General features: G+C 39.1%; 6 protein-coding genes, 2 long non-coding RNA genes and 1 other non-coding gene across 18 annotated transcripts in view; 2 read left to right on the forward strand and 7 right to left on the reverse strand.

Moving 5' to 3' along the window:
- Nucleotides 1-1,337: 1,337 nt before the first annotated feature.
- LOC119728742 lies at nt 1,338-9,036 on the reverse strand. Its single transcript, XR_005271137.1, has 3 exons — nt 8,845-9,036; nt 6,548-6,679; nt 1,338-3,524 (listed from the first exon to the last, which is right to left on the reverse strand). It is a non-coding gene; the product is annotated as an uncharacterized LOC119728742 (long non-coding RNA).
- A 1,049-nt stretch (nt 9,037-10,085) lies between these two features.
- Nucleotides 10,086-21,850, reverse strand: LOC119728482 (ATP-dependent (S)-NAD(P)H-hydrate dehydratase-like). Its single transcript, XM_038200738.1, has 9 exons — nt 21,657-21,850; nt 20,315-20,520; nt 18,384-18,472; nt 17,119-17,227; nt 16,190-16,240; nt 15,146-15,250; nt 14,279-14,399; nt 13,149-13,275; nt 10,086-12,234 (listed from the first exon to the last, which is right to left on the reverse strand). Exons 1-9 carry the CDS (start codon nt 21,772-21,774, stop codon nt 12,069-12,071), a joined length of 1,092 nt encoding a protein of 363 aa, XP_038056666.1. The 5' UTR covers nt 21,775-21,850; the 3' UTR covers nt 10,086-12,068.
- A 1,763-nt stretch (nt 21,851-23,613) lies between these two features.
- On the reverse strand, nt 23,614-34,440 carry LOC119728818 (telomeric repeat-binding factor 2-interacting protein 1-like). The gene is made up of 14 exons (XM_038201216.1): nt 34,252-34,440; nt 33,270-33,322; nt 32,499-32,603; nt 32,314-32,382; nt 31,678-31,789; nt 31,124-31,262; nt 30,181-30,422; nt 29,479-29,558; nt 28,686-29,001; nt 27,957-28,039; nt 27,172-27,359; nt 26,312-26,388; nt 25,418-25,529; nt 23,614-23,969 (listed from the first exon to the last, which is right to left on the reverse strand). The coding sequence occupies exons 1-14, from the start codon at nt 34,366-34,368 to the stop codon at nt 23,848-23,850; spliced, it is 1,815 nt and encodes a 604-aa protein (XP_038057144.1). The 5' UTR covers nt 34,369-34,440; the 3' UTR covers nt 23,614-23,847.
- Nucleotides 34,441-41,137: 6,697 nt separating this feature from the next.
- LOC119727766 (arfaptin-2-like) lies at nt 41,138-55,768 on the reverse strand. Of its 5 annotated transcripts, none has more exons than XM_038199817.1 (8): nt 55,661-55,768; nt 52,503-52,834; nt 49,504-49,536; nt 47,333-47,520; nt 46,424-46,615; nt 45,216-45,442; nt 43,987-44,161; nt 41,138-42,865 (listed from the first exon to the last, which is right to left on the reverse strand). In XM_038199817.1, exons 2-8 carry the CDS (start codon nt 52,792-52,794, stop codon nt 42,713-42,715), a joined length of 1,260 nt encoding a protein of 419 aa, XP_038055745.1. In that variant the 5' UTR covers nt 52,795-52,834; nt 55,661-55,768; the 3' UTR covers nt 41,138-42,712. The 5 variants fall into 5 exon arrangements, with proteins under 5 accessions (XP_038055745.1, XP_038055748.1, XP_038055744.1 ...); XM_038199820.1 differs by having other exon boundaries at nt 52,626-52,834; nt 55,570-55,767; XM_038199816.1 differs by having other exon boundaries at nt 55,570-55,767.
- A 197-nt stretch (nt 55,769-55,965) lies between these two features.
- Nucleotides 55,966-58,034, forward strand: LOC119727767 (mitochondrial import inner membrane translocase subunit Tim10 B-like). Its single transcript, XM_038199822.1, has 3 exons — nt 55,966-56,156; nt 56,762-56,857; nt 57,257-58,034. The coding sequence occupies exons 1-3, from the start codon at nt 56,133-56,135 to the stop codon at nt 57,611-57,613; spliced, it is 477 nt and encodes a 158-aa protein (XP_038055750.1). The 5' UTR covers nt 55,966-56,132; the 3' UTR covers nt 57,614-58,034.
- A 1,410-nt stretch (nt 58,035-59,444) lies between these two features.
- On the reverse strand, nt 59,445-113,946 carry LOC119727508 (serine/threonine-protein phosphatase with EF-hands 2-like). Of its 2 annotated transcripts, none has more exons than XM_038199402.1 (16): nt 113,768-113,946; nt 99,960-100,099; nt 95,853-96,037; nt 86,802-86,929; nt 82,870-82,957; nt 81,245-81,511; nt 80,479-80,525; nt 76,213-76,379; nt 72,289-72,328; nt 69,706-69,867; nt 68,426-68,713; nt 67,210-67,352; nt 66,228-66,334; nt 64,967-65,070; nt 63,851-63,992; nt 59,445-62,971 (listed from the first exon to the last, which is right to left on the reverse strand). In XM_038199402.1, exons 3-16 carry the CDS (start codon nt 95,905-95,907, stop codon nt 62,703-62,705), a joined length of 2,007 nt encoding a protein of 668 aa, XP_038055330.1. In that variant the 5' UTR covers nt 95,908-96,037; nt 99,960-100,099; nt 113,768-113,946; the 3' UTR covers nt 59,445-62,702. The 2 variants fall into 2 exon arrangements, with proteins under 2 accessions (XP_038055330.1, XP_038055331.1); XM_038199403.1 differs by having other exon boundaries at nt 99,604-100,099.
- Nucleotides 60,691-60,764, forward strand: Trnat-agu. Its single transcript has one exon. It is a non-coding gene; the product is annotated as a tRNA-Thr (tRNA).
- Nucleotides 113,947-116,095: 2,149 nt separating the features above from the next.
- LOC119727751 (leucine--tRNA ligase, cytoplasmic-like) lies at nt 116,096-138,971 on the reverse strand. Of its 2 annotated transcripts, XM_038199798.1 has the most exons (23): nt 138,856-138,971; nt 136,423-136,582; nt 136,116-136,203; nt 135,850-135,930; nt 135,163-135,300; nt 134,020-134,181; nt 133,474-133,718; nt 132,584-132,809; nt 131,376-131,540; nt 130,686-130,880; nt 129,463-129,692; nt 128,918-129,000; nt 128,241-128,379; nt 126,966-127,303; nt 126,015-126,292; nt 124,896-125,036; nt 123,721-123,861; nt 122,528-122,635; nt 121,842-121,952; nt 121,106-121,210; nt 117,552-117,647; nt 116,792-116,924; nt 116,424-116,629 (listed from the first exon to the last, which is right to left on the reverse strand). In XM_038199798.1, exons 2-23 carry the CDS (start codon nt 136,560-136,562, stop codon nt 116,424-116,426), a joined length of 3,549 nt encoding a protein of 1,182 aa, XP_038055726.1. In that variant the 5' UTR covers nt 136,563-136,582; nt 138,856-138,971. The 2 variants fall into 2 exon arrangements, with proteins under 2 accessions (XP_038055725.1, XP_038055726.1); XM_038199797.1 differs by lacking the exon at nt 138,856-138,971 and having other exon boundaries at nt 116,096-116,629; nt 136,423-136,562.
- A 1,816-nt stretch (nt 138,972-140,787) lies between these two features.
- LOC119728644 overlaps nt 140,788-144,179 on the reverse strand; it is an 11,431-nt gene continuing 8,039 nt past the window's right edge. For 3 of the 4 annotated variants that reach the window (XR_005271102.1, XR_005271103.1, XR_005271101.1), the window contains exons 4-7: nt 143,236-143,808; nt 142,954-143,061; nt 142,507-142,626; nt 140,788-141,779 (exon numbers count right to left, since the gene is read on the reverse strand). This is a non-coding gene — a long non-coding RNA (uncharacterized LOC119728644). Of the gene's footprint in view, nt 141,780-142,506; nt 142,627-142,953; nt 143,062-143,235; nt 143,809-143,969; nt 144,139-144,179 lie in introns of all 4 variants that reach the window. The other variant, XR_005271100.1, reaches the window with a different exon arrangement.

A 144,179-nucleotide genomic window follows, 5' to 3' on the forward strand; every position in this document is an offset into this window, starting at 1 on the left:
TCCACTGTGAACTTGACACTTGACCTTTTGACCCCAAATGCAATAGGCTTCTTAGGATTGCCAAGAACAATCCACAAACCAAATTTGAAGTTCACATGTAAAGTATTTCTCAAGTACTTGCGCTGACAAGATTTCTATTGTTTTAGCCACTGTGAACTTGACCTTTGGCCTTTTGGCCCCAAATGCAAAAGGCTTCTTAGGATTGCCAAAAACAATCCACAAACCAAATTTGAAGTTCACATGTAAAGTATTTCTCAAGTTATCGCGCTGACAAGATTTCTATTGTTTTAGCCACTGTGAACTTGACCTTTGGCCTTTTGGCCCCAAATGCAAAAGGCTTCTTAGGATTGCCAAAAACAATCCACAAACCAAATTTGAAGTTCACATGTAAAGTATTTCTCAAGTTATCGCGCTGACAAGATTTCTATTGTTTTAGCCACTGTGAACTTGACCTTTGGCCTTTTGGCCCCAAATGCGAAAGGCTTCTTAGGATTACCAAGAACAATCCACAAACCAAATTTGAAGTTCATATGTTAAGTATTTCTCAAGTTATCGCGCTGACAAGATTTGTCCGGACACACACACCCACACACCCACCCACCCACACACACACACCCACCCACCCACCCACCCACCCACCCACCCACCCACCCACCCACCCACGGAAGGACAAGGCGGAAACAGTATGCCCTTCGGCTTCGCCGCGGGGCATAAAAACTAACTAAATGGAGATCAATAAAAGGTTTGACTACTGCTTAGGCTTTCATTTTTTAATACAGTTGTCAGTTGGTTCATCACTTGATTATACTTGGAAAATGGAGAGTTAATAAACGGCACATAAAGCAACTGAATATTTGCTTTCAGATTCGTAAAAATTATATGAAATTTTCAGCCTGAACTATTTCAATTGCTCTACGAAAGATATACAAAAAGGGCCTCAAAATGACACAAACTTGCCTTAAGTTCTATCGAAAATATCTGCCGTCAATAATCTTAAAAATAATGGAAAATGCAGGTCAAGTTTGCCATATACACAATGCTAGTCACGACGAGAAACTGGCTAACAACGTCCGAACTTCGCACTAGTACGAGCGTTTGTGATGCACTGTGTGTGGTGGGCCGGCAATGAGACTCGTTTTACGGTGTAGGATTTCGGTGAAACACGATGCATCATTTCACTTCACATACCAGTAAAACTTCCTCAAAATAAATTCATGAACACGGGAAATACATATACAGACAAGAGAGATCAAGTTCTGTGAATAAGCTTGCAAAGATCGTCCTTCTCAATCGTTGTTTTCTTGGCATTTTTACGATGTCTATTCTGTCCGGCCTGCACGCAAAACACTGTACGTCAGTGCATTGCACCGCGCGCGACTATTACATTGACTGGTTACGGCATTTTCATCATGCCTTCATTGGGACTTAGTGCGTGGCGCAGCGGGAACCAGTCATTGCTGCACTCGCACGTACGGGCCCACGTGTTTTCATGCAGCTCTATGCGATATGCAGATTGTGCACGCACAGTATACAACCGCTGTACACGTACACACACGATCTTTTACAGTACGTACGAGCTCGGTGTTCGTTCATTTTTAGCGATGTCCAGCGGCATATTAACGTGAGTTTGGGCATTTATACCAACGAAAAATACGTGTAGCTTAAGACTTAAAATCCTTTGTGTTTTTATCACTTCTTATTTTTAAACTTCCCGTGTTTGACGAGCCCTCTTTTGGATTTTTGAGGAGCGCTATTTTTGGCGCTCCTTCGAGACAGTCGAGGAGCGCAGTAGGAGCGCCTGCGCGATCGTGCTCCTTTAAAATGAAGGACTGACAAAGTGAGTGGACAAGGCAAAGACAGAGTTCAATTCATCACTTTTGGTTTCATAGCTGCTTTCTTATTTACATCAATTGATTTTGTTTGGGTTACATGGACATTACGGCCTGGAATACGCCCAATTGGGATACAGAAACGCATTTTAAACGACTTAATATCCATTGGAAATAGCATTTCAAAGTAGGATATATATATACGTCCACTTAAAACTAGGAATTTTTGGGGTTATTTTTGCAAAAATCTCAAAAATCGAGCTGTTGAGTGCTAGTTGTAAATCCTGCCGAACACAGTGGTTTGCATTCTGCGGACGTGTAAGAAACAACATTTGTGTATATATTGGTTCTGTGTGTATTATGTGACACACACGCATAACGTGTACAATATGCCCACACTGAACAGACATGGCTTGAAATACATATGTGTATGCCACAAACTGTTCCCCACATTTGATGTAAACAAGTTTTTTTTCTCTTTTCTCAGGAACGATAAGATAATAGGTTGTTTTCCTTTCAACAAGACCTTTGAAATAGGATGAATAAACAATAACAACATGACATGTTTGGGGATTTCAGGCCGTAAATGTCCCTGTAACCCTAACCCTAGGATATGACAAATATTACAAATGACAGTTTCAGAACTGTTAAGGATAGAATTATGTAATCCACACTCCATCAAACCACTAGACCATGCATGAAAGATTACCAAGAACTTTAGCTATCTAGAAATGTAAGCAGTTGCTGTAAACGACGAATGGGAGCTCTCCAGAAAATATGTAAAGTCCCATTCAGAATTTTCCAAAATATCGGTTTCTCATAATTTTCCACTGAGCTGAAACCTCAACAGGCTAGCTTTTGAACACATGCTTCATTTGATTTTGAGTCGTGTTAACATTGGAAACGAACGAAAGGAATAAAGAGCAAGTGATCTTACATGTACATGTATATGCCTTCAAGTCAAGGATACACTGCTCATCGTTGTTGGAATAACTGAGAAATTTCAGTGGTGTACACATTGAAAACCATTGAGACATTGAAACATTGAGACCTTACTCTCGGTCAAAATGCAATTGAATCAGCTCAACATTTTTTTGGTTTACTTTTACCTTCAAGAGTTTCCCAATTTCATGGCAATTGTGTAGTAGGCCCCTCTTTAGTTTCGATTAAAAGTAAAGTCAAAGGTGTTTTGATTATTCCAAAATTTTTTTTTTGTCTGACTAAAGCAGACTTCTCTTCTTTCTCATGACATCATTTTTTTGTAATATTGAACAGTTTGCTAAGTGCCATGGGAATCAACACAGTTTAGCATGTTCACTGCATCGCAGTGATCGCCATCTTTATTTTCGTGTTGCGTTTTGTCATCTTCATCATCGCTTTAACCCCAAATTTCCAGGGTCAATAAATTAAAAACCTTGGCCTCTATCTAGGGCATACCTGTTGGTTTGTAATATCACTTACTAGTTTGGTAAGTATAATAACCTAAAAGCGGATTTTTGTTCCTTATAAGGAACAGGGCCCTACACTACACAATCGCCAATTTGTGGGACCAAGTCTAGCATTGATGGAATGTGGATAGGTATAACACTGACCAAAGCATTACAAACTCACCTGCTACTGTGGTGCTTTCTGTAGTTGGAGGTCCAAAACCATGGAATGTTGGGTGAGCTATCAGTATAGGCAAAATGCAGACAGCTGTTGGTAAAAACAATAAAGAAAAACACCAAGTAAGAATCTACATTACAACCAGAATTTGTTTTAACTTCTAATTATGGTATTATCGCTGGGAGTTTGTCAGAAATGACTGCAGCATTTTACTTGAGGTAATGGGACATGCACCACCTTCATTTATCTCATCCTACAACAAATGTCAAGTAAAAAAAGGGAATTTTAACATGCATCAATGTGTGGCTCTAAATACGGAGGAGGCCTGTACGTATGTCATCCCGACTCGCTGGCTATCTTCAACATTGATCTGTCATAACTCCCAATATAATTCAGGCATCAGTCCCAACATCTCATCCTTAAATCTCTCCCATAACTGAAATTTATTGCATCCTTAAATTGTATTTATTTGCAGGTTAAGCTTCTCAATTTTCAAAAAGTAAAAAGCGCTACAATTTGATTTCACTTTTTGCCTCAATCGTGGTAAGCAATTGCAATTTATGTTAAACAACAAAATACAAGAATTTCGTACTTGAGAGATGTTTCTAATTTTGAGAGAAAAAAATCTTAAATAATCATGACCACCTAGTTTGGACAAATTTGGAAACTTTCTTTTGACTCAACATGAAATTGCATAACACAACATGAAATTATCATCATAATCAACATTTTTTTTATATAAAGACTTAATGTAGATTACAAGTTGATCACAATTCAAAATGATCCCCTATTTGACAGCTTTAGTTTGGGAATTTTCCCTTAAAAAAAAGAAAGCTTCCCTTAACAGGATCACCACCGGGAAGGTAGCTGTCATGATCCCATGTTAGTAGATAGAGGAAGAAGGGGGAGGGGCAGAAATGAGATGGTGCGTGCAAGTGACAAAAGAAAAGAGTAGGGGTGAAGAGGAGAGAAAGAGGAAGCAGGGAAGGTAGGCAGAAATGGAACGGTGCGTGCGAGAGTGCGACAGAAAAAAAAAGATTACAGGTGGAGAAAGAGGATGGAGGAAAGATAGACATGGACCGGTGCGTGTGAGTGGTGCGTGCAAGTGATGGTAGTAAGAGGAAAGAGGGTAGGGGCTGAGGGTAGGGGCTGAGGGCAGGGGTGGAGGCGGAGGGTGAGGGTAGGGATGGTGGGTAGAGGGAAGGGTGGAGGAATGTACGGTGATGAGCCGGTCAGGAATCACCAGGGGGGGTAAGGGAAAGTCTTGTCTCAACTGTGGCTGCAGTGCAATGACCAGCTCCAGCGTTTCACAGGTGAGATGCACTTTAAAAACTTGAAGGACCATATACTCAAGCAAATGGTTACTACCAAAAAGTCACTGTTACCTTACCAATAGTCAGTTGGCATGTGGTATAAATCAGGTGTACACAATTGAATAGCAATTTTCGCCTACCCTTTTGTGGGCGGGGATTTCGATTCAATTAAATGGCAGAAGCAGAGTCATTATTTTATCAAGACTTTTTGCAGTAAGCTAAAAAATGAAAGTTCAAAATACATGAAAGCCACAACTTTTGGGCAAACCTCCTCTTTTTGGGGGCAGGACACTATTCATAATTAGGGTGTGGGGAGATTACAAATTTGCTAAATAATACAATGTCAATCCAAACCCAAGTCATATTTTCCCCTGATTTTGGCATTAGCAGTAAGCAGTAAATAAAACAGCATATTTCAAAGTGCATTTCTATTTGATGTAAGAGTAAGTGCACTTTTTTAGTGAAAAAAATGTAACTTTTTGATAACAAAATTAGTTATGATATAAATGAGCACTTTTGTCTTTGAAATACATTTTGTACGTATCAATTACAGTAGATGCCAAAGTTTGACTGTCTATTCTTGGAATCAAATCCATCACAAAAAAAATAATAAATCGTTAAATCTCACGTCATATTTATTCTAAGTGACTTTCAGTTGTCAAATAGAGGTTAGTGTATGCCTACAGGTATAGTTCTCGCATTTATTATTTTTATCATCAATTATGTCTAGTGCCTTATCATGACTGGTAAAACAAGCATGTAGAGTTGTCAAGACAAACAAATGTATCATGGAAGAATTGGAAAAAAAATGGAAAAAAAAACACATTCAAATCTGTGCATTTCCAATAACAGGAGCAAAACAATTGCCCAAAATAGTACATTTCCCTAATTTAATCTACTGCATTTTACCTGAATCCAACCTTGACTGCACAATTCAAACTCACTGTTCATTCGAACCTCAAAATTATCTATGCATAAGCATGCCCCAAAACAGCAATGAGTCTGTATTTCAATAAACATAAAATCACGCTGCATCACTTGTCCAAGTAACCCTGTTTGGTTTGACCTTGCTCGTGCAATTGTGTAATTCAAAATGTTTATTATCCATGGTACAGGACCAGGGTTCAATTATTCTCTATATGCCTTGTTGCCCAAAGGGCTCTGTTGAGTGGTTTGTCTCCAACTCTCTGTGATGTCTGTTTGATTTTCTTCACCGTTGTTTTCTTTAGTCATAGTGAATGTCCCAGGCGTCACATGATTGAATTCCTATGGAGCCGATTCTCGGCTCTGGGCTTTGTGGACAGAGAATAGGTTGTTATCTAGAACTAGCTGCTTTGGTCATTTGGCCCCTTTCCCCTAAATTACAATGTATTTGAGCAAAAGTTTTTACGATAAGGATTTTTATTTAAATTTTTTTCTTCACATTTTAACTTACTGTTTACTTCAAAGTTGAGAACCATGTATTTTCGTCTTCATATTTTCTTGAATTTTATTTTGGGAAAGGAATGGTGGTATTGATGAGTTTAGTTTGTAAACTGTTGCAACGATGCGTTTGGGCATTTGTTCCGAGGACCAATACGAGCGCGGAGCACGAAATGTCTTACAGTGTGAGGTCCGGGCATGCTAAAGGGCCCCAGGAAAGTTTAGATTCCAGATGCTCTGTGGTGCAATCCGAGGTAACCGATTATGTAAGGCATGCCCCTATAAGCCTCGGATGTTTAAATATTGCCTCTTCACAAACAAGTTTTCTAATTTCTGTCTTATAAAAGATTACTACAAAGAATTCACTGACACACTCACCAATTTGGAGCTCTCAGTCATCCTGAAAGCCAGAAAAGATGTGTTCATGACCTCAGGATGGTGCCGCATCCCTGGCCCTCACAGACATCCCAAGCTGCCACCTGACGCTACTTCAGCAGTTGTGTACAAAGTCTATGGAGAGTCAAGAAAATTATACAAGTATTTATTAACAAAATTTGAAATGTTTCTTAGTCCCAGATCAAGGGTAGTCTATATTATGCGCGAACAGATTTGCTGATTAATTAGGCAAGACCCCGCGTCTTGACTTCCTAGATTTTGAGCAATCAACAAGCGCTTTCTATAGGTCTATCGGGTCTTCGGTCATTCACCCGTTGCGCGTCATTAAATAGACATGGATTTAAAAAAAAAATGTCACGGCGTGCGGCGCTCGGTATCATGTTACGCAAATGCGCTCCCGGCTGTTGTTGTATTACAAAATGCTGCATTCGAATTGACCAATCATGGCGCCCGGTGTTCGGTATCATTGTTACGCGAATGCGCTCCCGGCTGTTGTTGTATTACAAAACGCTGCATACGAATTGACCAATCACAGCATTAGTCCTGATTTTGGGATGAAATGACGTCACGATTTATTAAAGTCGTCTCCGATTGGCTGGCGCGCGGCTTGCATAAATCTGCATGCTTTGACATATCAGACGTTAGACAGGAGATGGCTCCGTGGATAATGGGTGACACTCAGACTAGATCAAGGGTGGATCAAAACACAATTGTTTTTGGGGTCCCAAAAAATGTTGTGGTCTCCCAAAATCCCGCCGGATTTTTTGGCTTTTTTTTTTTTTTTACCTGTTTTTTTTTTTTGCTTCAAATGTCGGCTGATGACTACAAATGGTGCCTGACTAAACTTAGTGCAAATATATGGGAGTCTAGAGAGGCCACATAAAGCTTATTCTCGACCATAACCCAAGTCTAAAAACACGTTAAAATTGTGCAGCATCAGGATTCCAGTCAAACCAGTGAGTTTGGTGGTTTTGTGTCATCTTTCATTGAAATTTTTTTTTTTTCATTTTGCCGACGCGCATGGCTACGGCGACGCGCGCGCATACCAGAAACCGGAGACTTTTTTTTTTTTTTGGCCTTAATTTTTATTTTTGGGGGGGGGGGGGGGGGGGGGCATGGCCCCCGTTTGCTACCCCTTGATCCGCCCTTGACCCAGATTCATGTCTTATCATCCTTTTTGTAATGAATGACCTTCATTGCGATGATATACAATGTTTGAAGAAAAAAATGTGGCGTCAGGTTGCAACATTTTTTCCCCATAAATGTCACTCAGGAAAGATTCCCATATCTTGTTAACACTTTTCACACTGTGCACAAACCGTATTGTTGATGTACCCTAACGTGGCGCGGCCCCTAACGTGGCGCACTTTGATTTTTCGCCTGTAGCGCCTAGCTAGAGCAAAAGTTTTAACTGAAATTTCACAGAAAGTGAAATTTCATCAAGTTCTAAACACTCCGTTCATAAATCGCGAGTTTATTTACCCGTTACAAAGTTAACAAGAAAAAATAATTTTGGCGTGATTTTCCGATTTTATTTTCAAGTGCAAAGTGAACCCTTTGAAAATGCCCCGAAAAATAAGAAAATAATTTTCTGACAAACATCTGGCTGGGTTTGTAAGTAAAAATAATAATGATTTATCAGAATTTATAAAGTTTACAGAAATTCTTAAATGTTAATTTGGAATTTTCTGAGATTTATTCAAGTGCGCCACGTTAGGGAACACTCCGCCAATATGTGCCCAATTTCCAGACCAACCGTTTTTGCATTTTGGATTAAATTTTATGAAACCGAAATTGTTCACAGAGGTTAAATAGCAAGCATTAAAAAGGTAAAAGTACCAGTATTTCACTGCATGAATTTGAGGTTTATCAACAAAGAGATTTGGCAAACCTACAGGCTACACAAGGAAAGTTGGGTAAGCTTCAAAGTGCGCCACGTTAGGGAACACGACTATATGAGACTGGTCTGAAAATTTGTAAACTTGTGTTTTCTCAGTAAATAGGATATTTTCCCTACTAAATTTGACTTTTTAGGACATATTTATCACTTTCTGATGGCTGATAGGTCACTGAAGGGAAAAATTAGTGATGGACATAATATGGGAATCATTTGTCTCCCAACAGAGGGGTTAAAGTACATTTTTACCACAGCATGGAAAATGGCATTGGAAAAGAGGGCAAACTACGTGTGGCATGATCCCGCAAGGAGATATAGCTCCATGGTAGGACTGTCCGGGACGAATGAAACTTTTCCTCGCCTATTTTTATTTTCAACGTACCAGGAAAATGATGGTGAAAACTGTCATTTCTCGGACTCCCGCCATGTTCAAGCATGTGTTCTTATTCCTCCATGGTTCAAGTTACTGCTCTTCTTGAAAACTCGAAGAAGCTGAAAGAGTCTTGCAAATGTCTTCAAGCACAAACAGTCGGCAGCCATTTTCATGCGTGTTTTTCAAAATGGCGTCTCGTCGGTTCAGAGCATGCACAAGACGCCGCACGTGCTCTCCTATCAAAGGGAAAAATATTCCGCCCAAAGCTGAGCCAATCACAGAGCTCAAATCTCCGTGAGGACCAATCAGTGTTTCGCTGAGCCTGGACGCCAAAACAAACATTTGAATAATTTGCATATGCATCGTTCATTTAAAAACGAGTCTTTTTAAAGTTAGGAGAAAATGGTACATGTGGTTTTCCTTTCAATTCATTCTGGGACAACTGTTTCTGACTGTTAATTTATCAATCCGGCAACTTTGAAGAAAGAATAAAGAACCTAATAAAAATAACAATGCTTTTTGTTTACCGAAAACTTTTAAGTTATTAAAATTACTTTGTAAGCAGCACTTTGGTTCATTTTAAAGTGTTGTTTGCTTGAGAAGAGAGAATTTGTGTGTATAAATAATATATTCTTTTTGAAATTAGTTTTTATCAGCAACGGGCAGTTGTATGCATCCATGCATATGACTTTGCTCCCCTAAAACACACTAAATCTGGAACGGTATATATCCACGTCTTAAAGGCGAGACAATGGAACTCCACTCTGAAATGAAAATCAATTTTAATGCAATGTTGGTTACAACAGTGATTAGAATGAACCTGAAATGCTGGTGGGTGGACACAGGGACATAATTTGAGGTGGAGGACGAAAACAGATTCTGCTTGAGAGTTTCTGACGTTCTTTTTTTCCCGAAGGGTGGGGGTGATGTTGTGGGGTGCCCAGCTGGTACATTTTAACTCCCTTACAACCCAGGAAGTTTCGGGTTAGGGGCAACCACTAGCCCAACCCACTGAATATGCCACAAACTTGCACTGATTGAATTTTGCCCCCACTTTTTCGAGATCCCCACTATTTCGAGATCCCCGCTAATGATATCCATATCAATAACAAAACAGATATGGACAGCATATACAACACACACGTTCAAAAGTCTGCGCAAAAGAAACTGGAGCTCTAGTTATCTCAAACCCACCAAAGGATGGGACATCATGTTCTTAAAAACAACTCAAAATAATATCAAGATGGGACTGACTTTCAAAAGAAAATAACAAATTTATTGTGAATATTTTCATAATAGTTATTTCCATATTACTTTGTGACAATAAAAACTTTTGTGGATAACGGACATGACAGGGTTCACATTTCAGAAATTCAATGTCATCAGCATGTGCTGCCAAACTTGCCAAGAGATAGTAAAACAACAGTGTTCCTCATCTATACTTTTATGTCTGCCTGGATTTTTTTAACTGGCAAAACAAGCAATGTCTGAAATACAATGATCACTTTGTTAAAGGACAACTCTTTAATAGTGACATCATGCTTTGGTTCAACAACTGCTTCATATACAGGGGCCCATTGTGCAATATCATTCCCTGCAAAAATTCTGGAAAACTGCGATATTTTGGCTTACTTGTACTATTACCAGCATAATTATATTCACTCCACCATCGAAGACATTCCTGCATAAACTTTAAAAGTTCATATACATATTGAACTTGCTACAAGATCAAGGTACACAACTTGTCGATTAAGGTTAACAACTTGTATACCGAGATCCAGTGTGTGTGAATTGACTGGACTTACTGCCATGCATGTTAACTGCAATCACATTTAGTGGCAAGTCTTTTGCTTTTCATGATTTAAATGTAGATGATAAATCTGCATCTTAATACAAATTCAATAAACAGCCCTTTAAAAAGGCTATACTGCTCTTTCAATTTCTCTATATTTTAGAAGGATTTTTTTCCTTCCTGATTCAACACTTTAATGGGTGGCAATCCTTGTGATATTTTTAAATGAATAAAAACAATCTATTTGATTGCATCTAGCAAACAGCATACATACAGGCTGATTCAACCCGGTTCAAACTGGTTTAAACTGGTTAACAGTCTAAATGTGAACGTAAAATGGGACGTCAAAATAAATAAATGCTGTAAAATCACAAAATTGAAAACATTTCCAATGCCGCAAATTTTGCTGTGATTTTTGTTGACGTAAAGTTCCTTTTGCATTCACATTCATGTGAAGTATATGAACTAGCGTTTACGACAGCACAATGATCCATTATATGTACACATACTGTATATGCCAAAAATGTACCTTTTCAGATATAAACTTACACAGGATTATAACCACATTATTTACCGGCCTGAACCAAGTCCTTAGAAGATTATTTCTAAATAATCTGACTGAACACTAGTTTATACAAAAATTGTGAAGTTTTGAAATAGAAGAATTTAGTAATATTTATGAGAACAAAATATATATGTCTCAATGTAATGAATTTCTTTGTTAAATAAATCACAGCCTGAATACTTTAATATACAACAGAGGTAGAGCACTGTCTGTTCAGAAACTACTTGTGAAATTTTGAAATAACAGAAATGTCTGTTTAAAAAAAAAGACATGTACATTCTTGAGAAAAAAAAATGAATTTAAAAGTTTGTTATTCAAAAGGATTTCAGAAGATATGCTGGAATTATTTTTTTTTTCATGGGGGGGGGTTGTTTAATCCTAAAGAAAGCAATACGAGTAAAATCAAGTTTAAATCAATATTTTTTTAACATTAAGTAAGAACAAAATGTAAATGTGCCTCAAATATTGTTAAAAACATTACTGCTTAAATACTTCAATATTTTACAGAGGTAGTGCATTATCTGTTCAGAAGCAGTGTGAAGTTTTAAAATAAAAGAAAAGTCCCTTTCACAAAAATACAAAAAAAAGGTATATTCTTTAAGAAAAAAAATACAAAGTTTGCTACAAGGTCACACTTTGCTTACTCATACACTGCAGGACAAAAGCATGTTCCAATGAGAAAACTGGTTATTAGTTTCTCGCCTTGCTTTGTTGGCACTTCAAATGTTGAATATTTGTTCCCTACACCTTATCCTCTTTTCTTTAGAAATGCATGCACCTTGGACAGAAACATTTTCATGAAATTCAATAGATTTTTTAAATAACTGTAAAGTGAACAGGGCTTCCAACTTTGCTCAATGTCATCATCTGTTGACATCATTCATCAAAGAGCAGGCAGAATGCTTGGCTGACCTCTGACATCATGTCAGAGGTCGTAGTGCTCCTCTTGTGCTTATGGAAGGCGAGTGTGGAGCAGCGTTTGGTCAGCAGACAGCCAGCGTAGGCTGCACACAGTGTCGGGAGGAAATGCTTCAGGAACTCACTGCAAATACAAATACCATTTTGGAATTAACAAGGTTTGTCTTGTGATGTTATGGATTTCATTCATGCCAACTAAAAGCTAGCATCTTTCAGTTGGCAGAGTGTGACGTTCTCTGGTTAATCCCTTATGGCAATATACCAAACCACGGTTGGCCATGTCAAACTTCTTAGGACAAGCAAGGGGATTTGAACAGTAGTGTAGGTAGGATGTGGGTGTCAATTCAGGGAGGGGGGAGGCGTCAGCAGCATATGGGGCTGGGACGGGGGTACAGAACCAAATTTTTGGGGGGTGGACTGTGTTGGAGGTCTCGAGGCAGGCCTCGGCCTCGAGGCCGATTTTCATGGCCTCGGCCTTGGTCTCGGAGTGCACGGCCTCGACCTTGGCCTCGGAGGTGGTGGCCTCGACCTCACGGTTGTGGCCTCGGCCTCGGAGGTTGTGGCCTCGGCCTTGGCCTCGGAGGTTGTGGCCTCGACTACAACACTGGTGGGCTGCTGCAAATTGAAGGGGGTGGCAGAGGCAGGGGGAGGACGTGTTTTCTCTTTGTCTTTTATCTCTTTTTAATAATATTTCTCAAATCCGTTGGGGAAAGCAATGAGTCCTAGTTTTGAGTGCTAGGAATGAAACTAGTCGTCTACACTCCTTTTCTAGTTTAATTAGTAAAAAAGATTTATTGTAGGGGCATCTGGGAGACTAGGATTTTGGTTGGGGGGGAGGGGGTGCGTGCCCTGAAGTCCCTGATGGCTACACGACTGGTGCGAATGGCAACATATAATCACATGGTCCTAACTTCAAGTCTTGCCAACCTTTCTTTAGACGACCACCAAGACCAAATGATCTTGAGAACAGTCTGAATTCAAAGACCTTGGGAACAATCTCACAAGATCTTGAACAGTTTGAAATGATATTTTACTCACTTGGGTTGTCTGTCGGGATCTGCGTGCGCCTTGTGAGCCCAGTAGGCAAAGGTGCCCATCGCCCCAGCCAGGATATCGCCCTGTCCACCACACCGTCTACCGCTACCATCGCCACAACATACCAAGACTGAGATGATGCAAGAGAACTCATCAACATTAGTCTCATTCAAATGATTAGCAACTAGAGTATTGTGTTATCATTTTTGTTAAACACAGTGCTTGTGTCCATAAGCAATAGTTGTGTAGCAACACGGGTGTGATCATAACTCTGGGCTACATTCTCGTAGCTGTTTTTAGCGTTTTTTTTTTTTGGTTTTGTGTTTGTTTTTATTATTTTTCTTGCAATGCATACTAAACAATATGGAGTCTGTAAGGCCCCCCCCAAAAAAGTCTCCGGTTTCTGGTATGGAGCTTGCCCAAAAAGTGGTGCGGCGATGCGGCGTTTTTTTTTTTTTACCTGATTTGTTTTGCCTCAAATGTCGGCTGATAACTGCAAATGGTGCCCGACTAAACTTAGTGCAAATATATGGGAGTCCAGAGAGGCCACATAAAGCTTATTCTCGATCATAACCCCATCTAAAAACACGTTAAAATTGTGCAGCAGCAGGATTCCAGTCAAACCAGTGAGTTTGGCGGTTTTGAGTCATCATCTTTCATTGAAAAAAACCTTTTTCATTTTGCCGACGCGCATGGCTACGGCGACGCGCGCGCATACCAGAAACCGGAGACTTTTTTTTGGCCTAAGGGACCCAAATATGAAATTCATACATTGGTCATTCTATAAATTTGGGGTCACATTTTTTTCCTGTCCCTGTTGCATCTGACATCTGTGATTTTATAATTCTGATGCACTCCTTAATGCAGTCGTCCTCCAAGAGTGATTATGAATAGCAAACTACCTACCCAACAAATGAAAAATTGTTCCAAGTCATTCTTAATGACACTTGAATGGCAAGTTACAAAGTTCAGAGTTGTAACGGGACAGGAAAAATGTCACACTTGGACCCTGAATTTATAGAATGACCCATCTATACGTCACAATGTCACCTACTACAGAGTCCATACAAAATGACCACAATACCAAATATTTTTCAGAGAATACCAAGTTTATGACTCGGATGACAGCTTACCATTGATGCCATTGGATATGATATCGTTCTCTCCCTTCATGACGATCGTCACATTACCCAGTTTCTGGCTTAGTCTCATCGTGTTGCCTACTGGTTCAGTGGGATCTGCTTCATGTCCAACCTTAGACAAAACCAAACAGGAAAAGCCATGTAACCATATTACCACACAAAACATTGAGAATTTTCAAATAATTGAGTTTTCAATTTTTTTAAAGTTAAGACCTGATCAAATATTGGAATATTCAACATGGGCTGATCAAGTTTAACGTGCGGCAGCCTGAACTTGCCGCAAGCTGGGATTAGCGTATGCCTGTGCTTGTTTAAAATTGACAAAGAGCTTATTAAAATAATACAAAGAGGTAGCCCAATGACTAACATTTGACCGATTTGACAGAAACAATAGTATTCCTTAATGGAAGCTCTCGAATCGTGAAAGAAAGTGGCTTTCAACAAAAGTGTGGTATTTGACAAACAATGTAACCAATAATTATACGATTAAGGAACATCAAGATGATAATAATAATAATAATAATAATAACCGTATTTATAAAGCGCCTTTTCCAAAGGATACAAAGCGCTAGGGGAGAATGCAACCAAAAACCTAAATGTGATCATTTTTTTTTCATTACAGCTCACGTTTAGAACATTTTAATCTAAAATTGCTGTTCCGATATTTAGTTGATGATCGAATATTCAAATACTCAGACAATTTGACCCGATACAAATAGTGGGCTTTTATGTATTACAAGAAATCTTTAAGCTCACTTAGTGTAGCCACCAACAGGCCATGGCCTCAGGTTAAAATCCATTCCTAACATTATCATCGGGTTTTCAAATTTGATTTGTGGACAGTTAGCATTCACGTACCACATTTCTGTAGAGACGGTTGAATTCTACAATATTTGGTGTGAGGATTGCCTTGGTGTAGTTCTGGATGGCCTCAGGGTTTTCTCCCAGAAGAAATACAGCGTCCTTAAAGAAAAGATTCAAAATATCTTTAATGGACCCATTTCTTTCCCTTGATTTGCCCGTTTATCTTCCGTAGATAAGAATATGATCAATCTTTGAATCCTTGAATCCATGAGGTGTTGAACAGTGTGGTGCTGTGGTTTAATGATTACGGTGTTCGACTCGTGTGCCGTGGTACATGGGTTCGAATCCTGACCGTGGGAACTTGGTGCTTGTGCTCTTGAGCAAGGCACTTTACCATTATTGCTTCGTCCTTCGGATGGGACGCAAAGCCGTAGGTCCGGTGTGTTGTGTAATGCACGTTAAAGAACCCAGTTACACTTATCGCTAAGAGAAGGGGTTTGCCCTGGTGTTTCTGGCAGTGGTTGCAATATGCGCCGCAGCACCTTGTAAGCCCTTATAAAGGTGCTACATAATGGGTCTCATAGTTCTCATTAACCTGAGGGCCTCCGTGGAAAGCAGTGCCTTGCACTGATCAGAGTTTACCCTCATTAAAGATGACTTAAATAAAAAGAAATAAAGTGTTTGGATGTTCCATCCATTTCTGATTGATGTTCTTAACCAATTCTTAGCAGCGACTCTGGAGTAATGGCTTTTTGCTGCAGGACATTGCTGATGTTTAAGACACAATATTCTGCCTGTGGCATTCACCAATGTTTACTGGAATACAAATACCATTGTGTGGGTGGAGAAAGAAATTGAAGTTTAAGTACAAACAATTTAGGGTCACTCTTCGCATATCACTGTTTAAGTATTACAATGTGCCTCTGAGCCCGTCTCAAGAGAACAATACTATTTAAACTTGGGACCTAACCTGGAATTTCATTACGCAGGAGCTTTTTATCTGACACTGAGTGTTTACTTTGTCACAAAAAGAATACATAGGCTTATTGTCAGCACTTCTAGCAGATAAGTACAGGGAACAAAGAAAAGTGTACTTACTGCGTCAATCACCATGGGAATGTTTAAATCTTTGGCCCGATCGATGACAGCCTGTTGATAAAAACATACATATTCACATAAGAGTTTTGCATTTACAGAATTTTAGTTTTGGTAGTACTCAAAATAATCACCGGCAGGTATCCACGGACAAGATAAAACTATGCAGAACTACCACACAGCATTCATGGTCCAACAGTTACTGTTTTTTTTCCCAACCAGTCATTTATAGAACTCTAGTCACTTTTGAAAGTTGGGTTCCCACTTGCCGTAGCAAAACACTGAGTTCACGTTGGGCCGCTTGAGTGCATGCAACTGTAACTACAATGTATGGTTGCACCACGCTGACCTCTAAGTGACAGCACAACTAAGGCAGCATCTTGGAATGGGCGTTAAAGCTATAGTCCATCATTTGTAATTAGTGCATTTTGTTCGTTTGAAGCAACAAAAGTGTTCAAAATCTAATGAAGGATACTGAGCAACTAAGCTGATGAAGTTTCAGCTAAGCTTCAGCTGTACATTCCGAGAAAAGCAGCATTCTAAGATCTCAATGTCAAATCAAAAGTTACTGAATCATGTTTTGAATTGTTTTGAATTGCAGCTATACGCGGCGTCGCACACTGATCCGACGAATTATAACAACCGCGCGCGCGTGTGCGTCGTTCCAATACTTGTGCGCGCTGCGCTGAATAACAAAACGAACTACTAATTTAAATTTTCCTACGGTGCTTCTTAAGAATCACCGTTGGAAATGCCTTCTTTCGTTGATTACTTCAAAATGACAGCTTCCCAGAAAGAATAATTTCACAGGGAGTTTAGTTCCCTTACTATCTTTCAACCAAGTTTGTTTTTCAACAGTAATTACGCCAGTTATTTTCGGATGGCTGCAAATGATGGACTATAGCTTTAAGCAAGAGATGAAGATATCATACCAGTACGTTCTTTAAGAGTGCTTGGTCACGGCCCAGTCCCGGTCCTATTATGAGGGTATGCATGCGAGGAAGCCATGCACACGTCTCCTCAACCCCATCATCACTATCTCTGAAACATCAGGGAAAAACATAAAGGACATGATGATCATTACAATCCACCATAACAATACTCGTTCTTTTCGTTTGAAACACAAATACTATTTGAAACATCAACTGAATCTTATTCTGGAACTTACATTTTGCAACTTGCGATGTTGTGTCTGAAATCATTCGACTTCGCATGCAACTTATAACCCAGTGGCCTGGTCACGTCATCAGTTGCCTGACAAAGTCCGATGATTTTGGACACAACGTCACAAGTTGCAAAACGTAAGTTCCAGAATAAGATATATTTGGTATATCATCTTACAGTGCTGGATGTTTGAGAACATACATCATTATAAAAACTATTATTGTTTCGGGACATTTTGAGCTACTTTAGAAAATTTAGAAAATTCAAGTTCTGCACACAGTATCTACCCGATAGCATCAAAGACTCTACATAAACCCCCACAATTTAATTTTTTGCCCTTCTTTTTTTCCCTTTCTTTAAACTTAAGAGAACTCAATTCGATCAACATCTATTTCCATCTGGACAAAGTAGAACGTCAGCAATAATCACCCACTTACGTGTCTATAGACTACATGTATGATGCATGTACATGTGCAAAGCAAGGAAATTGCATTTCCTACATTGCACACACAAGATAACCACAAGTGGATGACAAGGCAGCGATGGACCCCACATTTGTGAAAAAGGGGTGCGCTGAGCTGTTTAAGCCCAGGATTTGTATTTGGGAGGGGGAGGGGCCCTCAAGTATTGATGAAATCAACACATATATCGAGAACAAAGGGCTTATTAACCCTCTTATGCAAACATACATTCCCTACCAAGTTGTCCTTTCAGTCAAAATCAATCAAGTGACTTTTTTTCAACAGTTAAGGGCTTCAGCATACATAAAGCAGGATTGACTGGCTGTGACTTTATGTAACTTGATACAGCTATGCTTTGACTGTAGGTGATTAATAAGCCAGCTGTGCCTACTACTTGCCTGCTTTTGTCTGTTGACTGAATTGGACTAGTCGCAGTGCTTGCTTAAATATGATCTGACTGTTGGTGACTAGCTTGTGTACAAAGGCATAGCAGAGGAACAGGTTTGAATTTTTGACTGTCTGTGACTGATCAAACAAAAGGAGGGTTAATGATATTCTCAGGTTGTACTTACAGAACTGGATGTACAATGAGTTCTGGTGAGTAAGACTTGATAACTGGTGCTGCTTCCTTGGCACAGAATACATGCGACAAATCACAGCCCTGAAACCAATAACATTAACAGATGCATCATATCGTTACAGTTTTCATGAAGAGACAATTTTGGCAAAAATCAATATATTTTCGAAATTCTTTGCAAGTGTATTGCAACGGACATCTTGGCGAATTTATTTTGTCAAAATCAGATGAAATCATTGAGATCATGAGAATCAATAAAGGGAAAATTTCACCCAAGTCGTATTTTCAGTTTTCACAAAGAGACAATAAATTGTAGCAAAAATGCACGTTGTTCTATAGGGACAAAATAACGCGCGTGTGCGATTTTGAGTTTTCACGAAGAGACAACTTTCGAGCGTGCGCAAGCGAAACGACGCGTGCGGGCAAAACGAAGCGCGTGTGGAATTTTGAGTTTTCACGAAGAGACAATTTGTGCGTGTTTGGATAGCGGAGAGTTTGAGCTGTCACGAAGAGACAATTGGATCATTGCCAATTTTCCCGGCAAAACCAATCGCCTGTGGATTTTGAGTTTTCACGAAGAGACAAATGACTATGAACGTTAATTGCTCCGCAATTAATTGGTCTATTGACTTGCAATTGGTACAATGTGTAAGTGTGAGATTTCAGCTTACTATCGGTATAAACAAATAATCAACATGTCCTCTAAAAGTAGGCGAAATCTTCAGTTTAAAAAGGGTTCAACTTTAAAGTCGATTTTCTCAAAACTATGTTTCAACGCCCCGTAGCCACAATTCTCTCTTCGTGAAAACTCTGATGACATATGGTAGTCAGTTGCCTGCTTATTGTGTATGCATGTTGTGCCCATTCTTGAAAATCACGCATTCTCGAGAATGGGCATGCACATTCTCGAGAATGGGCGCGCATTCTTAAGAATGAGCGCCCATTCTTAAGAACGAGCACGCGTTCTTAAGAATGAGCGCTCATTCTTAAGATTGGGTGGGAATATCACGTGCACAATTTATGAATTTTGCCCAATCTTAACAAACATTGCACGACATAATTATGTTAAATGAATTGTATAGCGGTTAAAAGGGAAACAATTCATATAAAGAGGAAAGAAAATGTGCTATGCTTCTGTACTCGTATAACTACGATAATTTGAATCAAATTAAACCTGTTATTATTGCTTTTTTCTGCCCACTATGGGAAGTTTTGTAATAACGGAGGACTGGGAACTAGTCTGGGAAGTGCTTTGTTTAGGCTAGACAAGTTACAAGTCCCTGCATGTATGTAAAAAAAACGATGTCCAGAAGCTGCCAAAATTGCTCTTTTGACTAGATAGAATCCAGCTCTGCGACGTTATGGTGGGATGTGAACAATAAATTGGTGGCAATTTAAATGGGAAATAGCATTAGCACTATGGGATGTCGCAGTATTCATTCTCATTCTTCATTCTTACGTCCCCCCCCCCCCCCCCCCGCTTTTATTATCCCAAAAATCAGAATTCTTTGCACTAGTATTATTATGTCTCTTATATTTTCCCGGTCCCCCCCCCCCCATATCAATACGCCTTTACTTATCATATCCACTCTACTTTTCAGCGCCTTGCGTTGCAACAGCATAATTATTGAGAATCAGTGAACGAGGATTCAGCTAGACTTGCCAAGCGCAGCCGGTGCTCGGCATCGACAAGACCGTTATCTTGTCGCGCATTCTCAAGAATGTGCGCTCAATCTGGAAGAGTTATTTTTTGCCAAGATTGAGCAAGGATCCAGTTGCACATTCTCAAGAATGTGCATGCCCATTCTCGAGAATGCGTGATTTTCAAGAATGGGCACAACATGCACAACATCAACACAATATTTGCCTGCTTTTATGCAGAAATCGTTGTGAACAGTTTTGATGCAACGACCACGCTCAACTCACAGTTTTCAATGCTGCCATGGCAGCAAAGTATGGGGCTCCAGTGTACTCCTTGCATCCCCCAATGGTGGCTAGGCGGCCATCTTGTCCTTTGTATTTGCTGCGTTCTAGCGGTGGGATGACTGACTTGACCATCTCTAGGACATCTCCGCTGTCAGTCAGGGTGGTCACAACATTGAACTGTTCTGCCTCTGATCCTAAGCTCGGGCCTAGATACAGGTGATAAGAACAAAACAATTTGCGAAAAATGAGCATCAAATCAAAATGTTAGTTGGAATAATTAAAATCATCAAAATGCTTACACATTCCCAGAACCAACCCAGGGTGTAAGGGTTGGACTTAGACATTTTAGAATGATTGCATTCGGTCACTTTGGAAAGATTTCTCAAATGGAACATACATGTGCAGATAGAAAACCAACAACAGATCAGCCAGTCCGGGGCAAGGAACACAAAACAGAATAATATATTTTTTTGAAAAGTTTTTTTTTTTCAAGCAATACAAATGTTATTCACTTCTCAATCATAAAAAAAATTTAACAAAAAAAAGCCATCAACATTTGGGCCTAGTTTTGGAATAATCACTTTACAAATTTTGAATTAGGCCATGCACTAGCATGCCCTAGTATTTGCAGCCTGACAAAAATTCAGGTGTAGGCCTATGCTTAGTTTAACTTGTGTAATTGTGTCCCCCCCCCCCCCTCCCCCATCCTAGTGCTAGCTCCCAAAACTTTTTTTAAGGACATGAAAGAACGGGGCCCTTTTTCCTACTTCTAGAATTAAAAGGCACCAACTCTACTGGCGAATCACCCTATGGAAAAATTTTCGTACTGGGCCACCACTTTTTTCAATTAATTTTAATTTTCAAGCGCCAAAAGTTGCATCCTTTATGGTTATTCCCTCCACTTTCCCTCCTCTACTCTCACCCTCTCCTTTCCTTTATTCCTATTTATTAATCAGTCACTTACTTCATCGAGATTCGAACCCCGGACTCTTGCTTGATACATGAGACTTAAGTTTTAACCGCTAGGCCGCGCAGGATCGCTGTAGCAATAATCAATCTTTGGACGTATTTGAAGTATCCATTGAAAATAAATAAACTAAAGTTTAACATTCATGAGAAGATAAACATTCATGATGACGTATTGCACTATGGCCGGCTCATGCGTTGTCAAGGTTGTCGATGTCATAGTAGAATTTTTTCCCCTCCCTATATGTCATGAGCCTCAGGCTCAGCCTGGTGAGCTGGATTTTTCAAACTACTTTTCCCTACACTGAGTGCGACACAGTACACTAACTTGCAAAACAATTGCCATGATTGCCGAATGACGTTTCGATTTACCCACCATGTGAAGCAGCACTTTTACACGCCAAACGCTGTGCCAATCCAGTGACATTGAAGATCAAGTTGGGTATTGCTAACATCCTTGTAGAATATCTGGTGAAACTCAACGCAAATGACATAAAGTAGATCTTTCAACTGCGGCAACTGCTGTGGTTTTGGCCTTCGCCTTGTTGTTGTTGTAGTACGTGCGATACGTGCGTTACCGATACGTGCGCACTATTGCGAAATCTTCCTAGACTTCTGCGTGTTATTTCAGGGTGGAAGTGTTGATACAGTGCGGGGTGCCGACTAAAAAAGTTTTCTATTTAGGACGCCCTCTATCATCTTACAATATTTTCTGAGATGTCCCATGCATTCGTTCATCATGTGTCGGATAGGTGGGACCCCCCCCCCCCCCCGTTCAGCCACTGACTAATGTTATACTAGTAAAATGGGGCCCCCATTACAAATTTCCTTTAAAATGCATGGGAAAAAACATCAAAGATTTAACATTTCTCGGGGGGGGGGGGGGGGGGGGGAGGAGGAAGGGAATTGCCCCAAACGGGTGCGTCTTTGGCACATCTTCACTTAACCACCACCTTCACTTACCCCCCCCCCCCCCCATTTCCTGAACCCTACATTCGCCCCTGCTAGATCATCTACACATACCTGTATTTTTTTAGAGTTTGACAAATCATTTCAACATATCCAGTTTTACAAAAAAAAATCCCATTGTCTCAGTCAACCAATAAACTCTCTCAAACGAATAGACGCATATATGTTAATAGAGCATTTGTCTCTTGCCAAAACAAAAAAAAAGGGGGAGGGGTCAGAATCAAGGTATTTTTTTTTTGAAAATTCCAACATTCTTTATGGTTCATGCAATCATTGAAAATCATCCTTCAATGTCCTCCCCCGATTTCCAACAAATGAGGAATGAAACAAGAAAATATAAGCTGACAGTCAAAACTGGAATCCAAATTAAAGAAAAAACAAAAAACTATGCTTCATAACCGGTAAATACAAAATCAGAAGTCTGTGTAATTCACCCTAACACAAAAAACTCTTAAGAATCAAACAGCCATAGAGCAACAATTTTTGTATGAAAAAAATTACGTAAAAAACTTTAATAACGTCCAAACAGTGAAAAATACAAAAAGTGTTCTGTACAATATGTAACAGTCATATACATAATCACAAAAGGTAAATCAGTATAGTTTTATTAATCGCAGTGTGTTGCTTATATTATATCAATAAGATCATCAGCTTTGGATCAGTGCTATATGATTCTTGGCTGAGGCAGGCAATTGTAGTCAAGTGTCTTGCCCAAGAACACAAAAAACATCAAACATGACTCATAACCTTGGGAAATTATTTGTGTGGTCCAGAAAACATATCAAATGACAACCCCCCCCCCAAAAAAAAATAAGGTTTCAGTTTTTGAAAGAAATTGACAATTAAACTGATTTGAATTATTGCCTAAGTATTGAAAAGACAATGGCACAGACATGGTGTTCGGTGAACCTTTTCCCTTGACTTTGGAAGTACATGGATTATATTATTAACTCAAAAATTTCCAAGATAAAATGTGTTCGCATCAGTATGCATTTTAGACTTTTACAGAAAGGACTTTTAGCCTTCAGTTATGTTTCTACGTGTATTGTTACAGCTAAGTAACTACCCGGGCTTGCTTGTTCCACTGTGCAAATTTATGTTACAGTCAAGTGTTCTGACTCAAACGTTTTGATAAATTTCTGAAAGTTTACCTTATTCGTGGAGCAATGTGCCATTGATAATTTACGTGTATATTCGGAACGTACAATCCGTCATATATTTTCATCTTCCATTTACCTTAACCGAACTCAACCCATCAAAGTTCAACAGCAGGTTTTGTTTAAATCTGTTGGGATAGGTACAGTACCCCTAAACAGATGGTCTTTAACATTGGGTTTGGCATACCTCCAGAAACTAAGTCCAACACTGTGTGTGTACGATTTCCCATGTTGGTGTTGGAATTTGCCAGGATTGGTATGGTTCCTAGTAAATTAGGCTGGGGAGTTAGGGTTAAAGAAAACAAATCCCTTACTTCAAGACAATCGATTATCCCTTTCACATTTAAGCACTAACATGTATCTCAAAACAACATATGGGAAAGGGTCTAAAGATGAACAAATGAACAAAGAAAAACGGGGAAAAAGGGTTGATCACAGAACCTATACATCAAAGAAAGCGTGGCGTCTCATGACTTCATCTCTGCCATATATGTTGCAGAGTTCCTCCAGGTCTTCAGGTTTGCCACTACTCAGCTTCTCATCGTTTTCCTTTGTCCAGACAACTGGAAATAAATTTAAAAACAACGATGGTAAGTGTTATTGGTTTGCCTATAGGATTCAAACTTTAAAGCACTTCATGAAAACAAAATTCTCTGAGTTGTCTCTGATGTTTCCCTGAGAAATTTCAAAAAAATATGTGAGAAATATTTTTACTTTTACGAGATGGCTGAGAATTCACGAGTTGGTTGCAGCAAGGCAACTAAGGTTGCAGACCAGTAAATCGGTCCGAAATTGCCTACGCCGGCCAAATCACGATTTGCATGCCCTCAAAATCTTCAGTATTTGAGCATGCTGTGGGCCATGAACTTGAGGGTTTGTAAAAAAATATGGGTGGAAGCCGTGCACTGGACTGTGAGCTTGTAGTTCCGTTCAATTTGGATGAAATTGGGGCCCTTAAAGCGCTCTATTTTGCAATGGAGTGTAGGCATCGTTTTTCAAAATGGCGATGGGCTTCAGGACTCTTTTCAGGGGTGATCATCTTCGGATGGAAATTTCTCCTAAAAGTCATCAGTTGACCCCCCAAAAATTGAAAAGAAAATGAAAGATGATGAAATAAGCTTTAATTTGATGTGTGTCTCGAACACCTTGGAGAGTTGTGAGTATTTTTCCTGAATTTCTGAAGTGGGAGCATTTACCATTGGGTCTATGGAAGTTTATTTACTGGTCTGCAACCCTAAGATACTGATAATACAGACATAAAAGCCACCATAGCCAGCCAGTCAATGGACACAATTTGGACACATGGCACAAGACGCACATACGCCAAACTGGCAAGATGCATTTTCCCAGTTTTCTCTAAAGAGGTTGTGGAATGCTGAAAGTCGTTTTGTTTTTTTATATTTTTTTTTATTGTAGAGTAGACCCATATATATCATAATGACAAACTCCCATTCTTTTGTAATGTGCGTTTATATGTTTATAAAACTGAAATTCATCGAGTAATTTGTTGGTCGGCGAGCGCATAATTGAAATCAACAGTCATCAGGTTTCTTCCTAAAATCAGAAAAATCGTGGCGTAATAAACAGGACACGTTTATACTACGCTGTATAGATAGTCCTGTTTATTACATCACGATTTACTATGTTTTGTTTGCTGCCCCCAACGACGACTTTTACACAAACTGCACGTTCGGGTCAAAACAGGACCTGAAAAACAGCTCTCAAAAGTACCTTTTGTATTCATTTCATGACAGAAACAATAGTCGTTTTTATTTCATCTCACCTTAGGCTACATATACCCGAAAAATGACGGAAATGTCTTCGAGCATTTCACAACCTCTTAAAAGTATGAAATACCTACTGAGCTGAATTTTGTTATAACCTGCATCAGATTTATTGTATTGTAGTTCCTTGAATCACCTAAACTTTTTTGGGAATGGTGTCCTTCACCTTTAAGTAGTGACAGCACCTCCGTACTCAAGACACAGGGTTTAAAAAAGGGTCAACATACCATCGGACTCTCCTGTCTGTAGATGATTCAGCACCGCATCCAAGTTAAGACTGTGAAAATACAGCAACTGCATCACTGTAAAGACCGGCACAGAGTAGTCTTCCACAACCTCCTGAATTCAATCAAACACATACAATTGACCATGTGAATATGTCCGCAAAGTCATACTGTTGAGTGGCGTAACAGGTATTTATTGGTGCTGTTATCAGGTTGAGACAACTTCAACAATATCAGACTCAACCAGCCAGCCGATTCCGTTAGCTCGGTGGTTGAGTGGTAAGACCTCTGCACTAGTAAGCAGGAGGTCATGGGTTTGAAAGAGAACTATTTTACCGTACGAAAAACAGAGCCAATAAAATTTAAAAATTTAATAAGATATCAACTTGTATGTTTCATTCCAACAAAATAAACAAACCTTTTTTTCCCTCTTTTGGACATCTGCAACTCTCTGAAAATTATATTTTGTTTGTTTTGGGCACAAACAAATCCGCTTTGCAAGCACACTGGCTCCTGGTCTGTGCATTATCATTGTTGAATGTGGGGCGAGACCAGCCTACCCCATGAGAACCGAATTATTGTCTAACAGCCATTAAATCAAATTTGTACAGTAATAATTCAATAACTAACCATAGGCCCATTCTTTTGGTCGATGTCTCATTCAAAAGTGAATAACTTTTTTTGCTAGAAAAAAAAAGCAACTTAGAATAGGAATCTACATTTTGGGGATGAAATTGGAAAAATAACACGGGAATGAAAATGTAAGTTAGTAGATTTCTCAAGAGGAAACCAGCACTCAGTTTTCACTTGAAGTTGAAATCTTATAGTGACAAAATACAACTGAAAATACTGTACGTAATGTTGCTTTTTACAGGAACAATGAAGTGTTATGCTTACCTTGACAAATGCAATAACTCTATTCACATGCGCCTGAAAATGTGGATCAGTGGATGAAGAGTCTGATGACTCTGGTTCTGAAAAAAAAAAATATGCTGTCTTAAGAGACAATATTGGTCATCGTCATTATTGTTTGCCATTGGAATCGCACAATATATTCTATATGTGTAAGTACATCCTAAGCAGTGACCAGTGAAAATTACTATGCCTCATACATATTCATAATGGAGAGCCTAATTCTCACTGGTCCATTCACCATCACGTGTCAGCCGCTAGTTCTGCGGTTTACCAAGAGCACCTGCAAGGATTCATGCACAGGGTCAATATCTATGGGTAGTAAACTAACACACAGGTTACCCGTGAGCTAGTCAACTACGCATGCGCTTTACAGAGCTCTAGCTTGCACTAAAAGAAAAGATGATAACTGATACTACAGATAACTGATGCGTACATAACTTGACAAATTTTGGTAAATATGTATGAGGTACAGTAAAACAAATATATAACATGGTTTGTATCAGGTGGATGGTCGATATTAGCTCCCCTGGTATCGGAAGTTGACAGACTATAGTTCTTTCAGCTTCGCCTCGGGAACTAGTTTGTAAGCTTCCAATACCAAGGGGAGCTAATATTGACTATCCACCCTCAAACCATGTTATAGTATGTTCACATAAACCAGTGATTGAGTTGATGTGTCCTGCCTTGCTTCTCCTCAGTAAGACACACATCAAAATATATCCATAGTCCCTACACGAAGTCGATGGGTTCTTGGAAAATACTTCTGGAATACTTGATATACACAGACACGTAACAATTTGGAAGTCTCAAAAACTGAAATGAAAATATTTGGCAGTATCTACCACTGCAGGTATCCACGTCCCCCAAGACACCAGCAACCAACTCTTCAGTGTCACTGATGTGAGAACGGTGCCTTCTCCTACGCTTGCTTGAGCGCACGCCATCGTCCCTTTTCTCTTCGGTGCTGTCTGTGCTTGCGTCTCTGTTTGGCTCGGTGTGGTCTCCTTTTTTGTTTGATGAAACTTGGTTTCTGGGAAGAGGATACATATACAAACAAGGAACTCATCACTCGGTGCCTAGGTAATAAACTGGCATTCATAAATAAATGAGACATTCACAAATAACCGAGACATGGGTGGTACTCTTAAAAACAGCGACGTTTCAGGCTTGTGTTTTAGACCCTCGCTCTGCGCCACATTCGCGTACTATGCACTGCACGCGCCAGCTATACTGCCAGCAGCCTGAGAACCACTAATATGATCTCCATACAAGGAGTGACATTGAGCACATCGCGGGCGTGCCTCACATGCCCCACGGAAGTGGCCCGATCTGAATATTTATCTAAAATGGTAGAACAAAATTGTTGAAAATTTGTCAAAAGTTACTTATGAATGGGGATAACAGTGTGATTGAGCAGTTAGACATGGGTTGTTTAAAACCAGTTAGGCCCGGTTACCGAAAGTAGCCCTTGCCTTGGGCTCGAGCCATTATCGACGGCCAGTCCCCTACCCAATTTAAACTACAGGTTTATAAGTGCTCAATCACACTATTATTCCCTTAATTAATCATGCCCTACAGCAACGTATTATGCACACCGAAACTGCTTCAAGAAACTGTATATTATTACCCAGCATGCCTTTTTCGTGTCGGAGGAGGGCGCCCTTCAGCCGCGTCAGTAAACGTTTCAGTCACCTCTGAGCTACACCCAATCTGTGTAAGCAAGCATAAATAATTTGGCATGTTTTCATTAGTTATAATAGTTAAATCTATTTTTAAGATGCACTAGGGTCTAACTGGGACCAGATCTGGCAGGGCAAGGCATTACACAGAACCAGCGCTAGAGTGTCTACCAACACGTAAACAAAATCATGCAACTTAAGTCACTTTTTCTTGCAGACAAAAATCCCCAATATTTCTCTAACCCTAACGTACCTGAATCCATCAAAACCCTCACCCCTGTTTCGGGGGATTTTGGCGGATTCAGGATACCTCCATATTGCAACAACTGGGGGATTGTGATGGATTCAGGATTGTAAGCCTAGCGGAACTGCAGGATTTTGATGGATTCAGGATACCTCTATATTGAGCTGGTGGGGGACTTTGGTGGATTCAGGATCTCAACAGATTTACACCCGGCTAACTGGTGGATTCGGATGGACTCACTGGCCACCAACAATTTTTCGCATGGCAAATTTGATGGGTTTTGGCAGATTCAGGATACTTTCTAGTAGAAGAGCCCAAGGGGTTAGGGTTAAAGCAAAGATGAGGTCATCAGGTGTGGTCGGCAATGCATTGCAATGTCTCTCCAAGTGGTCTTCCCAACTCTCCCTTTTTCTCCTGTCGAGGGGAAGCTTACCTTCCTTGGGCTATTTTCTTCTGCAGCTTGAATGAGATAATCGTCAAAATCTGAACTGCTCCCGTTATTGTTTTCACGAACTACCGTCTTAGGGTTTGGATCTTTGCCTCCATCTGCTGGCTCAGATTCTGAAGTGTTAGGGTTATGGTTAGAGGCAAGTTGTACTGGCTGGGTCTGCTCTCTACTGGGAGTTTTCAGTGATGTTTCTTTGTTGTTGGAAGATGAGGCATTTGTTGACTCTTTAGTGCTGTCTGTGCTTACGGGTACGTTTGGCATGGTGGGGTCTCCTTTCGCATTTGAAGAAACTTGGCGAGACCTGGGAAGACAGTTGAGAGCACACATGCACAAACAAGAAACTAGTCTTGGGACAAGACGTTGTTGTTGTATATTGGATACGCAATTGCTCCCAAAAGAGGCATTATTAAAAGGAACTGCTATCACCCATGAACCACTATCACAACATCTTGGGAATCTTGCAAAATCTCTCCCTGAAAAATGCGGGGAAACTAGTGCACATGCGTTACTTATGCAGGGAAATACGGTCCACTTTCGGTCACATGCATACTTCAATGTACATAGTAATACGAAGAAAAAGCTTTCACAAAGTTGCACAAAAGTCTGCTAGCATCTTGTTATGCTACTGGCTAAAACTTTGGTTCGGCGCTAATATAAAGATGCTGAATGTGCCCAGCATACATGGCATTAAAGCAAAACAGGTGTCCACGCATGACATAACTGCTAACACCCTCTTGTGACAGGTGATGACATGTCTAATAAACAACAACGTTCTTACCTATGATTCCTTTTCCTTGTCTGAGGGTGCTCTTCAGCCGAGTCACTAAACATTTCAGTACCCTTAGAACTACATCCCATCTATGTGTACAAGCATAAATTATTTGACAGCGTTTCATTAGTGGCAGTACTTAACAAGCTATATCAATCTGTTTTAGACGCACTAGGGTCTAACTCTGTCACGGTAGGTCTTTAAACAGAATCAACACTCCAGTGTATAAGAACATGTAAAAGAAAACATGCAACTTCACTTGCTCTTCGGTCAACAAAATTCTCCATTATTTCCAGAAAGCAAAGATGAAATCCTCAGTATTACATCAGCAAAGAAGGGTCCCTTATTCACATTTCCAAAGATTGTAAAATTGACCAAAGAAATTTACTGGAGCGAGGTTTGAACCTGTGACCTCTGGATTGCCGTTCCGATGCTCTACCAATGAACCAAGATATAAAGTCCTATGTTGGTGGTTCCCCATTTTGTCAATGTCTTTGTTCAAGGGGCACTAGTCAGAAGCCTTACACCCGTATGCTATGTAGCAAGGCATCACACCCAGGAAATAGCAAACAGGGATCGCTCAGAGAGAATATGGCTTTCTATTACTAATACACCACAAAGAGAAACTGACTAGATGCATGATTACAATTTGAAAGTTGAACAAAGACATTTTAAATGAGATAGGATTGCCACGGTAGACTTGGGACGTACCTTCTTTGGGGTGTTTTCTTCTGCAACTTGAAGAAGACAATCGTCATAAACTGAATCACTCCCGTCAATGCTTTCCTGGGCTTCCGTCTCAGGGTTTGAATCTTTGCCTTGATCTGTTGGCTCGGATTCTGAGGTGTTAGGGTTATTGTTAGAGCCAAGTTGTACTGGCTGGGTCTGCTCTTTTCTGGGAGTCTTCAGGGATGTTTCTTTTTGGTTGGACGTTGAGGAATCTGCTATCACATCTGAAACAACAAAAGAGGGAAACCACAACTGCATAACTCATAATTGGGATTTAAAAAAAAAATTCTACATGTACAATTTATCAATATTTAATTACAAACTTCAAAATACGTTCATAATGTTCAAAATATTAAGTCCATAAGTTCTTCCGTTGAAAAACAATTTTACAAATATTGACTACTTTGAGTGGTGTGATAAAACTAGCTTCTCTGATCCACAGAGCGTTCTGGTTTCCAAAGGCGTTGCCAAGGGAATGGAACGCTCCATGGATCACTGAGGGAGGCTAGGTTCACTACACAAGTTGAAGCAGTTAATATTTGTTTGATAATGCCTCACCCACATATTCTGCTTGATTTTAAGCGACAACTGATTAATTGGACCAAAATCAAATGAAAAGGGCTTTTATTTCAATATGAAATCAATATGAAGTTAGTTGAACATATACTTGCACTTTTCTAAACTACCCCTTCATGAAATGTTTGAACCTAACCTAACTGTGTAACACGCAGGAACAGTATGCTCAATGCGCACACCTGAATGCATGCACACAGACCTCTAGCTGCTACGTCTGGTTGTAGACGGTCATCTGACACACTCTTGGCCAATCAAGAGGCAGAAACTATGGACGATTGTCACAAAAAAAAACCCAAAACAGTCTATTGGATAGATGCGTGCAGAATCAAAGCCTACTTTCAATGGTTACCTTTCTCTCCACTAGAAGTCCCAGGAGATGAGACATCCTTCTCTGTTTGTTCCTCCTCCAATTTGGTGTACTTAGGAAGGTCATCGACCAACTTCTTCAGGAATCGATGCTTCATTGACTGCCAGGAATGATCTGTTACCTGCAACAAAGATAATTACTACAGTTACTTTCCACAACCAGATTTTCAATCTGATTTTTATTGCTGTTGAATATTCAGGCCAATCGCGTATAGGAACACTACAGGGCAAGGTTTGCGAAAGACATGAAAGAGATGCTAAATTTGCATCTCATACATATTTAAAAGCAAAATGGGCTTCTTTCATTAGTTATGTTCCAAAATGGTTCCATAAATAACAATCCTGCATACTCAATGCACAGTCCTATGCCCAACCAGTTGAAGTAGGGAGGTAGTGCACAAAGGTTAGTTCCTAGACTTCAAACTACGCAGAGGGCAGTGATAATTAGCGAGGTTGCTGTTGGAACCATACTAAAACCTTAAAACCTGTGATTCTACTGTTCGGACGGCTTAAAATGGTGGATGTCTTGTGTGGTACCTTGAGGAGTTCCATCTTCTGCCAGATTTGGTTTCCTGCGTAGCGGCAGTCTGGGCGCTTAGCAATATAGGTCAGGATAGCAGTATCCTCACTACTGCTGTACTTGCTGCGACTAGGGAAAACAAAAACATTTGCAAAGTGGCAATGCTCAGTTTTTTATTTACCTTTCTTGATGCCAGTCTGAGAATACGTAACGTCAACATCATTCATAGCCTGTCCCTACTGGATCGTCGCTTCCCAGACCATGGTTCTATACCCATCTCTTATTGCCAGCCTTTCTACAGATATTCCAATCCTTAACCACTCACTGATGTCTTGTTTCCATCTACGCGCTGGCTTACCACGCCTAAGCTATGCCGTTTACTGTTGAGTCCAAAATAAGTCAATTTTCTTGTCTTGATCATGTTCAGGAGCCATTGCGGAGGAATGCTAGACTGTTTGCAATGTACTCCATGTAAATACATCCAACAATGAGATACATTGGATTAAGTTCACAATTTGTACACATATCTCTAAACTGTCAATTGAGTGCCTCTAGGTTTATATAACAACAGTACCATCAAATCCAAGCCAACAGTCAAGTGGAGCCACACTTAACAATCAAAATTGGTCAATATGGCGGAGGTTGATACTTGCCCTTTAAAGCTGACATTACTAATGGTGGAGTTTGCTGGGGAAGGTGGCCTTGGCTGTTGCTGATGAACCCTGGGATAGTAGAAAAAACAATACAAAGATATCAACAGATTCAAGTTAATGACAAGTACCTAATGTAGGCATCACTGTTGTAGCAAGGTGCATTAGGAATTTATATTTGACTGTACCTGTACTTGTCCATTGGAAGTAGTTGGTTAGCTTCTATGCAGTCATCAATGTACTGCACTGTGATGTAGTCATCAGATGCAATCTTGTCTCCTTCGACTGCCAATCTGCAAGGTCAAAGTTCAAAGAGTTACAGTATGGGACACAATACTGCAATATGCCTCAACCATCCCAAATCCATCAAAATCCACACCCTTGTTTTTAATGGGTTTTGGCAGATACGATACAGTATCGTTTATATCAGCCATTAGTTTTCATTCGTTTTTAGTTTTCATATTTTAGTTTTCAGATTGACATCCTAAACATGCAAATTTTATGCGACCCCTCGCGCCACCCAATTGGAGTCGACTTTAGAAACTTTGACGACCTTCATTCACAAATGAGGACCAAGCTGTTGATTGGGTGATTTGGCTGCCATGGTTTTCTTAAACAACAACAGGTTATGGAAGACAAAATAGAAGGCGCCCGATGGATGGTCACAATCTGGTTATCAAGATACAGTCTTGTTTTGCACAATCAATCTGCGCGAATATCATAGACCCTTGCTGTGTAAGGGGATATTCCATAGACTAGGAAACCCCCTGAATTCACCAAAACCAACTTTCAGCAGTCAGTAATAACTCTCTAAATTTAAGCCTTACTTAAATTACTAAATAAAAAAGAGACTATGTAAATAATGACAAGTTATGTCTACACAAATCACTGTTCTAAAAGCATATAAAATAAGTATCTAAAGAGGACTACAATTAAGAAGATTTGTTCAGCTTTCTTACTTGATATAGTCTTGGTTGTCATGCAGCTTACTACTGACGACACCACCTCTTTTCTGGTAAGAAAAATATATAAGATTAGAGTTATTCGACTGACCGAAAAATGGAGTTCTAGCGCCCCAGTTAATGGGTCTATTATTGAAAGCATATTCCAGGTGGAAAAGGTACTACAGTGTGTCCAATAAAAAGTTGGCCTGGATAAATCAGCTGCCATATCTACACAAATATTCATGGGAAACTAAATTTGTGTTGGTGTTTTTTCATGCTGACATTGATGTTGTTTATTGCATGTGGAAAATAAACTGAATTGATTGAAAACTTTTAAAGCCATGACAAGAAACGTAACAGCTCCATAAAATCGAAGTTCACACTTTTGCGGCATTAGCTTGTGCTGGTAGATTAGTGGAGAGGGGGAGACCACGAACCTGTATCACACATGAACACTTTTCACATGCAAACAAGAAGAGACTGGGTGTCTTTATTTCATAACACGTTTATTTGTAATGTTCATAAATAAAACCTGATTCTGATCAAATTAAATATTGTCCCTTAAATACGCGTAGTCACTTCTTGTTTGGGAAAGAATGTTGCAAACTGACCCCACTTTATCAATAGTCAATGAATCATCTCAATGAATTGAAGGTCAGTTTTTGCAAAAATGATAAGACATGATTGAAATCTGGGACTGAGAAACATTTCCAATTTTGTTAGGAAATACTTAGAAAATTTTCTTGACCTTCCACAGACTTTGTACACCTTTGTACGACCTAAACCAAAACGATTGACCAAATATTGTATGTGCATGAGCTATTTTTGTGTTTGCCATGGCCCGGCATTGCCTGAGCCCTGTCGCGCGCCCTTGCCTTGGCGCGCCTGCACGGCGCGGTACGGTACGGACACGGAGTACGCGCACAGTGTGAAAAATACAACAGCAATAGTACGAACACGAAATGAAACAAGTTTAAGTATGTAAACAATTACATACTTCAATCAATGGTTTCAATCTTGCTTTTGCAGCTGATGGTCTGATGACGAAATTGATAGGTTCTCCGTCCTCTTTGCAGAAAAGGAATGACGAAACTGGGCTTGAATCGTCCGCCATTTTTGTAAAAGTAGTAGATCTGGTATCCAGACTTCTCAATGGCTAAGTCAAGTGAAAAGCAAAGCCAGAGTACAGAAAGCACTGTCACGCCCCAACTATCGCATCGGTCCCAACTATAGTTGGGACTGTCCCAACTATAGTGCAGCAGTTGGGTCGGCCCAACTATAGTTAGGACTGGAGTTGCGCCGGATGCTTCATGCTTGATAGATCTTGTTGGATTAAATGTTCCGCGGCGCTGGCACCGTGTATTCGTCGTGCATGCATGCCGCAAGGCTGGCCGGTCACGTGGTACTGCCTAGTTGGATGAGTTGTCCAGCTGCTGCTGGGTTTTATTGTCCAGCAACATTTTGCAAAATTCAAAGATTGCCATGGCCGGCAAACTATAGATGGGCCCCACCCATAGCTAATGTCAAAGGTCCCAAGTAAAGTCGGACAGTATGTAACAGAGCTGTAGGGGATGTTTTATAGTCGTACATCAATGTAAACTATAGTTGGGACCGCCAAATAAAAATATTGCGGTGGCCCAACTACAGATGGTCCCCACCCATAGATAATTTCATTGGTCCCAAGTAAAGTCAGATGTGTATTAGAGTTGTAGGGAATGTTTTATAATCGAACAACAATGTACACTATAGTTGGGACCGCAAAATAAAAAGATTGGAGTGGCCCAACTATAGATTCGCCCCATCAATAACTAATTTCAGTGGTCCCCAGTAAAGTCAGACGTGTATCAGAGCTGTAGGGAACGTTTTACAGTTGTACATCAATGTCAACTATAGTTGGGACACCGCAAAATAAAAAGATCGGAGTGGCCCAACTATAGATGGGCCAGCCCAACAGTGGAACTTACAGTTGGGACCGTCCCAACTATAGTTGGGACAGGCCCAACTATAGTTGGGCCAGCCCAACTGTGGAACTACAGTTGGGACAGGCCCAACTATAGTTGGGACAGGCCCAACTATAGTTGGGACCGATGCGATAGTTGGGGCGTGACAAGCACCAATCTGTCGACGATCGTAAATTGTGCATCATATTTCTGCTGCGGTTGTCGTGTTCTCGTGGTTCATTTCTGTATTGCTGGAGCTTTTTCGAGTGAGGTAGGCCTGTATTTCACTCATTAGAGATGTAGGCTAAATTTAGTCTGTATGTAATGATAGAATATGGAGTGATTTCAGAACATGGCCACTTGGGGGGGGGGGGGGAATGGGGTTGTTGTTCTTAATGTGGGTTGTTGTAATTAACATTGCAAATGGTTTCACCATAATTTTTTGCATACATACTGGGAGGGGGGGGGGGGGGACCAACCCAATGCGTATAACTATAAGGGAGTCCCCTAATGATGTTTCTAATTTTATTCTTGACCATTTTCATTTTTCTGCAGGATAAACTGAAATATCTGACTGAATCAACAGGTTTGCACACAGATATTGCAGCATGGCACAGGACCCAGAGTTAGCCCACTTCATCAATGTTGAGGGCCAGAGACAAACCTTCCAGCAGCTGGTCTACAAGCTGACCGACACCTGCTGGGAGACATGCTTCGCTGATACCCGGCCTGGAGCAAGGCTGGAGACCAAGATGCAGAACTGTTTCATCAACTGTGTCGAGCGTTTCATTGACACGACCAACTTCATTGTCAAGAGATTGGAGACGCAGCCCCACGGATCTACCGGGTCGAGGCGGGGAGGCCTGGACATGGATTTATGATGAGAATTCAGATTTTATCTTTGTAGACACGAGGAAGTCATCTACATTTCCTTACATGCACCGAGAAAAGCAATTGGCAAATTCTTTGAACAATAAACTTTCAAGCAGTGGTTGATCTCTACTTCCCCAGTACATAACGCTGCTATGACAAGTACAGCTATGGACCATTCAGAACACATTAACACTTCCGCCACAAATGACCTCTTCAATGGTGAGAGCATTGATAATCATTAATGCACTGAACCGACGAAAAATAGGAACCGCGCGTGCGTGTTCGTCGTGTTAATGCTTGGACGTACCCGTTCATGGATTCACCCAATTACAAACCAGCTACTAACAGAAATTTGCAAAAATGTGTCACTTGACACATCTTTGGAAATGACCTTGTTTTATTTTCTTCAAAATGACAGCATTCAAGAAGGAATAATTTCGCAGGGAGTTTAGTTACTTTCTTTGAACAAAGTAAGCTTTTTAGCAGAATTTGGGCAGTTACTTTTTGGATAGCTGCAAATGGTCCACTCTACCTCTAACTAGGATAACCATTTAGATAATTTTTAGTATTTTAGGGAGGACCCCCCCCCCAACCTTTAAAGAGTAGTTTATCTTTTTAACATTTTTGAAGCAGATAGTGGTACATTTTATGCCAAACATTTCATTTTTTTGGTCAAAATTTCATCATGTAAAATGTAATTGAAGGGTACATGTATGCAAATAAGTAGCCTACCTGCCAACCTTTTTTGGTTCAATGTTACATACGTTGGGCATTTTGGGGCAATGTTACATACAACAAAGAAACCACACTCCAACTGGCTATATTTTATACAATTGTTTTATTCCTGTGCTTTAATGTTATTTTTTTTTTTAATTAATATGATTTTATTATTCTAATCATTGCTTATAGAGTAAATATTAAAAACTTCTGTTCAAATTTAAATACAAAGGAAACGACAGTGACATTAAACACATTTCATTGTTGAGGCCAGTGCCTGTGTACTGTATGAACAATTTGTACGCTGTTTCACACTTTCTCAAGTTGGTATGTGCATTGTTCTGACAAAGAGGAAAAATCAAATTTTTATTAATATTCCCCTCGTATGTCGCTCTATAATTGTGACCCTCCAGCACTTAAATAAGTCACTTGTACCAATTTTTGAAACCGGGTGTTTGGAAACGACACTCAATTAAGTAAATAAAAGATACCTTTTTGGGACTTTTATGCTCGACATTCAATAAGCTTCACAATGATGTAAAGAATACAGAATCTGACAGAGTTACAGGTTAAAAGTGAAGAAAAAAAATCAAACGACTTGTTTTCCAAATGAACTTCTTTGGAAATTTACAAATTAACTTCCTTTAAAGTGAAATATATTCATTATTCAAGCATCTTGCGCATAAATCTGAATTTATATAATTTGGCCCGTACAGTGTCTTATATGCTGTATCTCAAAATACAGCCGTGCGGATTCTTACTGATTTTGTGCTAGAGGGTCACAATTGTGCTCTTCACTAATGAGAAAGATACAGTCTTGATTCATTCTTATTTCCCCTGGTGCAAGAGATCTCAGCAGTAGTTCATGATAGACTGTACAGCCTTTGTACCACGATCCCAGTCACGAACCCGACTCGGTTGACTCCCAAAGAAATTTGCGGGCTGTTGGCTTGTGTGTTTTTAAGGGTGCCCGCTACAGTGAATCGCTGCACAGTTAATTAGCCTGTGTGCACTGAAACGTCGCACCACCAAAAACGTCTTGGAACCAACACTAGGTCTACTCAAACTCTGTATTTAAACATTTATCAGAATATAAATTATACTAAGTATTAATGAGATGAAACTAAAACAATTCTGATGGTTATAATTACAGTTTTCTCAAATTCTTGAATACCTCACAATTTATATTTGTTTACTTCCATGTTGATTTTGTGGTATAAACAAGCAACACAATTAATATCCTTTGACATCAAAACATATACTGCAATCTACTACAGTATTAAACGTCCTTGTACAGGAAAAAAATCTAAAACTGGTGAGGAGGCTTTGGTATTTTGGACTTTTCATTCTGGAATTGGGGCAGAAATAAGCTTGTCAAGTTTGAGGTGCATGTTCACATTATGGTCAATGAATTAAATTGTTCCATGTGTGTCTAAAATATTTAGAAATATTTTGGCAAATTAAAACATTTCGGTACAGTCATATGGCAACATAACATGATTGCAAACATTGTACATTTAGTACTACTTGTACATACACTTCCAGTAACAACATATTATACAATGCTAAAATAATCCTTTTTTTTTGGTTTAAAGTCCAACAAAAACACAGTATTTGTTAAAGGTCTGTTACTGAACAATATTTACAGAGTCAACTGCAAACACCTGTATAATTGATTGGAAATACATTGTACCAGAATTCAATGTGGCAACACTGAGACGTAATCACAATGTGCATATGTACATCATCTGTACACTGCTTTAAAAAAAAAGAAGAAATATCTGTCTACTTTAGGCAACTGAATTTAAGCTATTCAACATTATGCAATGTCAATTCTTACAAATTAAATTATATAATTTGAGAAAACGAAACCAAACACAAAACTTGACGTACCAAATCTTAGTTCAGTTCATAAAGGTCCACAATATTTGTTTTATCAGTTACAAAAAGCTGCTTTTCATATTCGAATTGATCAGTTCCCTAGTTTGCCGTTTTAAAACCCGTGTAGCTTTCGGCGTTGTTTTATAATGTAACATTCTCCCAAAGTGTATTTTTTTCAAAAGACAATTTTCCGCCAACACAGAGCGTTGTGTGTACTAAAAATATGAACTTAATTTGCAGTCTCTTTCGCTTGATTTTTTTTGGAAAATTACCAGATTACAGGTAAACATGTTCATAGTCCTAAACATATCAGTTCTTTCTTGTGAAACAGTTCAAATTCTTAATTGGCAACAAAAAAATGTGTGGTTTCTCTATGATTCTTCTAAAAATTTAGAAATGAATGACTTCATATCACAGAGCTGCACAATATAGCGTCTACTTCAGACGTCAGTGCAACGTTTATGGCTGAAACAGAAGAAAGGGGGTGCTTTGTTTTGCCATGAAATTGGTTCAGTGAAGAGTTGTTTCCGAGGTGGTTACTAGTCTCGTCAAAGTCAGATTACAAAAAACGGGATAAACGGTGACAACAAAATGCCTTTTCAATGGCTTGTTGCTTGGCTGAGTGTAGTATTGAGAGCATAAATAGCGAAACGGAAAGCGCATGAAACAGAGCAAATGCAATGAATAAAACCAGCAATCCAGATAGACAGAAACAAACTGTATGTACATGTGCACAGACTCAACTATCCACAATTTATAGATTATACAAAGAATCATTCAAGGCTTTGGCAAAACAAAAACAAAACCAGTATGAAGATATAAATGACTTGTAATGTAATGTTATCACTTCCACCACAAAATAAGGAAAAAAGAAATGGAATGTCAATGAACTATCAATACATTGTATGTTTCATTGATACAAGATAAATATTTACATTTGAAAATCACAAAAAGCCAACTACTCTATCCATTTGTCTGTGTCTTCCCCATATCTCAAATTTTTGTTTCCATTATTTAAAAAAAAAAAACCTAAATATTTAACAGAATCTAACTTGTTTTGTAATCAGATGCACAACTAAAGCACATTGTGCAGTATTCAATACTTCCAACCTATTTGTTTCAATTATTTTGACTTTTTGTGTGAACATGACATAACAAAAGACTATTTTATTGCGAATCACGTATTAATTAAGTTTGATCAGGGGAAAAATGGAAAGAGGAAAACAAGGAGACAGGTACAGGAAGGTAACCGTGGTTACATATTTCTAATTTAGGTAAAATATCAAAGTGGAATTAGAATAAATGTTGACCTTTTCACATAAAACAATTATTAATGAATCCCAGATTCTTTAAAACTCTTCCAAAATACCAGCATATCAACTCAGAGGACTAGACACGAGGAATTTTATTCCCACAACACACACAATCACCCTTCTGATATCTAATCAAGATTTCCAATCACCAGTGATGAAATCGGTAATAAACATGTTCTGTGAGATTTACAACGGAAGGCTGGCAGGGGTCTATGGACATGTGCTACTCAATCAATTAATAAAGCACTAGATACTACTTTTTGTTGGACAAAGAAATGAACACCTACATAATTGTAACCGGTCATCACAAAATGAGCTTAAAGTCAGGGCCCAATTTCATAGAGCTGCTTAAGCACACAATTTGCTTAAGCACGAAAAATCATTGCTTAGTACAATTAGGTTACCGGCCCAAACTGCATGTGATGTACATTGCTTGTGACTGGTATTTAGATGTTGTTTACTTAGCATAACAATCGCATGGAGTTTTGGCAGGTTACATGATTTTATTATGCAAGACGTTTTTGTGCTTAAGCAAATTTTGTGCTTAAGCAGCTCTATGAATTGGCTCCTGACTTTTAAGAATCGAGTGATTTATTTATCTGGATTCTGCAGAACAAGAGCTTTCCATTGGTATATGATGTTTAGGGGTACTGAGATCAGTAATGGAAATACAGACCACCAACTTATTTGAAGTTGTAAAAACTGATTCTCGAGAAAATGGCATGTACAAAATCCTGGAGTTGTATACAGTGAATGAACAGTCAAATAATAAAACAGGATGAAAATAGGTTTTAAAGATGTTTGATGGAACAAAATAAATTGGAGAAAGGTAAAACAGGATTTCACCTGAAAAAAAAAAAAATTGACCACCCCTCAAATTTTGGCTTGCCCCACTGTACTGAAAAATGACAATTTCCGACTTTAAGCTCATTTCATGGTGACAGGTCGCAATTATAGTAGGATTACTATATTACTTTTTTGGTAGCATTATTCTAAGAGCCAAGCAGGGATAAGTAATTAAAGTTAAACTCAAGCACCATGAAAATATAGCAAGATAATCCCCCCCTGCACCATTACAATATAACGGTCACACAAATAGAGCATACCGCAGTAATACAACACACAGCGGAACTTCTGGGTAAAGAGCTACACGTATTTAGTATTTGGCATCACTCTCCTGTTCATGCACAAGATGGAGGAAATTGTTCATGAAGTCAATCGGTATTTTAATTTACCCAAGTCAAACTCTTATCAAAATCTTTCCTGTCAGAATCAGATTTCAGAATCAGATCTGTTTTGGAATGTGTGTAAAAGGAAATGTAGATTCTCGGACTTCAGACCAGATGGGCAATTCCACGCTTACTCACGTTACATTTTGATGTACTTTTGAGTTTCCTTGGGCTGTAATTACCTTACTGAAAAGGTTTAATAACTGTTATCCCCATGGTAGATAGAGTAGACCTAGACCTACCTAAGCACCAAAGATGACATCCAAAAAATGTGTTTTGTATGATAAACAAGACGCACAAAATTGGTTACTCACGGTACAAAAATGTAACGTGAGTAACCGGGGAATTGCCCAGATGTAAAACAAATCTTGAAGGTACTGTGGAGTATTTTACATGTAGGACTAAGATGAGGTGAGGGCTCTACAGTCTTTTTCTGCCTCAACAAAGACGACAGGGCAGTGTTCAATGTTTTCAACATTTCAGGCCACAAAAGTAAATCAATTCTCAGCGCCATACACCACAATTATGAAAATGTGTGTTGAGCAATATACAAGTAGATTAAGAGCAAACCATTACACAGATAAGTACTACGTCCCTTAACCCAGAAAGTCAAACTTTGGAGACTACACGTCGGATGTACAGATAACTAAGAATACCAACCATCGTCTCATACTTGTGGTCAATAACAATACAATTTCGCAGTGTAAAAAGGACATTCCACCTCAAAAGAACATTGAAGCTTGTTGAATATAAAACACTTTATGTTTGATATATTTTGTATTTGACCAGTTTTCTTTGGCTTAATGGAGCACACAAAATGATTAGAACTGGGGGGGTCGGTTCAAGGTTGTGCAATATCATCAAACTATCATCAAACATTTGGAGTCTTTACTTATCGGCTTTTGAATTCTTCAATACCCTCCATGGGAGGGGGTCTTTATAGGTCTGGCCAACGAGCAAATTTTACACTAAGATCATGAAATTTTAACAAGTCCTCAATATGAGTATTAAAAAAAATCAAGAACAATGAAATATCAATGTGCGCCAATCAATGTTCACACGTCTTTCGTACAGCCTTCTTTGTTAAACTGGTACGTTTGAATCCAAACATGCAATTCTTCTCTTTAAGACTGCCTGTCCATTTCACTGCATTGAAACTTCATCACTGACCATGTGTTTTGCAGGGTGCAACACCATGGTAAATAATCAGAATACTCCATGTACATGTATTAAAAGAATGCTTTCAAATTCCGAAAAAAAAAGGCTTTTTTAAGGGATTCAGTTTTGTTCGTGACTATCAGTAAAACTCAAACCAGAATACTGTAAAACCAAGTCACTTTGACCAGACTACTCTGACTTTTAAAGTAAATTATAACTTAAAAATAAAGCAAATGCTATAATTAATATGATTGATCTGCTAATTTGCTTTTATTTATCTATTTACTTTTTTAAATAAATTGTTATATCCCAAGAGTCCTATGGTGTCAGACTTTGTCTGACGTGACTCACTGTTCCAAGAAGGACGGCTTGACTTCATTGCCAGCCTTGGGGCGTATGTTGAACTGTTTGAGGGTGGCATCCAGGGCTTGTTGGTTGCCAGAGAAGTAGGCTGAGATGGCGTTATGGAAGAGTAGCAGCTGCTTGTGCATCACCTTCACCTACAAAAATGTGGAAAAAATTTCGAAGTAAAATGGCAAAAAAATTAAAAAATTTGTAGGAAGTTTGTCAAATTTTTGACCAAAAATCATTAACAGGGTTCCCACCAACCTCGTCCCCAGGGTGTCAAGCAGTACGCCCACCACTACCTGCTCTCTCACCCTGGAATTGGTTCGTTTGCATGTGCAAGATTTTTGTACACGTATGCAAATGAGGAATAGTCTGGTGCCTGCCTGTGCGTTACATTTGCATTTGTTTTTGTATGCCGTGTCTGGGGTAAAAACAGAAGCAATTCGTCGCAGCGCGAGCGTGGCGTGAGTTACGAAAACACAATTTTATTTTAATTTAACTGTTACGATCTTAACGAGATAACATGCAGTATCACATTTCATATTAATATGAACAAACTGAAAAGGAAATGAATCATCGAGAAGGCGTGGACGAATGATCGTGAAAACACGTACTGCACGTTGCGAATAACAACACCAAGTACACAATATAAATCCATTTCTAGCCAATTGCGGTATCGAATCAGGATACAGGAAGAAAGTTTCCTATCCAGGGCTTACTACTGGAAACGAGGTTGGAAATAATGTAGCACTGGGGACGAGGTTGGGTTCCGACAGCAATCTTAAAATGAAATTCAAAGACTTGTCCAAAACTTTTCTAAGACAAAATGAGGGCTTTCCATGATGCAATTCCTATGCTGTTTTTTGGCATCTTAGGAGCTTATTTACAATACGCTGGCCAGTCATCACACTGAGGCAAGGGACGCCACTCCCTTGCAGCCTTCCAGTTTGACACAAGACCAACGAGCACCACAAAAGCATCACAATGGTGCATTGAACATGCAACAAGTACATACATACAGCGGGAGTATAGTCAACTGGAATGCACACTACAAAATTGTCATAGCCACATATGTAGGCATCATCACAGTAAATAGAGGTTCCATTGCACGGTCACACAATTGCTGGCATGGCATTGTATAAAACAAGTTACGAATAATTCACGTTTGTGAATTGGACAGAAAAGTTTCATGAGGTGATTGCATGAAATTATTCTTACCATTGCACTCATAAGCATTCTCTATTTGTATAATACCATGACTTTGACTACATACCTTGTTCTCTTCCAAGAATCGGAGTTTGACAGCCACGTCCTGCCTCAGCTTGTCAAATCTCTCCTTCTGGCCTTCATACTTGACCCGGGCATCATGTAGTCTGGCTTGAGTTGTGGCATCCTTAGGTGCTAACTGTAAACTCTCTAGGTCGGCACGGTAAGCATCATATTCTATCCTGTTGGTGTAACATATTCTCATGTTGTTATTCAAAAATGGGTCTGTGGGAAAACGTGGAATACACCAACAAGGACCTGGTGCGAGATCCCACCACCGTACCCCCTGGTTTCAACCAAGGCAGGCGAGAGTGAACCACTCTCAATAGAATCTGCACTCTACATGCCAGATCTGCACATAATCTATATAAATGGAAGTTCCGGGACAACTCGGCATGTGAGTGCGGCCATGCAGATCAGACCATCTCACACATTGTGAATGATCACATGCTGACGAAGTTCCCAGGAGGCATCAAGGAAATCCACCTTGTGACAGACGATGCCCTTACCTGACTCTCCAACCTGGATCTGTCACTATAGTGCATAGAGCTATATTAAATTACTAGAGTGTTAAGTCGATGTACAAAGTAATGCCTGATGGGCGCATCCATGTTTGTGCACAAACCTATGGAAAACTCGAAATTTTGTACGGCTATTTGCATATCTGCGTTTGTATTCCATACCAGTGCATCATCGAAGCCGATATGCCCAAAACCGAAACGCATGATCAGCAAAGGAGCGTGTCACTTTGCTCTTCGGAAACAGCGCAACGTGTGCACGTCCCTCCGATGCAGATGCTTTTCGCCATGACGTTTTTTGAACCGTCATGACGCGCTTAAGTTGTTTGCGTGTCTTCTACTTGCGCGTTGCATTTAGAGTACACTTTTAAAATTCAACCCATCTATTTTGATTGTGTTCTACAAACACGCACATAAATTCAAAATGTCTGTGCTCAGAGCGGCTTCAAAGCTTCTCCGCGCGCAAGAATGAGGAGTTAGTGCTCTAGTAATTTAATATAGCTCTATGCTGTAGTGTACACTGCTGCAACAGTCATACGCAAGAAGATTCAAAATTGGCAGCACTCAAAATGACCTATCCAAAACAAAAGTACATAAGTGTGTAACAACTACTCCATGTAATGAAGAGAGTCCGTCTAAAGATGTAGACTAGGCTGAATGGTGCCAACATGGCATTGACATTCACAATAAATTTTTATAAGAACATGTGCAGACTTACCTAGCTGATTCATACTGCTTCACGGTGAGCAGTGTATCCTCCATAGTCTTGTTGCACAGTGTACTGACGCTGGATGTGAAGAACGTGAGCGCGCCCAGTAGCGTCTCGCCGTTCGTACACAGGGACTTCTGTGTCTCGGCATTGTAGCTAAACTCCTCCGACAGCTCTGTGGATTTCTGGGCCAGCTCCCCGAAAGCGTCGCCAAGGGAACGCTGGGTCTGGACAACCTGAACACAAAAACGTTCACGTAGACAGAAATCAATGTGCAGTAGGCTTACTTAGAGGAATATGATTCAAATTTCAAGGCTACTAAAAACAGATCAACAATAAAATTGAGGAGTGGAAGAAATCCGAGGTTTTAAAATCTCTAAAAATCTGCTCAGAGTCATTCCAACGAAAAGTGAGGCGTGAGATGCTGCATGCTGATAATTGGGTATAGTTTGTGTGATTCAATGACAACTGGGCCTTAACACAAACACTCCAGAGCTGTAATGTTGAAAGGGGGGGGGGAATCTCTGATCAGTGAAATGGGCAGGCTTTTCATGAATCAAGACGACTTTTAGTGACTGTGTATTAATATTTAATTACAAAGTGGCTTCTTTAAATGTAGGTAATGCGGGCGATTCACTATGCAGTGTGCCACCAAGAGTTTGCCACGGAGAGTTCATTTTTCTCAGTGCATTGTGGGAGACGGTTGACAAATTCGCAGCGCGGGACATTTGAAATTGTTCGTTTTTTTCAGTCAGTAGTTTCGTAAGCGTATGATTCGAGTATATGTTTGCCCTTTTCTTTTTATCAATATGGTGTTTTTTGTAAAGCAGCAAAACGCTATGCCTCAATCTATAACAAATTAGCTCAAGTTGTCCACTGACACTCATTCAAATGGGCCATGTTTTGTCGACCGTAAACTTGAAAATGGACTCGCCATAGCAAACTCTTGGTGGCGCACTGCACTGTGAAACGCCCGAATTAAAACAAGGTAATTTGTATGCAATGCAGAGTGTATATGAGATAATTATACACTCTGAGATAATTTATATGCAATGCAGTGCAGATGAACTTAACTTTGCACTTGGCAATTCTAGACCAACGAATTTACAGAATCCAAGATACGATATAACAAATAGGTTTGTTCAATGATCTGTTATACAATTATTGCATGTCTTGCCTCTGGTAGGGGTCTGTGTATTCCTGATCAACCAGCCTACCTGATAGAAGTGGTTAGTCAATGCCCTTGCTAGCTTCATGATATTGCCGTATTTGCGCTGCGTATCTCTCAACACCTCAATCTGTGCCTCCAGCTGCAGGTCTACTGTCCTGGACGCCTTGCCCAGCTTCTCTTGAACCAGCTGACGGGTACACTTGTAGGTGGAGATGCTCCAACTCTTCAAACTATCCAACTGGACATTCCAAACAAATATATCAATTCAAATCTGACATTAAAAGTTGCCATGAAATTTCTTTAGAGTTTGTACAAATATTTTACCCCTGATCTGTATAAAAGTAATTGGATGCCCTTGTTTACTTGAAAGTGTTGCTGTTTCTGATGTCTTGTTGCATGTATATCCTTACCCCTGATGACACAGTTTCTGTGATATCATTTTAGTCAGCAATTGCATGGTTTAGAGATTTTCTGTATGAATCACTGACCGCAAAGATAGCTTATTGAATTATGTTTGCTCACTTACTGGCCATCACGTTCCCTTAATAAACAAACACCGAAACCTTGGAGGATGTATTGTGTTGCATTCGTAAGCTGAACCCTGCATTGTTTTTGTTCAGCCATGCATTATTGACCCTACATCATGCTCCATATCATCCGCAATACCTATGAATGTTGTCGGCACTGCCTCAACCCATTAACAGTGATTGTTGGAGGATTTTGGAGGATTGAGGCAGTGGTCACACCTCCACTAAACAAATTCAAGAAATAATCGATGATTTTGGAAGATTGAGGCTGAATCTAATTTTTACATGGTGGCAATTGGAGGATTTTCCAGGATTGAGGATGGTTTCTTGCTAAAAGGGCCTTGGTGATTAGGGTTTAACAGATCTTTCTATTTTTTCCCGTCTTTACTCTCTACAGGTGAATTGTCCAAGACCACTGCATGACTTACCTTAGCCTTAGCAATGACCGAGGTGGACACCTGGTCAGTAGTCTGGCCGGGGACTGGTGTGTTAGCCACAGCCGTACCGCCAATCCCTGTCATGGGTTTGCCAATAGATGTCGTCTGCGCTGTAGGCATAGTGGCTACTGGCTGAGCAACAGGTGGAACTGAAGACGGGGCTGCAGTGCGGACGGCCGCTGAAAAACAAAGACATTGGCTGGTCAGTCACACATCAGAGTTTGAACATTTCTTGAGCAATCCGATGTAAAAAATGTACAAAGAATTTACACATAAAATGGACCCAAATTTACATTTAAAAAAACAGTGGCTATAATGGCGCTGGAATTGTTAAAAATTTGTTAATGATTTACTGCAGATAGATTTCTGCATCAAATGTAGTTTGTTTTAAACAGCTCCACAGCAGTTATTTACATTCGTTCTCTTTGCTATCCATGTACAAACCACACATACATTAACAATGTAAGTGTGATGGCAGACTATTGCACATTGGTTAAATCATCGGTAGAAAACAGATCCAGACAGCAGCAGTCAGTACTAACATTTGAAAACGATTATCACAAGCAGGCTAGAAATACTGTACACGCATATATTGCAATGCAAATCCTGCTATGAGAATAATTAATGTATAATTAAAATCCCATGAATATACAAAGTACATGTAGGCAGCTGCATAAATTGACAGGAAAACAGATGGTCTTAGAAAGCGTGGCCTGTATCAGCGTGTACCATCCAGAGGTCATAGATACATTGTACATGTGCTGGTGTACGTACACTGTATGTACATAAATGCATACTCTACTGGCAATGTAGAGTATTACGTATCCATATAGAATGCAATGCATAATTAATTACATGTATACATGTACACATGCACTGTATTGTCACTGTCCCAATGACTCAACAGATGTTAGGGCTGTCAGTTTTCGAATAATCTAGTATTTGATTATCCGAAACTCCGTTTCACCGAATATTCGTAACTCTCCAATCAAATTTTACACATGCAGCTGCAGCTGCATGCCGCGCCAGTCAAAAGTTGCACGCAAAGCACGCCGGTTAAAATGTTCGTGCAACGATCGATATTATGGACAGCTGGAGTGTTTTACAGTACTTCATAGTTATGTCAAGGGCTTTAACATGGTAAGAGGACAGGATCAATGAACCGACGTCAATAAAAAAGCAACAGTCAACAAAAAACGGAGCATCTGACAATAAAGCGCTGCAACATTACAATTCAAATAACATCACAGTCATGTGTGCATGTGCGTATTTGTTTTTATTCGAATATTCATACTGGCGAAAATTTATTTGAATATTCGGTTAATGATCTAACATTTGAATATTCAGTATATTTGGGACAGCCCTAACAGATTAAAGATGGCAACATTTCATTCTTAAGATAATGACCAAATAATATGTTAAAGTAAGGACGGTTTTGGTAGCATTGGACAATGAAATTGTAAACCATTTAGACTATACATGTAGCCACAGCGGAATGAAATTTTATCAAACAGGAAAACCCCTAGGACGCAAGATTAGTCTGATGGCCTGCAATTGCTTCCTGTAGTCCAGACAATCCGATTACTGACCGCTTATTACACAATGTGATTGGGGCAGATCCCGTGTAACATCTGAACTTGTGACTACACTCTCTGTTCAGAGAGGGTGACGGATTCGATCAATGAACGTTACTTGCATAGTGAACATTCCCTGAATTGCAAATGCCACCCTAAGCTGCCCATGTAGCGCTTCTCTCTCAACACACACTAATTTCATTACATGGGATCTCACGCTGACTGGGGGCGTGCAGTCTAGACATGACTGCAGGTGGATGGACAGGTACAACAGGGGCAACATCAGAATCTACATGAAGGTCCCTTGGGCATGCTGATCACGGATCATGAGAAAATCTCACTGGGGATTTTTCTCAACCAAAAGCTAAAAAGCAATAGACTGTTAACTAATACCCCCGTTAAAAATATGTTAGTAAGGAAAACGCAGCTCTTGAAGAAAGCCCACATTGCTAGCACCAACAAGATATAATTTTTAACCAACATAAAAGCAACAAAATGACACAAGTTATAGGTCTCAATGGGTTTCAAGAATATCCTAAAGTGCAAGTACCATTAACATGTCAACTTTAAAGGCACAAAATTGCTTACGTTTTTCAGTGGATTGTGGTTGGTCATTTTCTTCTGTCAACGTGAACAGGATCAATAGAAGAAAAGAAGAATATGAGTAGTAGAAAACAAGAAATGTTAATTCAGACACAGCTACACAAAGACAAATGTCTGCATTTTCAAAATAAAATACAGGGAAACATTAAATTGTGTAGTTTGTATCAATTGATATTTCTTTCTCTGAATGAGAAAATCTGCGTAATAAATTTGATCAACATTACGTACTTTTGGTGGACATAACTGAAAACGAATCTCATTACATATGGTTTGAAGGTTTTCCATTTGGAACTTTATCTTAGAAATGCAAACTTTGTGCAATAAGAAAGCAATTTTCAACCAACAATGAGGACCAAGTGAATTAGTAGCATATAAAACACAAATAAAAAACCTTTTTGATATAAAGATGACGCAATAGAAGAGCACACTTTTGTTGGGTAAAATACCAAAGACTTTACACTGGAACAAAATAGCGCCCTCGTATTGTGTCCACCATATTTCGAAAAAAGGTGAATGACATACGCCATGTAAGCTGAGCCAAGTTACACACAAATGGATTATTTGCATTTGCAAAAAGAATAATTAGCATGCTATGATTGAAAAAAAAAATAAAGTGGATCAGTATGTAACAATGAGTGAAACAGTTCTTCTTGGGTAGCTTTTTAAACTTACGATGTGAAACTTAATTGAAACAATTACCAGTAACAATTTTTTGTTGATCAATACAATTGTTACTGTAAATATATTAGTCTGCACTTCAAAATTTGTGACGACAATGATTTCTCCCTTTAAAATGGGACAAGGGCTGGATAAAAAGTAAAAAATAGACACTTTGAATTTGAAATTTTGAAAAATACCCGTGACAAAAAGAAAAAAGTTGTCAAACTGTTTCTTTTGCAAAGATCCAATAATTCTGAATGAACCATTTGCAAGGTACAAGGTACAAAATGTATGCCAGATACACTGTTATATTGTGTGCCTGCTTGACTTGACACATGAACAGACAGTATGAGTCACACTGCTGAATAAAAAGATGAGTTAATCAATGATGGGAATGGTCAAATGATCATAGCAATTGCATGATCTGTTAACAGAAACACACGCCTGACCCAACAAGCATGGAGGCGAATGGAAAAGCTGGGTTCGTGTACTTTATGCAGGAGCGTCAGTGAAATTGGAATTTCAAGAAATAATGAATGATTCTGGAGGGTTGAGGCCGAATCCAATTTCAACATGGTAGCAATTGGAGGATGTTGCACGATTGAGGATAATTCCTAGCCAAAAGGGCCTAGGGGGTTAGGGTTAAATAAGCATGCGTACTTTTAAGCAAACATACATATGAGGGCCAAACAAACAGTCACTAGAATGCATACATGTACATTAACATCATTGTTATTCCGTCTTTAAGAACATCATTGTACATGTGCACGTGTGTAGATGCAGACACCAGATGCATCTTATGAGTAAAATTATGCATATAATCCTTCAACGGAACTTTCAAACAATTTGACAAAAATTCAAACGTTTTCAGTTTCTACTAAAATTTTGTGTACGGAGTGTAAATTAGGAGCCCACTATTCAATTCTATCCAGTGCCCTGCACAGACTCAGCCATCCTAAATGTCACCCTAATATCAACACTACTGTGATACACAAGGACTCCTAAAGACAGCAGTGCATTAGCAGCAAGTCCCGTGGGAGGCTGGCCTAATCACTCAATGATCTCTGCCAATGGTGATTAGGGGTTAATGCAGTGCCAGGATGTTTTTTTATCGTAGGGTTACATCAACACGCATTCACTGTATTCTTTTTAATTGAAGGAACAAGAGGAAATAAAATGTTCTACTGAACTTCAGATCAGAAAAGAAAACGAAAAAGGTGAAACAATTCTGTGCATGTATGTGTACATACGGTATATGCAATTCTTTCAGGCATTAAAATTGCATAAGTGTGCTAGAGTGGATCGCTAATTCATTCATTGAAGTAATCCTGTTTATGTCTAGATTTAATCTAGTAGGAATGTGTACAGTAGCTGATCATACTAACGGCAGTGTCTCATCATGCACACTGTATGGAGACTGCACAACTAATAGAAAAAAAATCAACAGCAGTTGATTTCATTTAAAATAAACAGATTTCTTGTTTTGTTTGTCCTTCATGTCTCTGAAAAGCATGAGTTACGTAATGAATATAATACACCTACAAATAAATCAACGATCTTTTAGTTTAAACAGTTTTTAAAAAAGGGAATGAGACATGCAATTTCCTGTTAAAGGGAATATACAACATTTGCAAACATCGACAAATAAAACTACTAAGTTTTTACGAAATACCTTACTAGGATTTTGGCAAATGACAGTCTAAAACATCCTGTAAAATTATGGCACTTGGTGTGAAGTCATTTTCAAGAAAATGGTATTTTTGTATACATTTCCAACGGTGGTCGGCCGACCACCGTTGGAAAAACCTAACTATTTTTCAACTACTGCTCCAACTTTACCCTTTTTTCATTCCAAATTTTGTTTGCTATTGGTTACATGTTCATGAACGGGTGCAGGCCAGCTAGACTGGTTCCCTTACCTTACAATTTTCCGGCATCTATAAATTGATTCATTTTATCTTCAGTGGAGTCAGGGAACCAGACTACTTGAACATTTTTGTTTTTCTTGGTTTTTCCAGCATTTTCGAAAACAAAACTTCAAACATGTCAGTGTAACAATATTTGATCTATTATACTAACCCCTCAAATAGTTCATTTCTGAAAATTACAGCAAAAGCCAATGATGTACATTCCCTTTAACAACAGAAAGTACCAAATTCAAGTTTCAAAATTAAGAAATATGGTCAAAATATTGTAAAATGTATTAAAGGCCTTCATGCGTGACATAACATTTGTGACCCAGAACACATTAGGACAAAAACATGGCATGCCGGGAGTGCAGAGATGGGATGGGCAATGGGTGGATGATTATCAGGCTAACCTACCCGCCCCTCTGGCAGGCTGAGCGAGTCGGCTGCCCACGCTGGGGTTTTGGATCAGCCTGGGTTGAGGTGGTGATGACATGGGTGACTTCTGGGGACTAGACAGGTCTACACCGGTAAACTGACCGCCACTTCCGTTGTTGCTGCTGCCGCTCCTGTTGGCTGATGTGCCACTCTGTATGGTCGCCGCTGCGTCAGATAAGGAGGGACCGTCTCTCAGCATGTCCCGTAGATCCTGCTCAAAGGTGTCGTCGAGATCGTCCTCTGGCTGGTAGGTGCCGTTCTCTGTGCTCATTGCTTGAACGGATGTAGAGGCAGCACCCTGCTGATATCACCTGGTCAAGGGTTCAAAAGAAAACAGAGAGTTGAGTGCAATGTGTGTGATGGATCCAGTGGTAACACTACCTGGGCCCAATTTCACGGCGCTGGTAAGCACACGATTTTATGCTAACAGAGCCTCCGTCTATTTCATGGAGACCGTAAGCATAAGCACAGCAAAAGGCACGCTTACCTCTGGAAAAAATTTGCTTAACTTAGTGACGTAACAATAGAAATCTCCATGCACGCGCGACCGTTAGCACACACACGCCGTGAAATAGTGCTTAAGGTTAGCAAATTTTTCTGCTATGCTAAACACAACTTTTCTGCTAACGGTTAAGCAGCGCCGTGAAATTGGGCCCAGGTGCTGTACGACACATTCCACATTTAATACCAGCTCTGAATGATAACGGCTGATATTAACAATGGATTTTCTAGGATTTACCTTAAACCTCCCAGATCCTTTCATATCCACCTTAGTCTTCGTGAGATATGGTGGACACAAAAGGAGGGCGCTATTCGATTTAGTTGATTTGTTGTAAGGCCGTGTCCGAATGACTATGGCTAGAAATAACACAAGTGTCTATGTGAAGAAGCTGCAGCCGCTTCCATAGGCTTCCTATTGGGTTCCCACACAAAAATAGATTTGGGAGGATTCCCAAAAATTCTTGAAAAATATGTCTACCGGTATATACATGTGTATGAAGTTTCGGTTCATATCAAATTGTTGCCCAAGATACACATTCATCATTGTTCATGCATGTTTGAAGTACGATTGTGTTCACATTAAATTTACTGATCAATTTAATTTAAATTGTTTCACTAAATATCACTTAATCTACCTTGAAATACAAACAAAATTAAAAATAAGCTGTGAAATTTATTAATGCAATGAAGCCAATGGCCACAACAACCATGGTAACACTAGCCCAGATTTTGTTGACCCTTGGACCCTTATGATGTGTACACTGGTAATAGAAAGCACACGTGTATATTACACATTGCCATAAATTATGACATCACTGCTCAAGATAGACAGCATTATTTATATGGTTCCGTCTTAAGCCCATACACATGACAGACTGCATGACACACCATCTAATGTCTGGATGCATGTTTTCAGCAAACAAAATTAGAAACCATTTAATATTGAGATGAAACCTTGCTCGTGCACATGTTGCATGGACAACATTTATTAACTGTAATTTTCAGAAATGCATGGATTTGGGAGTAAGTGTTTTACAGCAAATATTCTTACACTGACCCGTTTAAACATGTTAAAGTTTTGTATTCAGATGAAACGGAACAATTTATAGATTTCGGGGAATTATCACGTCAAGACTAGCTGGCTTGCACCCATTCACGGATGTGTAACCAATTGCAACAAAAATGTATTTGAAAAAACAAAATAATTTTTTTTATTAACGATGGTCAGCCGACCATTGTTGGAATATTTTCCAAACACAAAAATTCCACTTTTCTTGAAAATGACAGCACACCAAGTGCCATGATTTCACAAGATTTCACAGGATGCTTGAGACTTTATGCACTAACAGTCAAGTAAGGTTTTTCATAATAATTTGGTACTTTTGCTTTTAGTATTTATGTTTTGGATTTAAAGCAGGGTTTTTTTTTACCCTAAAACATGTACATACATAGGAATATCACATTTTGCAACACTTTTGCCAATTTTGAGATGAGCTAGAAACCAAACAAAAATATTATACCCCTAATTTTTTATATTTTGTAGAAAACGTGATGGGGTATAATTTTCATCCAAGTTCGTCTCAAGGTTAGGTGATCCACAACGTCAAATTCAAGGTCAATACCGGTAGGTCATAATACTTCAAATTACTTCGACATGAAAAGTAATGGCAAATGGGATTTCTTGTGATGGTACCTTTCCAGAGAAACCAAGATTAACAAATTTGGCCCACAGGTTATGGAGACCACGCCCATTTTGGTCCGAACGAACTACGTCACGCTGGAACACGGCAGGGCAATGGGATATTGGCATGCTTTTCATTGAGAGAATTGCAGGTGCGTACGATTTTTTTTCAAAGCACATCGACCTGATATATCCTATTGTATGCCTGGCTAGAACATCGCAAATAATGAAGATGAATGCGGTGACTTGTCAACACAGTAAATTCAATCATCCGTGCGTACCCTTTAATTTTGCCTTTTTCATTGCAAGCTTTAGCATCCAATCCTAGCGCTATCAAACAAACACTTGCCGAACTCTTCCGAACCAACATTTGGCTTCGGTTCGGGTTCAGTTCGGAAGGCCAAGTTCGGCTATTTTTATTTAGTTCGGTTCGGCTGGAAAACCAAGCACCTATTATTTTATCTTTGTCCCAGTCCTTCCGATTTGAAAATCACAGGCGTGTGGAAAAAGGCACGCCTGGATTTTTCTAGGTGTGTGTTTTTTCTAGGTGTGTGGTTTTGTACGTGTACTGTGTGATCTGTGGTCTAGGGAAATTCAGATTTTAGGCGTGCAAGTGCAACTGCAATTATTCACACTTCTCGGGAAGCTTTTAGGTGTGCGATGGTGTGGGAGTGTGATCGCACGCCTCAAATCAGAAGGACTGTTGTCCAAGCTAGAATAAGTAGAACTAGAATGATCACATGAATGCAAACCCAACCCTCCCCCCCCCCCCCCCCCCCCCCCCCCCCCGGCCCGGCAACACACATCATGGAGGTAGAAAACTAGAATTCTACCTCCATGCACACATTGAATGACAATGCTTACCAATTTTTTCAACAAAAAGTGGACTACGTTTCTACAGCGTAGCTCGTAGAATGTTGCACAACCCACCACCTCAAAGGAATAGAAGAAATACCTTCAATTCTTTCACGTAAAATGGTCAAAAAATGCTCGCACTTCAGTCGGCATCCCACGGCAGGTCGTGATCGTGTTGTCAATATCCGGGAACTTGATGTGATCCTGTAATCGCTGGTAACTTAACTTATAAGGCAAGTGTCTTGCTTTCTGAATTTGGGACCAGTGAAGACATTTGGTCATATTCCTGACGTCACGGTAACTTCAATGTAAGGCTACAGTGCGAAGGGATCTGACTTTTTCTACCAACTCGCCCCAGTTTCATTCGCAGTATATTAATTGTGCCGTCGTGGGGCGAATTTTGAACGAACGAATAGCAGACGACACATGATTGTCGTGCGTGCTTGCTGGAAACTTTGCCCGGAAGCACGGTGTAGATTTTCCACTAATAATATTGCATCTTTCTAGTACATGAAATATTTGTTGTACCTCCATGGTTGTAGTATAGCCAAGAATATTACTTCTGAAGAAAAATGGACGAGTTTGCTAGAAGAAATGTAAGTCTTTTCTGGCGTTAGTCCAACTGTTAAATAAATGTTTTCGCCCCATGTGGCGGCAATGGTGGTGGGGCGAAGAGCGTGAAAGGTTTTCGCACCGTGCCCGGCGAACTGCAACTGCGATTAACTTTGACACTTTCACTGTTTGAAAACTACAATACACAAGCAAAACAAACTAGAAAGAATACAATAGGACCTAAACTTACAGGCCTCAAACCTTATCACATTACTAAAGTAAAGCATTCTCAGAAACAATTTCCAAAAACCATGAAAACCATTTCGGTTGATTAAACTGGTGAGTCTTGTTCCAAAGAGCCAAAGTTCCTGACATTGAATATGGTCAGCTCAGATGGTCGACTACCGTAACGATAGCCACTGTGTCTTGTTTAAGGCCGGGTACGGGGGTCATACCATGGAGGAAGGAATAGTCATACTCAGCTTGAAAGCAAAGGCAAAGGGAATTTACTGACCTTAACAACTCTGTAGGTTTATTCATATTATTGTTCACAGAGAATGTCACATGACGTATAAACCGGCTTACCCCTAGAACTATGGTCTGCTTGAAATAGAATTTTTTTTAAATATTTTTCTATTTTTTTTCTCAGTTGAAGGATTTCTTGTCGATGTACAACCAGTTTACTGAGCTTTGTTTCAACCACTGCATCCAGAATTTGAATTACAGGCATATGATACCAGAGGAGGTATGTTCCTAGTACTTCATTATCATTATCGGGGTTGCCGTAACGGGTTTTTCAAAAACGATGATGACAGTTGAATTACTTGCATCCAGAAATTCACCTTCTTTATCTCCCCACAGGAGGCGGGGGAGCATGGGGGAGGGAGAATAATAAATATAGTAGGTCACTAGGTGTATAACCATTGTGCTTACAGAACAAAATGTGAAAGGTGGGGGGGGGGGGGTGTACCTAAAAGGGGAAAAACCCATGCCGCTGGCAACTAATTTCCTGTTAGAACTAGAAGCCTAATTGTATCCACTTTATATATGGTGATAATCCGGATTCTATGCAAGTTGTATGGAATACCTCCAACAGTTTAACTGGCTTCCATTTAAAATGCATTATAAACGTTTGCCCCTCCAGGTAGCGTGTGCCAATCGATGTGCTGAGAAGCTGGTCAACGTTAACCATCGTCTGATCACCACTTACATGGAGATCAATCCTCTACACAAGCAAGCAGCAGCCCTGGAGGCAGCCCAGGCAGAAGCGACATCATCAGATACTGCGGGGAAACCCCTCAATCTAGCCGGCCAAGTGCAGCAAGTCTTTGGCCCAGACACTGTGGTGACCGATGGTAGTGGTGCTGCTGTATCGATGGATGGGAGCCAGACTACTGACGGACTAACTAGGGAAACACATGATGCTGCTTTAACTGAACATGGTGCTGATGTATCACAGAGCAGCGATGTTAACTTGGGAACAGAAACTGCAGCATCATAACACACGTGGGGATTTTTTCCTTTACGTTGATGGTGCCAACTGAATTGGTTACAACCTCTTGAAGTTTCCCGTACGGCATTAAGCTACGAATATGCATCAGGTGGCCAGGGTTGAGGGGGGATAGTATTGGGAGTTGACTTGAACTAGTTCCTAAGGCGAAATGCCCATACACATTTGCCCTGCGCGTTAATCGTCACATCATCGCTTGGTAAATAGCAAAACTAGCAGCTGATATTCTGATGGTGAATGTACTAGTACATTGTAAGAATGATGATGATGATGTTGAACCATCTGAATGGACTACACCTTGGTCAATCCCCATACTTTGGTATAATCGTCTACACTGGGCATTGCCTGAGCGAGTATTTGATAGGACATTAAAATACACAGCTGTGTAAAAATGAAAAACAGACTTCCCCAACGTGAAGTGCTTCATTTTCCTATATTTACTTATTTGTGTGCAGACTGGAAAACTTTCTGAACAATACTACCATGGCATAACAAAACAATTGTAAGTTGTCACATAGTTTTGATACACCTTTGGAAGAGATTTGCTCCTACTAGGTGTACAAAGGACCACGCACTGGATTACACAACCATCAGATGTAGAATAAGATCAAGGGATGGCTTGAATAGCTGTCCACTGTTCAGACAAAATCTGTACAAGACACGACCAAAAGTATTAAGAGCAATACGCAGTGCTCTCCATTATAAACTTTTTTATTACTGTACAAGGCCTCCAAAATTCCTTAGACTTTACAAACTTGTGAACAGTAAATGCTGCTTAGAATACTGAGCTTGATCAAAAAGGCATTCATGTTCATGTGACATACAAATATTGAGTGGCTCAGAGTGAAATGGGAGGAATATTATCGCAAGGTAAAATCTGGACTTTTCCATTTCACGAGGTGAAGCCGAGTGAACTGGAAAAGTCCAGATTTTACCGAGCGATAATATTCCTCTCATTTCACAATTTAAAGCCACTCAATATTTGTTTTATATAACTGACATATAGATCCTTGTCACTTGATATTTGAACTTTTATTTCACTACAAAATTGATGGGAAATGTATTTCTCTTTTCCAAACCACCCCTTCACGAAAATGTTTGAACCCCACTATGTAGCGCTGGCTCTTTGGAACAATACGCGCAACGCTGAACGCGCACACCAGCATGCCTTTGCACACAAATACCGCGTCTTGGAACAAGAATGATCCTAACTGTTCAATAGTATTTCCCACTCCCCATGGGCGAATAGTACTTTTTGAGACCCCGCATGAATGGGAGCAATAACGAATGTCACGTGATGTGAGTTCCACCAATCAAATGACAAGGATATGTATGTCGGTTATATAATAATGGCTCACATACTAATTAAACCAAATAAAATGCACATCTTTAACAAAGTACATACAAGATTGATTTTTGAGAAAAAAACAATAAGGCATACAGTGTGAACAAGCAAGCATCGCCTATTCAGGCTTCTTCCCATCCAGGCAAATAATTGAAAATGAACACTTGTGACTTCACATATTACTGTACCACCAGTGTGAAATTGATTGCAGATGATTTTTTTTTGCCAATGACATTTTAAATGACATATTGAATGATGTAGTCAAGAGCTACATGTAGTTAGGAAAAATACTGCAATGTGAGGCTTAACATAATATGTACCACCCTAATGCACATGTAATAAAAATAAACAATATAACACTACACACGCCACTAACTTCACCTTCTTCAAACTGCACACTATGAAGAGATTGATATCGGTACAAACTGAAAGCGGCAATGCAGTGAAAAGAAACCCCTAACTAAATACAATTTTAAAAAAATAGATCATTTTAATAATACATCATTTTTGGAACCATTGTGCCATTTGTCCTGATCCCTCCAAACGAAAGGACACAACTTTCAAAAACATAGCTTTTTATTAAAACTGGGATGGAATTTAACAATGGGAATTCAAGCAGTTTGCTTGTGAATACAGAAGGAAATATTTTCAGCATTGTTCTCACTTTATGTTGCCAACATTTAACAGTAAATGTTAAAACTTGTAAACCACTAGATTGTAAAATGATACAAAATCAGTTGAACTGGCAAAAATTATTTCTCTTTTTGCACATACAAATTTTGTAAAGAGCGGAACACCAGTTTTATATTTATTGTGCACATAAATAAAAATGCACAGTTGAGGCCAAGGATTTATATTCACTTAATGACTAGAATTTGGTTGTAGCTAAATCTGTATTACATTGTACAGTGTACATGCAGCACAGAATAGAACAGTTTGGATCATGTGACCACAATTGTATCATGTGACCACAGTTTGCATCATGTGACCACAAACAGGTGTGACACGGTCTATACAAATGTACAAAGTCATACGAGTATACATGTATTGAGCCTGCTGAAAATAAACATTTAGTAACAAAGTATAAGCATTATATGTGCCATTTGTGGAACAAAAAAAAGCTGTACATGTACATAACAATTCCAATGTAATATGTACATAAATTATAGAAAATACAGGCAAGAATGTTACAAAAGTCTTTGTAAAGAAGTTGGATCAAGGTTTGTTTATGAGCACTTCAAATTTGGAATGTTTATCAACCCCAAAGAAAATGAATACAAGTACAATACTGAATGAGCAATGAAATGCAATTCTAATGCAACAGTTTCTTCAAAGGTATTTGTATACAGTGTGCAAAATTTCAGTTGATGTTAAAAATTCCTCAAAGCACCAACTCAAACATTTCGACATTTTTAGGCTGAAAGAATTCATACTTCTTACAAAGCTCCAATGATTTTTTTACATGTAAAATTACATATTTTAATCAAGTACTAAAATTACAAACTAGTTTCACAGCGAGCAGTTGTATCTGGTTTTTTTTACCTCGGCATTTCACCATTGGTAAATAGTACAATTTAATACTTGGAGAACATTAGGAGTTTGTGACCATCTTTATTTCAAAAACAAGGATTTACATCTCACCGATGCAAACTCCATCTTATGAATAGTTTGGTTGCGGTACCCGCTGCTATATCAGATTCGTACCAGCCAACCAATCCTTGCAAGCTCGGTGGGCGAGTGGTAAGACGTCTGCACTAGTAATGCAGGAGGTTGTGGGTTCGAGTCCCACCCGAGTAAGATTATGACTTTTTTTTTCTCACAGGTCCTTGGACAACACTGAGTACACAGTGTTAATAAAAATACATCAGTGACGGGCAAAAACCCAATATTGAAAAACCAGGATAACTGGTTAAAATATGTCTTGAGCAGAGTATCATGAATCAAATTTCCGCAATATTGTTCGCAAAATAATCAGTAACATTCATTTCTATGCTTGATCTGTTTACATGACGGTGATGCTTACAGACCTACACATGTGCCACCATTCACACCTTGTCATTGTTAGTACAGTAGTTTACTTTTGCATTGGTCCAAGTCACCCATTACAAAAATAATGAGATTATAGTGGTTTCATAATATCTTCTTTTTTGTCTTTCCCCCGAGTCTAAAAAAAAGCTGGTCACAACGATTAATGCTTGTTCTCCTATTTTTTAACTGAATAAAAATAAAATATATCATAGTCTGATACAAAAATACGTTTCAAGATTTTAGTTTTCAAGCAGCCAAGCTAGTATTATGCATGTACATGTACACATATTGATGGCACCAACACAGCAACACCACACAAAAATAAAACGGTGAAAATTCTCTTCAGCCAACAATGTGTGTAAAACTACCTTAGGTTTCTTTGTCTTTCTTTCTCAAATTACAATTAAAAATATTACTTAATATACATTTACCAATAACATTAAAACTTAAAAAAATATCAACAAAGCCCAAACGCACCCAAACGAATTCACGATGCTAAAATTTGCTTTGAATACAAACAAATTTGATTCACATATAGTGTGAAATGTGTGCTGCTGAAATATATCTTTTTAAAGCAAACCCGTATCATTGTCATTGTCACATGTCTTTACTTTAAAAACATTTTTTTAATTTTTCATTTATGAAAACTTTACTTCAAAACAAAGTGGTTACATTAGATAAGCTTGCTCATCCGAAAATGATTCTGGTAGAATTATAAGGCAGCTAGCACTAATTTGTTCTGTTCTCTCATTATTTCTTGCATTCAAATTTTCAAATTTCGCCTTTACTAAAAAATGCTCAGTGACAGAGAAATAAAATACAGATACGGGAAAACAACCGTACAATATTTTTTTTTAATGGCTAAACTGTAGCCATTTTGCTATTTACACTTTTGAAATCCTTTGTACAGAGTTATCCACAATAATGTAATGCTGCTTGAAAATTGCTGGCCGTTAGATTGCCAGGGGGCAAGTTGAGGCAAATTTAAATGTAATGGTTTAGAGATGCATTTTTTTTTTCAGCGTTAATGAAGTCTCTGACAAAGTATCCCACAAAGTCGCTCAAAGACTCGCTGGAAAAAAAATGCAAGGCTCACCTGTAATTCCTAATATCGCCTCAAGAGAGCGGTATAGGAAATGATCAAACTTCAATTTCCATGCAAGTCTCATTTCATTAGTAATTTAGTTTGTCAACATGCATTGAATGATGTAAGTGTCTGATCTCTGCAACAACAGACATTTTGAAGGTACATGTCTCAGGAGCAACGACTCTGCAGTAATGTAACCAAGTCCACCACAAGTCCTCTAGTCCCAAGCCCCTACTTCTTTAATTGCTCAATGCACACTCTTGCAACTGCACTGGCTGTCCGCAGCACGCTTATGATATTTCAGCTGAAGTTCAATCAAGTTCCAATGCACGTCAGCAACACTACAGATGCTTTAGATAGTTGTTGCATTGAACAATCCAATCCAAATGACGTTGTACATGGCTTAGAATGTAAACATGACAGTTAAGAAACACTTGAAGGACCAAGTAATTATGTCAGTGGTTTTGAAGTTCTGTAAACTTGCCGATGTGCGTTGCAGGTAAAATTCACAAATTGGTCTGGCATTTTTTGTCTCCAACTGTACCCTCCAGTTGCGCAAAATGTTTCAGCTTCCAGAGTTGCCAGCACACAGCAAACATACACACAGACCGGTCTAACAATCAGATGACAGTACCGGTTTCCATGTCATTTGTGCCATTGCTGTCCATTTTCAGGTCGGCCTTGGACTTGTTGCTGTCCAGTTCAGCACTGTTGACTTGAGTGTCCACAAGTCGGAACGCCTCCAGGAACTCATTGAAATCAATGTAGCCATCCTTGTTGATGTCAATGCAACGCGCCATGTCACGGACCGACTCCTTGGAGATATCCGAGCCTACGTGCTTGCTGAGAAGGCTGCAGGCCTCTTCAAACTCATCCATGGTTATTGTGCCTACGGTGAAGATGAAGACACAAGAACAGTGAGATACGATTTGAAGAATACGCATAGTGTTAAAGGTAGAGAAGATCATTTGCAGCTAGCCAAAAAGTAACTGACGAAATTATTGTTGAAAAGCTTACTTGGTTTAAAGATGGCACTAATCTCCCTGTGAAATTATTCTTTCTGGCATGCTGTCATTTTGAAGAAAACAATAAAAGAAGGCAATTTCCAAAGATGCATCAAGTGACGCATTTTTGAAAATTTCCGTTAGTAGTTGGTTTGTAATTCGGCGAATCCGTGAACGGGAGCGTGCAAACGGTGACACGATGCGCACGCACATGCAGTTGCTATTATTCGTTAGTTCTGTGTGTGACATCGGGTAGCTGCAATCGGCTGAATGAGAACGTGTCCCGGACGCTGATTTCGGGCACAATTCAAAACATGACTCTGCAACTTTTGAACTGAAATCAAGATCCTAGAATATCTTTTTCTTGGAATTTACAGCATTCACCGAGTTAAAACTTCATCAGGTTAGTTGTTCAGCACCCGTCTTTAGATTTTGAGCACTTTTGTTCCTTCAAACAAAAAAAATGCACAAATGACAAATGATCTACCCTACCTTTAAACCATCAACGAAACAAATGCAACTACTTGAGAAGGGGACTAGAAGTGATCTCTGAGGTAGCCAAACATCTTTATTCAAATTGTCGCATCCACCCTTATGTGTTAAGGCAGAGTCCCCCGGACTAGGTGTTATGTCACGTGGATAAGCATGAATAAACCGTTTGTGTAATCATTGTTACTAATCTAAAATAACAAAGAACAGCCTCCAAGATACCAGCAACTCCAAGGTCTATTCAACTGCAAGACGATAACGCAATGACTGAGTACCTGAGTGGTCTTTGTCCATGGCCCTGAATATAGTCTCCAGACTGTTCTTGTTACGATACAGCACCTCGGTCACACTGGGCCCTCCTTCATGCCCTCCTATCGTTAACTCCACCTCCATGCAGGACTCATACTCCACCATACCCTATGAACAAAAAATTGCAATAATCCAATACGTTAGAAGTAATGTCAAATATGATTTTAAAGTATGTTCTTAATGTGACCTGTCATAACCCACCAGGTTATTATTTAACTAACACCATAATTAATAGTTTTCCCTCTAACTACTAACGAAGATGATTCAATGAACTTAGGACGAACCACTTCAAAATTGGTTCATTAATGGTTTGTAAACAATCCAATTACTTCAGTGAACGAAATTGAAGAAGCCATTCATTTTTGAGGTGGCACCGAGTTCCCACTCATGCCCCACGCGTTCTTAAAGAAAAAGCGCGCGCGCATTTTGGTAGCCCTATTGGTTGAAGGAGCCCGGAGTGGGTGCGTACTACCTGAGCATAACTCGCGTGAGCCTGGTCCCACCTCAGAAATTAGCTGTCGCCGGATTAGTCTATACACTAGTTAAGGAAATAAATAAATATGATAAACAGGCAAAAACTATGTGAGGAAATAATAATAATAATAATTTGGGAGGCTAATCATCCTTACTCGCAGCTGGTATGCTGAATTGCGAAGGACGCGGCTACAACGTGGTCAGGCCGCTGGCACGTAAAGGCACCTATGGCTGCCGGCCACATCGACCCATATATGACCACGGAGCACAGCCTGAGATCAAAAGTGTTTGATTTTTCCGGAGGGAGGAAAACCGGAGGGCCCGGAGAAAAACCCTCGCGGCACAGTTGGGAACCAACGCACAACTCTACTCACATGCGATCCGCGGCCAGGATTCGAACCGTGGTCACCTTGGTGAGAGGCGAGCGCTTTACGCACAAGCCACCCATGCCACCCACATAACGTACATAAACACAATCAAGGCAAGTATATGGACACAGGTTGAGTATGGAATTTTCCTCCTCATAATAAATTTGAAAGGGTCACAAATAGAAGACTGTTTATGAACAGACAGAGGTTAAATTTCAGAATAGCTTTTGCTTTGATCACCTGGTCGTTAATCCGGATGAGTTTATTTCTCAGTGTCCGCCATGGAATGGTTAGCTCTAGAACTTCCTCCATGACGTGAGCCCATTGCGTCAATGTAATAAACCCTTTTGAATGCAAAATATCATATGCTTAATTAAAGTTGCAAATATCAGTTTCAAAAACACAAACATTGATGATGCATGCACACGTTGGAATGAAATTAACGTCATTTCAAAATATCAGATGATTTTACTGTACTTTTGTGCAGAGAACTCTTTTTTTTTTCAAATAAAAAGAAGGTCAGAGATCAGAGATAATCTTTGGTCAAAATGGGGAAAGAATGTTGCAACCTGATGCTGCTTTTTTTCTTCATATATCATCTCAATGAAGGTAAGTCATTGCAAAACTGATGATAAGACATGAATCTGGGACTGAGAAACATTTCCAAATTTTGTTAGGAAATACTTTTTTTCTTGACTCTGCATAGACTTTGTACACAACCACTGAGGTAGCGTCAGGTTGCAACATTCTTTCCCAAAATGGTCAATGCTGACAATATCAACATATCACAGACACCTTGAATTTCTTAAAAGAAAAGGACCTTCTGGGCTGTGCATACCATTTAATCGCTGCTGTACAATTAATCACAAAATGTGTGGGTTCATGGGTTGTTCGTGAGTTGATCGCCTGTGAAGTGGACAGCTTGTCTGCACATTTGGCAACAGGTGGCCGGGCGAGGCGAAGCTCCACAATATATATAAAAGGTGACACTTTTAACTTGAAAACTAAGATTTTGTCTTTGTGATTCACATTTCTTGTCGAGTCCATCACAAGTCAAATCCTTAGTCACATCCTTAGTAAGGACCAGTCAGATGGAACTACAAAGTTGTTTGAGATTCTTTCCTTCTCTGACAAACACAATATGGCCAACATAATGTTAATGGATGGGAAAATCATTATATGTGATGCGATCAAGCTACATGAGTCGTTTGTCGGGAATTTTTATTTGGAGATACAGGTCAAAATATGGCCACTTCATCACATCACTTCATCACATCTCTTGGTGTTCCGACTTCCATAATTTTTTTAACTAAAGATGGTATCAGCATGCGATTTTCACAGCAGTAATGCTGAGATTGTGCTCTTTTCAAGTCTGTAATAAAAAATGTTTTGACCGGGGTCGACAAACGACTCATTTAGCTTGATCGCATCACATATATTGACTGTTGCCACACTAATAATATTATTAAAGAGTCCACCAGAATCTTCGATGGCAACTTACCTGTATTATTCGGATCAAACTGTTGGAAACCCTGCTTGAGGGTCGTCTTGTTTGTTGCCATCTTTTCTTTCAGATCTCTTAATGCTGATTCTTCTACAATGCTCAATCTACGTAAAAAAAAACAAGTTAATGAGTGAGCTTTTAACTTGTCCATTTTCTGCACTCTAGTGTTTGCCACTTGACTGGACAAACATTGTGGTACTGAGCAGAGCTTGCTAAAGTTTTGGATGGTTACAAACACACAACCAAAGCCAAGTCACTTTGCACAATTTTGCCCCAGTATATGTAGTCCGAGGATCAGACGTTCATAAGTGCAGAGCTACACTATAAATGTCTGATATATCCATGCGTGTCAATTTTATGAGACCCCGCGCACCAGCCGATCAAAGCCACCTTTAGAACTTGTGATGTCATTTAGAGCAGAAATTCGGGCAAAGCTGTTGATTGGTCAATAGCTGCCATGCTTTTGTCATTTAACATCGGGTTACCGAAGACCCAATGGAAGGCGCTCATGACATGGAAGCTGGTACCGTCATCTGATTGTCAGACCGGTCTGTGTGTATGTGTGCTGTGTGCTAGCAACTCTGGAAGCTGAAACATTTTGCGCAACTGGAGGGTACAGAGGTCAAGATGCAGCCTAGTTAATGCGGTACGTCTAGTTAATGCGGTACCCGCTGCTATGTACATCAGATTCGAACCAGCCAACCGATCCCGTTAGCTCGGTGGTCGAGTGCTAAGACATCTGCACTAGAAAGCAGGAGGTCGTGGGTTCGAGTCCCACCCGAGTGATATTTTTTCCAACTTTCACTCGGGAGGTTACACACTGAGTATACAGTGTTTATACATCGTGAAGGGCAAAACTTAATTTGAAGACGCAGTCTTGTTTCGCATAATCTGCACGCATATCATAGCCACTTGTCATGCAAGTGTCGATTCCAAAGACTACAGTTTATGCACGGCACTGTCTGGTTTGTGTGAGTACCTCTGAGCCATGGACAGCTTCTGATGTGACTTGGAGGCCATGTACTGTATACAGCGTGGTTTCAGATCGCTACCCAGCTTCACGTAGGCTCCTCTGTTACTACCCATCTCATAGTAGTTGGATGCTGAGAATACCGTCAATACCTGTAGCGAGTAATTACCAAGAGAAGTTACAAGGTAGCTGGATGTAAAAAGATGTGGTAAGCATAACGAAATTTGTCAAACACACCTAGCAATCCATGTACAAATATGCGTGTATATGGCGCAGATGTACTGTTCACTATGCATATGAGTGAAACATGTACATGTAGGATTAAATTTTTACTGTTTCATTTGTCAATTTATTTTATTCTGTACTAGATTGATAGGAAGAATGGAATGGCATAATGGACACGCAATGGGTGCAGGTATGTATACATATCCAGCTTTTTACGCGCAATGTACGTCCGTTTTTCTCAGTTTCTATACATACATTTTTTCATGGTTGATCTAAAATTGGGCACAGCAATCAAATTTCATGATTTTTCAAAAGGTGGGGGAGGGGACAAACTGCCCACTTGCCTCCCTGCTTCAACCACCTATTCTTGGTACTTGGTTGGTTCTTCTCCTAAGGACTTCCACAAGGGAGTATATCTAGGAGGCCAGAAACACTGAGGCAAACCCCTTCTCTTAGCAATAAGTGTTACTGGGTTCATTTACGTGCGTTAGGCCTTATACAACACACGGGAACTCCGGCTTAACGTCCCATCCGAAGGACGAAGCAATAATGGTTAAGTGCCTTGCTTAAGGGCACAAGTGTCCGGGCCCTGGCTCGAACCCACGCCACTGTTGCGTCTGAAACACCAGAACATGAGTCCAGTGCTCTTAACCACTCGGCCATGACACTCCATTCAGGTCAGTCTATAAATTTAGGGTCCAAAATCACATTTTCCCGTCCCTGTTACCTTGATTCTCTGTAGGTTTCCAATCAACTATCATTTTATATTTGTTGGGAAGTTTGCTATGCAAAATTACTCTTGGGGGATGACTGCATTAAGGAGTGCATCAGAATTATAAAATCATAGATGTAACAGGGACCAGGAAAAAGTGGACCCCAAATTTATAAATGACCATAGTATCAGATTCCCTAGAAACGTACTCATTACTAGCAAGATACAAACAAACTGAAGACAAATTTCAACTGATACAATTGTTGTTTGTCTTGGGGACAGTCTTACCAGTCCATTATGCGTGTATTCGTACCCCTCTGACTTGCACTCATGGGATCGGATCAGCAGGTCTAGGCTGTGTTTCTTCAGCACCTTGCTGCTGATGTCCGGCCCGAAATAGCTCCCTCCACCACGGAACAGATTAGGCTGGCAGCCGTCCACCATCTTAGGATCACTCCACAGGACGTCTAGGATCTGCCTCCACTCGGAGAAGTTGACCTTATCGGTCAGGTCGTCTTCATCCCCGGTGATCTCATCGGCACCGTCCTTCAATGGAGGCTTCAGAACTGACTTGTACTGTGAACAACAGCCATATCAACGACTACAACTTCAGCGTTGTCCATTAAAGGTATAGTCCATCATTTTGTAATTTGTGCATTTTGTTCGTTTGAAGCAACAAACATACTCAAAATCTGAAGAAGGGTGCTGAACAACCAACCTGATGAAGTTTCAGCTCAGCTTCAACTGTATATTTCGAGAAAAACAGCATTCTAGGATCTGGATTTCAAATCAAAAGTTGCTGAATAATGTTTTGAATTGGGCCTGAATTCAGCGTCGGAGACACGTTCTTAGTGAGCCGAATGCAGCTACGCGATGTTGCGCACTGATCCGACAAATTATAGATGGCGCACGTGCGTGTGCGTCGCGTCAACGCTTGCGCGCGCTTCGCTGAATAAAAAAACGAACTACTAATGGAAATATCCAACGGTGCGTCTTAAGAAGCACCGTTGGAAAGGTCTTCTTTCGTTGATTTCTTCAAAATGACAACATGCCAGAAAAAATAATTCACAGGGAGTTTAGTCCCTTGCTATCTTTCAACCAAGTATGTTTTTCAACAATAATTACGCCAGTTACTTTTCGGATAGCTGCAAATGATGGACTATAGCTTTAAAATGTTAGTCTATGCAGAAAACTTATGTTTGATCGAGCGCACTAAGTGCGAACTACGATTCTAGTGCTCTGACAACATGTGGCTCATAATCAATTTTCTTATGGCTCATGAGCAATTATCAAACAACGCGCAACAGATGTTCCTATTGGCTGAACGAGAACTTGCAACCCTTTTGTTTTTCCTCCGTGAGGTACAACACAAGGATTTATTTTTCCGGCCTGTGAAGGGATGGAATGCCAGAGTTTTTCGAAAACTTGAAAAAGCTGGAATTCTGGAAAAGTGGATGTAAGGATTCTAAAAACAGAACCCACAGGGACCACTTGTAAGACAATTCATCTCAATACAACATGTGATTCCTATCAGATTATACCAGTTGGTCAGGGAGGAGTGTACTCACCTTTCGTCTGTCCAGGTTGGTCAGCAACGTCAGGTCTGTCTTGTCTGAGATGCCACCATGTGCGACTAGGATCTTCCCATCAATGACGGTTGCCAATGGCAACAAGGAGAAGACATCTTTGAAGAGAGGGATGAGCCACTGGGCTTGCTGCTTACAGTTGGGCTACAAGCAGATAAAAAAATACACATACAGAATTGATCAGCACTGATTTGAATTAAGGGGGAGTGTGGCCTAGTGGTTAGGGTTCGTGACTCATGATCAGAGGGTCAGGGGTTCAGAACCAACTGCTGGCCATATGTTGTGTCCTTGCGCAAGCCACTTCACCCCACTTGCCTCTCTCCACCCAGGAGTATAAATCGGGACCGGCATAGCTGTGGAGAAACCTGCAATGGACTGGCATCCCATCCAGGGGGAGTAGAAATATTCTCAGTCATTTCATGCCAAAGAAACTGGAGATAAACACCAGCATGCTGGCCATATTGGCTCGTGACAGACTTGACTTTACTTGAAATCAATACTTTCACTGTACTTTTTTGCATTTTGATAGATGAATATTTAACTGTTATTGCCACCAAGGGTCTTAGTGCATTGTTTTGTGACAGGGATATTAAAAGAAAAAGCTTCTCAGTCTCCAACAATGGCATAAAACTCAGCATCATAAAGAAGTTCTGGAACATACATGTATGTTCTCATACTAACTTCCTATTGCTAGTACAACTGGGTATAGCTTCCTAGCAATAGTAAACAAATATTGAGTGGCTCAGCGTGGAATGGGAGGAATATTATCGCAAGGTAAAATCTGGACTTTTCCATTTCACGAGGCGAAGCCGAGTGAACTGGAAAGGTCCAGATTTTACCGAGCGATAATATTCCTCCCATTTCACAATTTAAAGTCACTCAATATTTGTTTTATATAACTGACATATAGATCCTTGTCATTTCATATATTTGAACTTTTATTTCAATACAAAACTGGAGGAAAATCTTCCAAACCACCTCTTCACGAAAATGTTTGAACCCAACGCTGTAGCGCTGGCTCACCAGCATGCATTTGCACACAAATACCGCGTCATGATCCTAACTGTTGAATAGTATTTCCCATTCCCCATGGGCGGATAGTACTTTTTGAGCCGCGGCATGAATGGGAGCAATAACGAATACCACGTGATGTGAGTTCCACCAATCAAATGACAAGGATCTGTATGTCGGTTATAGAATACTTTCTAAACTGTGGGCCTTGGAGTAGCTGGGTAATTAGTGATCAGACTAAGGGTGCTGCATCATGTCTGCAAAGCGCACATGGAAAATAAACCGATAGTGTAAACTAAACAGTAGAGCTTATTAATATTTTCACATAAAATCAACGTGAATTCCTTATCAGATGGCATAATGGTCAGTTGGTCACTACCTGTGCTGTGTACAGTTGTCACGATAGTGCCAACCCAGCATGTGGTGTCGGATCCACGTTTTGTCACAGTTTTTACCATCCATCACAGCTTGGAATACTTTGTCTGCAACCTACTACGCATTGCGGTATACGATCTTTGCGTACTACAATGGCGACACCGAATTTCCGGTTCCCGGAAGTAGGCCGGTTTAAGCAGGCTGGCCATTATCATAAATGTTTGAGTTGAATCCCATACAACCAGCTATCAAGCACCTACTTTTCCAATTTTCGATTATACATTTTGTGTGTGTGACAAGAAGCAATTGGGTATGTACCCCAAGGGACGAGAGACACAATTGGATGCAACTGCCTCCACCCAGGAGCATATAGGACAACGAGCAATATACCACTGAGGGCCGCCAGTCATTATCCATACCCCGGGGCCACATTCATAATGTAGTTCCCATCCTCCATTACAAGTGGCCCCTCTTGTGTATTGATAATTGAGACATGATCCATTAACCATGATAGTGTTAATAAATAATTCCACACACTGAAGGTGACATACACAAACAGCAACATGCAACTATGTACGTGTTCTACATAACCCCCGAGAACCGACACACAAATGGGGAACAACAGATCCTTTCAGTCCTCGGGAGTTGGGTCTTTTGTTGGAAACGGTCCTCTGTAGTAAGTTTGTGTGCTTAGTCTATGGGAGAATGTTATATTACAGGGACAAAGGGAAACACAAAGCATTGTCCTCGAGGATATAGTAAAACAAGAGTGTATGTGCATTAATATATATCGCAGCTCAAAAATGTAATGTGCGTGCTGTTTTCAAGTTTCAACACGAAAAAAGTGCTTCTCATTTCAGTATTAATTATTTATCAGCCCAGGCTGACTATAATGCTGTTATCACAAGGCAGACTGGTTCCTGCCCCCCCCCCCCCCCCATCTCCTATCAGAATGTACATGCGTAGCAACCTGGAAACCAGTCCAACTGTACAAAAATCAGCCTTTTTTAGTGAGGGTTACAGATGTCAAAAATAGGGGGAAAAAGTAATATTTTGTTAACATAAAGTATACAACTTGGAATACTGTTAGGACAAATATTCTAAGATGTTGAAGAGCAAAGACAGAGCATTTGGAACATGTTTAGAATTTCAATTTTTACTAAAAACCACCGTACTTACTTTTCCATACTTCATCTGGACTTCCCTGATAAACCCATACCTAAAACAATGAAAAGAATACAAGATAATTAAAAAATAACAGAGTTAGATATTTGCGCCTATAAGAAATAGTACATGTACATTGTCAAAAATTTTCAAAACTTAACAATAATCATGTTGAAGTCTCAGGCACATGTTTTCAAACTGTACAGAAAGTAAGACAGAAAAAATAATATTAATTAGTTCCTTTCCCCTATCCTCCCATATTCCATCAAACTTTTCAATTCACTGTTGAACATGACATGAGGATTACCTTTTTTTGTAAAGGTGATTATTTGTTTGGAAACGTTTATGGCACATTTTTGAAGTGTAGAGGGGGAAAATACAATGGTTTCAAGCCACAAAATACATGCATTTGAAAAGTTGGATTGAGAGCTTCACAACTTTTGAAAAGTGGCAGGTTTTTTTTCCAGTGCATTGTGTACAATGTATGGTTTGCAGATCCAGACATTGTCTGTTTATGGATCTTTCCTTTTTTTCCCTTTCATTTTCAGTTAGGTTTGGGGCAACTATACAGAGTGGTCCATTGCAGGTGCAGATTTCTTGGATTTGGGGAGGCATGTTAAAACTGCTGGAAGACATTCCTAAACTACAGCATCTTTGTGGTATGGTGAAAACAGCGCTGAAAATACAACCTAAGTTAAGAAATGCCGATGGTTTAAAGAAAGATGGTCAAAAACCAGTTTGTCTACGCGCAAGTCTATGAGATATGGTCAACACAATAGCACTACGTGCACTGCAGATGTATCCCAAAGACTGCGTAGACCAACATGTACTGATCTATGAAACATGCGTGCATGCACTTATGTGATCTGATACACCGTTCCCTCTGGAGACATGCACACAATAGGGAACAAAAGATTGTATACGTCTCCGCAGGGCAATTTCTATAGATGAATACGTCTCCATAAGGTTATCACGAAATAGATATATGGATTTTACTCAAAAACTAGGAATTTCCAAGGTATGTTGATCTGTTGCAAATAGAAGAGTTTTAGAAAAGGGATATGAAGTCCAAATTTCAGTCAAGGAAATTAATTCTGGTTCAAATAAGAGCATTTTGAAACTACACTTTCAAACTTGAAAACTTTACTACACGAGAACAAAGAAATGTCTCCACAAGGATACAAATTCCAGTATGTGTGTGGGCATACTAGTGTTTGACAATTTTTCTGTAAAAAATAGCTACATTTTCTTTAACTAGAGCTTTATTTTTAACGCCGTTTTCACCATATGCCACCACGATCTGGTAGTTTAGGATTATTTGAAAATAATTTCATCATGTCTCCCTAATTTTGAGAAAACTGCCTCTGAAAATTTTTTGGGACCCCTCTGTTGAAAAAATCTGTATATGTCTTGTAAAAGTGGGTGTTCAATTTTGATTTGAAATCAAAATGGCATCATACTTCCACATACATTTTCTTCAGAGAAAAAAAAAATGGTGCACGTACTATGCACTTCTTTTTACACATCATTATGATTGCAAACATGACAGCACTGTCTGTCGGAGAGGTTTGTGAACAAAACCTAATTGGCCTTATCAAATTAGCTGAACTACATTCAGGTAGCATAGGGTGTCACACAGCACGTACCAATTGGTTGCTAGACTGTTTGTGAGAATCACAGTGGAGTATTCTGCCTTCACAGCAGGTTTTGTAGCTGAGTGTGTTTGCTTAAAGGGAATGTACATCATTGGCTTTTGCAGTAGTTTTCAGAAATGACCTATTTTGAGGGGTTAGTATAACAGATCAAATATTGTTGCACTGACATGTTTGAAGTCTTGTGTTCGAAAATACTGGAAAAACCAAGAAAAACAAAAATGTTCAAGTAGTCTGGTTCCCTGACTCCACTAAAGATGAAATGGATCAATTTATAGATGCCAGAAAATTGTAAGGTAATGGAACCAGTCTAACTGGCCTGCACCCGTTCATGAACATGTAACCAATAGCAAACAAAATTTGGACTGAAAAGAAATGGGTAAATTTGGAGCAGTAGTTGAAAAATAGTTAGGTTTTTCCAATGGTGGTCGGCCGACCACCGTTGGAAATTTATACAAAATACCACTTTTCTTGAAAATGACTTCACACCTGGTGCCACTATTTTACAGGATGCTTTAGACTGTCATTTACCATTATCCTAGTAAGGTATTTCGTAAAAAATTGGTAGTTTTGTTTTTCGATGTTTGCAAATGTTGTATATTCCCTTTAAAGCATATCGTTTCCTACACACAAGTGTTTCAGTGGGCCTCATCAGTGACTTTTCTAATTGCCTTCCTGACAGTTCACCAGTATATGCCTGGCAATCTTTTTTTTTAATGAAAGATTTGTTCAAAGGCTGCAACCTTTTACATTTAGATGCAAATAGGCCAACATGAATTTTTAACGGAGGAGATTTTGCAAATGGATATCATCAGTAGCGGTAGTGCTTAGGGAATCATTTCACATAAATTGAGGGGGTCATGCCTGGTTGATTCTCAGCATCAGCACTGAGGGACTTTTCAGTGGTTCACATGGCACCATGGTCATCTCAACATTTCCTCTACATGTGCCACAGCCAGCAGCGAGTGATTTTTATTTTTAAAAAATTGTTTGCTTCTATTAAAAACAAGTGTTTGTGTTTGGCAATCTGTGAAATTTTGTACGGCAAAAGTTAAAATTGGCGTTTTACAATTTGCATCAAGGGATATCACTTACTGAACCATTATCAGCAGACCACTTTCTCCAGGTATGGCCTTTCTTATTTCACTATATGCCTCATGCATAATCATGAGCAAGAGCTGAATCCTTACTGGTCCATTCACCATCACATCACCATCAGTTGACTATTGCATGGGTAACCCATGCAATAGTCGACTGCACATGTGCATTATTAAGCAATCGTGGAACTATAGCATGGTGGTAGTGCACACACGCGATTATTGTCCAAGCTACATGAAGAGATTGCGGCACACGCCCAGCAACTTTTTGCAAAGATAACTGATGCATAACTTGACAAAAGTTTGTTGACAGACAACTACAGCCTGTCTCCAAAAAAATGGTACAATCGAAAACGATTTTTTTTTTTCAATATTAAATCTCAACAAAAGTAAGTCGTTTTGCGCATCACATTAAAGAAAAAAGACCAGGCTTTCCAATACTTTTTGTTTCATCTCATTTGCTTTTGTCAATCCAGAGATAACTCCAGTTTACTGCGGAACACTAAAATCGAGTTTGTGCCACTTTCTGGGTGTGAGCTTCAAGACAGCATGGCACAGTACTCGAAACAACTCTGCCCATGCATAAAAGTGGCACAAAATCGATTTTGGTGTATCGCACTAAATTGATTATATCTCTGAATTGACAAAAGCAAATAAGATCAAACAAACACTATTGGAAAGCCTAGTCATTGTTCTTTAATATTATGCCAAGTAAGAATGACTACTATATCTCTGAACTGACAAAAGCAAATAAGATCAAACAAACACTATTGGAAAGCCCAGTCTTTGTTCTTTAAAATCATGCCAAGTAAGAATGACTTATTTTGAAATTTCATATTTAACCAATTTTTTTTTCTGATTGTACCATTTTTTTTTAGACAGGCTGTATAACACGTTTTTTTTTTCGGGTTCGCCTCGGAAACTAGTTTGTCAACTTCCAATACCTCGGGGGGCTAATAATCAACTATCCACCCTCAAACCATGTTATAATTGTATACTACTCACTGTTAAACCATGTTATATTTGTATAATACAAACCTATCTTATATTCCTTCATGATCATGAATGTGCAACAGAAATAGCATTAGAATGCCATCACCTAAAAATAGTGCAGCAATTTTCATATATTCACTGCTGTAAGAAAACGCACAAAAGTAGTGTAAGTGAATATTCAATTGCAAGGAACCTACCTCAGATTCATGATGTGATCTTCATGGTTCCCGCGATTCAGGTAGACCTCGTTTGGGTAGACAAGAAAAAAGGCAAACAGCAGCATCGCCACCTCTACAGAATGCGGGCCCCTGTCCACAAAGTCACCATTGAAGACGTAGGGGTTTTCTTTGGAGGGTAGGCCATTCTGAAAGCAAAGCCAAACATTCAACAGTTCTCTATCAAATGTAGAAGTTCATTATGTCATTACTAAAGTGATCCATAAGGAACTGGCCACAGAGATGCCGAGTTCACACAAAAGCCAAGAGTTCGACAGTGCGAGCGGCAACAGTCCATCATAATGTAGCCTTGGCCGGCCCAGAGGACGAGGGCATCTCTTTTGGTGGATGGTGTTGGGGGTTGTTTGGGGGTTGTTGTCATATACAACGGGTCAAGAATAGGTTTCATGGATGTATGGTAGAACTTAAAAGACTGATGAAAGGGAGAAGACAACTTATGGATCAGACTTCATCTGAAACCTCCCCCCTAAAAAAATTAAAAATACATGACCAACTATTTGAATTTTGTCTTTATCGCACCTACAGCACTGCAACAGCTCATTTAAAATGTATCATGCTTATATTGACTGGTCACATGTTCATTAGAGTCTTGGCATGCTTGGCAAGGCTTCCCTTTCCGCTGACACTAACAAGCGCAACTATTAGATAAAACCTAAGCAGCCACAGTCAAACACACAATGCATTAGCAGAGTAACCATGGCAACACGTCAGGCATATTACTGTGTTGCCGTGACGACACTTTCAATCTGAGCAAATTTCCAGGCATTGATCTGTTTTGCGTGCACAACATGCGCCGTTACGCCTGAGAATTAACGACAGCTTAATTGGGCTTGATGGCCTTGTAGGAACATGCACGATATGTAAGTTACAGGATGTGGTGGAAGATGACATGAACTCCACGGAGCTCAACAATGCCGAGAACTCACTAGTAACGAATAACTATGCTATGAGTAGGCGGTATGAATTACTGAGTTTGTGGGATGTTATTACAAAAGAAAGATGGCATTCATGAAATATCATTTATCATTTTTCAGTGCTGTAGTAATATTACTAAGGGAATAACAGTGTGAGGAGCCAGTCTTCACTGCGTGATAATGGCCGGGTTTGGGGGTGACCGCTGTTAATTCGTCTCGGTCCATTTAAAGCGGTCACCCCCATACCCGGTCATTATCCCGGTCATTATCACGCAGTGAAGACCGGATCCTCACACTGTTATTCCCATTAATAAATACCTTTTTAACGAAATAAACAGTTAAAATGCTCCAATTTTGTGACTTTCTTTCGGCGATATTTCCAGACTTTTTTGTGTTCATGTTCATGGGCCATATTTTAACTTATGCGTGGTACCCTGTCTCTTCAATAAGCGTTGTTATATACACCACAGCCGGGCCCAGGCTGCGCTGGACAACATCTTCATTGCGCACACGTAGGACGTCCAGGGTTTGGACTTCTGCTGCCGTAGCGAAACAAATTACAACAATGTTTTCATATTTTTACCTGATGGAGGAAGCTGAAATCTCGTTTACACATTCCTTGTGTCCAGAATTACAAAGATGCTTGGTTTAGGAAAGGTAAATATGTCGATGGGCGAAGTGTTTAAAGAAAATAAATCGTAGATCTACGCTTTCATCGTAAACATCCTCAGTACACTGCACTGCGGTGCGATGTCGTTTTAAAACTTCCTTACGCGCGCGCACCCATAGCAACTGTGTTGCGTACGCGCGCGTCAGTCTCACGCGAAGGTGGTTGAACGCATGTGCAGTGCTGTATTGTTACAAGCTGCCGTATGACTGTTGTAAAGTTGGCCAATCATTGCCTTCCATGGGGCTGGATCAATGCTGGTTCAGGGGCCATTTTTTCGCTTGTTCTTTGAAGCCGGTCTTTATATCACCGTTAATACACCCCCACGTGATCGAGTCTCGACCAATCAGAAACCATCAACTCTCCAAGGTATTTATTAATTATGAGTAAAGGCCATGCAGTCTAATGATAAAGTTTTAAAATAACACAGCGTCTACTTCAGAACTATTTCACTAAATATCTTAGGAAAATAGTAGTTTGTGTAATAAAGTTCACATATTTTGCAAATGTCATTTCAGTTATTCAGGTATTTTTTGGAAGTCAATACAGACTTTCTTGATATGGGCCTTTTAGATTTTGGATGGGTTTGGAAAATAAGAATTTGTAATGAAGGCACTTCATTTATTTTATAATGGGGCTGCAATTTCAAGCACCCTGGCAATTTTAATCAAAGAAGTAAAAAAAAAAGGAGGCACACTATATATGCAGACTTGCTGTGCACATATGAACCTTTACCAGATATTAAGATTCACAATTGGAAAGCAAAATGTCAAATCGTAAGTTTTGGTCATTTCCGAATTTACATCGCAGGGGAAAAAAACATTTAACTGGTAGGATCTGACTGAATGGACAATGACTGTTTGGACGTTGCTAACAACAAATATATAAAAAATAAAACAAAGACCAAAAATATGTTTTGCTGAAATTCAAAAATTCTAGGAAAGACTGACATTTGATTCCTAAAAGCCCGCCCAGCAGTATCACTAATTTCGAAACATTGTTGAAAAATAAAGTTGTTCAAATACATTCCAGATAGGAAAAACACACACCTTGTATTCAGTGTTGGCATATTTTTCACTGTAATACCCTCCAATGTTTTTGAAGTCAACGACAAAACACATTCTGCACATGTATTCGCATTGTTCACATAGTTGCATTTGTATACAACATGTGCATGTACTTTCGGTACAATCACTGGAACCATAACAACACGCCTACATATAGTCGTGTTCACACCGTCGACGTCCTATTGTCCCTCTTTTGTTTGTACTCTTAACTTTTTAGGAAGACTCCCATAGGTTTTGTACACCACCCCAATCGCGGACGTATGCTGGGAATCGTGGACGATATTGTTCTCTTTTGTTCTCTGGCATTTTTCGTCCACAGTTTGAAAAGATGAACACGCCCACACACACCTGTTACACACCAAGTGTGGACATTCCCTTGGTTTCGTGTAGTTAAGAAAAAACCAGTGAAAAAACTCATTTTTCTCAAACTGTGAAAACTCTTTCAACCCAATTTTTTTCCTATGATCCCCTTTAGTGTTTCTCTTCATTTTGCCACCGATAAACCTAACCCTAAAATGCCTCTAAACCTGTTTTCCAGAAATGGGGAAACACTGTGTGGACTTGCCCACGTCCACACAACGTCGCCTCTACCTGGTTTATGTGGACCTCTTTTGTTTGGAAGTCCACACAGTGAATGTAATGCCTACCCACACTGGTTCCCAACTTGCTCTCTTTTCTAAAAGAATTTTTATAAACAATCAAGTTAAACAGGGTTTATTAAAACAAGGCTAATAATGATTACATGTTTTGGGTCAGTGAGGGGCAAAGTATGTATTTAAACACTGCAAATCTGGTTTTAATTTAATTTAATCAGCTTTCCGTTGATGCCTTGCATGGATGACTGAGCACCACTGATTTCAGAAAAAAAAAGGCAAAAAAAATTCATCTTTTGCCAAGTTGGGCCGACTCTGAGCAATTGAGTCATTGGGGGACCCACAAAGCTCACAGGGAAGCGAGCAATTTGACCAGCTCATAACACCACCAAATCAGACCAACTCGTGTGAATTAATGCGAGCGCAAAGCATGACGCCCTAACGGCGTGGGGCTCGGGGCCTGCTTGAAGGTGCCGAACAATTTTTGGATTCTAGATGCTCCGTGGTGCGATCTGAGGCAATTTCAATAACCACTTTAACCATTCTTTTTTTTTTTGCCAAAGATGATCATTTAAACATGATTTTTTGAGTTTGGAGTCACTGAATCAACTACTCTGAGCTATCAAATGTAAGCTACATTTTTATTCGGGGACGAAAAAAGTGTGTGTGGGGGGAAAATAATGTATCCCCCTACACTTTAAAAAGTGTGTGGGGGGGGGTGACATGTCCCCTTCCCCTCCCCACCGATTGACGCCCATGCTTGCAATGTACAGTTCAACTACACTTTATTTTTTGAAAAGCTGAGACATAATAAACGAACTCATGACAATCTAGCAGGGCATGGATATTGAATGTACATGTAAATTATAGACCATAATGATCTCTGTTGAACCATTCAAGTCAGGTTAATGGACTTGATCAAATCCCCAGGAGGATGCTGAGGAGCACTTCGCCGAGTGTTCCAACCCATTCACCGATCCACTCACCTTGTAGAAAATGATGAATAAGTCATCCAACTTGCCGTGCAAATCACCTTCAAAATAAAAGGGGAAAAAAGTTTTAAGAATGCGTTTGCTGCGTAAATGTCAGGGGGATCGTCTGACCATAAAGGCATCTTATATAGTCGGAGAAGCCCGAGGTTTATTTATGATGAACCTTTGCAGTGATACAGAGAGCATGTACGAGTCTCGACGGATGTTAATGTTTGTCTTTATATCGGACTGAGTGTTTATACTGCAAACTCAGCTCTGTCCAATATGATCTTGGAGTTGTTTATTAAAGCTTGCAGTGTTTTGATGCACTCTTTGACATTCCACATCTAAAGCCTGAATCTTGAGTGCTTAGAAATCCTTTGAAGTGCCGACTTTAATTATATCCAACACTAGTTTATGACTGTATACACATCAATGTTTAACTGCAGTTTTTTATCAATAACAACAAAATAATAAATACATACACTTTTTGATGTAAAGCCTGACGCTTTTAACTTGTGAATGTTTTTCAGCATTAACTAAAAATTAGGTTAATCAAATTGTATAAATGGAAAAAGAACTCAACAGAATTTTGGGTATATCTGCCATTTGTATTGTACTTGTGGAACCACATTATGTGAAGATTTCACTGTTAAGAAAACTTGGATTAAGTTGCGGAGACTCGCAATCGTCCCACAGTTTCTTTGATGGCCACGAAGCATGAAGTGAACATGGCTGTGTTGAAATCAAAAAGGGTTTACGGTAAGCGGAAATAACTCACCACACACTGTAATCTGCTTAGCCAGAGCCGTTGTGGCCTGATTGACGTTAGGCTTCTCTCTTAACAGCTTACGCGCCTCTAGTAAGATCTGGATGCAGTACCTGGCATGGATTGGCTGGTCTTCCTTCAAGCTAGCTACCATGTCCTGCAGCTGCTGGGCAGTCAGGGGGAAGGTCAGCTGTACTCCCTGGTAGGTTGGCTCCACTAGGATCTTACTGACGTCTAGCTTGTCTAGTTTATCATCACGGATAATCTGGGGATTCTCCTCTGAAAAAGGAAACAAGTTTCCAGTTAACGCTAGCCTTTGGATTCTGCAACTTTTTGTATGGTTGACTTCTGAGATGTCTTGGATATTTGTGGATATCAAGAGAAAATGTACTTAAGTGAATACATGAATTTGTTTCATGGGCCTTTCAAAGTTTCCAGATTCCTTCGACACTCTGAGAACCCATTTCATTTTAAGACACCAGTGCAGAGTGGCCTTGCATTTTTAATGTTATTTATTTTCTTCTCTATCCAGAAATTCAATCTCAGAAGCTATTTTAACAACTTTACTCCCATTTTCTGGGAATTGCTCACAAATAGGGTCTAACTATTTTATCGGCCTTTACAATCCCTCTTTATAAGAATCACCTTGCAGTGCCATCTATACCAGGCAAACACAAGTGACCGTTAATAAACTGAAAGTAAAAATATCAAATGGGTGAAACAAGAGGAATAAAGTATAAATTACTAGAGGTCAACAAAGATAACAATGCTAATATGAATGCTAATATATGGCCATTGTTTGAATAAATAGCTTTTTACATGTAGGCGCCCTTTGATCATTTCAACAGGTGGTGTTTTTTTCACTGTCATAATTGTCATAACTATGAAATTCAAATAGCTGATGCTACCGGCATATGTGAACTAAAACTTAATGGAGTACCGAAGTGTGACGTCATTTAGAACCAGAAAGTGTAGTGCAAACGAATGGAGTACGCGCGCGTGTTGGTTCATGGGCTGAATCACGCGCTAATGTCTTTCACACACATTTTGTGCGCATGACGCATTCACTTCGGTACTCCATAAACAGTGTGAAATAAGGTGAGATTTTTTTGTATCTATTCAAACTTACAATAGTTGAAATTTACTTCAAAAACAAATTAAGGACTTACCGGTACGCTGATTTTAGAAGAAAAAAAGGAAGTGTTTTAAACATGATTCCTTGTAAAATATCCATGACTTTTTTTTTCGATGTAAATTCCAGGATTTTCCAGGAATTTTCTATGTCCGTGTGAACCCTGCTTCCTGTTTTAGATTCACCCTGTATAGAGTACCGAAGTGTGACATCATTTAGAACTAGAAAATGTAGTGCTAAGGAATGGAGTACGCACATGTGTTGGTTTACGAGCTGAATCACTCGGTACTGAAGTGAATACATCACGCGTACAAAATGTGTGTATTAAGTACTCTATAGCCCTTGATGCTTAGATGTTGCAGTTTAGGCTGCTGATGTCTGTCAATATTTCTAATCAGCTAACACAGCTTGGGTGAAAGTTAATGCAATCTTATCCATGAATGAATTCAAAGGCCACATATCAAGTCCCCGAAAAGAAAAAATATCGATATGATAGTACATGTACCTTCCTCAGAAATGCCATTTTCAGAAAGGAAACTGGCTTTTGGAGAATCTTCGACCGAAGTCAACATGTCATTGAAGAAATTGTACAACTGTGGAGAAAAACGCAAGATAAAAAAAATGATAAGAAATTTTGAGAGTAACATTTTTTTTACAGCCAGTCTATTACTTATTTGCTTGTAAATATTACAGGGTCTGACATTTTATTTGATCCTGGTAGATTTTATCACAATGGTGGAATTGCTTGAATATTCTGTTCATGGATATAATGCGCACACTGCATGTAAAGTGGAACACTTTAATGCCGCTTGTCCAACGGAAGTGCGATAAAGCTTTATCAGATCCTCCGACTTTGTTCAATTGCCAATCATATCGCACCACGCGTTTGCTGATTGCCGGCTAAAAAACAACAGCTGCACGGTCTTCTGGTGTTGTTTTCCTTGATGCAGGTTTTCAAACAGTGGGTTTACAGTCAGCGTTATCGCAACTCGCTTACTTTCAAAAGATATTAAGAAGCATTTAGAGTGTATGGAATAAAATTTGCTAGCTCTTTTCTGAATCTAGCCCAGGTTTAATGTCAATTTATTTCATTGAAATGAACTTCACAAGTCAATGCTGTGAATTTTAATACCTATAAGCAAAAGAAAATGTACTTTGAAAATGTACATTTACATAGACCACTCACTTGCTTTCAGAGCCATTCCAAAAGCAGCAGAGTGTTTGCATTATTTTCCATTTTGAATAATGCTATCAAAAAGCGTACACTTTGTACATGGAATGCTCAAATTTGTACAAGACAAAATACAACATTTGCTTTTGCTGTAATTTTCAAAAATAGATACATTTAGGGATTAATATTTTATAGTAAACGTTGTTACACTGACCTGTTTAAAGTTTTGTTTTCATACATTTAGATGCTGGAAAAACCAAGAAAAAAATGCTGCTCTTGTAGTATGGTTCCGTGAATACAAGATCATGGAGGATGTTCAGATGAAACAGAGCAATTTATAGACGTCGGGGAATTGTCAAATTAGGGAACCAGACTAGCTTGCCTGGAACCGTTCACGGATTTGTAACCGATTGCAAACAAATGCAGACTAACTAAATTTGAAAGGGGCATTATTAAAAAAAAAAAAGTCAGCTTTTTTTTTTCCAACGATGGTCGACCGACAATCATTGGAAATTGATACAAAAAGTCCACTTTTCTTGAAAATGACAGCACACCAGGTGCCATGATTTCACAGGATGCTTGAGACTTCTATTCACTTACAGTCACATAAGGTTTTTCATAACGATCTGGTAGTTTTATTTTTTGATGTTTGCAAATATTGTATATTACATTTGTACCTTTAAAAATGGACCAACTCAAAATCTCAAAAATTGTACCATGCTTCAAAGTGTATTCATTTCAGGCCAAAAAAGAAAATGTTTCTGAGGAAAGGCCCTCTTTCAGATCTTGTTACTCAAAAATCCACGAGTGCATTTCTCTTTTTCTTTTTTCTGAATTTGTCAGCTTGTGTGCACTCAACTAATTTGCCTGTTGTTACACACGAGGCTGGTCACACATTTTGTTGGAATGGCACACTGCCAAATTAATTTACCACTCACTACCAAGGGCGCAGTTATTAGATTTGGTAGCGAGCTTCGCCTGACCTTCAAGGAATCTTACAAGATCCATTCATACCGGCACGTTGATAAAACTGGCCAAAAAGAAATACTTGTGTGTGTGCGAAGGGCAAGTACACACGTACATATTTACATATACCTTTGTACATGTACCTACAATACATACAGGTACAGAAATTTAATCATTAAGATCCTTTCTTTTATTTTTTTAAAGTATGTTCAGTTTCAAACTGTTGCATTCAGCTTGTTCATCATTTTCGTGAACATTCACCAACACAAAACAAATTCTGCATGTATGATAGGCACATGAGGGGTACATGTATGTGCACATGAACTAAACTGAAATGAAAACAATTTCAAGTTCGTGGTTCACAAAATATAACTGTTTTTGTCAACATGTAAACAGAATTAAATTTTTGACAATCAAAAAATTTAAACGATACAGTTTGAATAAAGACTGCAGGATATAAAAGCAACATGTACATAAAGTATACAAGTATGGTAGGATCAGGCTGTCTGAAGAAGGCAAACGCAGGGTTACGTGTACAATTTAAATTGGCAAACCCTACAAATTGATCTAAAATTTGCATATGGCCTTTAAAGGGAATAAACAACATTTGCAAACATCGAAAACCAAAACTAACACATTTTTACGAAATACCTTACTAGGATGTTGATAAATGACAGTCAAAAGCATCCTGTAAAATTATGGCACCTGGTGTGAAGTCATTTTCAAGAAAAGTAGTATTTTGTATAAATTTCCAACAGTGGTCGGCCGACCACCGTTGGAAAAACCTAACTATTTTTCAAATACTGCTCCAGATTTACCAATTTTTTTCAGTCTAAATTTTGTTTGCTATTGGTTACATGTTCTTGAACGAGTGCAGGCCAGCTAGACTGGTTCCCTTACCTTACAATTTTCCGGCATCTATAAATTGATCCATTTCAACTTTAGTGGAGTCAGGGAACCAGATTACTTGAACATGTTTGTTTTTCTTGGTTTTCCCAGCATTTTTGAACACAAAACTTGAAACATGCCAGTGTAACAATATTTGATCTATTATACTAACCCCTCAAATAGTTCATTTCTGAAAAATACAGCAAAAGCCAATGATGTACATTCCCTTTAACTCACCAGGCATTGAACTGTACCTTTTAGATAATTTCAATACGCAAATGGGGGAATATACCATCTGTAGCAATGACACTGCATGTATGATGTTTCACGGCCGTTCAATCCCCTTGCACAGTGGTTTATTAAATTAACTCTCTTGGCTTTTGAGAGAAAGACAGCGTTAAAGCTCTTTGCACGAGGAGTGAGAGACAAGTAAGATGTCATTATCTTCACAAGTAATTCAATATTGAAACCTAGTGTGAAAAAAAACAAGTGTTTAATGAATTCTTGTAAATAATGGTTTGGGCAATATTTACGACTTAGCAGGATCTGAAGGAATTGATGGTATGCATGAAATGTTTGAACATGCTGCTTACATGCTATCCATAGGCAATGACATTTGATCAATACCAGAAAAGACAACTCTTGTGGCAGTTAGGTTTTTTAAAGAGTATACCAGGCGCAACAATTTCTCAAGATGCTTGATCCTATTATTTACTTACAATCAAGTAGGATATTTCATGTTATGTAACCGACATACAGATCCTTGTCATTTGATTGATGGAACTCACATCACGTGGCATTCGTTATTGTTCCCATTCACGCCGCGGCTCAAAAAGTACAGTACTATCCGCCCATGGGGAATGGGAAATACTATTGAACAGTTAGGATCATGACGCGGTATTTGTGTGCAAATGCATGCTGGTGTGCGCGTTCAGCATTGCGCGTATTGTTCCAAAGAGCCAGCACTACAGCGTTGGGTTCAAACATTTTCGTGAAGGGGTGGTTTGGAAGAGAGAAATACATTTTCCTCCAGTTTTGTATTGAAAAAAAGTTCAAATATATCAAATGACAAGGATATACATGTATGTCAGTTATATAAAACAAATATTGAGTGGCTTTAAATTGTGAAATGGGAGGAACATTATCGCTAGGTAAAATCCGGACTTTTCCAGTTCACTCGGCTTCACCTCATGAAATGGAAAAGTCCAGATTTTACCTTGCGATAATATTCATCCCATTCCATGCTGAGCAACTCAATATTTGTATAATATTTCGACAGTTTCTTTTTTGAATGTTGGCAAATGATGGCCATTATCTTTAAATTTCAGCAAGCAGCTGCAAGATCATTATGCATCTACCAATGGCCCTGGATCACACTTGCTCCAGGGCCAACCAGTGTGAAGTCCACTCACCTTGAGTTGGTCCTGTTCTCCCGAGTACTCGATGCTTTGGAAGATGTTCCAGGTACATCTCCTCCTAGCCTCTAGTCTGGCTTGATAGCGACGATACCATCGCTGAATCAGTAATGCTGCTTTTAACGCTGGAAAAAATCATAATAATTGAATAGAACTATTAAATATTACTGATCGAAAACAGCTAGACTATTTAAAGGGAATGTACATCATTGTCATTTGCTGTAATTTTCAGAAATTAACTATTTGAGAGGTTAGTATAATAGATCAAATATTGTTACACTGACATGTTTGAAGTTTTGTGTTGGAAAATGCAGGAAAAACCAAGAAAAAACAAAAATGTTCAAGTAGTCTGGTTCCCTGACTCCACTAAAGATGAAATGGATCAATTTACAGATGCCGGAAAATTGCAAGGTAAGGGAACCAGTTGTAGCTGGCCTGCACCCGTTCATGAACATGTAACCAATAGCAAACAAAATTTGGACTGAACAAACTTGTAAATTTGGAGCAGTAGTTGAAAAATGGTTAGGTTTTTCCAACGGTGGTCGGCCGACCATTGTTGGAAATATATACAAAAATACCATTTTCTTGAAAATGACTTCACACCAGGTGCCATAATTTTACAGGATGCTTTAGACTGTCATTTACCAACATCCTAGTAAGGTATTATTTCGTAAAAACTTGGTAGTCTGTTTGCTAATGTTGTATATTCCCTTTAAGTCATATGAACAAGATGGCAATGGCTGATCTATGGTTGTTGATTCCCTTTTGCCCAAGAACACGCCATCAGAATACAAGAATGAAATACAAATATAAGGAAGAAAGACTCAACCATTTTTGAACGACCCAAAAATTGAAACTTGATTCCTAAAACAAATGGACACATATATTCGAAGTCCAGCATTGATTTTGTTTTACGAGAAACAGCTGACTTTTGGGCCACACTCTAAATAATTTTTCAACAGAAATGCCAACAATTAAGCGTGATGCGAGTTGTACATCCTTACATAAACGTGTACCTGTTCTGTGTATGTAATTTTCCTAATATTTTTTGCAAAACTCAATCTTCTCCCTTCCCCCCCCAAAAAAAAATTGTGTAAGCATTGTCATTTATACTTTAAGAGGAACCTTTCATTCTCTTTCACTAGACAAATTTGATAATTGTTCTATACAGTTTTGCCCTATTTTGCTTATTAAAGGGAATGTACAACATTTGCTTTTGCTGCAATTTTCAAAAATAAATGGATTTGGAGGATTAGTATGTTATAGAAAATATTGTTACACTGACTTGTTTCATGTTTTGGGTTCGTAGATGCTGGAAAAACCAAGAAAACCAATCATATTATTGTAGTCTGGTTCCCTGACCCCACTTAAGATAAAACGGACAAATTTATACTTTGGGGAATTGTAAGATCAGAGAATCAGTCTAGCAGGGTTTTAGTCTTCACAGGTGTGTAATCAATTGCAAAGAAAATGCAGACGAACTAAATATAAAAAAGTAGGAGCACTTTTTGAAAAAGGCCAGTTTTCTCCAACGCTGGTCGGCCGACCAGCGTTGGAAAAATACAGTTTTTCTTGAAAACGTCAGCACACCAGGAGCCACAACTTTACAGGATGCTTTAGACTGTCTTTCCCTAACAATCCAGTAAGATTAATTTGATCATTTCGTTTTTTGATGTTTGCAAATGCTGTATCTTCCCTTTAACTGTCAAATCTTGTGAATTGATTGTTTGATAAAACAGGTGATACGGCTGATGTACACTGCACATTTAATGTACACATTCATCAAGTGTTGTCACAGATTGATGACATCTATCAGTCATGTAGGTCTACACATTGCACACTGGGGTTTAACTCGGTTTAATACCATTAACAGTCATTTATAGAGCACCATGATTTTTCCTTAGTTACAAAGCAATGCAGCGGCACAGCGGACAAGTATACAGGTAGTTGTCAGAGAATTGTCCATATCTGATGTAGGTTTCATCAAGTTTGACGAGTCAAGCACTCTCCAACCATGGAATGCAACTACAGCATTCACAGTTGAAACTCAAGTGTACTGGACACGGTCAACTACGGAGTCGATTGGGTTCTACAGTGTAAGTTGAATGGTGTTCTGGGTTACACACGAGATACAGTGTATGCTCTCCAAACAGACTTTCAAACAGTCTGTTCTCATCAAGAGGAGCTAATATAAGGCTTGCACTTGTTCAGGTGTGTGATTAATGATAATCATAAAAATAATGATAATGTAATGCTTATACAATAGGATCTTTTGGAGATATCCGGTACTTCAGCATCATGTTATACCTTTGGGAGAATTGGGGAGAGGTACATTTCAATGTATTTAGAGGGCAAGGCAAAATTTATTGTCGCAAAAAGGCTAGATCAATTGCTGGTGGTCCATTGCAATTAGCAAAATTACCAAAATTTGTGGGGTAGGATAAGCTAAAATTGGGGTTATTAAAATTGAGAAAAAGTTTTTTTTGCACAAGTCTATGGGAATGTCTCCTAGTTTTTATTTTATCAGTAGTCAAATTGTGCTTTTTATACCAAAGTCTGAACACGCTTCACAATTATTACCCCTGTTCATCATGCAATGAGCACAGTTTTCTGCAGCAGCTCGAGATCAGCGCACTCTGGTCAGTACCCTCACAGGTTACTCCTGGGTGGAGAGAGGCAGTTGTAGTAAAGTGCCTTGCCCAAGAACACAAGCACCATGTTCCCCGTCAGGGTTTGAACCCACACGTACCGTTACACGCGAGGGGAACACTGTAATCGTTGGACCACGGTGCTCCACGATTAGAGACCTTTGATTTATTGTAGCAGCATCTCCAATTTTGTTCTTTAAATTTTATTGATTTGGGGAAAACAGTTCAGTTACAAGAGCTTTGGGGCTAACCCCAAAACAAAGTACACTAATAAACAACTAATAAACAACTAATAAACAACTAAAAGCCACTCATTTGAGCAATTGGTAGAACAGTTTAGGTAAAAATAATTTACAACAAAAACACCATTGGCAACTGGTCAGACAAGAATTAATTCATGTCAACTGCATGCACCCATGCTATAACACTGCACTATATATGGCTTGATATTCTCCCTGGAACGAGGCAGTATAGAGACAATACTCCAACCTGCCCCAGCATGTATGTTTCATCTTGAAAGACTCGCAGATAATAAAAGTGACCTTGACTGAGAGAAATTACCTGGCCCCTAGAGGATCAAATTTCAGGGCTGTTTCATGTCAATGGATAATAAGCACCACCATTAGAATAAATTGAGTGTGTTCTTCACATGACGATGTACTATTTTACATGTTGAGCTTTTTTCTGTACTGCATATTGTTGAAATAGACATCGTGAATGCAGTGTTTAAATCTGTTGAACTATTCAAACCACATTCATTACAAATAAAAAGTTACGCAAGTTTGAAAGTGAGAGCTGTACATTTGTTATATTTATCTTTTGTATCTACACTGGTTATGATGTGGGTTGCAAGTTAGAAATTGTCACAGATACTGAGAGGTGTTGATTAACATGCTACAAGTAACGTATTCTTTAATCCCACATGAAGGAAATAACAATCTGCACAGAAACATTTAAACTGAGACATTTCCGTTGGGGGTTGTGTGGCCTAGTGGTAGGGGTTCGTGACTCATGATCAGATTGGCTGGTGTGCGGCTTGCATATATCTGCACATTTAGTTCTAGACATATCAGACATTATACAGGAGACTTGAATCCCTTAAACTGCAATTTGAAAAGCAAGTGCAAACAAAACATATGTACACGTGTATGTTGAAGATTTTAGAAGTAAAACCTTTTCCAAAGTGCATGTGTTCAATGCACTCCTATACTGACATCACTATACTGTTCTGATACATATGCAACCTTAATCTGATGTCAATAATGTATCAGCAGATCTGTGCAGGCTTATCCTACTTGCTATTAAAAGCCTGACTGCGAAACTGTGATGAGCATCAAAGACTACTTAATGGTTGACATTTTAAGAGCTTTTAGGTCTTAGGCGCTGTTTGGCGATAAGAGAAAAACGGCACTTTCAAGGGCCACTACTTAGGCAAGTGTACTGAAAGCGTAAATCCAAGTTAGTTTGTCATTAAGAAACGTGTAGTTTTTAGAGTGAACATCTAGACATTCAGATCAGCCTTAAAGTGCACTGATAAGTCTGACAGCCACATCTTTTAATATCCTAGTATGGTTTAGTGGGGCCAAAAAGGATTTTATTACGCCAAATGTAAATGTAAAAAGCACAAAAACCAAAGTTTTGCGCACAAGTTAACCAAACCAGCAAGAGCCAAATTTTTGTGAAGAAATAATTAAATGACTAAATATCAGTTGATTTTTGGTTCAATGTCTCATTATCGTGAATAACTTTTATATTGCTAGGAAAATAGAAACTGAATAAATAAATATAATTTTTTTGGGGGTGGGGGGAGCTAAAATCAAAATAGCATAGGAAATGCCTACCAAAAGTTAAAATCTGACAATGTACAATAGAAAGAATACATGTTACTGTAAGAACTATAGTTCACTTGGAATAAAAAATAAATAAATTTTCCTTCATCTAAAACTTAGTGACTTAAAATAAAAAATAAAAAGAATTAGGCCAAAAAAAAAAAGTCTCCGGTTTCTGGTATGGAGCTTGCCCAAAAAGTGGTGCGGCGACGCGGCTTTTTTTTTTTTTAACCTGATTTTTTTGCTTCAAATGTCGGCTGATGACTGCAAATGGTGCCCGACTAATCTTAGTGCAAATATATGGGAGTCCAGAGAGGCCACATAAAGCTTATTCTCGACCATAACCCAGTCTAAAAACACGTTAAAATTTGTGCAGCAGCAGGATTCCAGTCAAACCAGTGAGTTTGGCGGTTTTGAGACATCATCTTTCATTGAAAAAAAAACTTTTTCATTTTGCCGACGCGCATGGCTACGGCGACGCGCGCGCATACCAGAAACTTTTTTTTTTTGGCCTTATGTAAGAGTTTTTACCTTCTTTAGTATTCAGAGTATAACACCGTAAGATGTTTTAAAGATAATAGTTATTCACTTTTTTTATTTTTTTCGTTTAAGTGTGAAAGCAACAATCAAATGCTCAAAACATTTTAAAAAGTAAGGGAGAATAACAAGTAACACAGGACATTTTAGCTCAATGGCTACTATACATTTAACAGAGAAATTATATCAAGAATTCTGGATTCCCCTGCTAATGCACAAAAAAAGTGTGTCTGAGGGCACACTTTTTTAAACCCACCTTCAATGACTATTTTCTTCTGTATGATACCATTGCAGGTGGAGTTATTTTGCAGGGTATATCCTACCATCACTTTCTTCACTTTGAGGAAGGAATTTTCTCATTAAATCCGTAGTCCATTTCCAAGTAATTACCAAACGTTCCGCATACCCTAGAGTGTATGTGCCTGACACTAAAATCCATCAACGCTACAATTTCTTGTAAACATACAATGTAGTTACTATGGATGTACCTGTGTACCGTACATGACATACAGTATTTTGCTTTACACCTCACCTTATTTAATTAACTAATGAATATGAACTCCATGAATATGAACTCCATAAAAATATTAAACTGTAATAACAAGTGGATACAATGTATATCGCCTGCTGTATACAGCAATATTCAAGTTTATACAACACCTGAATAAATCCCTGTCATCTGATTGGTGGATCGTTGATCACATGCCATTGAATTATTCGTACCAGCGCACAGTGCAATGGAAGTTCTATTGCACGGTGAATAGAACTTCCATTGCACGGTGTCGCTGCTGCTGGTAGTGGCGCTGTTTTAAATCGAGATAAATTGAATATGATTGTTCTCAACCTGTTGACTTGAACAGTTTGCATTAATAAAATATGATGAACTTGTTGAACTATTTAACAGTTTTTAACCTGAATAAATTGGCTATTAAAAGTCAACCAATCAGATGACAAGGATTTATTCAGGTGTTATATAAAACAAATTTATGAATGTTTGACGTTCGTGCAATGGAAAGAATAATTTCATGAGGTGACAGATGAAATGTTCCATTCCACGACATTTCATCTGTCACCTCATTTCATCTGTCACCTCATTTCATCTGTCACCTCATGAAATTATTCTTACCATTGCACTCACAAACATTCATTACTTGTATAATAACACTTCAGAATGTGAGCAGGCTTAGTCCAGCCTCTGACTCGCAGTGTAAGTACTGTAAGGCAATTTCAGGCAATTATTTCATAACCAGTTGAACAATACGGAGTGGTATAGACTGATCCGAATATTTTTGAGGTGATGTACACCACGTCCACGCGCATGCCGCATGTGTTCTTTAAGACAAGGCGCACGCGCATTCTTTTAACGCTATTGGTCGAAGGAGCCCAGAGCATGTGCATACTACCTGAGCGCGACTCGCGCAAGCCTGGTGCCACCTCAGATAATGCCTGTCGCCGGGTTATTCTATAGAGTGCAAACCTCCAATACTATTTTTTCTAGGAAACTGCACTTCATCAAAGTGTATGCGCCTACACACAGGTTAATTTTGGATGAGGCCACGCGCCTGCTGCTCTCAGCACTTGTGCAGGTTTACTGAACGCGGAAAGGGCAGAAAATGCCGTGTGATAAGATATGGTTTGGGATCAATGGCTAGGGCAGGGATGAATTTAAGAAGAAAATTGGCCTTAAGTGCCCAAGGCCAAATCATCGGGGAACAGGAGAAGTTGTCAATAATGTAGTCGGCTGAAGCTTGGTCATATTACCAACTTTGCCATTTGGATTTGATGGGGCCATAAATAACCATGAAATGCAACTTGTTGGAACCTTGGGCAAACTGGGAGAGATTGCATCAAATTTGACTTTTATTGACACATTCTGACAGAAAGTAGAGTCTCTTTGCAATGCCATATGTTTTGATTGAATATGATTGGGCATTCCACGGCAAATGTATGAATTTGAAATATTTTGACATTTGGACAAATGAATGATTAACTATAAAAAAAAAACACCACTTTTAGGCCAAAAAAACAAAATCGGTCTCTGGTCAGCGCGCGCGTCGATTTTAATCATGCGCGTCGATCTTTTTTTTCTCCAAAATGTTCCGCGGTAGCTCCAACAGCGCCCTCTATTTCCGCACCTCCTCATTTTTTTTTTACCAAAGAGCACCAAGGAATGGGAAATTGCACCAAGGCAAATGATTGAAAGCACCAAGGCAAATTATGGAGGACACCAATGTACATGAGGACATCAAGAAAGCAAAATAGAACCCCGCCTTGTCTGTACAATCCAAGCTTGAAGAAAAAAAAAAAAACAAAAAACAAAACAAAAAAAGCCGCGTGGCCGCGTCAATTCCGGAACTTTGGTCTGACCAGAGACCGAATATATATTTTTTTTGGCCTTACTAAGGAATACTGGGAAAATAATAAAGGGCCTCTATAATTCAGCATTTTGTCAGTAAAGGAAAACTTTATTTGTGCATTCGTTCTTCGATATTCATAATATAAACATAATAATTAAAGTGAATTTCAACTTCTTTTACTTGGAAGTAAATGTATACAGCGATCTCGAACAGCTCTGATACGTGCTTATTACAAGCCTCTTATACATGTACCTCAGGAAATATCAGGTTTTTATGTGTGATGATAAACTGATAATCATAACAAAGATAAACGTGTCACGATCACCAGACAGAACTGTGCCACACGCTCACAGCAGAACACGTACATATCCAGGCTAAACGGCCAGTGAAATTGGAGTCGCAAATGGGATGCAATGTCTGACAGCCAGGGATGAAATCATGCAGTGTGTAATAAGCGTTTGCAGTGTGTAATAAGCGTTTTCCCCACGGTCTCTTTCAAACGTCTGCTCCGCCACAAACTGTGTGTCGTATTTAGTTACGCTGCACTGGAGATAATGTTCAAAGTTGACACACTTTTTTTTTTTACATGCTGCTTCATTAGATTTTGAACAAATAAGGGCCAATTTAACGGGAGAAATAGCTTTGTGTACTGTATTTATAAAAATACAATCTTTTGAATATTACAAGTGATGACAGGAATTCCTAGATTGCATTCGGATACTTTTCCGAGATTTCAAATGAGTAAGGATTTGTGGCAAAAATGTGTCAGTCGATTTTGTAGAACACATGTACATGTATATGCATTGTGTCAAGGTTGATACCTTATTTATGCTCAGCCATGCATGCATAAATTTAGGCCTAGATAATACTGGAAATCATCCACACTACATCTGGGCATCATCAGCATCGCCTCAACATATTAACATTGATTGTTGGGGGATTTTGCAGGCAGTGGTCACCCCTCCAATGAACAAATTCAAGAAGTAACAGAGGATTTTGCAGGATTGGGGCTGTATGCAATATTTACATTGACGCAGTTGGGAGATTTTGAAAGATTGAGGATGTATCCTAGCAAAAAGGCCTGGGGGTCAGGGTTAATCCTAAGCGTGAGTTATGACTTTGTCCAAAGAGTGAAACGAAACTTGTTAAAAAATGACAAAATAAAATATTATAATAAGGCAAAAAAAAAAATAAGTCGGTCTCTGGTCAGCGCGCGCGTCGATTTTAATCATGCGCGTCAACCTTATTTTTTTTTCAAATTGTCCGCGGTAGCTACAGCAGCGCCCTCTATTGCCGCACCTCCTCAAATTTTGGTACCAAGGAATGGGAAATTGCACCAAGGCAAATGATGGAGGGCACTAAGGCAAATTTTGGAGGTCCCCAATGTATATGAGGACACAACAAAAGCAAAATAGTACCCACCTTGTCTGTACAATCCAAGCTTCCAAAAAACAAAAAAAAGGCCCAAAAAAACCCCAAAAAACGCATCGCCGCATCAATTCCGGAACTTTGGTCTGACCAGAGACCGAATATTTATTTTTTTTTGGCCTAACATACATTTTTGCAAAGAACATCTTTTTACATAGAGGAAAACAATAGCGATTAAGCAAAACAAGGCTTTGGGTTCTAAAAAACACATTCAATATCAGTTATACTGACTACGTTCAAGCAACTTACATTTTTCTGACTTGCTCATCTCATAGCGCGGTTGACTGGAGCCTCCGCATCCCATGATGCCCTCTGTGGTTGTTATGGCGATGCAGACGGAGATCTGTTTCACCAGATGTGGCCTCCCATGGGAGCTGATTTGACGCTGCTCTGCTCACCTTGGCAAAATGATCAGACCTGTTGTTCCTCAGACGCTGGGAAGGATGAGGGGGAAAAAACGACGCCAGTCAATGGCATTGAGTTGAAGTAGCTCTCATCTGTCAATGTGAAATTACCTTCTCTTGGTCTGTGAATTGCTTTTTTACATTTATGTGAAGAGTTTATTTGCAAAATGCGATGTATCCATTTGAAAAAAAAGTGAAAAATTTCCACGAATATGCAACCTTACAGAATAGAAACAGTAAAAGGCCGAATTAAAAAACCAAACATGTTTCTCGTCCAGGTTTTTGAAAAAAAGGAGGAACAGGGGCTTTTATTTTTTACTCTTAATTTTTTTCAAGATGGCCGCCATTTTAAAATTTCCTGCAACCGTTGGTGTTTCCACTGTTCAAATACACTTTTAAAGTGAAAGACAAGTTGGACAAGAGAACTGAACATATTTACAGTGTCATTTAGCGTTGTATTGGTCTATACTGAAAACTTCGACTCAAATATTTCGCAAGTATTTATTTTCCGATGAATTTGTGGACTTTTTTGGTGTGTTTTTACTGCATTTTTCAAATATAAAAAAATAATAAAAATATCCAGGCGGCTTCCAAAAAGGAAGCGGGCGGGGACGAGAAACATGTTTGTTTTTTTACTTCGCCTAACAACTGTTTCTCAACTTCATTTTTCACTTTACTGTATTCTTAAATAATGGTATGAAACCTGTCGAAACTGATTTTGCGCAGCCAGGAGAGGGTGAAACAGGTAACAAAATGGTGTTTATCAGATTTTCGAAAAATAAAGTCTCAATGTACTGATTCTTTCAATAAGAGTCTTTAGAATAAACTGAAATCAATGCAACTCACCTCACCTAATATTGATTCAAAATGTATTTGTTTAATATCTCATAAGCGGAGCCTTGCCTAATGAGCATGGCACACTGTGCTTGTATACCTAGCCTGTCAGTAGCGAAACTAATTATTGTCTTTCATCCCCCACTGTTTGTTTTGTTTAATCAACCGAAATGTACAAATTTGAAGACTGTGTTTAATATATGTATACACAGTACATCACGGTAGTAACTAATTATCAGTACATGCTGTGTAAACGATGCTGTAAAATGCAACTGACATACATTTACATGTAATCACTATATTCAGGATACATTTGGTTAAAAAAAATATGTACAATATACCTGAAACTAAACTTGTCATTTAAAACTGTCACTTAAAAAACCCATCACATCCCTGGTCCTATAGGCTTCAGCCAGCGCTTTGTTACCAAACCTTTGTTAAAATCTGCTACAAAAAAAAATCTGCACTGATTTAAAAAAAAAATTTGCTTTGAAAATCTAATTTAAAAAACCAGGGCTCTGAGAAAATGTTTGAATTCCTTCAAAGGTTGGGAAATTTCAGACAAAAAATGATTTAAGCAAGTACGTCTTTGCATTATTCCACAGTAATGGTGAAGTTGACCTGAAAAAACCTGCGAGATTTGTTACCAAACCTTGTTATAATTGCTTTCAAAATTTAATTTAAAAAACCAGGGCTCTGAGAATTTTTTTTAATTCCTTCAAAGGTTGGGAAATTTCAGACAAAAATTGGTAAAAGCAAGTATATCGTCTTTGCATTCTTCACTTGTACAAATGTAATAGTGCATGTAAGTCGACCTGAAAAACCTGCAAGATTTTACGAAAATATAGCACATCCAGGCAGCAGGTTTACATTGTAGGATCTACAACATAACAAGCTCACATGTGGCGGGAGTTGATTTCAATAAGTTGACTAGTATTTCTTCATCAATTGGCATTATTTGTTTTAGTTTGTCTATGGGACTCATGCATGACCAACTAATTCTAGAAAGAGAGACAGAGGGGGAGATCTATGCCAGAAATATTAAGAATCGAACAACAAGTCAATTGAAAAATGGGAGGCAAGGATAAACAATTACTTCATGAAACCCTAGGCAGGTGCGTGGCAGGTTGTTTTTACTCCAAGAACATTGAAGGTTTTCAAAACATTTCATTATGAACTTAAAAAACGTGTAGGTCTCTTTTGAAAGTTAAAAAACACTGCACATAATTCTATGTGGCAAAAAACCATACCGTCTAAAATTTGAAGGTTTTCATAAGTTTGGCTTTTATGTTCAAAGTTAATTGGAAAAAATAATATCGCTAAGTAAGTCTGCTAAGAAAATTGTTGGTAGATACGTGCGCTATACAAGACGCCGATATTATTTCATTATTTATTATTATTTTTTATTAAAACATGGGGTGAGTTCAATGCACTACTGGTGTACTGGTATCATCTGCCGACCTGAAGCTTTATTTATTGATGAACGGTAGCATGGATAATAGAAAACATGAAAGCACAGTCATTATTCTCTGTCAGTTACTGATAGTTCGATTTCTTTAGGCCAAGGTGCATCTGTGGACGACACAAGCATACATTAGCACATATATTATGCAGCACATCCGGCATACATCCGGCATACTTTTTTTTTTTTTCGCTTTTTTTTTTTTTTCTTCAAGCTTGGATTGTACAGACAAGGTGGAGTACTATTTTGCTTTTTTGGTGTCCTCATGTACATTGGTGTCCTCCATAATTTGCCTTGGTGCTTTCGATCATTTGCCTTGGTGCAATTTCCCATTCTTTGGTGCTCTTTGGTAAAAAAAATTGAGGTGTGGAAATAGAGGGCACTGTTGAAGCTACCCCGGAACATTTTGAACAAAAAAAAGATCGACGCGCATGATTAAAATTGACGCGCGCGCTGACCAGAGACCGACTTATTTTTTTTTTTGGCCTAACATACCGAATTATCAAAAAGCTAATAAAAAATATCAAATTTTTAAAATTCTTTTGTCTGGCTTGTTGTCACTTCAGAAAAAAAACACACGAAATGTAGGTGATTTCCAACAATCAGTCAATCTACTAAAGATGAGCAATATTGCTTCTTCAGCTTTTTAACTGACATTGAAATGTATTAAGCGCGACGTTCAATTCTCAACCTCAAAAGTAATACATGTATTATTAGACTATCACAAACATTTTTAGGTCATTCCATTGAATTATTTTGTCTGGCTTATTGTCACTTAAAAAAAACCACAAGAAATGTAGGTGATTTCCAACAATCAGTCAATTGACTGAGTTTTTGAATACCGAAAGCTATTGAGGAAATCATGTTTTGTGATCAAAAGGTGCATGGTTTTGTTTTCTCGAAAGGTGTTATATCCACTGGGTGGATCATTACTTCAACAGGTTAGGTTTGGAACATTCTCTTTGGATTTTGAGTGCTGTTATTTTGGGAAACAAACAAAATGCATGAAAAGCAAATGTCAGTGCCAGATTCATGTCTTTTCAACATTTTTGCAATGACTGACCATTATTGAGATAATATACGACGAAAACAAAAGTGGCATCAGGATTCAACATTCTTTCCATAGACTCAAACAATAAAACCAACACAACTTATTCAATTTTTGTCCTGTTCTCTGATGACTCACATTTTCCAAATATTCAAAAAATATTATTGAATATTCCAACAAACCAATTCAGTACATACATTTGGCACAGCCCTTTCGGCTGAAACATACAGCTGGAGCATTAAACAAACTCACCAATGTACTTTGATGTTGCTGAATTTAACCACACGTAGAAAACAAATCCCAAGTGCGTCTGATTCATTTGCTGTGTTATGTAGTTTCGATCGCAGTTCCTTTAAAAGTCATAATCTATCCCGGTGGTAATACTACGATCCGATGCGCGGTAAATACCAAGCGACAATGACACCCCGCACATGAATGATACCGTGTCAACAGTGATACACATCCACTGTGATGGATAGTCTAGTCTGGACAACCGCACGCACCAGCAATGAGTGTTCTCCTGCCTAGCTTCTCCCTACAGCTAACTAAAGAAGATCTTCACACCAGTCACACGCACACGGCACCTGATGAGCCAAGTGCTTATATACCTTCACAGCACGTACGCCACGCTGTTCTTCTCTGGCCTTGCTTTAAGATCCTTCACGTAATGAAACTGTCATCTTTCATCAGCGCCATCAAATATTGGCTGCCCAGTTTGGCTGCTCGCCCAATATTGACTGAATGCAGTCTGCAAAAAAAAGAAGAGAAAAAAGTGGCTTTTGATTAAATTATGTCAGTAACTTGGCTGTTCAAAAACGGTCATATATGTATTAATTTTTACTAACCAGAGAGGTGAACAGTTTTTAGATGATATAGGCTATCCAAAATATAACTACCAGGCCTAATGAACACAATATTCTGTTTGCACACGTACACTTTTTTTACATGTACATATGTTATAAACGTTTGATCTTATATCATGTGCACTAATCAAAAAGACATCTACTTTACTTATCACTAGTAATATCGGCAACAACTTTTCTTATTTGAAAGTGCCGTCATATATATGTAACCATTAAAATTACAGGCCAATGATAGACTCCCAAATTGTAACATATACAGATGGACATAGGGAAAATTAATGAGTAATATTAATCTCAGGACTTCTGTCCATAAGGAGCATCTTTGAAATGTGATTCTCATGCACTGTGGTGTTTTAAGTTCCCCGTGCCCCTCAACAAAATCAACTTTTTTGTTTCTCTAAGCGAAAAACGTAATTGCTAGAAAAATAGCAATTTAGAAAAAGGAATCTACAATCCTGGCCAAATCTTGCTGGGCCCCCAACCCCCCGGCCCCCACTCAATGTTGTCTCTCATTGCGCGGTGTGTGCTCCATCAGCTGGAGAGAACAACATTGACCGGGAGAGCGGGGGAGTGGGTGACCGTGGCAGGCTCAGGAAGTGTCCCAACCGTTTTGGCCGGGATTGTAGCAGGGGAAATACGGTACAAGTACATACAACTTCAAGGGACACCCAATAATTGTTACAAAATTATTTACATGGTAAAAAAAAAATGACAGTGATGCAGTTTTGGTGAAACTACATGTACCTTAAAACCATGGCAACAGATTTCCATTTCCTTCTTGGAATCAATATATAATACACTGCATAAAAATACTGATGAATGCAAACCAAAATTGTTCTGTACTGTCCCCAGAACAAGTTGAAAATGATTACAAACAATGACAGGGATGGCTGGTGTTGAACTTATATGCTTCCCCTAGATGCTAACCACTAAACCTGCAGCCATAGCGTTGCCATGACAGCGCTGATTGTAGCTACATGTTAGGTAGCAAACAAAACTATCTCTACTAAAGATGAACAATGGTGCTTCTTCAGCTTTTAACTGATATTAAAATGTATTAAGCACGACGTTCAATTCTCGACCTCAAAAGTAATATCAGTCTACTACAAACATTTTTAGGTCATTCCATTAAACGGGGATGCCAGTCTTTACTTTCACCATTCCTCTGCACATTTTCTCGAAGACAAATCTTTAACGAAATCTGATAATTAATAGAAGAATACATCAATTTATCTCCGTTTAAAAAAAAATTCATGGCCCGTCACTGTACAATTTCATCTTAAAGCTATAGTCCATCATTTGCAGCCATCCAAAAAGTAACTGGCGTAATTATTGTTGAAAAACAAACTTGGTTGAAAGATAGTAAGGGGACTAAACTCCCTGTGAAATTATTCTTTCTGGGAAGCTGTCATTTTGAAGTAATCAACGAAAGAAGGCCTTTCCAACGGTGTGTCTTAAGACGCACCGTAGGAAAATTTAAATTAGTAGTTCGTTTTGTTATTCGGCGAAGCGGGCGCGAGCATTGGCACGACGCACACGCGCGCGCGGTTGCTATAATTCGTCGGATCAGTGCGCGACGTCGCGTATAGCTGCAATTCAAAACAATTCAAAACATGATTCAGTAACTTTTGATTTGAAATTGAGATCCTAGAATGCTGTTTTTCCTCGGAATATACAGCTGAAGCTTAGTTGAAACTTCATCAGGTTAGTTGATCAGTACCCTTCATTAGATTTTGAACACTTTTGTTGCTTCAAACGAACAAAATGCACAAATTACAAATGATGGACCATATCTTTAAATACATCATCGTTTTTAAATGTACTGCTCAAATCAAAATACTTGGAGCTATCCAAAAACGAATATAAATATCTATGCAGAAACACCAGTGCTAAATTCTACACAGCCAAGGGCATGCTTTTTACCATTCTTTCCCCCATCCCCCAAACAAGTTTTCTGATGTTCACTTTCCATAGAATACATGTGCTTTTAAAACGTACTATGCTGCCCACTCAAGCTTTCACAAGAGCAAATGTAAATCTAGCCAAATTTAATAACAGTGATTGGGCCTTTCAAAGGGTTTAATCAAGCGCATATCATAGCCAGCTGCAAGCTCGCTCCTTGCTCGTCCCGTCTTGAGCGAACACAACTTGTTTTCCACCCATCAAAATGTGCTTGCAATCGTGATGTGGCATATCTCATTGAACTGTGACCACTCCTTGGTTTGATAAATTACAAGGAAGCCTGCACCCGTCTTAATTACAACCAGACGTTAAAAACACCTCTCACCTGCCAGAGTGTATCTATAGCTACTGCTGCAGGAGAGGTTTAGGACTATGTCCGATCTACTTTATTTCTCTGTCTCTTTTCGTTTCTCATTTCAAGTGTTGGACTTTCAACTGCCAAGTCATCATTTATCTCTTTGAAGTACCTCCGACTGTATTTTGTTGCTGGTGACCCTTCAACGAGGAGTAAATACAACCGACTTAATGATACCACTCCAGTGCGTGGATAACAGCATTGGACTTTACCCCTTTTTCAACCATCCGTCACAACACATAAGATACTATTTTTGAGAATTTCACTTCTCGTGAAATCTCAAGTGTGCGTAATGGTCTCCCCCCCCCCCCACATCACATTTTCCTTCGTGCCATCATTAATGCCATCCACCTGTAGTAACTGTTCGGCGTCACATTTCAGCAATTTGTTTTTCTGGGTTGCCGGGGACCTGGTGTTTATTTATAGTTACTGTCGCCGTGGTAACAGCCACGGCATACTCAAAAGGGTCATGACAATATGGCACCTCAGATGGGAAGGAATGAACTCTGAACTTACGATCAGCAATTATCCTTAGCTCTGGAAAACAATGCCCTGCATTTGCACATTACCAAAACAATTTTGGTGATGTAGGCCTATACGTTCAAAACTAAACAAGCCTATCCATTAGGGACTTGTGAATTTTCCACCATTTTTCATAAGTTTTGGTCTACGTGTGTTGAAAAACAGAAAAAAAGGTAAAAATCAAAATCAATTCATCCGTGAATATGAACACAAATTTTGTATAAAACTAAATTTTCTGTACTTTGTATTTTCCGTGTGAAAGAATCACTGCTAGGAAAATTTGGCTCTGGAAATCACCAGCTTGCAAAAAAAAAGTTAGCTGTTTGATGTGAATACAGTATGTACTTCTGCGTTTGCATACAATAACATCACAAGTCAAAGGGCTCCCCCAACTTTCTTCTCCGAAAAGAGTGATGTAATGTACACTGCCCACCCCCCGCCCCCACCCCCATCCTCGACCAACTTTCAGTATTTTTATGTACCATCACCAGGCAAATGTGCATTTAGAAAAGTGGTTTTAGCACATTCAATGGAGGATATTCAGGAAGCTTAGTTCAAACATCTGCAGGTGCAAATGGTACAGTTTGCAACCACCGACAGAACCTCAGATTCAGAATAACTGGCGGGCAAGTTGGGTAAGAATTACCGGTACTGGACAATTTAAACCAAGAGAACATGGAGTAACTGTACAACTTCCCATGAGGCGTGTGTCAAGCATGCAGTCTTTTCTGGCTCTATTGTCTCTGGTAGTGACTGAAAAAGCGACTGAAAATCAGCACAAACAAGTGAGTTAGGCCCCCCAAAAAAGTCTCCGGTTTCTGGTATGGAGCTTGCCCAAAAAGTGGTGCGGCGAGTCGGCGACGCGGCTTTTTTTTTTTTTTTACCTGATTTTTTTGCTTCAAATGTCGGCTGATGACTGCAAATGGTGCCCGACTAAACTTAGTGCAATATATGGGAGTCCAGAGAGGCCACATAAAGCTTAATTCTCGACCATAACCCAATCTAAAAACACGTTTCAATTGTGCAGCAGCAGGATTCCAGGTTTTGAGACATCATCTTTCATTGAAAAAAAAAAACTTTTTCATTTTGGCGACGCGCATGGCTACGGCGACGCGCGCGCATACCAGAAACTGGAGACTTTTTTTTTTGCCTTATGAATGATCACCTCACTCATATCAGGAATATATCCATGAAATACCCTGTGGTCAAATTTTGATTTTGATAAAGCAGGTTGCACATGTATAAGTATGCGGAACTTGACAGTAACAACTGCTTCATCGGCAATCTGTAGATCTTGCTGTGAGCATCCAATCCCATTACTGTCTGATTCGATTTGGTGCCAGCAACCTCACTAGGGGGACGTCTCTAAGTGTACATGTACATGTACATGTAATCGGATTACTGGGGTTTCTTCAAGCGGACAAATTGTAGCTTAAAAGCCACAGCATTTAGAGCTCCCCATTGGCGCAGGCTTCACCAACAGCTTCTCTATAAAAACAAAACCTGCCAAATGTCATCTAGTGGAAATGCCCGGTGGCCTTTTCAGTTCTAACTGTACCGGTATCCTTGTAGTTTGACAACCAACAGCACTTCTAAAATGCCATGCAATCCATCAGGAAATATTAAGTTATTATAAATTGCCTGGGGCATCTTTTTCAAGGGACTCGGATTTCTCCGTTATGATACGTAAGAGTTGATATACAGGGGACCAAAAACACACAGAAACCACAGACTTTTGTGCGAAGGTTTTGCAAAGCATGGAATGAAGAAAACCAATGCAGTATTAAACAAACATAAATCTCTGAAGCAGAGGATCTGTGCTCTGTGTCAACAAATTCTGCGGATGCTGTACTGACAGCTAATTAACTTTTTGGGGGAGGGTCATGTTGCCTGACAAATTTCAGTGCGGGCACGGACTTGTGCACAAATAGGCATAATTAATTAATATTATTGACAGCCATAAGAATTGCAGAAATTTATTGAAACACTTAACAAATAGTAACAACAAACAAGCAGTTGGGATTAATGCCACACCTTTTGACTTTACATGATAAGAAAATATGGTGATCGTGTAGTTACGGGCCCCTCTTAAGTTTCAATCAAATTAGAGTCAAGAGGTTATTTATCATTCAAAAATGACCTTTCTCTCAGACTTCTCTCAATTCTCATGACATTTTCTTGTAATTTTAAACAATTTCTTGGCGGTTTACTGTTGGTGCCGTGCGATTCAGCGTGCCTTGTGCGTTCACGGTACACCGTGGTGATCGCCACCTTTAGTTTCGTGTTGCGTTTTAGCGTTCATCATTTTACCCCCAAATTTCCCTCCTAAATTTAAAACCCTTCCCTCTACATGTATCTACCGGCATGATGTATGTTGCCAACTAGTTTGGTAAGTCAAAATTAATAGTGGATTTTGTTCTCTTTTTTTGTACACGATCGCCAAAAATATGCAAACTCGTGGGATAAAAGGTATACACAATCTGACACTATAGAATAAATAGAATAAAAATCAATCTGTGCAGTCTTAAACGATGTTTAGTCTACAATGGCTATTTGATACAGTATTCAGAATTTGTATATTTTGTATAATCAGCAGGACTTGACATTATAACAATCCCAATATGCTATTTACTGCACTGCGTGTTCTGTTAACAATCCCTGATTATTTGTCACAGTTCACTGCTCGTGCCCACTTGCTGTAAATTGCATTCCTCAGTTGCTATGGCAACCAAACAATATGGCTTGCATACCAACACGCGCGTGAAATGTATACTGTCATTTTCTAACAAACACAGTGCAGCAATGGGAGATTTTTCTTCTACATGTAATATAAGTTCCTACAATTTTCACCATGTGGATAAATGGAACTTTTCAATGATTAGGCCAAGTAAAGAAATAAACCATTTTCTTGTCTCTGTATGCTCCCTTTTGTTCCCCCGGAGGGCTCCTTTCTCTCTTTTTTTTTTTTTTTAAATTGATACATTTGCTATATTTTGTAAATATATTGTAAATATTGTCTTTAAATTTGTTTCTTACCAAATTGTTGCTATGTAAAAAGGCTTATGGCCCCTTTTGGACACAATTTTGTATCAGTAAAAGAGTCGAGAAAATAGAAGAATCAATCCGCCATCTTGAAAAATCAATGATCATAGGGGAGAAAAATTTGAAAAAAATAAAGCTCGGCAGAGAAACTTGGCCTTACTTCATCAGCAACAAAAATAATTTCCTGAAGAAAGGTTAAATATAAAATTTTGCAATTATGTAAATTGCATAATTATGTAGTATAAAGTTTACAATAATGCAAATTCAATATTCTCAATTCATAAATATGCAAATTTATTTGTAAAGCTCTCAGGATAGATTTGATATTTTCCTCATGTGTAAAAAGTCACTCCCCCCCCCCCCCCCCCCCCCCAGTTTTCTCCAATCTACAGGTTGGTACGAACACATTTATTGATTTGGGAAAATTTGCCGCACCATTATAGCCATGGTCTTCCTACTGGCATGATATAAGTTGTATCCTTGATTCATGAACAGCACCGATCAATACAATAAAACACTTCCAATGTGAGTGTAATTATCTAGGAAATACGAAGACCAGACCAGAAGCAGCGGTGTGCCTTGAGCGTGTCAAATTGACGGAATCAAAGACCTTGAACAGTAACCCTGGCGCTCGTCCTCAATCAGGCATGGAGAAAAATACTGAATGATTAACTTCATAAAATGACTCCAGAGAAACAAGCCTAGCCACTCAACCAAGAACGCAACACTTACTAAAAACTGTACTTAAGTATTCAATGAAGATCAGAAAAAAAGGTCACAAAATAGAAGACTTTAAACAATACTTATAAAAAATGTATAGATCTCATCACACTTGTTTACACAATATGTTGTGGCCAGGTGATGCTGTCTTGTGCTATAAAAACCAAGCTTCTCTATTTTAAAAGTTCTGCATGTTTCAGTTGAATTTAACATGATTATAGGTGGTTTGAAAATATGCATACATTGCACACTACAGCTTTGTGGGGAAAAAGACATGACTGACTGTTTCACTATCACAGACTTGGTTCAAAAATATTTCCCCTTCCAACCCAGCCCTGCTCCCCACCGTAGGGGAACGCGTGATACAATTAATCAGAGTTTTAGGTTTTAAATGTGACGCGATCAAGCTAACTGAGTTGTCTGTTGGGAACTTCCAATTGGAGATTCAGGCCAAAATAGGGCCACTTCATCACATCACTTCATCTCTTGGTGTTCTGACTTTCATAATTTGTGAACTTAAGATGGTATCAGTGCATATGCATGCGGTTTTCACAGCAGTAATGCTGAGATTGTGCTCTTTTCAAATCTGTAAAAAAAAAAAAAACTGACCAGGGTTGACAAACGACTCATTTAGATTGATCGCATCACAAATGTTCTGATGTTTGTTTTTTTGGCAGCGAGTTTGGGGGGGGGGGGGGGGATAAAAGATGGGGATCCATCAATTGTTTAAATGTTTAGCCAACACTTCACAACGGCTGCCTCTTTGTGTGTGTGTGTATGCACTTAGCAGTCGCTTGTGGCTCTTTGCCCTGCGCTGCATCAAAAACCACTAACAGAATCAATTGTATCCAACATTACAATGGTTGACAGAGTGGACTCTGCGCTCAACAGTAGATGGTGGCTTGTTTTGATTTTTCTAGAGTACCAGCAGGAGGGACACAACGTGTGTGTGCGCTGGTTCACACGCGCATAGCTTGAAGTACATGTATGCAAGACTCCTGTTAATTATTCTGAATGCGTACAGACCAGTTGCATCTTTGCGGAGCATCAGGTACCAATGGTAATGCATTCAAATGCCCCCCTCAGTGACCCCAATCTCCCTTGTACTAGTACCGGTAGCTCTTGAGAGCAGGCTGTACATTTGTATGTAACATTCCTGACATTCCCCCTTAGACTTCTCTTCAGTTAAAATTAGTACAGTATGTGTCGCTTAAACAAAAGACTCATGAAAGTTTTTGAACAATGTTCAAAGTGAATGATGTTAAGGAAATGACCGTTTTATTGGCAGTAATTAACCCTAACTCCCTAGGCCTTTTTGCTAGGATGTAGCCTCAATCCTGCAAAATCCTCCAATTTGCCTCATGGAAAAAAAATAGCATATAGCCTCAATCCTGCAAACTCCTCCATTGTTTCTTGAATATATGGTCCGTGGAGGTGTGACCACTGCCTGCATCCTGCAAAATCCTGAGGCAGGACTGGCAATATGTTGAGGCTCGGCCAGTGACATCCTAGAGCAGTACGGAGGATTTCAAGCTTAATCCAGGCCTATATTTATGCATGGCTGAGCAAAAACTACACAAGGTCAGGCCCAAGACCTTGACAAAGTGCATCCTACAAAATCAGTAACGCACTTTTGCCATGTAGCCTCAATCCTCCAAGTTCCTCCACTTTGGCAAAGAGGATTTTGAAGGATTCAGGGCGGTTAGGGTTAAAGGATAACCAGAGGTACAGAGTTCAGTTTTTCCCAGTTAATAGCCCTCCTTTTGTTTGATCAGTCACAGACAATCAAAATGCAACCCTGTTCCCCTGCCATGCTTTTTACACAGGCTAGTCACCAACAGTCAGATCATATTTCATGTAGGCACTGTGACAGTCAAATTCCATCAACAGACAAAAGCAGGTGACTGCTAGGCACAGCTGGCTGATCAATCTCCTACAGTCAAAGCATAGCTATACATCAGGTTTCATAACAATCACAGCCAGTCAATTCTGCTTAGGCCAAAAAAAGTACTAGTTCTGCTTCCGGTTTCCCTACCTACAGTAGGGCCTACCCCATTCTGACAGCCCCTACCCTAATTTTTTTATGGGAAAAATGAGAAAAAAAACACCAAAAACCATCAATTTTTACCTTATACCCTTGACTTCAGGCAGACCCCTCCATATGATCGTACACAAACAAAATTGGCCAAAAAAAAAAATGTCCCTACCTACCTACCCTATTTTCAAATGCCATGTAATCGGAAGCAGAACTACTTTTTTTTTGCCCTATGAAGGCAGGGAGCCGCAAACCACCGTTAGCTTCAAATTGCTTCGGGTCGAAATGGTCAGACCCCTTAATGTTTTGGTCTGTCAGCAAGAGCAGGGGGTAAGGTGGATTTCACTTTTTCAAAGAGATCATTAACAAATTAAGTATCACTGAAAAGAGAATCACACGACAAAATAAATAACGTTTAAATCATTTACATAGGTGCTTACATTTTGGAGATATGCAATGTAACAATATAGCATTGTACTTTGTAGCAATTCGGTCATTTTTAGTGTCAATATTATTACTTTTATAACTCTACATTTTCCAAACCTATCAAAAACAAAGGGCCTATCATAGGAATCCTGATTTTTGAATGAGATTTTTACCTCTCATCAATTATGCAAGTACGGTAGTTTGAGGATTTTAACTTAAAAAATGTCACAAAAATGTAACTTTTTCAGCATTTGGGAAAAAGAAAAATTTCCCAATCAATTGTTAGTGAAATTCACCGAGACGAACATCGGAATGATGAGTATATTTTCCCCTACAAGATGATGACGTCATCTTTCCGAACCCAGTTAACTCTCGTGAGACATCAATTGGCAAATAAATGACAACTTTTCATGATGTCAAACCAAGAAGGCCGCACCCAAGAGATGGCGTATCAGGGAGTGGCTCTGATCGTAATTTTTACCACAAATAAACGATGTAAATTGGGATCTTTCAACCACCAAAATGTTCTTTAAAATGTTAAATTTGTTGCACAACAATGGCAGAAAAGGTTGGCGATCTACCCATGACATGGTATTGGTAGTTGAGTGCAATTTCAAAGTATTTTAATGTTTCTCAGTTCCTGATTCATGTCTTTCCAACATTTTTTGCAATGACTGACCTTCATTGAGATAATATATGGCAGTGTTGTAGGTCTCGAGACCGGTCTCGGTCTCGGTCTCGGTCTCGAGACCACTTTTTGCCGGTCTCGGTCTCGGGAGCTGTGGTCTCGGTCTTGGTCTCGGTCTCGGTCCCCTTTGGTCTCGATATTTTGGCTGGTCTCGAGTCGAGACCAGCCAAAAAGTGAGGGGGGCGGACTCCGCCCCCGGCCCTTTTAGGGTTAAGTAAAGAATCAGTTTAGGGCAAATGTGACTGCAGTGTGATGCTAATGGACATGTCTCTCTTGACTTTCTAGTGAGTGAGGCATAGTCCAATAACCATTGCTCCTCTTCTTATTTCTCGTTTTTATTGTGGGATGATCTGTTGAAACAAGCACTTTATAGCCATCCTCATTGATTCCAAATACAACTGAGATTTAAATCTTATGAATCAAGACTGAAACATTATTTTTACCGTCAGATTTTGTATTTTGAGTATGGGAGCAATTCAACTCTTTTTCTCTAGAAATATTGGTGATTTTTTTTCTATTTTCCTTTTCAATTTTTCCTTTATTCGTGGAGGCGGGAAAACGTTGTTTTTTTTCATTATATTTATAAATGGATATTTATCAATTCGTAGACTGTTAAATTGGCATTAGTGGTGGACAGCTGAATTTTGTGATCTCTTTATTAAGATAGACACGACTTGGGAATAGAGTATGCAAATTACGTGAAATGTTCACAGTTACTACTCAATACTGACATGTTCTTTATCCCAATTATATTTTTTACGAAATGGAGCATGCCATTTTTTTTTTATCATACGGTCACTTTCTTTTGACTCGCCATGTATTCATCTTTTCATCTGTGATAAACACAAATTGAGCTACTGCCATAGTCACACAAAAATAGAGTCTAATTGCCTGCCTCGTCTCCTTCCTAAATGTCAATTGCATTTGCATGAGTCGAAAAGAATTGTGTTCCATTAATCGCTATATGCTGTTTACGGCCATCACAATAAACTATTAATATATTGGCAATATGTCGTACTTGTTAATCACTAATAAAATATTCAAGTAAATTGCCCAGCAAAGTAGCTGATGCGGTTGATACGATGGCACGGTACAAAACACAGAGGGGTGCGCACTGAGCTATGAATCCTAAAAGTACATCTCGCCCACCACATTCAGTTTGTGACAGCGCCCTTCTATTGTGTCGGCCATATTCTCAAATAGGCTAATGACGATGATGATGTCACGCCCCAACTATCGCATCGGTCCCAACTATAGTTAGGACTGTCCCAACTATAGTGCGGCAGTTGGGTCGGCCCAACTATAGTTAGGACTGGAGTTGCGCCGGATGCTTCATGCTTGATAGATCTTGTTGGATTTTAAATGTTCCGCGGCGCTGGCACCGTGTATTCGTCGTGCATGCATGCCGCAAGGCTGGCCGGTCACGTGGTACTGCCTAGTTGGATGAGTTGTCCAGCTGCTGGGTTTTATTATCCAGCAACATTTTGCAAAATTCAAAGATTGCCATGGCCAGCCAACTTTAGATGGGCCCCTACCATAGCTAATGTCAAAGGTCTCAAGTCGGACATGTAATAAGCAGAGCTGTAGAGAATGTTTTATAGTCGTACATCAATGTAAACTATAGTTGGGACTGCCAAATAAAAATATTGCGGTGGCCCAACTACAGATGGTCCCCACCCATAGATCATTTCATTGGTCCCCAGTAAAGTCAGATGTATTAGAGTTGTAGGAAATGTTTTATAATCGTACAACAATGTACACTATAGTTGGGACCGCAAAATAAAAAGATTGGGGTGGCCCAACTATAGATTCGCCCCATCAATAGCTAATTTCAGTGGTCCCCAGTAAAGTCAGACGTGTATCAGAGCTGTAGGGAACGTTTTATGGTTGTACATCAATGTAAACTATAGTTGGGACACCGCAAAAAAAAAAGATCGGAGTGGCCCAACTATAGATGGGCCAGCCCAACAATGGAACTTACAGTTGGGACCGTCCCAACTATAGTTGGGGCAGGCCCAACTATAGTTGGGCCAGCCCAACTGTGGAACTACAGTTGGGACAGGCGCAACTATAGTTGGGACAGGCCCAACTATAGTTGGGACCGATGCGATAGTTGGGGCGTGACAATGACAGCGGGCAGATTAACAGAAGATAGATCAGGCAAATAGGGTTCATCAATCTTCTATAGTATATGTAACGTTATTGACATTAAACAAAAATAAAGTGGCATTACATTTCAGCCTTAGCCAGGCCTTCTTCAGAGGTAAATGACAGAGGAACAAGAAACAAACATGTTGGGGACACACAAACATGCAGGGTTGGAAGGAGAATCACAAAGAGGGATGGGGGGGGGGGGCAGACCAATCCATATCTGGCTACCATCTCTCAATTTGTTGGTCTACATGTACAAATCTATATTCCATGACTGAAATTTTAAAAAATAAATCAATATTTTCTTGCTCCAAATTTTTTTTCGAATCAGGTTTACAAGGAGGTCCAATGTAAAATTAAAGTTGCATTTGAATATCCGTTAGTGGTCATTGCTGAAACCAAGGGGTGGCTGTGGAGTTTAGGGTCCGAGTTCCTATAACAGATGAAACATCCACCTTTAACTTTTTACTTTTGTCAAGTTTCAACATGTTCAAGTTTTGCAAAAACTAGTACAAATTGTCGTACTCCTAAGTTAGAGTTTCTTCATCAGATTTACACTTTATAGTAGTTAAACAATTTAATTTTTTTTTTAAAGTGGCAAAAATATATGGAGTTCATCAAATAAGGTTTTCCCCTTCTTTAAATTAGGTTGTTTCCAATTTTTTTAATTGATTGTGACAATAACAAATTCTGTTGCCATGTTGTAATTTATGGCATGAAGCAAACACGAAGAGCAATCGGATGACACAATTAAACAGGCACAAGTGATTCCTAACTTTCAATCACTTCCTTCACATCCCCATGAACATCAACATCTCAAGGACAGACTGTTCAGCTGTAATTAGTGTCTTGTTGTTTATTTAGATTATTGTTATTTATTATCCGCGGTCTCGGTCTCGGTCTCGGTCTCGGACCATTTCGGTCTCGGTCTCGGTCCGCCTTGAAGGGGCTGGTCTCGGTCTCGGTCTCGGTCTCGGTCTCGCAACTTCAGGTCTCGGTCTTGGTCTCGGTCTCGGACTATCCGGTCTCGACTACAACACTGATATATGGAAAGATTTCCATATCTGGCCATCACTTAATTGCACAAACCTAGTAGTAGTAGTATGAGGCTGGACTGAAAATTTCTAAATGTTTTCTCAGTAAATGCTTCCCTGCTAAATTGGACTTTTGAAGACATAGGCCTATTGTCACTTTCTGATGGCTGATAGTGATAGGTCACTGAAGGGAAGCATTAGGGAAAGAATGTTGCAACCTGACGCTGCTTTTTTCTTCATAATCAATCATCTAAATCATTCAATGAAGGGGATTGAAGGTCAGTGATTGCAAAAATGATATGAATGAATCTGGGACTGAGATTGAGAAATATTTCCAATTGTGTTTAACTTAGAAAATGTTCTGGACTCTCCATAGACTTTGTACACAACCGCAGAAGTAGCGTCAGGTTGCAACATTCTTTCCCTTTTTCTCAGATACAGAGCATAGACACTGATACTTAATTTTGATAGAGCAAGGATCAGGAAGTCAATCATCGAAATGATGAATCACAAGTTTAATGCATCACAAAATTACATTAGGTCATGTAGGTAGGGCCTAGGCCTAATTGGAATTCTGCATGTCTTTTCAATTTTGAGAAATATGCCCCAGCGACTCACCTGCAGTCTGTACGTTCTGTCCGGTCTTTCTGTTCACACCAAATTGGACGAAGTTACGATGAAGAGCACAATTTCTCCGGGATTCCAACTTCTCCAAACGGTCCGACCTCCGTCTTCGAAACTAATTCCGTTTCATGCATGTATGTCATTCACGTGTACTTGTTTATCGTTGCCAGAGGTGCGAGACGATAATACATGATCATAGGGGCTCCATTTTTCCAAAATTTTGAAACAAAATCGGATGTTGATGATTCATAATGCAAAAACATACACCAGTAATACATTTTCTGTCACATATAAATGTATCGTATCATTAAAATATAACACCTTCTAGAATTGAATTGAATAATAACGATAACAAAAAATAATAACTGCACGACACCCCTATTTTGCTAAATAGACACGACCATGGTCGGAAACGTCCTTGTCAACTATTTTCTCATAAATTATAGGAGGCCCTCTGTTGACTTTAGGGACGAGGGTTATTGTAGCTTTTCAGCCTTTTTATATTTCTTCAGAATATTGACAAAATACCTCATATTTTAGTAAACTGAACGTTTTCGCTCCTTTCTCATCTGCACATTGTTCTCTCTTGGCTAAAAGTGAATAAGCCACTGATTATATTTAATCCTATTTTTTTTCAAATAATAAATAAATCACAGATTAGCAAGTTTTCCAATTTCTTTTCCTGAAATCTTTATTGTAAACTGCTTGAATGACAAGTGATTCATTAATTAAACAAATTATGATTTCACCTTGCAAAAGTTTAGGTTCCCATGATTTGCTTATAAATTTCAAAACGCTGGTATATATTTTCCCTTTTGTGTCCCTTTCTTATTTAACAAAATTAATTAAATTTGCACAAGCCTCTCATAAAAACCTCTGAATTGTTTGGTCAAATTCCGAAAATAACTCTGCCCCCCCCCCCCCCCTCTCAGAAAGGATTTTTTTTTTCTTTTAAGAAAATGATTATATTCCAGCATGACAGTAAAGCCCGTGGCTAAAGATATGTGAAGTCTTAAAGAAATACCACAATCCACCAAACTGATGAAGTTGAAACTACGGCAAAACGTGAAAAATATCCAAGAATAGTTTGAAAAATCTGTCACCATGAAAATTATCAACAAAACAGTCATAAAATGTATCTGTATAGATATCAATACTTACGGACCCTGTGCATACGGAGTTTTTACTGCTTACTCTAACATTTTTCAAATTAGGAGCCTATGCCTGTTGTGTTTTCAAAAAACATCTAGGACTCGATTATTAACTTTATATAACAAATTAAAAGATTAAAGTAATAGACTGTTTGCAATGCAGCCATGTTTGAGGTGTGTGCTTTTGTCCAACATACCTCTTCTGCATTCATTGTTAATGAATTAACATAACAAACCACACCTCAAACATGGGTGCTGAATGCAATTGTTCTATAGACGAAACCAGGAATAGTCCTGCAATCCTTGCAGCATACCACTGAGTCGCTGAAGTGCATTAACTTATTGATTTGACAATTTTAAGGGATTCTTGTCCTCTTGTCGTCAGTTATTTTGGTCAACAATATTTGTGACAATAAGAAGGAACACATGGGAGAAATCTGTGTTGTCTACAAAAGCTCCGATATCATTAAAGGGCCTGGGCAATGTAATTCTTTTAACGTAATCCCAGGAAATGCACCTTAGAGTCCCATTTAATGTTATTTTCAGTTGTTGTTTTGCCATTTTCAAGGGAATTTTGGTGCCTTGAGGAAAAGTGTGATGTCATTCCAGGCAGAACCCTCAATTTGACAGCTATTTCAGCATCAAATGTTGCCAGACTTTTGGATATCGTGCTGTTGTAAGTTTTCTTTTCTTTGGTGATTTTGTCGTCGTGTCAGTACATGGCAGTAAGCCAATGAACAAACATTTCTCACAAATGTTTTCAATGAACACATTTTTGGTTCACATTTTCAACAGAAAACTCTTAAACTGAACAGTGTCTTCCTGAAATGACATCACAGCAACAGCGCACTCAGTTGTCCGAAAAAAAAAAAAAACATGAATAATTTTAAATGTTCAAAGAAGTACACTTTTCAATCAAATTAAACAAAAAGGGATGTCAAATAGTTTTCACTCATTTAAGAGTAGAAAGTTGCTCAAAGTGTGATGCAATCAAGCTAAATGAGTCGTTTGTCAAGAATTTTTATTTGGAGTTACAAGCCAAAATAGGGCCACTTCATCACATCACTTCATCACATCTCTTGGTGTTCCGACTTCCATAATTTTTGAACTCAAGATGGTATCAGCATGCAGTTTTCACAGCAGTAATGCTGAGATTGTGCTCTTTTCAAATCTGTAATAAAAACAATTTGACCAGGGTCGACAAACGACTCATGTAGCTTGATCGCATCACAAATGTGTTCCTCAGAAAATTTCTTATAAATATCCTTTAAATATCCAAAGTTGGAAGAAAACTGGGTGTCCATGCCTTAGATACACAGCACAGGAAGAGACAACCGAGTATCACAGGAAGCATACATTTGTGGGTTTTAAGGAAGGAAAAGTGCATACATTATCCCTGTAATATCAGTAAAATTAAAAGATTAAAGGCTGATTTCAAATACATGTATTTAAAAGACTCTAATGCAGTTTTAACTGCAATGATTTGACAAATCATTGGTTTATTCTACCATATAGACCAATACTGATCCCGCATCCACATTTTTGCCATTTTCAGACACGGATACTCGTTTGGTTTCCATGGTGATACTGAATGTTGCTTGGCTGGGTATCCTCGTTCGGCCTTCCAGTGGCTGCTGGAATTTCGGTAGCTTACGCGGCCCTAGCTCAGGATCGTCGTATCGCAGAATCTGGACTCTGTTCGCATCTGGGGAGAAAGCAATACAGATACATTACTAACTCTTTTTCCCCCACAAACATACACAAAAATAACTACAATTAAGAAATTGCAAAAGAAAATGAAAGGAAAAAGAAAGCAGCCCGTAGCAAGTGAGCTCCAGGAGAAATGATGCCCCAAGCTATGAAGTACCTTTGATTCCTCGGTCCTGTTTGAGGATGCGGTTGGCTACCTTGGCAACGGTGTCCCCTTGCATGATGGGAACATTCAGGGTGAAATGTCCGCTGTGTGGCTGAGGGTTCACCGCCTTCACAATCACACTCGGCTGCAAGAGAGTTTATTAACGATTAACAAAACTTCGCTCATAACATCAAGAAAACATACGACCCTGTTGAGCTCAATTATCTCCATGCCTGTTAGAATTGAAGACACCTTACGCAATATTACCTCCCTAAGAACAATAGATTTGTGAAAAAAGGTATATATGATGATATATGTACACTTTTTAGTCAACAATGACTTTTTGTCTTCAAAAAAATAATAAAATGGCAACAAAAATACTTTATATAAAATTTCTGTTGAGGAAAAAAAAAGTTTCATATACTTTTAGATGACTCTGTTTTAATAATTTTGAACAATGGCAGTGGAAGAGACTGGCATCCTCCACACAATTGAATGGAGAGATCGGATACCAGTGTGTAGCTTCACTAGTTTGTACAGCTTGGAATGCCAACGAGCTATCAGATTATTTACATGGAGACCAGTGGTTTAGCTAAGCTCAGAATTAACAATAATGAAGAAAGCGGTCAATCTTTATTCGTAAGACACAAGGACCCACAATATGCTTAATAATAATAGGCTTTAATAATAGGCATAATAGACCCATATAACTGAAATCATTTCCACAAAATGCTAAATTGACATTTTCTCCTGATAAAGTTAGGTTGAATACCTCAGTTCGGAAGAGGGAGAACGGCTTTCCAGGACAGCATTCCTCTTGTATCTTATCGGTGGCTTCTGAGCTAAACTTGACATCTAAGCCTTCCAGCTGCGACAAGGAAAAATTAGGAGTACAGTTTAATTTCTTCCGTTAGTATAAAGAAACCAAAAATAATGATATTGTTTTGATAATTCAGATTTGTTGTTAAAGTTGCATTTCCCATGCAATTTTTGAGTTTCCTCCCAAATTAGATTCTTAAAAAATTGTTATTTTTCTAGCGATGCAAAAGTTATTCACTTTTGAATGAGACATCAATCAAACAAAAATGGCCCAAAATTAAATTATTGTTTACAATCTTCAAATTATTGACTGACAGACAATAATGCAGTTCTTGCGTGGTAGGCTGGTTCCCACCCCACAATCAGTATCGATATTGTACAGACCGGGCGCCAGTCTACTGATCTGTTTGTGCCCAAAACAAAAAACTTTTGCCAGATGATTGCAGATGTCCAAAAAAAGGGAAAGGAATGATTGCAATAAAAATACAAATTATAAAATTATTAATAGGACACAAATCTGACTTGTTGAAGAGGTTGTTGATGAGGCCACTGCAGATACAAGTTTCTTTTCTACATGTGGACATGTCTCAGTACAGTACAGAAAACTTAGACTTGTTAAATTATCCACTTTCTCTGTACTTCAACAGTGCACATGGAGTGACTATCAAGGCAAAAAAAATCCAAGGCATTTTTGTCGTAGCCTTAGCACTTTATTGAGTCCGTGAGAGATTCGCTGTTAGTGTTTTCCACGTATTTGAAGGACGAACACACCCTACTACATGTAACAAATGCTTCTTGATATCAGGCATTACTAATTTATTAATCTTCTTTACCTTTCATTTTAAACACAATGTTAAAACTGGGATTAACTTGAAAGATTAAATCCAATGCCATTCCTGACAAATATTCACAAATCTTTGAAATCTTTTAGGCATTTTCTCCGTGTAACAACAACAAAAATAAGTGAAGGAGATTTGTGATGCAATAAAATGGTTAAAAAAGTATTTCAAAATCTGTAAATAATGCTGTGGCAATACATGTACAGTATGCGTGATCAACACTCTCAAGGTCTCAAGAATAAAGGACAAGATATTGATTGAGACAGGCAGAAATTGGTTGTCATGGAAACTGTCCACCATCTGGGACCTCGCTATTCAGGAGATTATCAATGCCAATTTCTGTGGCAAGGAATCAGTGGCAGGGGCCTTTATTCTAGGTTATGTCAAAGTCGTAGTGACTACATGTAGTACAGTGATTTAAACCCTATTAGCGATTGTTGTTATCACTGGTGGCTTATTCTTAAGATCTAGGTTACATGCCCAGCGGACACATTATTATTATTGATTGATTGATTAATTTTTTTATTGGGGAGGGGTGTCTTTTTTTAAATAGAAAACGAAGTAAAAAATCATTCCCCATGCTATTTTCAAGTTCACCTTAAGAAAAAAAGACTTTCATTTGCTATTTTTCTTACAATATCAAAGTTATTCACTTTGAGTAAGACATCAAATGATAAAAATACATCGACGTTAGTTATTGAATTATTTCTTCACAAAATTCGAATTAGCGGCAGCCAGACAATAAGTTGGCTCTCACAGGGCGAGGGCATCTCTGCGCAAAAATAAAAGCCCCTTTTCAGAGTTGCAAATGCCCAAAATCAGAGTAAAGTACTTTTTTAAATTAAAACAAAACATACAAATTGAAAATTCGTTCAGAGAAAAAAGAATCCATTTTTTGAAGAGCACGGGATATGCAGCTTAAATGGGCTAATTTATAAAACATCATTAACTTCTCAGAATTTCAAATTTGTTCAATTCTAAAGGTTTTAGTAAGAGATTAAAGTTTACCCTACCAATTTTGTTTGTTTGTTTACAGATTTTATAACACTTTTCTACCAAAAAATATCTTAGTTGAAGCTACAACTTATAAAAGATGACACGATGGAAAATCTTTCTTCTCCCGCAACACATTACAAATTTAAATTACAAATTCCACCAGAGCTTTAATATCCAAGTAACAACCAGCGAACACAAATTCCTAGTTTGGATGCTTGAATAAAATTGCCATGGTAACGAGCCTGTTGTGAAGGATGATTTTTACGGCAGCATCAATATCAATTTACTTGAAGGCAAGGATAATCGATGGTCGTTTTTTCTCTCAGAGCCGGTACCAGCCCTACTGCTTAGCTTTAAAGCTATAGTCCATCATTTGCAGCCATCCAAAAAAGTAACTGGCATATTATTGTTGAAAAACATACTTGGTTGAAAGATAGTAAGTGGACTAAACTCCCTGTGAAATTAATCTTTCTGGCAAGCTTTCATTTTGAAGTAATCAACGAAAGAAGGCCTTTCCAACGGTGCGTCTTAAGACGCACCGTAGGAAAATTTAAATTATAGTAGTTCATTTTGTTATTCGGCGCAGCGCGCGCAAGCATTGGCACGACGCACAGGCGCGCGCGGTTGCTATAATTCGTCGGATCAGTGCGCGACATCGCGTATAGCTGCCATTCAAAACAATTCAAAACATGATTCAGCAACTTTTGATTTGAAATTGAGATCCTAGAATGCTGTTTTTTCTCGGAATATACAGCTGAAGCTGAGCTGAAACTTCATCAGGTTAGTTGTTCAGTATCCTTCATTAGATTTTGAACACTTTTGTTGCTTCAAACCAACAAAATGCACAAATTACAAATGATGGACTATATCTTTAAGGAATACATGTAAACTGTAGATGTACAAAAAGACCAGGCAAAAGCCATAGTAAGTCTACTACAAGACATGCTTTTAAGGTTTTTAGTGTATTGTGACATTTGTAAGGTGCTGGAGATGCACACACTAAAGGTGTATCAAGAGACAGACAATGCTTCATTACCACCGCAATGGTAAAGCAAGGTCATTTTTACCATAAACATATTAAATGCAATGGCCAATATCAAAAACTGCCTTGGTAGTGTTATACCGCCCTCGTTCATTAGAAAATAAGGATTAATTCAAAATATGGCAGTGGGGCTGGGACGAGATCATTTATACCTCAAGTCAATTGGGCAATCAGACTTCATACATTTCGGCAAAAAAAACGCAAAATAATATCCCTGTTTGGATATTTTGAGTATTGCTTTCTTTCTCAAACATATTTTCATACCACAACCAGAAACTTTCACCGGATAATTTATGCACAATACTAACGCTCGTTTTGATTCGTACGCAATGTTTTGTTAATCTGTACATTCAAACACAACATGTTAACCTAACCTCCTAAAAACTGTAAAATCCAATACCTGCTTTTTGCTTCAGTTTGATGGAAATCTAATGCAGTACCCCATATTTGCTTGAGTACAAAGTATGTTTCATTGGATAACCATCTCAGATATTTACGAACAGAAACGCCAAATCTATGTCATTTTTAATGTTGTTTTCAATCTATTCTGGTGACTCTTCAGGTATAATTTTTGTTGTTGTTGGGGTTTTTTTTGGGGGGGGGGTGTGGTGGATGAAGTAGAAAACTGACCTCCAAGGTACTTGTCAGATATGCAATGTTAGTCTCCAGGACTTCCTTCTCATCAAACTCCATGGTGAGATCCATGGCTCTAGGACCTGACTTGGCAACATTCTCCTGCGACAAACAAAATATACAGAGAGTTACAGATCGTCCTTTTGTGCTTTGACAAGTTGTATCAACTAGGTACCTAATCAGTTGCACAAAAATTGCTTTTTAAATTCACCTTTTAAAAATTAAAAATCATATTAATGTATCATAACGCCAATGTTGGGCAGCGTAAAATGTTGTGCAACTTCCGTAATAAATTGTGGCGGAAGTGGTGTGATGCCATTGCATAAAGTTTCGTGAAATCGGCTGCTGGTCTTCCTTGTATACATTAAATAGACGAATAATGCTCCTTAACCCTAACAATCCCCATCGGATCCTGTCAAACTCCAACACCAGGGTTTGTTGGAATCTGTTAGAGTGAGTACTGTACTAGTAAAGTGATTATGCTTTTCATGGGGCATACCACCAAAATAAACAGAGTCCAACAGTTTTTGTGTTTACCATATGGTGTTGGAATTTGCAGGAGTGAGGAAGGTTCTTAATAAATCACTCTAACGTACATGTCTTCCATTCAATCTCAATGCTAGACTACACAACACTATCAACTCCTCAACTTTTGTTACGTTCCAATTAAATTGTAAAACAAAATTGACAATTTCTTTTTCTATATCAGGAAATTCTGTAGTGAGCCTTTTACCTTGACATGCTGCACGAATGGCATGACCTTCTTCATGTATTTCTTGAGCAGATCGATGGTTTTAAGCTGACCCAGTATCTCTTTGTTTTCAGGAAAGCCGCTGGCATTACTCTAGAAATGATCAAAATGTGTAACAGTTTAACAGACCATAATTTTGAGCGAGCAACCCTGTCATTTTGGAGAGGGGTGCAAACAAACGTGAATGCAAGGTTGTTGACATAAGATTACATGTTACATTCAATTAAAAATTACACTGTGCTCATTATTACTTTTGAGTAAAATCATTGAATTGATTCAACACATGCAGGATTTTTACTCTCTGTTTGCAAAGAAATTGTGGTTTTACAAAATCCTTTTTTTCTCCAAAATTTAGTATACTGAACATGGTTCATAGTAAATCGAGGTAAGGTGGCAAAATCAGCACTAACTCCTGCTAGCATAAAACAGTTTCACAAATGGCAAAAAAATTAAAGAATAAGGAAAAACTAGACCAACAATTTCATAAATGTCAATAAATGTCAAGCTTGTGTCTTGGAACATCAATGTAAAACCCAAACAATCCAAAAATGTTCAAGTCTAAAAAGTTTGCCCTGTTCCAGACATTTCTGGCAATCTTTTTGTCTAGAATTATTTTTTTTCCAAATCAGATATTTGAGTGGTAAAGGAAATGTTGGACACAGACTTACATCGTAGAGTTTCTTGAGAGTTGTCAAGACAGCGTTCTGCCATGGAGGGTAGGTCTTGGCCACGTACAGGGTACCATGGGTTGGCTTAGGCGGTGGGGGAACACCTTTCTGTCAGACCAAACAAGAAATGTAGTCAAATAGTCTCTCCTTTTGTAACCATTGAGAGGTAAATATGTACAGAGTCAATATCCTACTACGATTATACATTGTATGAATCAAATTTTCTTAAATTGCATAAGCAACACACACACACCGATATGAAATATAAAACCATATGGTTGCAGGCCAGTAAATCAATCCAAAATTGCCTACGCCGGCCAAATCACGATTTGCATGCCCTCAAATTCTTCGGTATTTGAGCATACTGTGGGCCATGAACTAGAGGGTTTGTAAAAAATATGGGTGGAAGCCGTGCACAGGACTGTGAGCTTGTAGTTCTGTGCAATTTGGATGAAATCGGAGCCCTAAAAGCGCTCTATTTCGCAATGGAGTGTAGGCATCGTTTTTCAAAATGACGATGGGCTTCAGGACTATTTTCAGGGGTGATCATCTTCGGATGGAAATTTCTCCTAAAAGTCATCAGTTAACCCATTAAAAATTGAAAAGAAAATGAAAGATGATGAAATAAGCTTTGATTTGATGTGTGTCTCGAACACCTTGGAGAGTTGTGAGTATTTTTTCCTGAATTTCTGAAGTGGGGGCATTTACCATTGGGGTCTATGGCAGTTTACTGACTGGTCTGCAACCATATGCCACATTTTCCTTTACCTCTTAAAACGTGGTACATGGATGAACTACATGCAGGTTATACCATGTTGCAGTCAGGTGTCATGACTGTGCGCATCCACATGGGCCAAGTTCGGGCAAGGACCATTAGTCGACTAGTGGTTGATTTGTGACGTACCTTACGCCTGCGCACTAATAGCAACGTGCGAACGTCTCTAGTCAAACGCTGGTCAAAACGTCATCGCAAAACTTCTGGATCCTGGCTCCCTGCTGTACGCTATGAATGCGTGCGGCTATTGGTTACCAGCGATGCAACCAACCCCAGTAGGCTGGTTCCAAATAGTCGACTCGCGTAGTCAACAATCGTCGACTAGACAGAGTTCCGGTTAACTTTAGTTGAACTATGGTTAACCAATGGTCAATAATAGTCCTTGCGCGAACTTGCCCATGATTGTAAGTTATCTTACCTTTCCCTTGGGAGGCAACATGACATTCTTGAGTCGCAGGCGGAAGTCATGGGCCGAGTCCATCAGGTAGTCAGATGACCTCAGTAGTTTACTGTCTACTTCACCAGCTACTGGCCACCGAGCCTTCATGATGGACTCTTTCTGCAAAACCACCAACAAAATAAATAAATAAAAAATATAAAAACCATCACAGTTATGCTAAGATTTTTTACTACTGTGATCGAACAAAGCGTTTTTGATACAGCAGGGGCATATGTTCAAAATATAACATCATACATCACAGCAGTGAACGGCTTTTTCATTATTTTCTGTCTCCTTTATTTTGTGCCTCTTAACTGTTCCAACATGTTAACTTTTGGTTGCTTCAATGGCATATATGGGTATCAGTGTTACAAGGGTTTCTCACAGTGCAAAAAAGCTGAAGACACAAGCTATGTCTGCGTGCTTGCAGTCTTAAAACGTGACACGTGACCCTTTATGATGCTCTTGACGAAAGAAATTACATTATCAAAAATGTTAGATGGCCTTACATTTTGAGCCTAGCAGAATCCTAGTCTATGTAATAGACCCATGGCGCTTTCTATATCGGGTCTCCGGTGCGCGTCATAGACAATGTATTAAAAAACCCTGCATCACGCGCTCTGTTATCATGTTACGCGATAACACGCCCGGCTGTTGTTGCATTACAAAACACTGCATTCGAATTGACCAATCAAACGTTTAGTCCTGATTTGGGACTGAAATGACGTTACGATTTAGTAAAGTCCACTCTGATTGGCTGAAGTTGAGATCTCATAAATCTGCATGCTTTGACATATCAGACGTTAGACAGGAGTCTGGGCTCCGTGTATAACGGGTGATACTCAGACTAGCAGAATCCTTGTCAAAGGCTAAAAAAATGTGGTTACATCATACAGTGACTTAGGGGTACAATGAAAGTTTGAAGCACATTGAAAGTTATAGTATAGCGAAAAGATTTAGCGGCTCAAAGGTGGCACTGCAACTTTCACGACATCAGCTGTATATAATTACACGGTCAGTGTGCTGATCGATGAATGCAAAATTGCAAAGTTCTGTCAAATCAGATTGTGTTGCTCTAAACAGAGTACAGTAACAACTTGTACTGTAGATTTGATGTAATGAGTAGGTTCCACATTTCTGGATGGTATACTTACGTTGCCAAGCAGCCCCCATATGTGATCGCAGAGATGTGGGCAGATAGGCGCTAGCAGAAGAGTTTGGCATTCAATGAATCGCATGACTAGGTCATGGTGCATCCCGTCGGTAGCCCGCTCACGGTACCGGTCCCTCGCTGCCTGCAGACGACAGTGGAAGAAATGCAAAACATCCCTGTCAATAATGCTGAGCACAAATAATATTGAAAGCGAACCACTCAGCTTCCAATTCCACACTGGTTCCCATTTTTTTAAAGTCAAGAATATAATTTTGTGAACTGAAACTTGATTTCTTTCCTTCCTATTCCCTGGTATGTTTGCCTACACATTACAAATATACAGTGCACGTACACCGGTGAAACTTAAAGAGACATTCTTCCTTCGACTTGCCAGTGCCTTCTTGCCTAGATGTTTGCACAATGAGTCCGCAAACATTAGAAACTTTACTTATAAAATCCCGATTTGATCAAGCTGCATCACTTCACTTTAATATGAACCCAATTAAGTCAAAACGTTTTTGGTAAATGATGCTTGTAAACTAGTTTGGATTGGGATTAAAGGTCCAATTTGTTTTAAGTGAGATGGAAACTATTGAGTGTATCTCATGAAAATTCACTCAGTCACATATATAACAAACAGGAAAATCCTTACTCTAACTTCTCAATAGCCGATCCAGTGTTCTGACCAATCACAGCCGTGATTTAGGAGCGCGGCAGGAAAATGCAGCGTGGCATTGGAGAGGAGCACGTGCTAATTTGCCCACGTGCGCAGTGGGAGGGGCTTACTGGATCGGTCCATTGACTTATGCCAAAGACTTTGACTGTGTGCAACAAGACGTGTACTGGTGTATTTTGTGGTTTTAAAGAATACAATTTATCTGGGCAATTAATTGGTAGAAAGTGCAAATACAAATAACACTTGTCTTGTTGGAACGCTTATACAGTGCCTGAACAAACTGTGAAAATCTTGTTCAACAACATGTTCTGGAAACAGTACAAGGTATTGATTTCAAGCCATGAATTAAACTAGATTGAACTGAATTTCATTGATCAACAACATGTTTAAGGCACTCAATAAGGACCCTTTTCTATTCTGCTTGGAGAAACATGAGTTCCTAACCTGAAACTCAAAGAATCCTGTTCTCAGAGCTTCCTTGAACATCATCCTCTCATAGGCCTTCTCCGTCTCTTGTATCCCATAATGCATCTCACTGATGAACACCCGGTCGTGGAAGCTGTCCGTGGTTCCCCTCCGGAGGGCGCTCTCCTCAGCTAGCATCTCTCTGGTCCATTCCAGGAAGGTGTAGAGGCGCAGGATACCAGCGTCGGCCAGGCTTTCAATGAAGTTAGCATCCTCTACGGCTTGGTCACCGGCATCGGCAAGAGCCAGGCGCATACCTGACGGAAAAAAAACCCAAACCAAGGAATATTATGTTATACCATTTGTTCATTTAGAGAAAAATCACAGAATTCAATGATGCCATTTTCACCCACATTACTTCATTGCATACACAAATTTTTAGACAGTTTAAAAAAAAAATGTCTCTTGACAAACGTAAACCCAATTCACCGAATAAAATGGTAGCAAAACGAGTGCAATTTAACCCATTACAACCTGTAGCATCCGAAACCGCTACAATCGTAAATCCCACCACAATGTTGCAAAATCTCATTATGGTGGATTTGGTAAAGGTAAAGGGGGACGAACCTGTGTTCACAGGAACGGAGTGCCCATCTCTCATTCGTTAGCGATTGGGCCAGACTCATATGCTGCTGTGGGGGGATCGCCACACCTCCTCCACAGCGAGTCTGTTACCTTCCCAGCATTGAATAATGCCGGTACCCATTTAACACCTGGGTTGAGAGGAGTAAATGAGGTAAAGTGCCTTACTCAAGGGCACAACACGCATGGCCAAGGCGGGGCTCGAACCCACATCCTCACGATCATGAATCCTGTGCTCCACCGCTAGACCACACGTGCCCACAAATTTGGGAAACTGGGGAATAATTTATTTTACAAAAAAGAAAAGTTTCAATGGGTGCTATCCCTTTCAATGCCCATCCCGCTCACCATCTGCGGAGTACTTCTCCAGAGCACCAGAGAGCGTTAAGAAGTTGCCTGTGGACTTGGACATCTTCTCATTGTTCAGCAGGAGGTGGCCGTTGGTTCTGACAGCGGCTGGCCAGCGCTCTGGCTCGTTGGGCCAGACAGCACAGTGGTTATACAGGAAGTAGGTCAGGTGGTTGGGTACCAGATCTTTGCCGGAGACCCGCAGGTTGACGCCGTACCAGTATTGGAACTCATGCTTCAGCTTGGCCAGGGTGGCCTTGGGGATCTTGCTGGATTTAGGGTACGGGGCCTTGGAGTAGAAGATGTGGTCCCAGACTTCAGGGGTCAGCTGATCTGGCCTAAGGGTGGGAAAACAGGAAACATTTACTAACACTAACTACATGTACAACTGCTCCAAGTATTCTGCTAGAATCCAACAATATACCACAACCAAGAGTTGTCAAAGTATGAATCCTGCCCGATCAAAAAGACCCAAAACGAAGTACATAAATCTGGCTTTCACTGCTTGCATCAACAAAATTCCAACAGAACTTGCCCCTACCGAACATTTCTAGATTTAACAAGGGGAAATTTTATGGTTGTCATCAGAGTATTCCTAATGTAGAAAGAATCAGAACCTTTATTTTTAAGCAGCGTAAAGCATAAGCTAGATGATGACTTTGTACAAATGGAGGTCTTAAGAAAGTTACAGATTAAGTACACATGGGTTCTTAATCAATGGTAAGGATAAAATAATTAACTAGGTGGCATATCAGGTAAATGTGATATCTGCTTATCCCTTTGTCTACTTTACATGAAAAAGGACTCATTAGGCCCCCCCAAAAAATACTCGGTCTCTGGTCAGCGCACGCATCGATTTTAATCATGCGCGTCAACCTTTTTTTTTCCCTTCAAATTAACACGGAAGCTACAACAGCGCCCTCTATTGCCGCACCTCCTCAAATTTTTGTACCAAGGAGCACCAAGGAATGGGGAAATTGCACCAAGGCAAATGATAAAGGGCACCAAGGCAAATTATGGAGGACACCAATGTATAATGAGGACACAAAAAGCAAAATAGTACCCTCCTTATCTGTACAATTCAAGCTTGAAAAAAAAAAAAGCCACCCCCCCCCAAAAAAAACCGCGTCGCCATCAATTCCAGAACTTCAGTCTGACCAGAGACCGATTATTATTTTTTTTGGCCTTACTACATGGTAGGCTCAATCATGCTACTAGCAGACTCTATAGATACACGTTTCCTTAAAATTGGTTCCGGGTTCAGTGTATACATACTTGATTCCCAGTGGACTGGTTCCAGACCCATCAAACACGCCACCCTGTAGTAGATGCGCTACGGTATAGTAGGCCATGTAGACAGTGGAGTCAGACAGGGATTCGATCAGATACTGCTCATCCCACGGCATCTTGGTTCCTGGGAATAAGAAAGGACATGGCAACAAGTAATTCAGGCTTCTTTTTCTAAAGATTGGATTTATCGCATTGCCAAGCAGTTGGCTCAAAGAGGCCACCATAACATTTATTTTTTATTCCTTTTTGTTTTACATTTTTACGTGAAAGATTGAACATCTAAAAAAACCCAGAAAAACCTGCAAAAGATCTGTCACCTCCAGCAAAAAGAATATCGCATGGCATTATCTACCAATGGATGGTGACTTTCTCCCATTATGCAACCTTGTTTTACCAAAATTTGTGTCACATAGAGCAGCTCTTCTGAGCTCAATTTGTGCATTAAGACAAATCGTCGTACTGTGGTCCTCCAGGTTAAATATGAACAGGGGGCACCTTTCATTTTTGGTATCTGGGATATCAAGGTAAGAGGGGTGTATTCAAATAGGCCATCAGCTGAATGAAGCACAGGAAATGGGAATTTCCACAGGACCAACTGACCGGATAGGAATCCAGACCAGTAGAACTTGCTGCCACACTTGGAAGCAATTTTGTGTTCTTACCAAGGCCATATGATCTGGAGCAGGCGTGTTCATGCAGCCAGTCAAATGTGGCAAGGAAGTTCCGTCTTGTGTCTTCCGAATATCTAGTTACAGGAGTAACACAAGAAATTCCCATAAATACGAAATAACTTTATCTAAGAGAGTACCATAGCAGTCAGACAAGATATATCTAAAAGCTGGTATAAGATAGTGGTGAGAGAAATAAGAGATTTCAAAGTCTGAAACTTAACACATTTTTATGCTTTTAAATGAATATAGAAACTCCTGAAACAATATCAGAATAAAAATAGGATTAAACTAAAATGTGAAAAATAATAAAACTGCTGCAAACTGCTCACTGACTGGATTGACCCTGAAAATACAAGTTAGAGGGGCCTGATATATTTCATCTGAAGAAGTCTTTGCTAAAGGCCTCTCTAACAATTTTATTAAACTAAAATGATGAAAACCTGGATACAAACAATTGGATGTCAAATACATGTATTCTCCTCTATATATCCTTTAAACATTTGTCCAAGATCTCCCCAAACAAACAACATACTTACAGCTCCATTTTCTCCATGGCAGCTAAGGTTTTCGCCTTCCATTTCTCTTCCCCATAGTCTAGATACCACTGATCACATAGTGCCACCACGCACTCGTCACCAGAGCGCGATATGATCTGCTTCTCAGGCTCCAGATAGACCAACGCCTCACGGGAACCCAGCATCTTCTTCTGGACGATCTTCTTGACATCCTGGACCTTCTGACCTTTGACATCGGCAACAATCATGATCTGAGAAAAGAATATTCACACTTGTATTAGCTGAGTCAAAAGCTAGAGTTAAAATCTGTTCATGCTTTATTGCGTTTGTGCAATTTCTCCTTCGCTTTCTTTTCGTCTTCAAATCATCTATGGGCAATTCCAGCATGACGGACATTATAAAATCGGACATTATTTTGTACTTTAAGAGCTTAGTGAATAAACCTCAAAAGTATTTTTTAAATCTGATACATCCATCATCTAGTAATGGTCAAGGAGATTCCAGATATTGTCATTTTTTTAATTAATGGGAATCGCCTGTCATAAGGCAAGAAGGCCACTCAATGTGCAGACTACAAAGGAAAGTATAGAGAAAAAAAGTTAAAGGGAGAGAAGATATTCCCATTTCTTTTGAACAGTAATAGATTATAAGTTGGTGAAAACAGGATTCAGGAAAAGAGTTCCAAAGTGTAGCAGTACAAGGAAAAAAGCTAGAAGAATATCTTTTTTGGAAGGGATCTAATTTGAACAAATGTGATGCAATCAAGCGAAATGAGTCATTTGTCGACCCCGGTCAAATTTTTGGTATTACAGACTTGAAAGAGCACAATCTCAGCATTACTGCTGTGAAAACTGCATGCTGATACCATCTTGAGTTCAAAAATTATGGAAGTTGGAACACCAAGAGATGTGTTGAAGTGGCCCTATTTCTTTTGAACAGTGATAGATTATAAGTTGGTGAAAACAGGACTCAGGAAAAGAGTTCCAAAGTGTAGCAGTACAAGGAAAAAAGCTAAAAGAATATCTCACAGTATTGGCCTTTGGAACAGATACAGTGAAGGGATAAGAGGAGATTGCAAAAAGTGTCCTGCGTTTTGAGGACAAACAATAAAACTGGAGGGGCTGCAGCCTTTAGTTTCTGTATTCTGCCTCCATTTTTTTATCAACCTTGAGTTAATAGCTGATTACAATGGCTTTCACAAGAAACTGGTTTGGCAAATGACGAGGATAATGACCGAGACTTACCCCCTCGTAGAAACCTTTGAGGTAGACTTTCTCCTTGGCTTCGGCCAGCTTCTCCTTATCATTCTGACTCTTGATCTTCAGCTCGTCGTAGGCCGTGACTGCCGCTAGGTTACCCATGCCAGGCACGTCAATGATAGGCACGGGGTCAAAGGGCAACACCATCTCATCCTTCAGGCCATACTTGGCACGGAATTCCTATTGGGGAACAAAACGGAAAACAATGTTATCGCCTTTATAGAATGTTCTCTTTGTTTCCCAAAAGTTAATTCTTTATTAAAACACATGAGAAATTGGATTTAAGGCAAAAAGATTTGACTTTCTTCTTCACATTTGTTAAATTACTTATTCCATTCGTTACAATTATTCATTTCCCAGTAAACTTTTGTTTTTCGTAAAATATTTTGCGTATTATCCCAGCAACTGTGTATTATTCCAGGAGTAATGTTTGTAGATTAATCTGTGAAAACTATTTCTAACTTTTTAAGAATCATTTTCCATGGAAAAGTCTTCATAAATAAAGCCGTCTCTCGCCCTGCATTTGACACTTTGACATTAAGCAAGAACCTCAGAGCTAGAGAATTCCAATTCTATCAAATGTTGATGTCATGAGTACAAAAAAATTTGATAAAATTGGAATTCTCTAACTCTTGCTCTGATAGATGTAAGGGTAATTTAATAATAACCAATCACCTTCTTGTTTTTGAGGTCTTTGAGGGCAGCGTAATCATCAGGCGAATCAGACGGCACGCTGGTGACCACGCCTGTCCCTTTATTCTCCTTGATGGTCAGCATAGGCAGGGTATAGATAGTCTTGTAGGAGGTTAAAGGTGCACTCAAGGCCATGCCCATGATATCCTACGAAACACATCCAAAGAATCATTATAAAATTGTGGGTATCATTCTACACCGGTATGCAAGTCTTTGCCAAGAAAAGCAAACAGCTGTTCAGGTGGCACAAACAGTACTTTTTCTCGTCTTTTAAGAGGTTGTGGAATGCTCGAAGACATTTCCGTCATTTTTCGGGTATATGTAGCCTAAGGTGTGATGAAATAAAAACGACTATTGTGTCAGTCATGAAATGAGTACAAAAGGTACTTTTGAGAGCTGTTTTTCAGGTCCTGTTTCGACCCGAATGTGCAATTTGTGTAAAACTCGTCGTTGGGGGCAGCAAACAAAACATAGTAAATCGTGACGTAATAAACAGGACTCCCGATGCAGCGTAGTATAAACCTTGGTTCAAACAATTTGGAAGGGGATTGTCAACACCGAGATCCTCTGATTCACTGTGAATCAGAAATTTGTCAATTTGTCATGTTCTGAAGAGTGCATAGGTTATGGCACACAAATGGGACCACTACAAGTGGTGTGAGTATAGGAATGTGGCTTGGAAAAAGTTGCATCATTTCTAATAGACCCTGGTGCCCATTTGTACCCATCGAGTTTGCCCCCATCAGAAGTCATAAGGACAATGATAGGTTGGCCCTTCTAAGACTCCAAGTAAGAGATATTATAAAATTAGTTACCCCCAAGTTCGAGTGGAACTTGGAATAACGTAGTGCCTCTGTGTCCCATATCCTTTGGCCTCATGGCATATCAGACATAGACGGACTACAGTTTCCGTGTTCCAAAAGCGCGAGTGGGATAACAAATATATTTTTAATCAATCTTAATATACAGTAATAGATTGAATGCGTACACTGTATGTAGGAACTTTTCCGCAGTAATCCTACTATAAGTGCGTGCAGTAGGAATACCGAGCGCATCTTAGAATAATGCGATATGCGCGGTGCTATATCGACCGTGGTATATGGGATATGACTACACTGTTGATGTCATCATTTGACCAATCAGGATCGAGAATTCAACTTTGTTTGGAGATAAAGATTATTCCTCATTACCTGGCCCACCAGCTGCGCTATCACAGTCACTTTTCCTTCTTCCTTCAGCAAGCCCTGGTAGGACATATTCCGCGCTGCCCTGTGAGTGCTGATAAACACCTCTCCCTGTTTGGTCTCATAGGCCACGTAGTTCATGTCAGGCCGCAGCCAGCAGTTAGTCTGACCGTACATGGTCTCTGGTCTCAGGGTGGCTGCCACCAAATACACGCTCTTCTTGGAAAATTTCCTGGTGAAAGTAATAAATGTTTTTTGAATGTGAAAGGAAATTTATAAGCCACCAATGCTTTTAAAATCTTCAGCAATGCAAAATTACTTCGGGGATGGGGGATCTGGCTAAATGCCAAAAGCAAAAAATATAATTATTCTCAGTTTATCATCACGGATCAACAGAAGCTTGCAATGGTGTAACAAATGGAAACACAACTCTTGCACCGAAATGTCAAGCTTTTCTGTTTCTTTATATCTCATGGCATTTGATTTCCAAACATCCAAATAATGGAATACAGTATTCATGTCATTGATAACTGAATATACTCACAGATACTGAAATTTGTTTCCTTGTGGAGACATTTCTTTGTTCTCGTGTACTAAAGTTTTTGAGTTTGAAAATGTAGTTTCAAAATGTTCTTATTTAAACCAGAATTAATTTCCTTGGCTGAAATTCGGACTTAATATCCCTTTCTATTCTTCCATTTGCGACAGATCAACCCATCCTGGAAATTCCTAGTTTTTGAGTAAAATCCATACATCTATTTTGTGAAAACCTTGTGGAGACGTATTCATCTATAGAAATTGCCCTGTGGAGACGTATACAATCTTTTGTTCACTATTGTATGCATGTCTCCAGAGGGCACGGTGTACAGATCAAGAGAGTGTTATATGTAGCTTACTTGAGGCGTTCAGGGTAAGGCTTCAAAGCCTTCATTTTGATGAGGGTGTACTCCTGGGGCCCTACCCCCTCCCCAGACTGACGGTCGTGGTCCATACACGGCTGGCCATCCTTGGGTGAGTATATGGTGTTCCTCTTGCCAAACTTCACCTTGCCTGACTTCTTGAGGGTCAGCATGTGCCAGCGGACAAAGGAATCGTAGTAAGGGTTTGCGTCGGTGGTGATGAAGCTTCGCCTCCAGTCCGTCTAGGTGTTGGGAGGGGGAGTAAGGGAATAAGAAGTTAATTGTAAGGAAAACAAAGGAAAATCAACATCCGTTAAAATATTGCTAAAAAATAATATTCACAAATTTGGAATAATTTAATTTGATTTTTCAGTCAATAAGGTGATTGTCAACCTTTTTTATTTTTGGAAAATCTAAATCTCACAAAAATAAAAACGCATGAGAGAGAGTTAGATTATTTTCTCAGAAGTATTATAATTGGAAACTGCAATAATTGTCAGGAATTATCGACATTGTACAGAGGAGGATAGGAGTGGCACCCACCTTGAGTCCCATCCCCTTCAGGTCCTGCTTAGCCAATGGTGGGAAGTACTCCAGCCAGTGTTGTGTGTCAGCAAACAGGGGGATGTCCTCCTCAGAAATACCCAGGGACTGCATGATCTCCCACTGGTATTTAGCCTTGCCAGTCTTGGCTATTAGTTTGCTCTGTTGATGTTCAAGAAACACAATAATATGGAACAACTAGTGGTTTGTGTTATCTTTGTAACAAACAATTATTTTATTTGACATTTGCTTAAAGGGAAAATACAACATTTGCAAACATCAAAAAATAAAACTACCAAATCATTTTGAAATACCTTGCTGGACTGTTAGTGAATGACAGTGTAAAGCATCCTGTAAAATCATGGCACCTGGTATACTGTCATTTTCAAGAAAAGTGGTATTTTGGTATCAATTTCCAACGCTGATCGGCCGATCAGCGTTGGAAACAACTGGCTTTTTTTCAAATACTGGCCCCAATTGACCATCGCACTTGTCTGCAATCGATTACAAACCTATGAACGGGTACGAGCCAGCTAGACTGGTTCCCTGACCTTACAATTCCCCAATGTATGTAAACTGCTCTGTTTCTTCTTATATGGAGTCAGGGAACCAGACTACAGGAAAATGATCGTTTTTCTTGGTTTTTATAGCATTTTCGAACCCAAAACCTCAAAAAGTCAGTGTAACTATATTTGCTATATATTTCCAACCCCCCAATTCCATCCATTTCTGAAAATTACAGCAAAAGCAAATGATGTATATTCCCTTTAACTCAGTTGTAAATACATTTATGCAAAAAAATAAAAGAACACAGGAACAGCATGAAATTCAAACTATTTTTTAAAATTATTAATTTGAAGAAATGTATCCTTTAGGGATTAATAGATTTCAAAACACATTTCATTTACATACTACTTCCAGTTTGATGGCATCATCAGTTAAAATTGTGCAAAGTAAATACTGATTTATTTTACACAGGCTATGTAAGGTAAAGTGAAAAGAACTTCCAGAAATACAAAGATAACAAGAACGTAAATGTGTATTTATTAAGGGTTGTTTAACAAAATCGTGAGTTTTTGGTCACTCCAGAAGTGGCAATAGAGGGTGGAGCAAGGAAGGAGAATGTAAGGAGGAAGCTGTTACCTTCTTGCCTTTAGCCTTGTCCTTGCCGATCGCATCACTCCCTTCCTTATCAATCTGATCCTCACCCTCCATCTCCTGTGGGAAACTTGGTGGGCAGCCGAACTCCTCCATCTCCCGCTTCAGTTTATCTGAACAGGCCTGACATTCAAGAAACGCAATCTTTTTTATCTCTGAATACTAAGACACTACGTCAAAAGCAATTTCAAAGAGTAAACTGGACAACAGATCGTATAATACACCTGTATATGAGGACAGGCATCGGCCTCTTGCTTCCATTATACGGATGTATGTGAATTGTTTTCGTTTTGCTGAAAGACACTTACCTTTTTTGTGATCCGTGGACTGAATATTAAAATGGTGGTAGTCTTTAACATTTCATAACTTGAAAAGTACAAGAGTGATTTGAATGATTCTTGTACTAAAAGAAAGCTCATTGATTGGGCTTTCATACCCTAGATTTTAAAAGTGTTACATGCAGAACATCATTACAAAAACGGTCCTGACATTTGGATTTCCTTTTTTATTAACCCTGTATGATGCAAAATAATGGAATGGTCGATAATGGTAATACGGATAGCTAAACGTGTCCATACACGTATCAGTTCAGACGTGAAACCTCTCTACCGTGTCATTTTAGACATCAGCTTGTTTCAGATGCTGGTTTTTTTTTTTAGAGTGGGATCTTACCTTGATTGGCATGCCAGTGCAGTGAAAGGCGAATGGGTACAGGCATTGCTTGCCCTTCAGACGCTGGTAGCCAACGGCAAACTAACAAGAAAATAAAGAAAGGGCGGTCAGTGTGATTGAATATGTTGAAGAAAATGCGTACAGTAACTTTAACTTCTTTCATGAAATCAACAGGATGACAGCACACCAGCTCGTTATACATTTCTTGAAGAGTTTGCGAATGGTTTAAATAAATTTACAAGGAAATGATCAGGTGTTACACTTACCTCACACTTTGACAGAGAGAATGTGTGGCCAAGATGGAGTCTTCCATTCATGTAGGGATAGGGGAAACACACCATGTACTTATTCTTCCTGGAAATTAATGAGAAAAACTGGGTATATGTGAATAACATTCAGGGAACACGATCAAAAACGGCTTCCCTGTGAATTTAGGTCATAGGCCGGGTCATTTAGAACCAGCAAAAAATAACAGAAAACAAATATGAAGCAGCTAGTGCATTTTGTACAACGAAGCTGTCGAGACGAATACATGTGACGACTGCAAATATTTGTTTGACCTGTTGCCCTTACCCAGGACCTTTGACCCCAGCGGGTGCATCCTCCTCAAAAATCTTCTCTTGATCCCATCGTTCCTGGATCTTCTTCTCAATGTCTTGAAGGGTGCGGACCTTGGCTGTCCCTTTACGCCGCCCGTCGCCAGTGTCTGCCATGCCCCTTTACTTTAAACACCCTGGGATGAAAAAGGTTGCAAATGCAATGGCTGATTAGTCAAAATTAAATTTCCTGTTTTTCTTCTGGGGGGGGGGGGAATCAATTAGTAAAGAAGATGGCAGTCTTAAAAGACACCTACTATATTGCATGTTGAGGAGTCGGGAGTCAGTGCGCAAACCAGTGTCGGACCACTGTGAAATTTCTGCATGATCCAAACAGTTTTCAAATTCATAAGCTCCCATTTTCCTTGTATTTCTGGGAATTGAGAAATAGGGTCCTACTTAACTGAGTTAACTGGCGTCAGTTGGAGCCAACAAGCATTACCGAGCATCAAGGATTTGTTTTATAGGCTAGGCTTTATAAACTGAGGTTAAAATTGTATTAAAAGTTGTCATGATTGGCCTTTTGGTCCAATGTAGGGTAAGCCATGCCCATGGCAGCAGTCACCTTACTATCGCCAGACAATTTCCGAATGTTTAAAAAGGCAATAGGCTAAGGAATGTCGGTCGTTTCGTACCCAAGTCGTTTCGTACCCAGGTTGTTTCGTACCCAGGTCGTTTCGTACCCAGGTCGTTTCGCACACAGGATTCATGTTTGTCTTCTATATTGTAGCGTGATTTTCTTTGGTTGCTTTTCAGTTTTTCGAATTGTACTTTTTATAATTAGGCCAAAAAAAAAAGAATAGTTCTGCTTCCGGTTACCCGACCGACCCTATTTTTAGGCTGCGACCCTAAAAATTGTATCGGCAATTCCAAAAAAAAAAAATAAAAAATGATTGAATAGGCCTAAATAAAAATAAAAATCTTATGTCTTGTCTGTCTTTACAAAGTACCTCTCAACAACCCTTTTGCATCAAAAAAATGCTTGTATTTATTGTTTTCTTACTTACATTCGCTGTTTTTTCAAAAGAAAACTCCGTTATTTTTACAAATTCACTGCGCGATTCAACTACATGTACTTCGCAATTCGATGTCTATAATCACGTGCGTAATAAGCGCAATGCGGCGACGACTGGTTCCCGCCGCGCCGCGCAGGGGCCAATGATGAAATGCGGTAACTAGTCTGTGCACAGCTATGCGATCGATAGCGCTAGCATGGCTATGCAGGCGCAGGCACGTGCTCAGCGCTCTGTCAACTGGTCGGATTCGACATCGTAAAAATGCTGAGAAAGACATCGTAAAAATGCCAAGAAAACACCGATGGAGAAAGAACATTTTTGCAAGTTAATTCACAGATTTGATCTAGCTTGTCTGTGTATGTATTTTCCGTGTTTGCATGACTGGCTTAATCTCCTTTGTGCATCATAATTGACTGGGTACGAAACGACTTGGGTACGAAACGACTTGGGTACGAAACGACCTGCTTCGTAGGCTAAGTAGGGTCCAAGTTAGTTGAACTAAGGTAGGATAACCATGATCTGATGATGGAGGAATGTTCGGTAAGAATGTTGGGAATGAAAGTTGCAACCTGATGCCACTTTTTCTTCATATATATCATCTCAATGAAGGTCATTCATTGCACAAATGATGATAAGTCTATGGAGAGTCAAGACAATTTTTTACGAAGTGGCTATCGTTACGGCAGCCGTTGTTTAGCGCCCTCTACGATACTTTTTTGATACACACGCAGGTATATAATTATTTGTTTCCCCACATTTTAGCGAGCAGTGCGACAGCTCAGTCGATAGAGAATAGGATTTTGCACCGCGAGGTTGCGGGTTCGCATCTCAGTTTTGCACTCAAATTGTTTTCCTTTTCTAACCAGAGGCTTTGGAGGATTTTTTTTAAAAGGGAAATAAAGTGCGAATTTCATAACGTTCAAATTCACTTTTTTCCTTCTAATTTTATATGTTCTTCTCATGTTTTTATAGTTGCAGTACTACCGTAACGATAGAAAATGGGAAATGCGTTACGGCTGCCGTAACGATAGCCACTGCGATTTTTTTAAGTAGACCTATTTCCTAACATAAATAAAATTGGAAATGTTTCTCAGTCCCAGATTCATGTCTTATAAGTTATCGTCATTTTTGCAATGACTGACCTTCATTCAGATGATATATGAAGAAAAAAAGCAGCGTCAGGTTCAAACATTTTTTCTGAAATGCTTCAAAAATTGTCTCAACTCTCCACAGACTTTGTACACAACCGCTGGGTGCAGAAGAAGCGTCATTGTTGCAATATGCAACATCTTTCCCAGACATAACTGAACAAAGTTTATTTTTTCCAATTCTAATCAAACTTGGATTTTCTTTCGAAGAAGGGGATCCAAAACTTCACAATCGCCAATACTCACCACTGTTTTGTTAGTTTCGAAGGCGGAAACAATTATCCTTTATTCTAGAAGATCATGTAGGCCTTGTTGTAGGATGTTTCACCACCTTGCACCGTACACATGGCAGTCGAGTTGACGAAATCATGGGAAATCATGGAAAGCGCCCTCAAGAGAAAAACGGAATAGACGCACCTGGCCCGTCCCCCCCCCCCCCCCCCGCACTGAAAGTTTCTGAATTAACTTAAATTTCTTTCACTAGAGGTCGAGCCACATAAATCGTGGTCCTCACTATGATCGGTGCCACTGATATCTACCTTTTTTAGTTGTCATGCCTTAATATGGTCGGCTGGGGATGGGACTTGTCAGTTTTAGTCTAATTTTATTTTGTAATTTTTGTTTAATTAATTAATTGCTCTAAAGACGACTTGTGTGTATCGTCTTATTTGTGCTCTTATTGTTAAGGTCTTCTTTGCCTTTTTTTTCATTTCATTGATGAATTTTTCTTGAATATAACGCGAGGGCCCCAAATGAACACAGAAGTCATCATCACAGTTCAGTCAGCTGCAAGATAGAGTGCCAAGACGGATCGGGGGGGGGGGGGGCGTTGCAATAAAGGCAGGGACTGCGTACACCACCATCTTTTCCTCAGAAAGATTTGGTTAAAGTGGTCAGAACTTAGCCCACGCTGTAATTTTTTGAACCCACTTTTTGGGGACCACAAAAATTGTTTGACCCCCCCCCCCCAAAAAAAAAATGTGTTCGGGATCCACCATTGTAGAATGCACTATCACAAAACAATGGTGATGGCAGTTTTTTTGCCCGAAACTTTTTGTCTTATTTGCTACCTGAACCTCTGAGAAGCAAACCTTGTTTTTTTTTTAAATTTTTTATATACATATGCACCCAATCAAATCGATTTCGTTCCTGTGATAACCTCTGCGTCCTATTGCTCAAACCCGGTACCCATCCTCCAATCCCAACCAACCAACCAGCCCCCCCCCAAAAAAAACCAAGACTACTCTTGAAAAAAAAATAAAAGGAAAGATGGAATACAATAAAATCAATCTGCATCTTCATTTCTCAACTTTATTCCGTACCTTTCAAGAAACTCTTGTACATTAGTATTGTGTAATTACAAAGAAGCACAGTTCAATACTTTGAGACACTCTTATGAAATTAAAATTTGAAAATGCCCCCGAAATGGCTATTTTACTAATTCTAAGTCAAGACTTAAGTTATATTTCTGTCTCAAATGTATTGCTTCCCTTTTCAATTATTCTTTCTGGCCAAAACTTAACCTGAGAAAGGCAAAAAACAGTCCCTTTTCGGGGAAAAAAACCCTGAAAATTCCTTTCCGACCCTCTTTGTTTTAGAGCGATCAAGCAAAATGCTCCAGGTGTAATTAAAATGGGAGGGATTTTATTGACTAATAATTCTTTTTGTTTTCATGCATTATGGCTTCACTGGCAGTCAAGAGTGGAATTGTTGAATCAAGTATGTTTCTTTGTATAAAACTAAGGACAATTTATCTCTTGATTTAGGATCGACAAGTGTCAGTTTTGGAAAACAATAGAATGAACCTTATTGTGTTAAAGATATAGGATTTCCAACTAAACAAAAAAGCTCTTTCCCTGAAAAAAAGTTTAATACGTAAAGGATTTATAAGCTCGAGGTAGGGGCCTATTTATCAAGATAACAACTAAAAGATTCAGTTTTTATCAGATGTTTACATCAATAGTTTGGTAAAATCAAAGGATTGGGTGCAAAAAGGAGGCAGAGGCTTTGGGTCCCCCCCCCCCCCAAATCAAAATTCAATATTTTCTTATTATTTTTAAGTCGTAATTATGACACTGGGCAAACACTGTATTTATCCTTTTGCTTCGTAAAACCATGCAATTTGATGAAACATGCAGAAACACCCCCTCCCCCCAAAAGAAAAAAAGAAAAAAAAGAAAAATAAATCAAACTAAAAACGAGTCAAATTCGTGCAAACAAATGTTGCAAAAAGATAAGCACAGTGTAATTTCAATGTCTAGATGCCTGTTGATTGAAAAGAACGCTCCAATTTAGGTTAAAATTTTATTTATATTTGTGAAAAGTGAGTACCCTTTTGTAAGTGTTTGAGGTGGGCTGTATCTTTTTTTTGGGGGGGGGGGTCCTCTAACCCTAAACATTTGTATAGCTGACATTTTGTACAGCATGTTTTATATAGCTATACATGTATATTATAAACATTGCTCAGTAATTCCAAATTTTCATGAATTTTGAAACTGCCTCCTCAATTAGACACAAAAATAACTTTTTTAAAGGGAAAACTGCAAAATATTTGTAAACTTGAATATCTATATTGTTAAATTGGGTTGAGCCTGAGAGTGGTACTGCTATAACTTTCACAGAAGTTGTATTTATCATGAATAATTAAAATCATTTTAACAATTAAATAATTGTGTTACATAATTATTTCAATCATTTAGAAAACTTTTCGCCAAATTGTAATGTATATATGAGTTTTCAGGTTTTATTAGTTTCGTAAACGATCAGTGATTTTGGTCCAAGATTGCTTTTTGGGCATATCAATTTATTTTTGAAAGCATTATAGCCAGAGATGCCACCAGTACATCAATAAAAAGCCTGAAACACTACTGAAAAACCTAAAACTACCCTTAACCCCCCCTTTCAAAAATGTGTTTTCTAGATGTTTCATGCTAAATCCAGCACTTTTAATTTGTCACATTTTTTGAAAAAAATAACTGAATTCAGGTTAAAACCTGAAAAGTGGCATCTCTGATTATAGCTTAGTTCAAAAGTTTATCAACAAGTTCCAAAGTTTTGAGGGGATTTTTAATATATTTTTCATCCTGTGGTCAAAGGGAAGGGGGTAGACAAGCAGCAGCTGGCAATCCATCTCTGTATCTGCTGTCGTTGGTGGCTACATCTTGGCGAATCTACAAAAATATAAAGACCAAAAACACAGCATTAGATAAGTAATTCTAATAGGTCAGTCAAACAGTCACATTTGAGGAAGCATAACACTTTTGCAGCAGAAGAAGGCCAAACCATGTGACTCACAAAGCAGTTAGCTATTACATGTACTTGTTGTTTCCTGAATGGCAAATTATGAACACCTTAGTGAAACATTATACAGGGTGGTGCAAAAAGAAGGAAACCCACTTTTGATAGCAATTTATACCTGCTTGTTGAGGATAGTTAAAAAATTCAATTTAGTGATATTAAAATGTTTTTCTTTAAACGTAAGTGACAAAAGAATTATTACAAATGCATATTTTGTCTCCGAGATATGGTACTTTAAAAAATGTAATGTGCCAAACCCGGATGGCTTTATTCCATCTGCTTGAGTGAGCTCCCGAGCTTGATTTAAAAAAAACCTACTACACTATAGACTTACATGTGTACAACAGTGATTTTGGAGACTTGTATTCAAAATGTCAAATTATCATATTAACACTATTCTTGCAATTTTATAAAAGATTTTTTTCACCATGTATGGTTGAAGAGCTTAACTTTACTAAGTATAATAACTTTAATAAGTATAAGTTTGCTAAAATTTCTGTCAAAAGTGGGTTTCCTTCTTGTTGCTCCACCCTGTAGCTGATTGATTTGACTGAACCAAACGCAGGTTACTGCTTAGTACATTTTCATGGGTCAGTTTACCTCAGAAATCAGTGTTCTCCCTGTCTCCAGTTCCTCAGGTTCATCAGAGACAGGCGTTGAGGATTATCCTGATCCAGCTACAGCCTCTTCCTCATCCACTGCATGTATGGTCTTCATCTCCTAAAACGTTTAAAAGAGAGAACTGAATATATCAGAAAATATGAAACAAAAGTAAAATCAATTACAATAATTATGCATCCTTCACGTCCACCAGAAAAGTAATCTATGCATTTTTATGAAATACATAGAATATTTCTTGATTTGTTTCTTTTTGATTGAGACCCAAAATTATACTAGTAGAAAAAGTCTCAATTAAATATCCTTTTTTTTTTTTTTCTTTATCTATCTAGCCATCTTTCTCATCTCTCAGGGAGAATTAACCTCAAGAATCAGAACTGCAACGTAAGCAAACAGAGTCATCAGTCATCTCCTGGTTATCTTCCTTACCTCCAGATCTTCCGTTTCATCAGTGATGGAGTGGTGTTATCCTCATCAGGATGAAACATCCTCTTGCTCATCTAGCCAGTCTCATCTAGGCTTGGTGGTCATCATCTTCTGAAAGAGTTAAAAAGTACAGGAGGAAAATGTTAGGATTCAGCAGAGCAGTCTAAGCATCTACATGGTACATGATCAGAAAGATGTTCACTTTATTTTTGTTAGTGGTTGTTGTCGTTGTTTTGATTTTGTTTGCGAGTTCTTTATATTTATTTAAGTTGTTGATAAACTTACCTCACGTATCAGAAATGACATGATCAGCAAGCAGGCTCGTCAGTCATCTGTTGGTCCCTGATTCCGGTTGCCAGATATCTTTCATTCTCCTGAAGTAATGGCTTGAGATGTTCCCTGTGACAATCTCCATCCTGAAATATAGGGGAAAAAAACACTTCTCGGCCTAGGCAAACTAGGTCACATTAGTAACAATTCCTGTTTGGCTGGCAACAAAGTAAAACAGACCTTCATTTATTTTGATATTTTCTTGTGTAAGTTGTGTTTCCTTATCCATAAGAACAGTCCTTTTGAAAATCTTGCACTTTGGTTTCAGGATTGTAGCTGTTAAGGCATTGCTCCAGGCATTGCCCTCCTTTTTACATCAATTTGTTAAATCATTATTTTTTAGTAAATCCACCTCACAAATTCTCAAATGGCAAGTTCATTAAGCAGAGTCAACACTCATCTGTTGGTCCTCCTCCCTGCTTCCAGCTCCTTAGTTCCAGCTGAAGTGGGGCAGGAATAGCAAGATCATCCTCAACCAGAAGCTTCTTCATCCATCCACTCTCATCCATGTATAACAGGCTCCATTTTCTATTAACAGATCAAAAACAAAGAGAAAAAAACATTTCAGAATCATGATTAATGAGGTATGTAATTCATCCTGCAAGGAGGAACCTAACCAGAAGGGTGAAAAATAGTTTTTTTAATGACATTTTACCATTGTTCATTTGTTTTCCTTTTTTGAAACTTACTTCAAAATCAGAAATGGGAAGCCCGACAAGCAGGTCATCAGTTCATCTGTTGGTCCTCCTCCCTGCTTCCGGCTCCTTAATTCCAGCTGAAGTGGGGTGGGGGCAAGGTCATCCTCAACCAGAAGCTTCTTCATCCAACCACTGTCATCCATGTATATGGCTCCATTTTCTGTTATCAGATCAAAAACAAAGAGAAAACAAAACATTTCA

Source organism: Patiria miniata, unplaced genomic scaffold (genome assembly GCF_015706575.1).
Source record: "Patiria miniata isolate m_02_andy unplaced genomic scaffold, ASM1570657v1 HiC_scaffold_20, whole genome shotgun sequence".
NCBI lineage: Eukaryota > Metazoa > Echinodermata > Asteroidea > Valvatida > Asterinidae > Patiria > Patiria miniata.

Excerpts from the sequence above, each read along its gene's own strand:
- LOC119727767 (XM_038199822.1), top strand. The coding sequence starts at position 56,133 with ATGGACGAGTTTGCTAGAAGAAAT. Across the intron at positions 56,157-56,761 it reads ACGAGTTTGCTAGAAGAAAT|TTGAAGGATTTCTTGTCGAT; the intron begins GTAAGTCTTTTC and ends TTTTTTTCTCAG. Across the intron at positions 56,858-57,256 it reads GGCATATGATACCAGAGGAG|GTAGCGTGTGCCAATCGATG; the intron begins GTATGTTCCTAG and ends TTGCCCCTCCAG.
- LOC119727751 (XM_038199797.1), bottom strand. The coding sequence starts at position 136,562 with ATGGCAGACACTGGCGACGGGCGGCGTAAAGGGACAGCCAAGGTCCGC. Across the intron at positions 132,810-133,473 it reads CCTTACCCTGAACGCCTCAA|GAAATTTTCCAAGAAGAGCG; the intron begins GTAAGCTACATA and ends TACTTTCACCAG. Across the intron at positions 117,648-121,105 it reads ATCTGACAAGTACCTTGGAG|CTGGAAGGCTTAGATGTCAA; the intron begins GTCAGTTTTCTA and ends TCCTTGTCGCAG.
- LOC119727766 (XM_038199817.1), bottom strand. The coding sequence starts at position 52,794 with ATGAGCACAGAGAACGGCACCTACCAGCCAGAGGACGATCTCGACGAC. Across the intron at positions 49,537-52,502 it reads TCAGCCTGCCAGAGGGGCGG|AAGAAAATGACCAACCACAA; the intron begins GTAGGTTAGCCT and ends TCACGTTGACAG. Across the intron at positions 42,866-43,986 it reads GATTCTTGGAAGAGAACAAG|GTGAAGGTGATGCACAAGCA; the intron begins GTATGTAGTCAA and ends ACATTTTTGTAG.
- LOC119727508 (XM_038199402.1), bottom strand. The coding sequence starts at position 95,907 with ATGGGATGCGGAGGCTCCAGTCAACCGCGCTATGAGATGAGCAAGTCA. Across the intron at positions 80,526-81,244 it reads TAAGCAGATTACAGTGTGTG|GTGATTTGCACGGCAAGTTG; the intron begins GTGAGTTATTTC and ends TTTATTTTGAAG. Across the intron at positions 69,868-72,288 it reads TCCAGATGAAGTATGGAAAA|CCCAACTGTAAGCAGCAAGC; the intron begins GTAAGTACGGTG and ends ATCTGCTTGTAG.
- LOC119728818 (XM_038201216.1), bottom strand. The coding sequence starts at position 34,368 with ATGGCGGACGATTCAAGCCCAGTTTCGTCATTCCTTTTCTGCAAAGAG. Across the intron at positions 31,790-32,313 it reads AGTAATGTCAGCTTTAAAGG|TCGCAGCAAGTACAGCAGTA; the intron begins GCAAGTATCAAC and ends TGTTTTCCCTAG. Across the intron at positions 31,263-31,677 it reads AGAAGATGGAACTCCTCAAG|GTAACAGATCATTCCTGGCA; the intron begins GTACCACACAAG and ends TCTTTGTTGCAG.
- LOC119728482 (XM_038200738.1), bottom strand. The coding sequence starts at position 21,774 with ATGTCATTTGCGTTGAGTTTCACCAGATATTCTACAAGGATGTTAGCA. Across the intron at positions 15,251-16,189 it reads TTCCCATGGTGATTGACGCA|GACGCTGTATTTCTTCTGGG; the intron begins GTAAGTACACTT and ends CTTTTCTTTAAG. Across the intron at positions 14,400-15,145 it reads ACCGTCTCTACAGAAATGTG|GTTGGACATGAAGCAGATCC; the intron begins GTACGTGAATGC and ends GTTTTGTCTAAG.